Raw genomic sequence first — 144179 nt, forward strand, 5'->3', positions numbered from 1 at the left:
TGCTTGAAAAGGGGAGAAAATTTTTAAACTAAGGTAGACCCTGGGCCCCAGTCACCGAAATTACGGAAGTAATCTATAACATTGATACCGCCATTGTGTGAGAAGGTAACCGAATAATTTTTAGACAATTATCAAACATATTGAAAACCTCATTGGTTGCTACCCATACGTTGATAGCAGTTAAAATTTCAAGAGAAGTGTTTTTTGCACAGTGATTACTGTCGATACCGCTCATACCCAAAAGACCAAATGTTCACGTCTAGATCTGTTTGCCACTTAAGCTGATGTTACAGGTAGTTGAGGACTTTACTTCGAGAGCTATCTGTGAAAATCGAATTGGGCTAGACAATTTTGAAGCAGAGAGCAAATACAAAGCTTTATTTGGGAATATTCGGCAACATCAAAACCAAATTATGCTGAAAAGTTGGCTTCTGCTGAGAAAGTTGGAGCCACATCAGTTTTTGATTGCACGTCCGCATATTGTATAACTGAATATATCACATAAACTAATGTGAAGTGTGTTTCTCATCCTCCCTTCAGGTGAAATCTTAGCCGATGATACCTTTTGCTATTCCGCTGTCTGATGAACATTTTCGTGAAGTCATATCGACCTAAATTGTACCGGGTACATATTGTGCGTCAAGATAAAAAAATATAACATAGAAATAATTTTGTGAAAATTATATGAAATGATTTTTTTAAACATTAAATAAGTTGACCAAAAATTTAAGACTTCTCTGTTCTCTAAAAAACCATCTCATCAAAATATATTACGTTCTCACAGTCTAATTAACTGTTTAAGTTTCTTAAAACTGTAATTACACAAAAATTATGAAGCTGAATCACATTTAGATGAAGGTTTCAATCTCCGCTAATAAATTTTATTTTTTCAAAATTAGTCTAATCTTTCAATGGTGAAAACTTTAATAAAAAATAGAGTTTTATCTCAAATATGGATCAATCAATTCTGATCCCTTCTCCGCATTTTTAGCCTCCTGAACAGCTTATTTGGTTCTTCGAATGAATTAGAATTAGTTTACTTTTTAATTGGACAGAGAAAATTTTACAATACAACAACTACATGAACATAGTACGACAAAAGATTAGATAGTCCAACAATGACTAAAACCAAAAAGATATTAACCAAGCTATAAAGGAATTAGACTTCAGTGTAGCAAGTAATCTATTTACAGCTTTACGTAAAGTACTAGTTAAAGCCTAGGTAATCAAAGAATGTACCAGATTGCCAGTTGGATTTCAACATATTCGTTGGTGCTACAGTAATAACCGTTGATCGTAAATTTCTATCTGATAACTTTCAAAATAGGTTTAATAATTAAATTCATTTAGCTTAACTTGCAAAGTTTCTGCTTCCGCTGTCCTCAAAAAAGGGTACAATTCAGATGACAAAAAATTCCCTTCAATATTTTCGAGCAGCCGATCTGTACATGCTTTTAGAAATAATGTTAAGCTGCGCAGCGACTTATTTCGGTAATGAGAAAGTGGCTCGGTCCATTGCATGAATTTTCATAATGACTAAAAGGAGGATGAATTTGGAAGACTTTTTCATTCAAGGCAACTAAATAGTTGAAAATATGCTTAAGTTAAAATGGATAACAATTTTATACGATACTTCTTGGCTATATTTTCCATTTCGTAATTGTCTGGGAGTTTTATCATATCGTGATAGGGAAGGATAATAGATTTGATCCGATCCTATCAATTGTACTGTACAAATAGGCACCTTTAGTTTGCAAATTCGATAGGTCAAAATTGAAAATTTGTAATTAATTGCATAAATCATTCCAGGATGGGTATGTTTGTTTCCCTTCCCTTCCTGAAGGTAATAAAAATAATTATTCAAAGCGAGCAGCCGATTGACATGAAACGAATTTCAAAATTCTGCAATAGGTGTTCAGGAACACGTGAATACTAATTAAATATATTTGTTGAAAGCATTGCATCTAAATTTTGATTCTCGAGTAAATATTCTCAGGTGCTTTATTAATAGAATAATCGTCTATTTGTATGCCAAGAGCGTATTGCAAAAACTTCCTCTTGTTTGTCCAAAATTGTCTCAAAGGCCAGGTTTCTAATTCATAAAAGTATATGTTCCATGTCTTTACTAATCTTTTCCTCACATCTTTACTTGGCTTATGTTCCATCATTTTTTATCTTTCTTGCTCATTTTTTCAAGTTATTATTCTCCTAATTTGGCTACTTATGTGACTATTTTTCTCTAACATGCTTTTCATATACCTTAGCCTGGTCTCATTTATTCCCCATGCTATAATGTTTGTCTAAGCCCTCCCACATCCCGAAAAACTCATACTTCCGTGTTCTACTCGCTTATCTTTATTCCACACCTCTTGCGGATTTAAGAGGTGTGGAATACTCTTGCGCAGTACTAAAAATAACTTCAATCTCTTGACTGCCAAAATTTTCATCATCTATATACCTGAATTAATCACTTAATCACGTAAATACATCGTCGTTCGATTTCATTCACTACTCAAGCCTTTCCCAAACTACTGTTAACATTTCCTCAGATGATAAATTAAAAGGTACCGGCCAATCCTACCTCAATCCACTACCTCTCACTACAAATATAAATTCTTTATTTACTACTCCCACCTGCGACATTTGATTCATATATAGATTTCGAATAAATTAAAATAATACTTTAATTTACTCCTATATTTCTTAATGATTCCATCAACTTTGTCCACTCGATTTATCACCTCAAAATCCACAAAGATATTATGATTACATTACATGTGTTCCTAGTTGTTTTTTTATGGGAGGCGACCGACAGTTAAGGTAATTTGCAACATTAGGGATGGAGAGGAAAGGATGAAGGATGGAGAGAAATCCAGCGTCGGCATACTCTTACCGAAAGCGCCAAGGGGTCCGCAGCTTAACGTCTCATCCGTCGGACGGCGTATTCACTCAAAGTGCTCTCCACAAAGCACCTCGAATATTTATCAGGATACTACTGAACAATATCTGCCACCGCCGGGATTCAAACCTGAGCCTTCTGGGTGGGAAGACAGTACGTAGGTCACATCCCGATCCCTTACATGTTCCTTTCTACTATTGCTTGTATTCTCATGAATGCATTAGCGTCGTGTGTTCCGCATCCATTAATAAAAATAAACTGATATTCGACAAGGTAGTAGATTACACTTTAATATGACCCTCTGTTAATGGTTGTTCAAAACTTGTTTTGAAATATTTTTCAGGATCACAGCAACATATTATGCATTATGCATATTCCAAACTCTTTTCAGTATTGCAGTTTTAAAAGGTCGAGTAAGCCCAGAAAATGGAAAACGGAATAAGGAAACACGCTTTTCCCTCGTTGAGTCTTAATGACATAAAGACCAAATCCTTTCATGTATATGAAATATTTCTAATTTGAACTTCATGATTAATTCCTTCTTTCCTGACAAGAGTCGTTTAGCGGTCAAATGTCCCGCCGAATCGACGCCGACTCTCTCTGCCTCTATCTGGGCATTAAACCCACCGGTCATTCTCCCAACTACAAATAGTCTGCGTCCTCGATGTTATCTGAACCGAGTTTATGGATATCTCTCTTTCTTTCTCCTTTTAAACCCTTTTACATCCACGCTAATTATCTAAAATCCCGTTAAGATACTGGGAAAATGGAGATACGAGACTAGTAACTCTATCATAATGGGGTATCATGTTATTTCTGCTCAATACGGACTCTTGAGTGCGAGAAATGCAAACTTTGCTATTTGAAACATTTTAAAGGCACGAAATGGCCGTGTAATTTCCGGGATGAAACAAAAAGGAATCCTATGACAATACATGTGAACTCGCTTTTTTTTAAACTTTCCAAGTCGGTTCGGTAGCTATCTTATTGGCTTTCCAATCAAAGGATCAGAGTTTGAACACCAAAGTAGGCTTACTTTTCTTTAACTTTCAGCTATTAACATTCTTATATGTGGACATCAATATTGGATGCATATCAAATTGAACTTCAATCCTACGTTTTATTTGCCGTCTATATCAAGTATGAGATGAAAAATTGTCGTACAAGTGGCAGTCAATCATTAACTTAAAAATAACGTGTACCAGTTTCAGCCAGAGTCGAAAATATATATAAGTAGTGTTCAAATTACCCTTCATTCATAGTGAATGAATGAAAGGGCACAAATAGAGAAAGATGATGGGGGAGTTCCGAATAAGGAAGAGAAAGTGGATGGAGAAAATATAGAAACGTAATGGGATACTGAATGTCGTAATAGAGGAAGTAGGTTGGGTAGAGAAATAAGACAATACCTGTATGCTTTATAGACAGTATGAAGGCTGAAAAAAATTAGAAATAAATAAAGAAGAAAATAATTTTGGATAAGAAAGAAAAATTTTTCTCAATGTATAGAAAATTATAGATGCTAGGGGCATCAAAAAACTAACTTTTTAGGCAGAACATTTGGAGCACCTTGGTGTCTAAACCAAGTGTTGGAGATGACTTACCCCTGTCTCCTGCAAAACTCAATTGCTTTCTCCCCGCGGTCATTCCTCGTTCCTAAGCCATAGTCTCCCACCTCATCACCATCTCTTCCTTCGCCTACCGTCGCATTCCAATCCCCCATCACTATCAAATGTTTCCCTGCACGAAAACACGCGACTATGTCCTCTAATTGATCGTATATGCTCCTTATGGTTGCTCGGTGGCATGTAAAATTGAAAAATGACCAAGATCGTCAGTTCTGCTTTTATCTCTACTAGTAATGTTCTATCCGTTGCTTGTTATATGTTGCCTACGCTTCTTCCTACCTCTTTATCTAATATTATGGCTACCCCTCGTTGGCTCTCGTCCTCGCCGCTGTATTTTATTCTATAGTTATCTCGCCAGTAATCCCCGCTTTCCTTCCATATCGACTCGCATACACCTAAAATTTCTACATTTCCCCTTTCCATCTCTCGCAACAAATTCTCTTATTTTCCTGTCCTCGACATTGTCCTAACATTCCACGTTCCTATTTTAACCACTTTGGTCCTCTTCTTCTGCGTCTTCTGTCCTTCTGCTGCCGGTTTTCCCTTGCAAGGGTTTCGTGGGATGACGACCGCGGAAGCCTTGCCTCTCCCGCTGCCGGGTATGACACATGACCGATGGGGCCGAGCCCCGTAGTTGCCAGGACTCAAAATCTCTCAATTGTCCATCATTTTAATCTTGGGAATGATAATTGAGGTGGTTTCCCGTTGCCGTCCTCAATAGTGTTTTTAACAAGAAACCATCACTCAATGGCCGCCCCACTAGGGTCAGACGCATTTGACGCCGCCTCACTGAGGAACAGACGCTGCGTGGACTACTTTTCGTCTGGCTCCTAAGCTCGACCTATCTGGCATGGTTGACCCTACCAGGAGCAATTATTATTACTTCTGCCAGCACAGCACAGGTGTAGGGGTCATCGGAATGCACAAGACCATCCACCACGTCAAGGTTGTAGTCCACGGGAGGGAGTTCGGGATTTTTTTTAGTTCGGAAATATGAAAAACATTTAAATCTGTTTGGCAAACATGTATAAAAATAGAAACGATTTGTAGTGTTTTTAAGAAGATAATAAATTTTCTGTCCAATTCCAGGGTATTTTTTATAGCATAACGGGAGTTACTTTCAAACAGCCTCGTATATTATGGGCCCACTATCTACCGCATATGAAAATACCGCATACCTTGGTCCCAATAACACAACACTTAAGAAAGCAATCGAAAAACAACAAACCGTTCAAGTTCACGCACTTCATGCTTCCCTTCAATTATTCACATTCTTTCTAAATGCGACCTCATTTGGCCAACATACTTCCAATCGATCATCCACCCATATTTCCTTCCTCCATTGAATTTTCTCAGCAACCTTCTATCCTACCCCATCATACCTAGAATATCCCAGTTCGTTTTTATTAGTATCTATTTCAATTTCCCATGCTTATAAAACCACATTTCAAAGGCCTCAAATCTATGGCTATCCTTTGCTTTTGCCATTAGGTTTCCTAGCCGTTCAATATAACACTATAAAGTAAGACTTTCACCAATCTTTTCTTAACGTCTTTACATAAGGCGTCTGTCATCTACACCCTCTCTATAGAAGCTTCTTTACGTAACGCAAGTCTAAAGACCTTAAAGGTCTTTACTACTTTTCCAAGCTTCTTCTAAAGGGTAATCTCAACAGCTTATTGTATGCATTGATAGGGAACAATGCAGTCTTACTGTCATAGAAAAGGACAAAACAGCCCGAAAAGAAAATAATAAACATTATAGCGGTTTCCTATTACTTTTAGTAAAACATGCTGATAAAAATCCATTTCCCCATGAATAAAAGTCACTTAAACCGAATTGAAAGTTGAAGACAGTAGAATGTTTTCGCGAATAGTTTGTAAGATTTTTGAACTCAACTATTCACTTTACTTATGCTAACACGGAGTGGCGAAATCTTTATTACACCCGTATGGAACTTCGACTATGTCCTTCTTCCCCGGATAAAAATGGGAGGGACTGGCAGAACGGCCGCCGAGGAGAACCCTCCGCTCCTCGAATCCCTGGGGTGTCTTCCCGAGGGACTTGAGGTGACCTCATGGTGAAAGCGATCACTTTATACTCGGAGACACGCTCACACTACTGCAGGAAGGGAGGAGAGGAGGCGAAAAAATTTTACTTCGAAATGAAAAGAAATGAGTTTGCATAAAAATATATTACTCTCTCTAACACTCTAAGGAGTCTTTTATGGTTATATTGGGTCAAGTGATATACTATTCTTTCAGCCAATCATTTCAAGAGAGAGACACTTCTATAACGTTTGGTTTTACAAATTCGATCGGAGAAAAAATTCCACATAATTCACAAACGACTCTATTTCCTTAAAACTAATTATGTCTAACCTTAGTTCCGATGGATATGAGTCAAATATCAATTTACAGTCTACAGTTTTAGACTTAAATAAGTTTTTACTGCAATGCGCAATTGTAGAGTATTCTTGTCGTGTTATACCGTGCGTGTTATAGATGTAGCAATATTTATGCCAAAGGACCATGAACGAATTACCAGGAATAATGTGCTATTGCAAAATTGAATGATTCCACAAGTTAAATTCGGATGATATTATTCATTTTTTAAAATTATAATCTTATTTTGACTATTGATGTTTGTCACATTGATTAATGTGTAATAATATTTTTTAAATAATTCTCGTAATACATAAACAGGACGAAATAAACTCTCAGGAACAAAAATATAAATATATTCTCAAGTACTAGGCTTATATATATAAAATATATATATATAGGCTTATATATATATATAAGGCTTAATTGAACATTAAGTTTGAAGGGCTAAAATTATAGTACTTAAACGCTTATTTTTTAAACGAAGTGCAGAATTGTAAAGTGAAGAATATGGACAAAGTGAATGACTTAATTATGAATTAGAAAACATGCCATTTAAAATGCAGAGAGGAAGGGAGAGAGTTGATGAAAAGGATCTTAATTAAATACGCAAAGGAAAGAACGGTGAAAGATTTTATGTGGAAAGTAGATTCGCTTACTTCTAATGTCCGAAAGTTGAATGTTTAGGCAAGGGTTTAAGCATGGATTTAAGACTTTTGCAATTTAGATATGGGAAATAATGGAAAAATATATAAAACGAAAATGAAAATGGACGAATTATTGGACATAGAAAGATAGATAATTTTCAACATATATTAGAAGAAATTAGAAAAATTGGTCACAAGGTTCATTAAGGCGATAGAGGGAAGAATATGGGAGAAGCGAGTTAAGGCAAGGAGAGGATTAGGTTTTTTGATGGGAAAATAAGAAAGTTATAGATGAATTTGATGTGGGCTTTTGGGATAATTAGCATTAGGTTAGGAGGAGCTTAGAAACGTGGTTAGTGTCGATTGTGTCCATGGATCCATCAAAACCTAATTTAACCGCATATTATTCCTAAGGAAAATTAACAGTGGCAAAACCTCAAGGCTCACTATCATTGCAAAGAGAGTGATAAACTTGAAAATAGTCACCAATTTTCTACGAAAATAAAATGAACAAAATATTTTTTAAAGAAAAAGGGATTGAAGGATGTAAGATTCAAGATTTATCAGAACTTACCCGAGGAATGGCACCGGAAATATACACATGGCTAAAGAGCCGCAGTAAATTAATCTTCGGATTTAAAAGACTAAAAGATGAATAAATGACCTTTGGTTTGACAAATGTTTGGAGGTATTTTGATCTGCAATCAGCATGCTAAAACCGCGAATGGTATGTTGAATGTCTCGGTGAGACATACAGGCGCTGGGGAAATCGTCACCACGCCACATTGTTGTTTGGCTCTGGAATTTCTTCCAGTAAAGGAAATGAGGGTGGTTTTTACTTAGCTCTCTCCTATAAATAACCAAAGGAAGTTGGCATCAGACAAATTTACTATATTCTGGGAGTCTCAAATTTAACCCATTCGTGTTGAGAATACTTGAGGCCTTGATTACATCTTTGTACTGGACGAAAACCTTTTGATGTGGAAATGACGTTTCTTGAATTTATATATTCAGTTCTACATCAAAAGAACCATCCTTGAAAATCTGGTTCTTGTTGGTATTCTGGCAAAGAGTCATTTTATTTTCCATAAAGGAACGTTTTTAAGACTTAGTTTGAAAACTGAGGAATCATATATTGACGGTGGTAAACAGAAGCGATTTATTTAAGTCGTCAGCATTTGATTAAAAATGTATTCGAAAAAGTAATACTTGATTTTACGAGAGAGAAGAATACCCGATGAATTCATCGCGTCTCTAATATCGGGAGATGTGCAGCCTTTCGTGACTGCGGCGAAAACGAAAACAAATGACAACTCGGGCGCGCGAACATCAACAACAATTCAAAGAACGGCGTTCATCTTCAGGGTGGAGGGTCAGAGAAATAAACTCCGTAGGAATCGGCCTGGTTTCAGTATTTTATGGAGTGTGATAGGACCTAAAATCTCTATATAGGACGCCCACTAGCGTTTATCTCCTATCAAATGTATTTTCAAAATTCTGCTACTTTTGCTTATGGTGTATCTCAATTTTGCAGTGGAAACGATGACGAATCTCGCCTGAAATCTCGGGGAACGTGAGAAATTAAGAATGAAAACCGAGAGAATGGGTATCCTGTCCTGACTATGAAGTGATATTTACAAAATACAGCGTACATGAAGAAGGTGGGAACATTTCAAATTTTTGAAAATCGAAAAATAGTTTTATAGAAAATTTGCGTTCATTCTCACCAGGAAAAAACATCATTTAATCGGCGATCACATCTTCATTGATTGAAAAATACACATTGGTTAACCTAGCATAACTTGCAAATACCCTTAAGTTAATGCCTATGAAAAGACAGCATCTTCAATAATTAATGCATTCTGACAAACGTTTATTCTCTGAAGACTAGTTTAAAAATGATATTCTATCATTTTATTAAGCAGCATTTTATTGGCGATGGGTTGACGTAACCGAGACGTAGTTATAATTTCTAACAGAGCAAGAGATGAATATATGGCACCCAAGAAATAATTTACTAAATTGATTCAGCAGTAATTACTATATGTACACATGTTATGTACCGTACTAGTATGTTTCTTTTTTTAATAAATTTTAATTAATTTAATGATCCCATCAAAGAACTAATAAAATTTATATGAGGTATTATTTTCTTAATACAAATGAATTGACCTGGAAAAAATATTCTACTTGCCACAACGACGCTGGATATCAGGAAAATGAGGGCAAACAGTCTTGGAGAACGTTCTTGGGAAGGGAGGAAGAAACAATTGGGACCCGGCCCCAGGGCTCTTGGAAATAACACGACCCAATCTCCGTAATTCGAAGGAAGGCAACAACGGGTAAGGTTCAGTCAGGGCGTTGGCGATCCCACGTTTCTCCCCCCCTCCTCTCCAACCCCTTTTCTCTTTTACCCCTAACGCATCACTCTGAAGGGAGTACTGAGTACCCTCCCGACCCCTTCCCGAGCGTCTTGGTGCCCCCACCCCCGGACCCTAATTTCTTATCGCCCAGCTGAAGGAGGGCAGCGGTCGTTTGCACGCAATGAAGGAGGGAATGGAGGGGGGAGGTAAAAGAGGTCGTTGCTATGACCACCGACCACTCCTCTAGTTCAGACATTCAAAAGCAGAATGAAGAAAAACATTTCCAGTCTACTTTTTTGCGAAATAATTCAACTGAATTCTAAACTTTCACGAACAATATTTAGGGCTTTATTCCGAGTGAGCGTATCCATCAAATAAGCCACGAGCTCGCTTTATCTAAGATTGAGTCAAACGATTCTACAAACGCATATATCTGCCGTAAAAACCTTAAAAAACATTTAAATTTTATATTTTAAAACTAGTTTAACTTTAGCAAAAACCACCGTGAAACCTAATTTATTTTATGACACGTATTAGTGTTATTCCGATTTGTTAAAACTTGTTTTCGTTCTATGTAGACGAGTGCTTCAAGCTCCCGGAGAAGCTTTGGACAAGTACAGTAGATAGACTTAAATACATGATCGAAGAATTCAAGATATCCGCACATATCAATGAATGTTACTTGCAAATACTGGGCCGATGACATTCATGAAGATACGCAATGCTTTCCCTTTTAATGCACATTCCGCATTAAAATGAAATACTTCATTACGTTTTTTGCATTGAAGATCTTCAGTTCGAGCTCCACGAGGTCCTTAAATGAGTATGTAAATTCGTATCCAAACGCTCCAATCAAAAACTTTGAGCAGTTGATACGGTGATATAATTTGGCGTTTGTTTGTTTACCGTGGTTGTTCATATCCTCCAAGATGTTTAAGCCGGAAAATGTGAATTTCGATCATCATCGGTTTATTTGTTCTAAATATTAATACGTACTTATAGGAAGCAAAGGAAGAAATTGATCAAATACAAGGTAATTATGGATTATACGATGAGGTTTCAATATAATTTTAAAAAGTACCAAAACTTAAATAATGACTTGATCAATTTATAAACCATTATAAATAAAAAAATACATTTTTGAGTAAGAAATTTATGGAGCAGGTACATGGAGAATAATGTATTCAGTTTCATATTTTTTCATCAGGATATTTTTACTTGTCCTCTTTTACATGGGCTGGCTTCCAATAAATTTGGCATTAAAATGACTACCCATTTCTCATTTATTTAGTTAATGTAGCATTCATCAAGCGCACGTTCAGAGTCGTCAAGCATTCATTATGTTGGTCGTTTCAAATGATCAGGATATGGTAAGATGATAAATTAAAAATTTCTAAGCATTCAGCAAGTGACAGGGAATGCATGAAATAAACTTAATACCCATATAATGTTGCCACCAGGAAAATCCCTAATTGCAACGTAATTCTAAAATAATAATAATAATTACTTAAATGCTTAGAAGTAAGTGCTATTGGAACCGTTCAGAAATTAATGTTATTTTTATTTAATATTTCCGTTATTTTATTCAAACGTTTCTGTGTACTGTCAGTACTCCGTATCCTCATTGGTTTGAAGTGCTTTTTATATTCATATAATGCAGTAAATTACAACCTCCTGTTTCGTTTTTAGTCCCGTATCGTTAATTTTAAACCTGCTTAGTTTTTTTAAGAATATTTTATAGTTGTGACAGACCACATATTTCTTTAAGTAGTCGTACTATTCATATTTATATTCTGACCGGGAAACACACCATTCTTATCATACCTATTAATTTTCATATCAGAATCATAGATGACTTAGGAACCAAGTTCACAGCATTTATATACGTACGACAGATCTTTTCATTCAATTCGTCCATAAAATTCATATTAAATTGGAATCAATTAGCCTGGAATGATTCCATACAATTTTTTCTTTTGTCAAATATCCTAATGTAAATCCTGATATTATCTCGCTAATATTAGCCATATCTCTAATGTACTCGCATATAATTATGCCCCTAAAATTTAATTCACCGTACGGACGGCTCTTATAGTTCTACCACTTGAATATTTTCATGCAGAACTTTGTTTATAATCAAGTATAAAAATAGTGTTCAGAGCGAATGCTTAAGGCGATTCGTGATTCATACGCGTATAACTTAGATGACCATAGTAACCAATGATTTAAATACAATTGAGAGTGTGGTAATGCATCAAGTATCACTTATTATTTATATAATGAAAATATAATCAATTTTCCAAAATCTATCTCATTCGTTGATATGGACAGTTTCAAATACACATCAAGGTTACTCTCCAATTTTCCATCTCTTTCGAGAAATAAATACCGTTAAGAACTAGGTAAAAGTGTATCAGTATATTATAAATAGGCGCATATATATTTTTAAATGCTTCATCTGGCATCAATGACTCTTACACTACATAACATGAATTGCAATTATTGAAGACCATTTCCACGTTCTAGTAGGATAATTAAATACAAGTAGGAGAGGTTGTTTTCCGGCCTTTGTACATCTCAGAGGCTACGATTACGTTGGCATTAACTTTAAAATTTTGCGTTGGTATATTTTTTGTCAAAATCTATGGCAATCTTTTGCCACGCCATTGAACATTTGGATTTAGATTGAGAGTTATGAAAACACAGACCACTTGATAACTGAAAACGCCATCATCCTTTAGGAAAGGTTCCAGAGTGAAGAAGTTTCCACAAGCAGTTTTTGGTCTCTAGTAAAATGCTGATTGGCCATTGCTTTTCATTTCCTTTATCTTTGATATTATTTTAAACTTTATGAATACGAGAAATGGTAAAAATATTTATAAACTAGCTCAACTATGGTACCTCAGCCGGAAGTTGACGGCAGCATCAACTAAGAGTATCAAATTATCTCTGTTCGACCGGTTGGGGCGTGATATCGCTTAACTCAAGGAAATTGCTACATAATAAAAGAACGATTGTACCTGCACACAATGAATGCCAACGGGTAACATTGCGAGGATGTGATTTTGCGGATATATCTTAAAATTTTAGCTACTGCATAGGAACTCAATATGGCTAATTTGTTTACCATGAATATGATTGCGTTAAATCATTGCTTTGTTTGTTGCAGTTAAGTTGACAGAAATATATTAATTATGACAAATAAATATCCTTATTTCAATATAAATAATAATGAAATAATGGCTCAGTAAACAAATTCTTGACAACCTCTCTCAGAAATATTAATTTTCTGTCAACGGTGTCGAATAAGTCTATCTAAAATACTTATTATTTGCAAGTTCACCTTCCGTGCCTTTAAGTCTTCGATGTAATCGCACATTTACGATCTACTAAAAAATAATGCGGGAGATTAATTTTGCGAAATTGAATACGAAATCACAACGGGCAATAATCACTCTTTTCTTATACAAATGTATACATATTAAAAGGAAACAAGCCATTTATACCAAGTTAAGCTATCTACTTCTTCGAAAAAATGACACTTTTCCGTAAAACTGACGCGAAGTCATAGGAATGGGCTATTAGACGAGCCGAGATGGAACGCAATGGGGAATTCTTCTATTGCAAGGCAAATATCTAGTCTTGCTCTATTATTACCGGCCTTCGTAAAGAAAGAAGATTTGACAAATTCTTCTCACGTTTGTTGCTATAACCCCTTAACTGTTTACTTGTCAACGAAAGGCTTTTGATTTTTAACAAACCGTGGAACTAGAGTACAATCCACGATAACACGTGACTGGAGAATTTAGGAATACATTTTCGCCGTAATTTGGCAAGTAAAATGACTCTGAATTAAAATATGAGCATGGGTCTTGTTTTCCATGGCGTTGTATTCATCTTGCTATGTGAGTGGCTGCGTCCTCACATATTAGCCTAACTCCAAATTACGTTACGTTTTTAAGTTCTTACGTTACAGTCTCACGTTAACATGAACATACCTTTATTACATTTACAATTTAAATGACTTAAACGCATTAATTTACAAAATTATTGGAAAATAGCATCGCTATCTGGAAGAACAAAATTCACACGGCATATAATATGGGAAAAGGCAATAATCTCTGTGTAATGACAGCAGAGCTCGACACCTGAAGCAAGTTAACTTAATTAATTCATTTTTTGATAAGTGAGTCATTGGTGTCATATACAGGGGCAATGCTCTCCAGAATTTTTCTTACCAAAAGAGTAATTTTTGCATAATCTTACAAAAGATATATTCAAGCCTCCATATTTCCAGCTTCGGTGGGGAATATAAGAAATTCATCCCTGGGTTCGATGATTTTCAAAAACCTGAATTAAGTTATCTTTTCGAATCAAGCTTCATAAAAACGGAAACAATTTTATTAACAATGGGAGACGAAAATTGAAAGTGAAATGCCAGGAAAAAATATTCAGGCTCTCTGTGGTGTTATGTGTTGTTCTTTTATTTAACTACGTCGTTTCTCGGTAACCCCCGAGAGAGTTCTGCTCCCCTTTCGTCGGTTCATCGACCACCCGACACCATCTCCATGGTGACCCCCTTTCTTGGCGTTTCCTAAGCACGCATGTATAACAGGAGTCAGAGCTGACTGTTTCTCCCCCTCCTACTAGGAATTCTCGACCCCCTTCCCTTGTTTTAGCTCATCAGGTGGTTGATGTGGACGCTTTTGGACATAATCAAATCATTTGTTGCCCAAGGCTTGGTCACAGCTCGGTAGTTAGGGAGCTAAAAGCCATGACTTGCGGCCGGTCGCCATATTATCACAATTTTAGCTTGTTTTATTCCTTATACAGTGCGAAAAATCAAGTGCTTTCAAAGTGTATGCATTTACCATTGCTTTTCTCCTGGATTTGGCTAAATAACTGATAAAACAGCACTTCCCATGAATAAAATTTCATACCTAGCGTCAGCTTAAAACATTTAGCATTGATACCCGTGAACTGGTCATAACACGAGAACATCATCTCGAAACAGACAAACTTTTATAAATATTTAAAGATTAATTTCAAGCTCCATCTTGAGTATATGATATTTAAAACAAAATAATGATACTTTCACAATTTTGAAAATTATAAGTCTTGATCCTGGTAATTACACATACTTATTTCAATATCCTGATTTAAATTAACATCTCTATCCTTGAAAATGTATTTCAATATCTAATGTAAATGTAATTTTAAATATCATTACTCTGAAATCGGGAATTATTATTAAATGAGTCCAAAATTATCAACATGCTCATAATTTCGACCTGTAAATGCAGAAAAATCTTAATAGACGTTGCTTAATTAACTTAAATATTCATTCAATATTTAATGTTGAATTAGAGTGATAGATTTTTTTTGGGGAGCGCCGACTACTAGGGTGACTTAACACCGCTCACAAATCATTACGTTCATATGAAAGATATGAACCTAACCAAATAATGGTACATTAACATTAAAATCATATTAAAGTAAGAACTTGTTTATCCCTTGTATCTTTGTATTTAACGCACGTGGGCAAACTGTAAGTGAACCTAAATAAATAAATGAAATAAAGGGATCTCCTTGTGACATTTGAAGTGCAAGATATGGACGTGAGGGAAATGCAGCAAACTATTTTCTCGTAGCCTATATGCAGTAATAGGAAATGCAGTTGAATATTTTTAGCATCAACCTCTTAAGTTTTACATTCAGAGATTTCGATTTCATTTTCTAAATTTACATTTCTGTCATGTAATCCACCCAGTTTGCATAGCAGGAAAGTGATAATGTTAATGGAGGCTTACATAGGGAATGAGAAGGGACTTCATGGGATATGATTAAGAGCAAGTAAAATGCAATAGCAGCAACGGTAACCACTTAAATTGTTATGTGGTGAAACGCTTGCATAAAAAAACACAGTTATCAACGCGAAGGTTTGGTTGGCAGGTGAGTGTGGAGCGCATATCTTCGTGGTACTGAGACCAATAAGGTGTGCAATTCACTCATCAGAATAGGAGGGGCAATTCCTTTACCTGTTCAATCTGTAGTTTCTCAGGAATATAAAAAAATTACACTGCTTTTGTAAATCTGCATGTTCACGCATGTGTTACCTAGAATCAACCCCAGACCCTATGATCAATAGCCGATTGCTAAACCTACCAGAATACTATTTTTGACGACTACTGTGTCGCCGATTCCATAGTTCATTGAAAAGATATTTCCCTAGGTTATCCTCTATTGCGACTATGAGTTAAAATCCTCGTATTTCCTTACTCGTGATAAGCAGTGCCATGATCCAAAAAAATTGGTTCAAATAAAGTTTAATTTTTTTTTAATTTAACATGATCATTACCAATAAAAAAATACACCACATAGTATACAATCAGGACTATTTGACGGTTTCGTAGATTTGGAAAAGGCATTTGATAGAGTAAATTGGGAAAAACTTATGAATACTTGTATATTTCTCAAAATAGGAATACGAGTATATTGGAGGCATAGGAGGTTAATCCGCAACCTGTACATATCTCAGACTACTCAGGTTAGAGTGGGGGACGGAGAGTTGAAATGGGCAGTGTTAAGAAGAATAAATATGTTAAATAAAGTAGGTTTATCGATTATCACCTGTGCTGTTCAAAGTATATGAGAAGGGAATGGCTAAAGAGGCATAGGAAGAACTGGAGATACAGGTATGAAAGTGGCGGGGAATACATAGCATCAGTTAGGTATGCTAATTATCAAGCTCTAGTTTGTCAGTCAGCCAAGGGGTTGCAAGTACTGCTAGGTGAATTAAAAATTCACTACGATAGATATGGGATAAGGATCAATAGAAATAAAACAAAGGTAGTACAATTGTCCAGATAGAGAAAGGTCAAAGTCAACATTAAAATAGGTGGGCAAAACTAGAGCAGGTGAAAAATTTCACGTATCTCGAAAATGATTTGGATCAAAATGGTCAAGGTAGTAGGGACGTAATGAGGAAAATTGCACTAGGCAAAGAAGCTTTCACAAGGAGGACGAAGTTGATGACAGGGACGTTGAGTACATATACATCTATATAATACCCCGCAAGCCGCCGCAAGGGCGTGAGGTGGGGGGTGTTAGGTCACTACACGTAAAAGAGGACAAAACCACATGCATAATCAACACATTCATGCAAACCTGCACCCACAGTGGTGTATACATTCATGCAAAAAACCCTTTCAAATTACACACTGGCAAATACATATTCCAGCAACTGACAAACAATTGCACGTTACGATGTAGTAAAAATGTATCCAACAATGCGCAATCTAGAATTTGACAACTAAGAAGGCAACTACCACATTGAGATACAACATACAATGCCCTTCTCCCAAGGACACAGGCAGGGAATGTGACCCAACGCTGCAGGTAGCGGGAAGGTCCCCCATAGAGAGAGACGAGGGATGGAAGGGGAAACTTAAAAACAAACAAAGCAGAGCAAGCACTACTGTTAAGAGCTCTTCATTATTTAATGGCATTCTAATGCGGTCATGCGGGAAGGGTTTTGACAAAAGAACACACGAGGCTAGTGAAAGTAAATGTAATTGAGTTAAACTAATTATTCCCTAGACGCTAAGGGTGGCAAGTGGAATTTTTGCGGTGGCAAGTGGAATGTACTATATATCGATGTTGATAAGGAGAAGAATTACTTCAGGCAAATAAGTTTTCACAAGGAGGAGGGATTTGATGACATGGACGTTGAGTAAGGATGTTAAGAATAGGCTCGTCAACACTTTGATATGGAGCGTAGTTATGTGCAGCGCGGAAATATGGTCACTAAAGTAGGATGAAAAACTTAGATTGAAGGTTTTAAAATATGGCTGTGAAGGAGTATGGAGAAGGTGAAGAGGGGAGAAAGGAAAATAAATGAGTAAGTGCTACGTAGAGTGAGAGAAGAGGGTTGGGAGAAATCATTCGGAGACCGTAATAATATTGATTGGCAATAGAATGCTGAAGAATGAAATAAAGGGGAGAATATTTAGGAAACGAGGAAGGGGTAAAAAGGAAATACATGTATGCGGAGATGAATATGGGATTTTTGCAATTGCAAATAAAATGTGTACTCAAGTTCTAATATATCCTATTTTTTACTTCCAAGCAATTTACACCATAAAGATAATCTTTACACACCCTAAAATTTAATCTTCACGTAGATGTACACTTTTTTCATAACGTTGGCGTCATGAATCCATAGCCGCTGAGAACGTCTCTGTGTGAACTTAACCACACATTTATATCTAATCCCAGTCCCAAGAAAAAATTGGGAAATCTTAGAACTTTTACGCACTTCGTAGTAATGTAAATGAGATCAAAAGATATACGTTTCAATATTTTCAATTAAAAAGGGAGAAAGTGCTGATTTGATTCATCATTCAACTGCAGCTAATGTATATCAAAGTCAAAATTACGAGAAAATCAATATTCAACGCACGTTCCTCAATCACAGAGTATACTATCGCATTGGAATCATAGGTTCAAAAGTTTTGATATTCTCAAAACTTGGTCTACATATGCTTTTATTAAAAGCATTGCAAAAAAATTGAATTAATATGGTCAGAAAATACTTAAATAGTCTCAGTTTCAAAAATACGTATAGGAAGGAAGCAATAAAAAAGAAGTAAAGGATTTTCTCCTAAGCTATGAATTATTTATTTTGGATAATTATCGCTCTTATTGTGGGAATCCTACTCTTGCTTCAATTTTCAGTGCAATAAAGTAAAACCCTCAAGATGACTTCTTAGTTTACGACGTATTGTGTTTTACCTTGTAAAGTAATCACGCTACGCACGCTAATTTGGCGTCGCGAATTGAATTTTAATTTCCTTATGGTTCTACGAATAAAAAAAATTTTTTTCACTTATTTTTAAAATGTGCATATTAAAAAGATCTTACGCCATGGTGAAAAATATAAGTGTCTTGCAAGCCCATATTGATTTTCATGCAGTATGAAATATTCCTTGAACTTGGTCGCGCACGCTCATTCGTGACTCCACGACTTGCCTCGTTACTCTTGCCAGAGATTAGAATCTCAACTGTCTAAGAAATGCAAACAGTCTACTCTTCAACCCATTTCTTTCCAATTGACGATATTCTGAAAAGCTCATGATTGTTTACAATTTTATCCTAGCGGGGTTATAAGAATAAAAGATCTATGGTTCCCTCGCTGTTTATTTGCACTTTCAAACGTTAAAAATACTGACTCAAAGACTGATATTGGAATTGAAAGACTACGCTACCCATAGTAGGTTAAATAAACATCGTCCTATTGCGATGAAAAACTCTAAATATCTCAAAAAAGAATACTGAAGCTCTTCGGCCACTCACTATTCTTCTAAAATATGTCAATCATTTCCAATTTGAAGATATTTTAAGAATCATTTACTGAATTTAAATAATAGCGGTAAAGAATGAATGCATATGAATGCATACATGTATTTCTTGAAGTCGGGGATCTACTTCGTGTTTTCTAGCGTCCCCAATGGCTCTGGTCTCTTCGTAAAAATTGTTAATATATGCTAGAACTTTCAAGAAACTGCGGGAGATGTCGCAACAGTGACTTTTAACGGAGTCATCCGTTAATATGCATTTCAATGTAACAATTTCAGAGAGTAAAATCATTCGCCTTGACCGAATGATTTTATACTCTGAAATTGTTGAATTGAATATGCTAGAACTTGCAATTGCTAAATATATATATATATATATATATATATATATATAGATATAGCAATATAGCAATCCTCCGATAATATATACAAATATATATTTATATATTATATATATATATATATATATATATATATATATCGGAGGTTATGTTTCACAAAATATTCACAAAAATACCCCTACTAAGTTATTTGGAAGTTATAGGAAGTGGTTCTTTCGGGTTTTCTTCCGCGTGTATCCATTTTTCGGACGATTATTGAATAAAGAAGGCCGCTACTACCCAAGGATCATCAGAGAGGCAATTGAAATTGCAAAAACTCCCAGAAATTTCAACCGCGAGGACGGCTACCCCCTCGCCAGCGCGTGGAAACGTGTCCTCAAGGATTTCAACGAATCAGAGCACACCTCCTAAAAATAGGCGCCAAATGGAGGGTATATATATTGGACCAAAACCTGCATCGGCACTTCAGTGGACCTGAGGAAGCCAACTGGAACGTTGGCGAAATATCGTCCGAAAAATGGATACACGCGGAAGAAAACCCGAAACCCGACCCCACTTCCTACATCAATAATCTCCGCGGAAGCCTACATGGAAATATTTGGAAGTTAGTTGAATCGTCTTCATACACATTTCCTTTGAAGTGAATTGATGTGTATACTGTAAATATTGATGTATTAGGAAGGAATGCTGATAGTTGTTATAAATGGGATAATACTGGGAAAGCTGGGGAAAGAATTTACTTGCACAGCTAAAGATTTCTTTTTTCATTGTGTGTTTACGGAAAATTCGTGTCAAGTAAGTCGCAGCTAAAAGAGTACAGAAGTATTTTGTTTCAGGGTCCATCAAACACCTACCTTAAGCCGGTAGACTATTGCTAATAGCAATAATATATGTTCCAATAGATATTATATCAATTCCCTCATCGAAAGGAAGTTTCTGATCTTGCAGTACAGTATTTTATGAGCGAAGTCTAGAAACTCAGGACTCGCGACTTACTTAACATCAATTACGAATATTTGAAAAACTATTAAGTGTTCACTGTATTTATTTATTCTGAACTTCGTCAGCTCTAAAGTAAGAGAACTATACATAGCTATGTAATACTCTATATATACTCTAAGATTTCCGGATAGTATGTACTATACGCTATTCACAACGGAAGCAGCAAAGCATTCAATTGATTCAAAGGGGGTGGTTACTTTGACCTATCTCAAAGGGCATGACTTAATAAGCAAATGGAACTTGTTACAGTCATTAAAAGGGCTATCATTTAATTATCCCAGATCTGTTTTGACACTTCCATGTAAAAGCTCTTCTTACACCATGGTTCACAGTAGCATTTATCTCAACTCCACAGATATGCGTAAGATTTCAAAAGGAAATTCAGCATACATATTGCATAGAAAAACAGACTTCCTGCACATCCATGCAGTAAATAGAAAAATTAAATTTCTAATTAATGTATGCTAATTCTTATTTAACTTGCAAATACTGTTTCATTCTGAACTATTTATTTCGAATACATTTTTGCCAACCAGTAAATAATACTCTCTAGTAACGTAAATTTGTATTATTACAAACAAAGTATTCACAGGAGTTGTATCTCATAGTGAAGTAAAAAATGGCGGACATGTCTTTCATTCTACAGCCATGTTGAAGCAAATTGTTTAAAATATCATTATTGCATGAAACAATGAGATTCTTGTCATGTATACATCTTAATTTCTGACAACGGATTTAATTTCTTATCATGATTTTTCTTTTTCATATGTACATGTATGGCATTCATTTATGATGTTAAAATGACTCGATTATTAAGTCAGGCGTCAAAATGTAAACGACTGCAAAATAGCCATAAATTGAACACCATACTTCTTTTTACTCCATACAGTTATCACACGCTATGGCTTTCTGAGCTAATCCATTAGCCAATAGCGAAATGTAATTGCAGCATCAAATTAACATTTGATTGATTTGATGAAAATATCACCAATAAGAAGTTTGTTCATAAATGACAGCGTTGAAAATAATCTTCGCCATTATTTAAAGCTACAGTAGGAAATTTGCTAACATCGAGCGAACGTAATGCCAGCTTTCACTATATTTAGTAGTATTGAACGGAGAAATACTAAAATTACGTTAATACTACAGCCTTTTGTATCGTAGGTAGAATAGATATTAACTTTTAAGATTTGGCTGAGTAACAAATACATCATTTCCATACTTTTATTTAATCCATATTACTCCCTGTGGTAGGAAAATCGTTTTCATACGTAACGAAATGCTAGATTTTTTGGGATTTCCTTTCATATAATTCAGAAATCCTACGACAACGACCTTTTATCTTGAAGCTTTTAACTAACTTAAGAAAGCATTTTTACTCAAATCTTATAAAACATTTTTCACTGAATCTTTTAAGTTGTTTACTGAGTAATTATATGGAGAAAAATAATTCATGGAAGTTCAGATGCTGGTAAGATATAAGAGAAAGCTTATTTTTCCTAATTAAACTTACCAAGGCCTCCGAAATATCACAGATATTATCTTCTGGCGTTTATTCCTCAATATCCTTGCAATCTTCACATTAATGGCTACAGCTGCTCTCCCCAGGAGATGTGCCCATATATGTTACGATTCATCAGATAAAACTAGCAACAATATCGAATATCCACAATGTTAAATTGTCAGCAACCCTATACCCTATGGTATTATGTAGATGTATAGATGCGTCCATGTATTCATTGTCATCTTAAAATGGAGATTGGAAAGGTAATAAACAAAAAATAATAATGTACTACACTTTTCTCATTAATCATAACAACGAAATCAAACCAAGTCACGCCCAAGAAAGTGTAACTAAATAGTATAAAGACTTCAAATTTCAGAATTATTTATTTCTAACGCTCGTTTTTTTATGCTCTGGTGTTATAAAGGTGGGAAATAAAAACGTGAAATGGTTAAAGTGAGGTTAATCATAAAAGTGTGGGGACTTGAAAATAACGTAGAAACAATATATACGTCAGGGATCAAGATTCTCCCTCCTCGGCTCCATTTAAAGTTTTGTGTAGAAAATTGGTTTTTGAAAGAAGCAAATGTTTACGTATTCTTCTCTCTATCGCAAAGACTTTTAGGTAGCAAATTGGTGAACATTTCTGACCTCAATCTTTCCTAAATCTCCCACTTATCCTGCACTTTAACGTCCTGTGGATCGCTGCTAAATTTTATTTACTGGTTTCACCGTTTCCCTAACTTGAATCATTCATCGCTCTCACATATAGGTTCTCACGAAATACCTGACTTCGGCCCGAGTCATGGGACGGAGGCGGATTTCCGGTCGTAATCCGAGCCTTTTATGCCCATGAGCCAAGTCGCCGAAGCCTTTAACTCGCAATTTATGCTGCGGGTCCATAAAACCGCCCATAAAGGTAAATAGTTAGGAGACGAATCTTCTCCGATTACGCTACTTAACGGCTATAGCATTTTAATACTGCAACCACCGTCTACTTTAATGTCACCGAAACCTCCAGGTGGATCTGGAAAATAGCTGTTTTCCCTTATTCCTGTGGCCGCATATTCCCGAAATAGTTAATCACGAAATAGCCCTACACTGCCACAGGGAACTACAACCGAGTATTCCACATTTTCAGCGCCAAAAAAAATTACCATCTCTAGCTCATCGGTGATCGGACGCGATGATATTGAAAGATAATTCGGAATATTTGTTCCAAAAATGTAGTGATTATGAAATTCTTTTGTGCGCCATTCTGAAAACGCGAGTCATTTATTCCGTTATGGCTGTTATTGCACACGCACACATTCAAACAGGAAAATTCGCCAAAAGGCGAACAGATATTCATATAGATAGATATAAGGAAAAGGGTTAGAAACAAACATAAAAATAGGCACTAGGCTGGTGAGGAAGGCGGAAGGGTGAGGATCACAGGCCGGGAAAACTTTCATTGACCAGGACATGAAATACGGACCTTTACCTCCCGGGCTCTGCGAATTAGGACTTAATAATTAGGTCTTAATTGTAAACAAAAACAAATTAAGTATTTTATGTATTTCTATGATGCCAAATATTATCAAAAGGAAACATATAAAATCCCTACTACGAGTATTTTTAAAGACGCCAAACAGTAGCTGTCATCAACTGCGGATAATTCGATACAATGATACCAAGCGTCGGTTATTGATCGAACCGATACTCGAAGTACTTCACCATTTGAGAAAGGTGTTATCTTACTCAAATGGTGTATTGAGAAGTACACAAATGCTTTATTGTGTTCTGGCATCACTATGTACAAAAAAATTTCCTGAGGTATTGTCTAATGTATTTTGAAGACGGACACTAAAAGAGAACAAATTTCTTAAATTTCTAAGAATATGCATTGTAATCAGAGTATTTGAATGGAAAACTTACATGCTTTTGCCGCTTTCCTCGTTCCAAAGCGCCGTTCCTTTAGCGATTCATTCCTTTTAAGTGACCGGATATATTCGCGCCTCCATCTTCGATTACATTAGAGAATGATTTATACGTTCCGTGTCCCCAGCGATTTAAGGCAGCTAGCGTGGATACGAGTAATCGGTTTCCAATATCTGGATCCGTTAGGAAAGTGACGAAGCATTGAAAGAAAAAGATAAATATTATGTTTACCATTTAAGTTAATATTATTAAATCGTAAACTTTAAAAATATATTTTTTTTCGGAAAGGGTAAAGGAAATACTCAGGGAATACATATAGATGTTTATGCACGCACACACAAACGAATAAGTTATCTTTGGTTGTCATCAACTTGTGACACGGCTCAGAAGGATACGTATATTATGCAGTATTATAATGGAGAGATTTGTCTTTTATAGAGTGGTGGATTGAGTTCGCTCACTTTGCTGTTCGTGTTGGCGAATTTGGAAAGAGGATTGAAGCGATTCAGAATAGCGGTTGGGGTGCAGTGGAGAGGCCTGAATGGTTTTTGTCTTATCACGACCAACACGTGTTGCTGCCCTCTTGAACCCTTGAATGGAAGACAAATATAGACCAGTTCGACGACGTTGACATTCCCTATGATGACGTGCTTTACCAGCTTGTAGCAGCATCGTCGATACTATCGTATAATTGACACCAGTGTCGGGCCCATATTACTACAAGAAGATTGGATATATTCTACTGTCTCAGGCTTCACTTCGTGGAAGTATTTCATATCTACATTAGGACTTGGTACTTTCATGTATATTAGAACTTGTATAATATATACACACACACATATATAGATTATATATATATATATACATACACACACATATATAGATTATATATATATATATATATATATATATATATATATATATATTAGGACTTAGTACTTTTCCACAGATTTATCTGTGGGAAAGTATCAAGTCCTTTTAATATGGATAAGAAGAATGCAGTTCATTAGCGAGGAAAATGTACGATTCCTTTGAACTCTGATTTGTCATTTACCTAATGTCAATTTGCAACCACTATGATAGAATAAGAGGGCATTTTTTGCAACAGATGATGAAGGCGGTGTTTAGAGAAAAAGTATACAAAAAATTAAAAATTACACCTGGAATTGTTTTGATTATAAAAAAATTCTAAAGCAATTCTGCAAATTATTCCAAATTTGATATGACCCCGCAAAATATTCAATGATATTCCCGCAAATATTTATTGACTGTTAATGAGGTCTATTTTAATTTAAGTTAGCGCAGTTATCAGGCATATAAAATTTTAAAAACATGATTTAATAGAAACCAAATAATTGAAAGTTATTATTAATTCAAATTTTGTAAAAACACAATTTCATGTGTTTTCCTTTGTATTTTTATTGGCCATTTTATTTGTGAAACGGCACAATACAATTTTGCAAAATTGGTAAAATATCAGAATTTTAATCACATCCTAATAATGATAATGTAATAACGCAGGTTTCAGCCACTTCGTCGAATTTTTAACTTGTATTTCATGAAATGTTAACGCCATCCATGTGCATGCGTCACTCAAGCCAGTTCATCATATTCGTGAGTGAACTACCTGAAATATTCTGTTTAGGATGCTGCATGTATGCTTGACAGAGATTGATGGAATTGTTGGAGATGAACCAAGGAGCAATGATCATTTACATACGAGATCCTCGTAGTTCCTTTTATATTGACGCGCGTAAAGATTTTCTCGAACTTTGAAGGTTCTGTAAAACGTATTATATTTATTTTAAATAAGTTATTTTACCGAGATACACTCTTCACATCTAAAACTAACATTGTTTTTCCGTAGAAAATGACTTTTTAAAAAGTATTGTGTCCCTTGTTCGTTTTGGCAAGATCCCGTGCCCCTAGTGGATAAATAAACCCTTCGGACACTCTCTTTTTTTCAAAATTGGAATGACCCCAAATACCATGAGTCGCGATTTCATTTTATCGCAACCAGAGATTTTGCCCGATCATTATTTATATTATTCCATACTTACACTGTGTCATATATTTTGACTTATGGGAAAACTCAATAGCTTCCAATATCCTACATTGAGGAAACGCGTTAAATTTCTACCTTGATTCCTAAATTTTAAATGATGCTACCATTGCTTATTTTATAATAAAGTCTTCAATTGACATTTCACCATTTTTAAAACGTGTAAACTACTCGTAGACTCTGGTTTTGCTTAGGGTAGCTTACCCATAAGCAGTCTTCAGCATTACAATAGTTTCCGCGGCCGAGTTCCCCAACAGGAAACAAAATTTCACTGCAGCGCGTTGCTCTTGATAATCCGCCATCACGTTTTTCGCCGAAATGAAAAACGTTGTTTTACTGAAACAGCTTTCACGGACGGATCCAGTCACAGCGACGGCGCTGCGCATACTGACGCAGGTGGCTTGAGCCTGACTTACAATCGGCCGAACAAAGGCTTCCCCCACTCTCGCTCCCCACCGCGCAGCCCAATTCCCGTAACTTTTGGGTCCCCCCTCGTTTATGAACACATCGCTTTACGGATGGTTTGGTAGCTCGATCCAGTTCAGATGGTGAAACTAAACTGCAACAATATTAGTCTCCTGTTCTGGTAATATTCATCTACCGAGCCGGAATGTTTATAGTTACGAGGCAATATACGAGATAAGTCGTAGATACCAAGCTATGATCATCACCAAGATATATTATAACCAGCCAACAAAAAAACAGGAGTACCATTTTCCGCAAAGAGGTGTTAAGATATAAGAAACATAAAAAATGATACTGGATGGTTTTAGAATTATCAACTTTTTTATGTAAATAAAACTATCAACTATATATCTATCAAAACTATCAAACTATATATGAGTAAAAAAATAAATTCCACTTTCAAATCAACCGATTTATTTCACTTTTACATACATGGCTTCTAAAACTTGTGGACGTTCAAAGGAAGGCACAGAGCAACCTGTTGGTGAAAATCTTCGTTAAGTCTTAAGTCTTTTTAGGCGTTTAGTTCTACGTCAATGCCGCTTTGATTTTTGAAATCTAACAAACAGCTCCTGTTTTGCTATCGTATCCTTTATGGATTCTAAATCCCCGATCACGCGAGATATCTGGCGCTATTTACTTTAATACTTCGGCCACCAGCGTTTGTCACGTTCCGAAAATGGCTGGACGAAGAACCGATGGAATCGCTTAAAAAGGGTGAACTCATAACGTTCTCTCGAATGCGCACTTGATTATTCTTAAGAACTCAATCTTTATTTCGGAAGTGAAACTGTTGTTAGGAAAATATATTAGGAAATAAAAAGGTAAAAAAATCAAGCATAAGTGATGTTGATTTTCTCTGATAGGTAAAATAAAATCGAATATTATTTTATGATTTATATGAATCTATAACTGTTCAAGTATTTTCCTATGCTACCGAAACTTAAAAATAAGATGCATGTACAATTTTTCCTATGAAATCAAAAGATATGATTTTCATTACTAAAATAAAACTTTTCAACAACGTTTCAACAAATGGACACCTGGATACTATGACTAACCTTTATCTTTAACTTAAACGTATTTTAAGCTCTGTCAAAAACACAAAGGTGGAAAATAAGGCATTTAAAAGTGGAAATATAATTTATATTAAATTATCGATTTAGCATAGATCTATGGAACAAATTCTCGCTTGCTCTTAAGCCAGACATTAAGAATATTGATAGGTTTGTCTCAAGCTTCCCAGTAATATATATTTTGAAGTTTTATTGCGGGTATGTGTAAAATTTCAAACAGGAAGGTACTATAATTCCTTAGTCTATCATAATACTTACTACTCTGAAGATCATGTAAATACCTGGATTAACTGAACTGAAAGTAAAAGTAGTATATTTGAGTCCCGGTTGGGTTTATTAAAACCTGTCAAATTTAATTTTTCCTAGTAGTTTCAAAAATTCCTAAGAGAGAAACTACCGTAGTCACAACGTTAATTCTTACTTTCATTTCTCAATTTCGTTTCTCAAGTGACTCAGTGAAATACATACTCTCTCAAGTGTGTCTTACGGGGCAAGGGACCTTTGATTTAAGAAAATATTCAGGAATCTCTATCACTTAAACACATGATAAACAATGTTTTCTCTCGTCCATTTTGGAGTAGAATTACAGTGGATCAAGGAAAAGAATGAAATGTATATATTGTATCATTTTCTAGATTAATTGGATAAATTGAAACGTAAACAATGTGAAATCTTTCATTAATCCCCCAAATCAAGGTAAAGAAGTTAAAATCGTGGGAATCGTTAAAATCAAAGGGAAGAAGTTGAAATTGTGACTTCTACACAAAACGCATTAATTGGGAAACTGATTTTTTAATGATGCGTTGTTATAAAGAATACACGCAAATACCCTTCATGAATCATTAAATCTCTAAAATACACGCCGTAACAATTTCGTGGGTAAGAAATCGTGAGAAAATATGAAGTTTCCTCTTAAAAGTTGAATTAACTCGATACCAGAATGAGTAATTTGAGACAATCGGAGTAAAAATATGGAAATTATTTCACTAGGCGAGCGGCGTAATTCTCCCAGCACTCAAAAGCGTAGTTTTGGTCGTCTCACTCTAATGGAGGGATGTTAAACACGAAAATCGATTTGAGCGAGCGAATAGCACGCGTGACCCGCGCGATCGCGTTTCGCGATGACCTCAAGGTCGAATGCTCCCCACCAGACGGAGTGGACGACCCGAACGCACAAAAAACGAGCCAAATAGGACGAAGGGAACATTAATTTCTTCTGCCCTTACTCGCAGGGGTCAAAACGGCGCCGGCCGAAGACTATAAAGGGTTAACTCGGAAGGTGAAGAGGAGGAAGAGTGGGGAAAAAAAAGCCGCGCGATGCCGCGTTCACATGAACTAGAATGCTCCTTGTATTCGCCGCGGATAAAATGCGATGCGTATCTACCGCTACCACCCCCCCCCAACCACGCCTCCTTTCTCTCCCTTACCCCACAGGGGTCCCCCTCCTGCTTCCCAGGCCAATGGCCCCCCTCGACCTCCCCAGAAGGGCCGTCCGACGGTCGCCGTCTCATTTAATGTCCACCGCGCCGAGCAGTGCGAATTTACTGAGCGGCCCTGCGGGGATAATGACACGGGAAGGGCGAAGAGTTGGCTGGGGGAGGAAATAATTCTCTCAGTGGAGGAAAAATACAGTGTAAGTAGGAGGAGTAATATTAAAGGAGAAAGAAAGAGGAAAGAATTCCCCATTCCGACGGCATACACACCCCTTCCACCTCAGTCCATTATTTCCTCCGGAAGCGGGCCTGACGAGAGCCAATGAGAGATGTTCATTAAAGAGTGATCCTTTTTTTTTATTTACATGCTTTATTGAGCGAAATTTCCATTTTATAATATGTTTTGAGATCCTTAAGCAATGCATACTAGGTACAAGCGTCACTGATTTGATTTCAGTATTGAGTCAGCGGTAGCCGTTGCATTTTGAAGCATATTTTCAGTTTGCTACCGCCTTATGACGGAAAATGCTTCCGATGAAATTGTTTGTTCATATTGAAGAGCGGAAAAAATTCTCTTGAGATTTGATGTGAATGAGAAAGACATTTCACAATGGCTGTCGCAATATAATTGCGATTTTACGGTGGTTTTTGCGGAATATACGGCGCAAGAACATAGCTTATGTGCGACTCTCCTGTTCCCGACGTGCAGGAAGCATTAAATGAAATTTTAACCATTAATGATAGCACTCTTAACGGTATTTAATGCTCCCCTTTCACAATTGTGGCAATTGAGTCGGTGCTTACTTCCGTAAGACTGGCAGGATTTTAACTGGAGCTCCGGATCCATCTTCCTCTAAAATTATCTCCCCAGTTGACAACATTGAAGCCATCTTCTACTTATAGCTGTGCTATAGAAAAGAGCAGGCTCGGCATAAATCTCACTTGAAATTTATTCGGCATGGAAATTTGTACAAGCGAAAGCAAAGTTTCGACGCAGAGTTATCTTTAAATGTTTAAACTTCCTTTAGATTTGTTATGTCCTTGAATCCTATTAATCCAACACAGCGGAATTTTCTTTGAACATGGTCGATTTGGGGGATTCGTCTGCTGTCATAGACTCATTAACTTTCAACAGATGTACAAGGGTTTTCTGAAAAGTTTCCGGCCTAACAAAGAAAAAGGAAATTTTTTCTGAAATTTTCTGAAATTTCTGATGATTTCTGAGGTCAAAAACTTTTCAGACCACCCTCGTATCTTTGTACGGCCACTTAGGCAGGACGGTCTCTGTCCTAGGAACAATTGATCGATAATTGAGGGAACTTAAATAGCGTTCGTGAGGCTGAATATGTTAGGTAAGTTCCAACGTTTGAACATTCATCTCACGTTCTTCACATTGGCGGTCGGTTCCACGCGTTGGAGCAAATTTATATGCATATATATAAATATATATATATTTATATATATATATTTATATATATATATTTATATATATAAATATATATATATAAATATATATTTATATTTATATATTTATATATTTATATTTATATATATATATATATATATATATATATATATATATATATATATATATATTTATATATATATATATATATATATATATATATATTTATATATATATTTATATATATATATATTTATATATATATATTTATATATAGTATATATATATATATATTTATATATATATATTTATATATATATATATTTATATATAGTATATATATATATATATATATATATTTATATAAATTTTGGAAACAGCCATAGTTCACCACACTCGAATACTTGAACCAGTAAAGAAAGTATTGATCACTGTGTGGTTTTGTTGTTGCTAGTATCCGTGTCAAGATACTCATAAGTGTTCGATGGGTCAGAACAGAAGGGTCAGGATCCTTGAGGTAAAGGTAGAGGGTAGGGTGAAACTCGTTCTATGGCCTTATTTTCAAGCATTCCAAGTTCGGTAAAAGGAGAAAGTCCTTTTGAAAGAGCATCAAGTCAGTATTTATGCATATGTATATACGTATGTTTGTTACCGGTCAGAGTGCTGGATTGCCAAATACACATTACTTAAAAATATATTCACACAAATCAACTGATTGTTCATGTTTGGTTACTTCTAATGCAAATGTGTTAAATACTGATAAGCCTATTTAGAATTGTAGTATTTTTTATATTTATTATATAGAGTATTGATTTTTTGACTCATTGATTGTAAATAATTTCTAACTTTTTCAGTCTTTGCTGTTATGTGTCATTTCCTTGGGTTTCATTTCAATATTCCCAGCGGTATTTTTTATATAAAAACTTAATTTCTCAATATTCCATTTTGCATTATTTCCATAAAATGACAATTATTTTATAGGAACGTGATCCTTTCGAAAATGTAATACCCCCATCATACGCTTAACTTTAAAAATTTGAAATCATTTATTACCTTTTAAAAGTTTGACCCTTTTTGAGAATACAAAAATAAAATATTTATGGTGCGACAACGCAACAAATGTATATCATAACCAGCATTAATTCTCGCACAAGGTCAACATACAGGTCAACATAAATTTCATGCAGACTTGCAAAATACTTTCCCTTGTAAAACAACCATATCATACCTTACTCTAACTTCAAAAAGCTCACACTAAATTTTGCGAGCCGGTATAAATTCCTCCTGCGAAAGCCTAAGGTGACAGACTCGCACGAAGGGAAAGAAATATCTGCAGGGCGCACAATTCTTCTGAGAATACCGACCATAAGATGCATTATGGTCGAGTCATGGTCGTCACGTAAGGCATGCGAATGATAAGGTCTTTGCAGGAATGTACGAGAAGAATGTGTGTAAAAGAGAAGGAATCCGTTAGAAGGCGTTTAATTCGCCAATTAATATTACCGCTATTAGGTAAAAAATATTAGAATACATGCCAATGAATGGATGAAGTAGTGGGAAAAATGTTTCTAGTTAATTTTAACAATAGCAAAACACTTTCACATCTACAAGATACTGTTTATTTTGATAATTTGTACGGAATAATAAACAAACGGCGATAAAAAATCCGATTAGAAAACAAATATTTTAATAGAACAACTAAAGTATTTTTAAAAAGATAAATATCTTAAAATTGATGCGCATTAAATTCTCTAAATTAAAGTTGAAAATACTACCACCAAGGACTACGCACCGCAACTACGCGTACATTAGATTTGCCATAAAATCATCTGATATATTTAATGCGCAAGCATTGAACATTTTTTCAAAAACAAAATTTAAATTGCGTAGAACGGTACGCAAATCCTACATTATAAGAATCTTACCACGCTACTGAAGTAGCCACAGTTTTTTTGGTGGCTATAAAGCGTCACGTAATTAAATTTTTGCTTAACAGCTACAAAATATTCTGTAACTTCTATCTATTTTCAGAGAATGTTTTCCACAATTTTTGCCAATTTTCCACATATCACTAAACTCATAGCTTTTTGTTTTAAGTATCGCTATTTAAAAGAGCAAAATCGTATTAAAGCACAGGCTTGCATTTACTTTTAGTATTATGTACCAAATATTTCTCTTCCTGATTTCCCCTGGAAACTCTTATCACTTTAAGAATTACGTAAACCCTCAAAATGGTTATGGGAACTTCGAAAAAACCAATCTTTAAATCTCTCCACCTTCCTAAATTATCTAGTTTTTCCCATGGGGACGGGGTGGGTGATGAACCTGTCAATGCAAGAAAATTGCGTGAATTAGAATGATGAAACATATGTGTCGGTCTTTCGAGAAGTAGGACATTTTGAGGCTCCTCCATGGAATTAATATCAACAGTGAATGAACGTGATCGACCAGCTTCTTGTTTACCAAGGTAAAGCTAAAAATGGAGATGAAATAGGCCACTGACTATCTCATCCACCCTCTCACTGAGAGGTTTTGACTAACCAACGGGCAATTTTCAAGCTTTTAATTACAGACGCAGAATAATTCCATATATTTCACTGAATTATTGAACTTCATAGCTTTTGGTAATATGTAGCAGTAATAATTATTAGGAGAGGCGACCGACAGCCGAGGTCATCTGCACTATTAAAGACAGGTGGGTATATCGGCAGAGGTAGGATATCAGAAATGAAGATAAATTGAAGTGGAAACCTGGCGTTCTCACTTTCCTAATCTTAGTGAAAGGTATTAAAGGGTTTAAAGTTTAACGTACCACCATACGGACGGTGTACTCCACCTGAAGTGCTCTCCACGTTGCCACCCAAGTAGGGATCGGGATACCATTGAAGAATTCTGCTACCTCCGGGATTCCAACCCGTAGTGGTAATAAGAGCATGGAATTGGTCTGGTATTAATTATTTGGTAATGGCATTAAGAACTTGTCGTTAAGTAACAGGGAAAATGCTGCTTTCAATGGACATGTATAACCTTAAATCATTGGCTTAAAAAATTTTGATAGTTCAAAATACACTAATACAGTTGAACCCAATATAAATATTGATAGTGCTATACGTTTTGTGAAGGCTATTTTACAAAATCTGAAGTATCTCAAACGCAGAATATATCAATTCAGTTCTAAAGGCACCATTTCTATGGCATTCACATAAAGTGGTAGAAAACAACAAAGAGCTCCTCCACCCAAATTTGGCGACTAAAACTTTGAAATCAAGTATTTTATAAATCTTTGGTACAATTACTTAGATTTAATTTTCGTAGCTTGCCCAGTTAAAAGATATCATTAACTCTGAACCTTGAATGTGATTTTGTTTGAGTAATTAAGAGATTGTATGGAATATTTGCCAGTAAAATTAAAAACAGAAAATTTCATGAAAAATACGAATAGATTATTCACGCTCGTTTTGAATATCACAGACAATTTTTACCCCTAGTCTTTTTGAAACATTAGTCTCTCCCAGGAGTCACCTTTTTCACGAATTTATGTAGACCGTTGTAATAAATTTTTCTGCAAAGAGGAATTCTTCTCATTCCTAAAATATTCAGAATATAAAATGTAAGCATGCCAGTAAAGTGGAAGTGGATTTTTTAGCTGAATTATCTAAATTTAGCTTAATTTTTATTTAGCATAATTAGCTGAATTAATAAAAAAGAATTATCATGCGTTTGACTCAATATTCACGCTCTAATATGTCCAAAAGTTAATGGCAAGGCTACTGCGCTCTCATTTTGACAATAGACAATATTAAATACTCTGAGATGTGGCATAAAAATTGCACAGTCACCACAAAGCCAAGGCTAAGCAATATATGTGATTGAAACCTTAATCGCCAAATTTTATTAATATTTTAAGTATTTAAATGCACGATTGTGCATGTAAACACTCATAAATTAAAAATCAATTGTGCAACTACTAGAAATATAGCGAGGAGACCGTAAGGTGGTAACGTCATTTCTTGTAGTTCTAATCCACATCAAATGCGCTTCAAACATTTGGGCATAATACAAAAAAATGTACCTATGATTTAAATTGTAGCAGAGAATCAATCTCCCTCATCCTGCTTATGAAAAGACTACTGAGGTAAAAATAAAAAATTCACTCAATTTCTGTTTTATTTGGGATGAAGACATAACATCCTAGGTCCAAACACCATATTTTTTGTCATTAGCGCCCTGTGACATGGTAACATTATATAAAGATGATAACAGTGCCACCAGAGAGATTTTCGATTAGATAATTCTAAAAAATTGTTGTTCTAAGCACAATTCCTTTCAACAGCATCAGACAGAGATGCCAAGACTTATAAGCAAATATTTCCTCCGCGCAAAATTGGATTCAAATTATGAATGGTGCAATTGGAAAGTCCCATCTTAAATTCAGACTGGGTAACATGCACATGTATGCTAGAATTTTGTGGGATACTGGAGGTGTCAAAAAGAAAGAATTTGATTTCCCTAGAGTGGGACGCTGGTTTGGTCAGCCTAATATAATGAGTAAGAGTCGAATCTCCAAACAGATATATGAAAGATCAGTGAATACATTGAGATGTGGTAGGTCGAGAAAGTCAACCGTGAATGCGATCACAGTTATTATAGGTGACCTACAGGTCAAGGTAACTGTAAGTATGGAGTATGAGGATTCTCAGCTACCGAAGGAAATATATTAAATAAAGGTATGAATGTGATCATCACCATCATCAAATTTTAACTTTAACCACAAAGCTAAGGCTAGGCAAAACGTTTAAATTGAATACTCAGCGCCAAACTTGATGAATATCTAATTTTTATATTCACGAATGTAAATGTATTACCATTTATGAAACTATTGTTATATATCACCTAGACTGTAATATGGCAACGCCAGTCCTTACTAGCCACCATATTAATTTATTTCAGTCCTAAGAAAGGTTTCCTGCAGCCCTACAAATCTTCTTTTTCCAGTTTTATTTTTAAAAAATGTTCTCTATTCACAAAACTTAGTGATCAACATTTTTCCAGCGTAAATATGTCCACTGACTCCAAATTTTACTCTTATATTTCAATTTTTTGCACAGAAATACGACAAAATGGAATTTTTTTCATCCTTACGCCATCGGTCAAAAGAAATGGATCACAAAGACTCTCGAGATATATTTCGAACGAAAAGGCATCCAAAGTAGTCAAATGTAGCCAATGACGCTCTTAGGCTTGTCTATTGTGGGTTTTTACGTTGCAAACGTGGCAACAATGCACGTTATTCGCTCTTCAAACATCGATTAAAAAGATCCCTTTTAGACGCCCGCCATCATCAGCATTACGATCCTGCGAGATTGGTTTACTGCGGCCCGCCATTCTTTCTATTCAGTGTTAATTTCCTCACCTCCTGATATACAGTGTATTACCTGCTTTACTTCCTTCTTAATTTTCCCTGGGGACATGCCTCTTCGTCTTCCTTTTGGGATCTTCCCTTCACTTTTCCCGTCTAATATGTTTCTAACAAATCAATTGTGCCTCAAGACGTGTCCAATCCATCTAGTTGTTTTCCAAGGTCCTTCAATCCATTTGGTCCATCCCTTTTTTTCTCTTTTATATACTTCCTCCGTTAATTCGTCTGTCAATGTAATCTTCAGCATTCTCCTCCAGCGCCATGTTTCAAAGGCAGAATAACCTTGTTTAAAACTTCAGATTCTTCAAACATAGTAGTCATCATTTTTTCTGAGTGCCTGCTTAGCTTAGGCAATATGATAGATGAGCAATAAGGTTGTAAGGATTTAATGCAGCACGAAAAAAATTAGCGACATGAAGTAAGTCCTTAAAAGAACTAACGAAAGATAAAGTACATTTTAGGGTGAGATGAGTTCCACCGTCACCCATCGAAGCCAACTTTCAATCTTACCACCGCTGTTGTTTGTTAGTTAGTTAGTTGGCTAGTTGTTAGTCACCCTTTAGTGACTCTCCCAACGTTATTTTTATTGCGGTTATCTTAAAACCTCATTCCTCACACCCTTGTGAAGACGTGATTTATTTAACAGGCTAGTAGAACCAATTCTAAGAGCTCTATGTACGAAACAATGTGTTCCATTGTGATCAATCGCAATAACGTTCATTTTGTCACGTTTTTACCTTTATATTCTCTTCGAGTTTAAGGTTTCAATAGTAATAAATTTCCCGTTGTGCCGGACGCAATTTTATTATGAGCATGGAGATCACAGAGTTCCAAGGACTTGCACGCCTACGCGGTGCAAGACATTAATTAAATTATGTCACCGGCAGGGGTAGACAAAATTATCTGTCAGTTAAAGTCGGCCCACTTCCCTCCATTCATTTTCTTTCTCTATTTTCGTTTCTCCCAGGCTTCAAACCATAATACGTGATGATTGAAGTTTCAAAGTGGAAAGCGGAGAGTGGAACGGTCAAGAATTTGCGCCCATAAAAGTTTAAGGACGTCGGGACCACGCGAAATGGCGATGGCGTGCCCGTGAATTTGGGGAGGGGGAGAGTGTAAAGGAAGACGAACTACGCGTGTTACACGAGAGGGAGAAATCGTTTCACCGAACGAGTGGAAATCATCATCCTCAGTAAAAAATAAGTATGAGCCCATTTGAAATACGAAAAGAAAAAGGGAGAAGGCCTTTGGCACTCAAACAATCCTTCGGAAACGCGAAGTGGCATTCTAAAAAAAAATAATCAGAGAGGGTGTACTAAACTAGTTCCCTGTCCTCGGTACGGATCAATCTTTTTCGGAACCCCTTTAGAGCAACAGACGCTTTGGAAAAACAAATTGAACCGAAGTAGAAGGTCTTCCTCTCCCACCATCAACTATCTAGTGGTGGCCTGAGAAACAGTGACGTGGTGGTTTTTTAACGACCGCGGATTTGGAAAAAAAATATTAGGGTAATTTTTCGACCTAAATATAGACGAGATCAAATTTAGACTCAAACGTTAAAAACCATTACCACGGCTCTCCAATTCCTTAGAGTTGTGGAGCGGGAAAGATGATAATCTCCATCTTCTCGAAGCAAATCACTCAAAATCAGGGCGTGAGCATCTGTTATTACGGGGGAATCGATTAAGTTAGGCGGTCGGTTAAAAATATACCGCGCACGTCCCCCTACCGCTTGGATTTTATTTAATTTTACGTCCGTTTCCAGCACTACGTCCTTTGTCCCAACCAACACAACATCAGCATATCTATATCTGCTTCTATCCTTTTTATTTCCTAAAGCACTTATTTTGTTTTGTCCGCCCAGATCTGTCTTGCTACTCAAACGGACGGTCCTCCGACTGCCCTCCAACATGCAGGTATTCTCAAGTTCGCATTGGTGCTTATTTGACTTTGGTCTTTCAAAACATTCCTTTGAATCTTCAATAGAATGTAATGCTTTGGTGGAAAAGGTCTCATCACGTGGAAGATGCAACAATACCTATATGATTTCATCGAAAGTAATGTCATTCACGATTTTATTCTCTGTACCTAAGGTGCATATTCATATTCCCGGAAGGATAATAGACGACGTACGATTTTTTTTTTATTTTTGGAGAAAAAATCGGATATCCCAAATACGCTTGCATAATTTCATCTGAATAACTTATCTGTCTAGCTATTTAAATTAATATTAAATAAACAACTCGACGGATGACACACAGACTACGCAAAACTCACTCTTTTAAGATAAACACAATAATGAACAGATGCATGATTTTACTGTAAATGTAGGATGTGTCGTATTGTCGTGATAGGTGAGGTTTAGAAGTGTAGTGGTCATCATCTCCTTTGTCCATCTAAACTCTACGCAACAGACTATTATTATTAATTAAGAAATCATAAAATTGGGGAAAATATGATTCTAGGAAATGCATAGAATTTATGAAAAAATATATCGCTTCCTCTTTGTCCCCTCGTAAATTGGTTCTACGTTTCTGCATACACCATTATATAATCCACAGTTAAATGGAGTATGAATCATTTTTTTCCCTTTATTTAAGCTCATAATAAGCTCTTCTGCTGATGATAATCATGATTTCGACGCGCGCCAAGGTTGAGCTTCAACTATTCATTTGTCATCATGGCACAACACGCAGCAGTGGGAAAAAGATCTTATCACCCACTACCTTATTACCTGGTAGCTGAGAAAAAGAAAAGATTATATGACTGATTATGGTAGCGATTTAGAATTTGGTCATTTTGCGCTGAAAATTATTCACACAGAAAATACGCATGGCCATTGGGAAGGGTAAAATCAAATTTATCACACTTGCTGAAATTAACCCTGCCGTCCGCTAGTTTTAAAAACTGAAAATCAGCTTTATAAGCTGAACATAGAATTTACCTTTATCTTTAAATTACTTATAATAATATTTGATTGATTTATTACTTCTGATTGATTGAAATTTTGAGTACAGCCACGCAAAATAAGAAAAAACTAATCTTCGAATAAAATTAATCTAATAACAATTTCCTCAAAAAGGCTGAACCTCAAAAAACAAAATGAGCTTTTATGGTTATTCGGTTATTTAAAATTATTGATCTAAAATAAGCATTTTCTCAACATCGGTAACAGCATGCAGAGAGCTTTGAGTTCATGTATGACTTGCACGCTTCGGAAATAGAATATCTTTTACGATTGGTTTTGACATTTTCATTCATAAGAAATACTCGTATCTTTATATTCCGTGTCATGCAAGCTTAAAAAACTGAACTTGTTTTTCAACCGTCATTATACGTTCTTGAGTTGAAGCAAATTTAATAAATAATATAATATTCAAGTCCCACTGATGATCGTAGCTAAGTCAGATATGAAATATGTGTGCAGAATAAATCAATATGTGGTTGAACAATTTATGACCAATATATAGTCCGTTTATTAGGTGTATCTCTAGGCGATCAAATACAACACCGCCAAGGGTGCAGAGAATTAATTTACAGTCAAATTAAATAGAAGACAAATTTACAAACCTATTGTATTTATTCTCTTGCTCAACGTGATGCTTTGGGTGATTTTTGAGGCCATAGAGGAAGGTACTAATCGTATAGCTGATTATACAAATTTACTGAGTTTAAAAAAACAAACTGAAAATATAAGGTCATATTAAAATTTCTTCCGTATGATAAATACAGCAATCATCATTTACAAAAAAACTCAATTTTATTCTAGAAAAATGTGCATGTCCTTGTTCTGAGGGCCTTTCGATCCCCCCTTTCAATAAGGCTATGTATGCTTACCATTTTTATAAGTTGTAATGAAATAAAAATTAAAACAGGTTATAAAAGCACATTTGTTTCTTTTGGAAGGAAGTGAACCGAAAATGTAACCTAAATTTAAAATTTTGAAATGATAGGCATGTTATATGTGATACTTTTGAGATTACTCTAATCTTCTGCCATAAATGCATAAATTAAACTATTTTTAAAGATAATAATTAGAGATAACTCAGGTTAACGCCCGTCAGTGTGATATGAGTTTAACAAAATATCACGTGTAAACGAAATGAGTTAGTTAAATGTTTCTATTGGTTCAATAATTTTTACATGAATTATATTTGGATATGTATTTGATATTATCAGTTGCTTGCATTCAGTATTCAATTATAATTTTGCTCTTGGGCAAAATTCTACCCCATGTTTGTCATAAATAGCTTACATTTAAACACGCGAACGATTTGAAATAGTGAAAACCGAAATTCAAATTAAAATGAGATAATCGCATTATTTTACAGGACAAAAGTTAAATATGGAAATGCAAACTGAATGACTGCTTATGACATTCGAATTGTATATAAAAATTCCTTTTCGACTTTCATATAAAAAATCGACTTGTATGTAAATATACTGTCCGGAGAACAAGCATTGAATTAACTTTGTTACAAATACGATGAATTAATTAGTTATAAGAGCTGGGCGAAAAATTGTACTCCAGCTTATATCTCAACTATATTCTTTTATAATACGAGGGCGATTCGAAAAGTAAGGTCTTCAATTTTTTTCATGAAAATCAAATTTATTCTCAATTTTGTGTACATCGTAGGAAAGGCTGAACATTTAGCTATTTTTCTACATAGTTGCGGGAGAAAGGTACGACGCCGGTTTTAAAAAGCTGCATACAAGGATGAAAGTGATTGATCGTCAAGGCGACTATGTAGAAAAATAGCTAAATGCTTAACCTTTCCAACGATGTACGCAAAGTGGAGAATAAATTCGATTTTTCATGGAAAAAAAGTAATTTCTCACAATCCTCTACGGTGTGTATTTTAACGTAGCATTAGGGATTCAAATGCGAATATGAAGCTTGGAATCGCGTGGATATATTTTCATAAATTCAATAAAATGAGCTATTTCCTTCAACTTTTTTGCAGCAGCCGTGAATTATGAGAGAGGAAAAAGGATGTTTGAATTGATTCAATAGTCGATCTCATGAATCTGCGCATAAATATTTCCTCACTTGCCGATACTAGGAGGATCATAAAGTCTTTCCTCAATATCCTTCGTAAAATCGTATGATTAGTGACTTAGCCATTAGTTTAATCTACCGTCTAGTATAGAGGCCCGATAAACAGCAATCCCAAACTATAAAATAACGGCGAAGCACATTTATGGTCTTCGGTATTTTTCCACAAAACATTTCAGAGAACATTCACGCAATATTCTCAGTATTTTTTTAGCCTGAAAAAAAATTTTACTGTGATTCTTCGAGAATGCTTGCATTATATTTGATTTTAGGACTAACTTAAAGCAAAAAGCCAATTTCCTTCAGTTTTATACGAATTCATTTTTCATTATAAATGAAAAATTCACAACCTTCCGAATTTGTTCAGAAAAAGCTCTCCATATGTAAAAAAAAGATATATTTTCCCATTATTGGCCCAATTCGGTGGCAGCAAAACTTAACAAGTTCATTTGGTCTGGATTAAGGTCCCATCCATTCCCAAAACTCTAGCCTCAGTCTAACCCAAGTGAAAAGTACCATTTTTCTTTTAAATTTTTAACCATTATGCATTTAAAAAATCGTCAAAGCCTAATTATGCTGCTCTAAGGTATACCAGAGTTTGCTTGCACTAAATTTTAACAAAAACCATTAATTATTGCTTTCAATTTACATTTGGAGAGAAAGTTGTGTAGCAGCTTTTCGTTTTGTTTTCCCATTTGTTCAACATCTTTTCAACCAACGCGTATCAATTTGAAAACTAGAAATTCATGGAGTGCTTTCTTAAAATTCAAAAAGATTATATCCACCTCTTTTATCTTTCCTCTGAATTTAAACGATCAGTTATAAAAATGGCTGACTTGGCTCTTGTTGAAAAAGGGTATATGTCAAAGCAGGTTTATTTTTGGATACCCAAACTGCTCGTAAGTTGCTGACTGACACCACATTAAAAAAACAGCCCTCACTCCTTTACATTACCAACAACGGTCGTATGAGTTAAGGAGGGGACGAACTCCTCGTATTCGTATTCCTCGTACCAATGGGAATGAAAGTTGTAAGAAGTTTTACTAACACATAGTTACAAGAGGTGATCAATATAATTATTAAACTTATCAACTAATACTAATCTAATCTCCGTTTTAAATTCTTGAGACTGCCAATGTAAGTCGAAAAATAAATAAAACCATATTCCTTGAATACTTAACACACTGTAAAACTCACTTTCGATGTCAAGTCAGGTAAGTATACTGTGACTACTTAACGGGCCACAAAGAAAGTCCGATCAAAAGTTTTCGTGGGCAAATTAAATAAGCAAAACTGCTCTCATTTTAAAATTAATTTTGTATTAACTGATGGTATTTTATAATTTTAATAATGAATGAGTACGATAAAAAAATAAAAAGGTAAAAAAATACTATTGAATGTCGAATTTTACACCAACAACTGTTGATTAGACTGCACAGTTGATACTAAAATCAAATGTTGTCACGAATTGTTAGTTGCCAATTTTGCTATTGGAAGATTTTATGAATTTAGTTGCTCTCCTTTAACTGTTAAATGCAAAATTGAAAGTTACCTTTTTTGTTCACTGTTTTCCTGGAAGTAGCCCACTTTGCATCTCATGGACTGAATGATAAATATAATTATATTCAAATAAAAAATGTATAATTTTACATGATTTCAAGAAGTAATTCCAAAAACATTTCCAGGTTCCCTACAAACTAATATTATGTAGAGTCTTTCGTAACAAAGGATGTCATTATTATTACGCTTTAAGGGATAGTTGAATAATTCTTCGGAATTTAAGCGAAAAAATAACTTAATCGTTCCAGGCGTAATTTTGTTGAACTGTTCCATGATGAATAAATTCAAAATAAAACTTTGCAAATCCACATGAAAAATAAACTGCGGTGTAGCATCATTAGTCCTGATGATACGATACCGCAGTGAAACCCGGGTCGCATGAAAGGTTATTTTTCATGTGGATTGGCAAATTTTATATTATAAGTCAAAAAAATAAAATTTGAATGGTGGAGATTCTAGCAAAAGTTCTCAATCGACTCGCTCGATTTTTAATGCAATACTTACTTACCAAGTCAACTTAATTAGGCCGAGCTAACGCTACCTCTATTTCAACGTTGGAAATGAAAAGATCCTGACAATTTCCGACCATTTCTACTGGTTTCTCTTCACTGAACGATACTTAATTCTTCGCCGTCAAAAACTTCATAAAATTACTTGACAGTCAGAGCATCATATCTGGCAAACAACATGAATTGGGTGATCACGAGAGGGACAGTCGGGCCTTAAGACAATTCTTTGGAGAGGAAGTTTGTGCGATGCTCCTGAAAAGACAGGACGCTTTCGATAATATCTCCCAATAATTGCCGAATGTTCAGAGTGTAAAAATCATTCGTTCTGACTAGCATCTTGGATTGAATCCCAGTCAAGGTGAATTATTTTTACACTTTGAAAATTCTACATGTTAATGCATATTAGCGGATAATTCCGTTTAAAGTTACTGTCGTGACATCTCCCGCAGTTCTTTCAATCTCTCAAGAAATAATAAAACATAATTTCGAATGCGATTGAATGAATAATTAAATAAATTGGATCAAAAATTTTCACTTTGTTAAAAATTATTGAATTACTAGTATACGGGTCGAGTTTTGTTAATACGAACTTTTCGGTTTTCCTACAGCAAGGGAAATTGTCACTTCACTTTCCCTTTAAAGTAAACGAGATATAAGTAGAAAAAGCAAAATAAGTCTATTATGATGATGATACTGTATGGAATATGGTACGCTACGAATGACGCAATGCATGGAGTCAAGAAAAATACTCAGAAATGTACGACAACAGGCTTTGAAACTAGTATACAAGAACGCGTCCTTATCTACAACTTCTGGGATGGTAAAATGAGCTTTTGTGGGCACGAAAAACGATTAGCATCGTCTCACACTTGAATGGGAAAACACATACGCAGTGTAACATTTGCTGCTTTAAAGTTGCTAGTTTAAAGTCGCGGGCTTCGTGCGCCACAATGCACTGCACTCTCTGAAAATTAAGCATAATAAGCGTAAAATAATGGGAAATTGTCATTTCGCACATGATATCTGGCGAACATTTGGGATATAAATACTATAAGTACTCATCGAGAATTGAATTAAAACCAAATTCCGTATGGTTTATGAAAAATGTAATGGCTGAACAAAAAGAGCCACAAAATTATTAATATCCTGGGAAGGAAGCTTTTGTTGACTCAAAGATAATACGTAAAAATTGATATTATTACAAATGTATCAATAAGTTATCGGCTTTTTAAATTCAGTAAATATTGTTGATATTTTTAAACATTATATAGATTTCATTTTAACTAGGTAATTTTGATAAATCCATTAAAAGTAATCATTCTTCATTATACCTTGGGTACATGCGGCTTTTGAGTGGGGAGGATCAGTATCCCGGAATTTGATTTTGGGATGAACGTAAGTAACGAATTTATTGATAGATTTGGAGCTTTAAAGTAGAATAGCATGAGTATACTTCTGTTCAAAAGCAAATCATTCTCTCCGGCGCAATCACAATAGCAGAGACGAATCTATTAACCTTAGGTATTATATTACTGAGCTTATGAGGATAGACGTAACTAAATATTTTTCTACGTAAAGTATATGTTGGCAATTCATAAAACATTGCGGGAGGGCACAAGAACGAATAGAGAATAATAATTGACCAAAGATAGAACCCTGAGGAAAACCACAAAAAAGAGAGCCCCACCCGGAAAGGTTTCCGTCCAAGTCCTTCACTGCTTGAAATATATAATTCAAAAGGAGTGGAACCAATTCAATACGGAGCAATTTGAAAATTATGCTGAAGTGGCTGAATCGATCGAAAGTTTTAGTGAAATCCAGTAATACAAGAACCACAACCATTCTTCCATCAATTGTAGTGCGGATATCATCGGTTAATTAGAGAAGCAATTACTGAGCACCAATACCTTTCAGAAACCTGACTAAAAACAATGAATAATAACGACCCGGTCACGGTCATGTGAAAAACTACATGCATGAAATTTTCATTTGTCTATAATCAAAAAGAGAAGATAGATTTTCTAATCATTTTAATGGGCTTTTTTAGCACTGACTTCCAGTCTGAGAGATATTTAGCGTGAAGCTTTAAATGATAAATACTATTAAAAATTACTAGCGGGTGAAGATTCATTTAAGTATTCAATGGAAACTCCATAAATTACCATTTAATTCTTTTTTGACAGCTTAAGGAATTTATTCAGGTCTTTAGGAGGCAAGCAATGGAAATAGAAACTGCTCGCGTCAAATGGAATCAAGAGATCTGAGGAAGCAAGAGAAGAGACTGCATTATTAATATTTTAAGAAGGGTTGAAAGACGAAAGAAAATAATTATTTAACAGATCAATCGTCAATTTAGAGAGGCTGTAGCATTATTACGTAGACGAATAAGTATCAGTTCTTTAAGCTTGCGCCAAATTGCATTAGTTTCCTTCACTCTAGAAAAAGTTGTGGAGTAGTGATAACACTTAGACTAAATAATTAAGGATAATTGGACCAAACTCCGACCATAGTTCGTAGACCTTTGGATTTATCGAATGGTAGAAGGACCACCGAATACTATCCCTATTTTTATTACATTCTAAGTATTTTTTCTGTCAACCACGGAGCGAATGGACGTTTAGAAGAAAAATATGTGCTTATTTGTCAAGGTTATTTATCAAATGAAGAGCAAAAAGTCGTAGTTAAGAAATAATCAACGTTGAAATAACTGGCTGTTCCAGGCATACGAGGAAAGTACCTCTTGGGACGACTCTGATTTATAGTTTTATAGTTACGATAGGTAAATAGAGCTGAGGAGGCTCGGAAATATTGGATATATTCAACATGTCATTGGCGGAGAGAAAGGGAATTTGGCTATTGAGAATACGACTGAACTGTATCCTGATCGTCAAATAGACAAATATCAAGATATATTTCATGTTTATGCTCCCTACTCATCCTGTGATTGATTGTCTTTTGATGAGGGCTTTTGAATGACACAAAATGCAAGTAATTGGAATGAATAAAATCCATTATATAAGAGCTATCATGGCTATTTCTAAACCTATCCGTATTAAAATCACCTAAAATACCAATGTTTTTATAAGTCGGAATTAATTTATAGAAGATATTTTCTAAATAATCCCTGAGACCAACTTTTGGTGGGCGATATATATACTATGGATAATAATAGCTTACACATTGACCCCTTTCCCAGAGACTCCCAAGATCACAAATTCCGGCCAGTAGACAGAGGCTTACGTAGTTAGCGCAGATAAATTGAGGTGAGCTCTATCCTGTCGTATCAAGTTAAACCCAAACAGGCGCACCATTTCCTAAAAAAAATTAGGTTTAAGCCCAGTCTCTGTCGTGCAGATAATATCACAAGAACCAAAGTAGTAAACAAATTTATCAATATAACATATTAAAGATTTGGTATATACAAGAAAAATACGTGTTATATCCCTTGAAAAAAACTTAAACTTATGTGAACTTGATAACACTTTTCTATTTCACCTTGTGGAGATCCTCTTCGGAGTTGATAAGTAAGCCCTCAGGAGCCTTAACTTTTTTTATGTTTACTCGATCATTTTAAATCCTGAGGAACTGGAAATGACATTCCTTTTCCATTGTTCTGGCGATTTCTTGAAGTTTCCTATTGCTTTGTAAAAGTGACTATATTGTTTTAGAGAAATAGTTATTGTTTTGAAATTGTACATTTTAATAGAAATCTAAAAAATTGGAAGTACAAAATTGCATCAGATGTAAGCACACACGCCTTAATTGATATAAAACAGCGAATAATAAAACGGTAGGTTAATGAGAATTTCAATACTAGAAAGTAATCTTTATGATGAAGTAAAGACAAACAACGTAACTTCATTTTCTCATAAAATTTCCACTTTTATAAATTTTTCAACGACGAGTAGGTTTCATTTCTCCATCAATGTTCACATTTTTTTGATTAGCAAGATTACAATGACATGCTTATCTATTACGTAAAAACATTTGGCTACGCAATAATTTCAATGGTCCAAGCAAAGGAAATTCATGAACAATCAAAGGTAAATTTTCGGTAAAAATGTCCAAACAACCGAAATTATTTTAGCTGGTCAAAATGATCACGAAGAGGTTGCACTCGAACAAACGGGTTTGACTTTTTCCGCGTCCCAAGTTCGCACTTGACCTCTTCGGAGGGCAACATTTCTGACGCCCGTCAGTCACCTTTGACCCTTACTCTTCTCTTAAAACTCATATTTACGCTTCGCGGATCACGGATTTGAAAATGTTTGACTCCGTGTTAACGGCGCAGTTTAATTCCGATTTAGCCCTCTTGGGCGTTTGTTTGAAACCCTCCGACCCAATTAAATGATTGACATTAGTCATGAAGAAAAAACGGGGTTTATAGACTTGCAGAGTTGTCCGTTTCTCGAAGTATTCAATTATTTTTATAAACCCTCTAAATTCGTCAGTACGTAGTCTGTTGATGACAACAATAAGTGCAGCACCGAGAAAAAGTAAAAAGTTGGATTCCACTACACGTATGAGATTCACATGCCTAAAATTTACGATTCCCTTGATTTATCTCACCTCTAACACACAAAAACCACCCTCGGGGTTGATACCCGAGTTACAACGTCATCAAAAATTCCTTCCAAATATATTCATACCATCGTGCAACCGTTTGGTATTGTGGTATTTCTACGGGGCCGTTTTCGTCCGTAAGGCGATCTCGGAGTGAAATAAGAGTCTCTTTCTCACGGAACGAACGGAGAAATAACGAAAATAAACGTTTGAAATAACCCTCTCTCCCACTCCACACCCATTTTGCCCACAAAAACGAGCTAAAATAGAGAATCAGAAGATAAGACATCAGGCGAGGCTCTCAGAGAGTCCCATTTGCATTTGCGTTTGGAGAAATCACAGACGAAAGGCAACCGTAAAGGAGAGGAAGGAATATGCATACCTTCACCCACGCTTTGCATCCGATGACGTCAAGTCCGACGGCCTCTTAGAAGGAAGGTGAGTATTCAAGGGAAGGGATAGGATGGGGCGTTATTTGCTTAGTTATTTAAATAATCTTAGAGTTAGAGAAATGTTTAAAATATATCCGTCTAATGAAAGACATGATAATAACTTGTAGTATGAAAAAAGCTATTTAAATTGATTTTAAGGTTCATTCAAGCAACCTAAACAGTATTTTTACTTGGTGTGTCAGTTAGGACTCTGGTTAGTCCGTAATTAACCTGTAGTCAACTGTTTACTGTAATATACATATATGTACGAATAATATGTAATATAAAAGGTATATATATACATGTGTATGTAATTATATACACACATTAGGTACAGAATATTATAAAAAATATATCCGTAAAAGTGCATCAAACATAGAAAAGTACAGGGTCCGTACAATAAGTAACGTGATGGGTTCCAAAAATCAAAATTTATTACAGCTATTATTACTTAATAATCTTCAAAATGCATTCCTCCTGCATCGATACACTTAGTTTGTCGCGTCTGCCACTCGTCAAAGCCCGCTGGAAGTCCGTTTGCGGAATACTGTTGAGAGCCTTTGTCGTCGCTGCTTGAACCTCCTCGATGGAATCGAACCGATATCTTTTGAGCTCCTTTTGAGCTTTCCTTTGAGGTAATAACGTTATCGAGAAAATTTTCATCTTCCTGGACGCAGTCCAAAATTTCTTGCGAAATTTCCACCCGCGACAGTTTTTGTTCCTCGCTCAAGACTTTCGGCACCAGCTTCGCGCAGATTTTCCTAATCGCAAGATCCTCTGTTAAAATGGTGTGGACGGTTCCGACTGAAAGGTCGGTCTCCTCACTGATAAAGGTGATGGTTAAACGCCTGTCAGAGTCCAAAACATTTTTCACTTTGGTCAACTGAGCATCGGTTCAAGCGGTCGTTGAGTGTCCGACGCGGTGCTCGTCTTCGACAAGCTCCCGGCCTTGCTTAAACATTTTGTGCCTCTCAAACACTCTTATGCGGCTTAATACATCATCCTTATAAGCCTATTTAATGAGTTCAAGAGACTCCGACGTGGATTTTCCAAGTTTAACGCAAAACTTCACAGCGCAGCGTTGCTCGGCGGTGCGCTCCATGCTGGCGCGACGACACCGCAAACAATCACACGTCATATGTATCCACCTTCTGTCTCAACGCATACCCGCAGGCGACTGAACTGCGGTACGCCTGAGTGGCTGGGGACGCCTCTACCAAGCCGACCGGTTGGACCCCTATCCACCGCTCCGTTGAAGCTACAGCGATCCAGTCACGATACTTATTGTACGGACCCTGTATACTTGTGAAAAAGAGACTGGCAAACTTTAAAGAAGTATATTCGCTAGTTGGGTATCAGGTTGTTATTTTAGGAGATGATTAGAAATGTAACGGTGTTTTGTCAAAGATTATCCATAACCTACCTTAAGCGGTAGACAAAAAAATAATAAAAGCAATGTATGCAAGGAGGAGATATGTATATATATATATATATATATATATATATATATATATATATATATATATATATATATATATATATATATATTCATATTGAATACAGTAACACTTACGTTCTTTTGTAAACAACTGTAAACTAATCTAACGATGTTCTTAGTGCTTTATCTGATTCATCGATTAATGCCATGGATCCAAAAAGGCTAGCAGCATATTACAATCATGCCTCTTCTGATTCTTAAGACGATATCTCCTTGACTATTTTTTTTCATTTTTCTGGCATCCGTATACTAAAAAATGTCTATAGAGATCACCCGCATAGCCATCCAAAGTTTGCGTTCCATTATGAGAACACTGCGAATGAATAAAAAACTTGAAAGGATTTAATATAAGAACACCTAAAAACTGTGTTTCAACGGCAGAGAGAGAGAGAGAAAGAGAGCAAAATGCATCACTTAACCTACTGAAAAAATTCCTATATTATATCAGCAATGTACTGCCTCCGAGGGGATAAATGTTTGTGGTTAACATCACAATTTTACTTTGGAACGCAAACCACAAGACCTGCGGAACGATCGATACAAAGAGCTCTATTTTGAAAAATTTTGCAATAGCCAGATGGGAAAACATTTGGAACAAATAATTAAACTGACAGAAACAAAAACGCAATTATACTCGAAAATTTATGATTAAAAGGAAATATCCATTTGCACCTGGTATTCTAAAATGCAAAGCCATAATCTTCCCCCGGTAATTTGCAATGCAATATGTGTGTAAGTCTGTGTGGGAAAAGGTGTAGTTTTCATAATTTTGGATGTATTTTCGGGACACACACGTCATGCTGACTCCACTTGAAAAGGCATTCAACCCGCGAACACAAACCCTCCGTTGACCAATCCAAGGCCACGCCCACGCATGAAGGATCCCTTTCATTAAAGGTTCTCTCCTCTCACGCTAAGGGCGTCCTTCGAACACCGCTCGCGAGCATACCCTGTCAAGGTATGCTCATTTGGTTTTCCAAACTTTCAGTGAAATGAAGAAGGCAAATGTTAGAAACATAAGCAAGTACGGCGTAATGGTGAGGCTCCCGAATGGTGTTAGAAAAGGAAAGGGTGAATGTTTTACCAATAAACATCTTTATATTCTTCCGATTTGAACAAAGAGTTCTTCTGGGTAGTCACAAAGAGGATACCCATTATTGAAATTGGTCTAAAATTCATCTATTCTTTGGAGAACCACTTTTTTTCTCTCTTCAGGCCAATACTGTATGGCAATAATGCTTTTATTGCATATCGTTTGGGGCGTTTAACCTTGATTATCTTCTGTGTTCTCGTTTTCTGTGAAATATAAAGGTAATTATAAAGTAATTAGTCCCGAAGTCAACCTAACTTATTTTTATTCATGTAGTCTAATCTGTCAGTAAGATTATTTGAAAATGAATAATTAGCCTACGTATTTGGTGAAAGACAAACTCAAGCGACTGAAGAGTGTCTGTATTTCGAAAATCGAAGATAACCCTTTCCATCTTCCAGTTTCATCAGAAATATTTCCTTATTGGTCATGAGTTAGGTAGAACTCAACTGTAGCTTATTTATCTTGCTAAAGAATCATAATTGCTGTTATAACTACGACGAATCAACCTTGGCAATTGAGAAGGCAATTAAAGATTCTAAACATTGGCAATTCGTCCAAACCAAAAATGGAATCAAGGGTCAAAGTTCCCCTCTTTAAAACTGCGCTTCCCTATCAATCTATCTCGATCTTTTCACGAATTTCGACCTATCAATTGAAGGCAATTCTTGTAAATTGGATCGAGAAAAATGTAACAATCCAAGACGGAAGGTAACTCGGGAGAAGATTTCCCGAGGCTTCGAGTACGACGTTTTCACCTTTTAACCCGAGAAGTCTCCCGAAAATATTTAGCGATGAGGATTATTTCATTGCTAGAGTTTGTGACAAGTGTCCCATGGCATTTATCATGATCAGCCAAAGTAACTTTGGGATCCATACAGTAATTGCAGAAATCTTAGACCAAGAGAGGAGAATTTTAAATCTCAAAGATCAAGAGAAAAATTTGATGGATTGAATATAAATGTACGTCTCCATCTGTGTCAATAACGATAGTGGCCCCAATAAAGTAAAATTCACTAAATGGTGACCAAGAGCGAAAAAAAAACTGATCGAATGTCCTCAAGTTGGAGACGTCAGGAGGACCTTTAGTGGGAATGGACCTCACCACCCTGATATTTCTCATTCCTCTCCTATAAATGACAACTGGGGTATTTCACAACGAGCGACACCGTTAGCACTGATTTCATTTTAGGCATTTTAAAAAAAAGGGGCCCCGTGACCACAAATATAGGAGTAAATGGTTTATTAATTGAAGAGTAAAATAGCAGAGCGTTTCTTGCATCAGGTTTAGCGCAAAGTGGGCCAAAGTACAGCGAAAAGTTCAGTGATGTGTTTAAAGCTATGATTTCCAAAACGGTATCACAAAGTGGTGAAATATTAACATCTGAAGATTACATTTTGATGTATCTAACGTACTACGACTAAATTAATCCATATTGATAAATTACGAACTCTACAGATGATTATGCAATACGAGTACTGATGGAATCAGAAGAGGAGCTACAGTATTTGATGTAGAGCATTGTGAGAGTTGGGAAAGAATTTGGAATGGATATAACTGTAGAGTAGATAGTGTGTTCCTATCCCTTTTCCTTATCTATAATATTCATTAAAATATATCTATCTATCTATATCCATCATATATATGTGTGTGTGTGTGTGTGTATGTGTATATATATATATATATATATATATATATATATATATATATATATATATATATATATATATATGCACGCACACACATATGGGCCAAAAATATTTTGAAAAGGTAAAAGGACTTTAAAAACCAACTAAAATTCCAATAGAGCTGGGAAAGGGATATGCCTAACGCTTTATTTGGAAAGTGGTATCTCACAATATCGAAGCATGGACGATTAAAAAAAAAGATGTAAAGTAATTGAATAGTTCTGACATGCGGTTGTGAATAAGAATAATTTTGATAAAGTGAACTGATGGACTGAGAATGTTGATGAGAATAGGAGGGGAAAGGAAACACTTGAAAGAAATCAATACCTCTCTGTTTGAGTATTTGTTACGTTAAAATTGCTTTCTGGGGAGGGTCATAGAGAGGAAAAATTGTAGGGAAGAGCAATTGAAAGAAGGATTGAAATGCTTGTTAAGGAAATATATGGGAGACGTTACCGGTAAGTGAAAGAAGTTACTCAAGAACGACTTCAATGGAGGAAGAAAATCCAGTTCAAACCTACCATAAGGCACGTCCACCTTAGAGAGAATGAGCTCTTTAATACTTAGGCATGCTCCCCTAGGAAAGAAATAAGTATTCTTCCAATATTATTATTATTATTTATTATTAAAAGTCACATGTGCTGATAGACAGTGTCATGTGGCACACAAGTCCCAAGTAATCACAAAAGATAACACGTAAAATCAGTCATTAAACAAGAGTACACTTAAAAGGAACTTCAAAACACAAATCTCTTTCACAAAGCAATTTAAAGCAATATGTGAGCAGCAAGTAGCTATAATTCCAATCAACATAATAGATAAAATGTTTTAAACGTAGAATGGTAGCTCGTAAAATTATATTCAAATTTTATAATCAAACCTTATTTAAGAGAAGGCAGACTCATTATCGGACAAATTTGAGCCCTAGTGATTTACCGTTACCACGAGTATCTCATAATTTCCACAAAGAAATATGGTAATGGGCTTCACCGAAGTGTAATGATTTACTTAGATGAAGAGTAATTTAATTTAAATGCTAATTTAATCGCAGACTCCTTTAATTAAATCAAGACTCAACATTGAATAATGAAGAATAAAGTATGGAGAAAGAAAAGAATTCTTACTTTCACCTGTCATTTTTACGTTCACTTCGAGAAGACAATAAATGGAATTAATGGTAACGCTGCGGGACTTCATGTCCACGGACAAAAAAAAGCATATATTATTTTGCAGACAATATTAAATAATGGCCAACAAAAAATGGGATATTAATAGCTTTCAAGTGTCTGCAGAAGGTAATTAAATATTAAAACCCAAAGATAAAAACGAAATTCAAATATTAATAAAGTGACTTCATCCGGTAAAGAAAAAAATTAAATATAAATAAAAACTTTTGCTAGATAGGAGAAGGAAGTTCATGAAGATTTGTTTTCGAAGAACCGGATAACCATCCATGGAAAAGTTACGGGCTCAGTCAACAGATATCACGAGCCAAGAGATCTTTTTATGTGGATAAATATCTAATGGCAACCGAAAGCATAATCCTTGAAATAGTAAAACACTTAATCAAGATACTGTGTACTCTTCCTTACGGTTATGAGATACTAACTGTGGCAGCATAAGAGAAAAGAAGGATGGGAGGAAAATGTGACGGTATTGAGAAATGATGAAGGTTGAATGAAATGGTCAAAAAAGTGAAAAGTGTTGCGAAGAGTAGAAAAATTATACGACTACGATAAACACTGAAGAAAAGAGAGGACTGGTACATCATTAACACTAAATGTACCATCAACACCCGATGTATGCCAACCGCAGCTGAAGACAGCTACGAGTTGCAAGGTAAGAACGTGAAATATAAAAAAAATCAAGTAATTAGCTGATGGGATATGGAATTGGAAAGCAAAGTCGCCATATCTAACAAATGATGGTCACGTGATAATGAATAATTTTACTATTAACCATAAACACAGTAATCAACCCGAAGGTCAGTTGGGTAGGTGATGGTTGAGTTCGCCCAGTACTAAGCCTGACGGCGTGTAAAATTCAGGCATCAGAGTTGGGGAACCAGAACCTTTCCCAATGCCGTTTACAGTTTCCCAGGAAGACCTGTCAATACCTGGTACCTGGCATACCTGGTACGTACCCGAAAAATAACATGGCTTGGGTTGGGTTGCAGGTGCCCAAAGGCTTGTCCGGGAATCAAACCCGAGCCCTCTGGTCCCGCGGTAGTCCAACGCTCTACCCTGGGACTACCGCGACCCAGAATTTTACCATACAAAACTAGTATTGTAAATTACAAAATGTATTCAATGTTCACTTAATTTTAATAATTGTGGATAATTCGGGTGTCACGCGCACAGTGAGAGCGGAAATCGACGTTCGACTAAGTCTTCAATGCATATTAATAAATGCTAACCAATAAGTTCAGACATCTTGAATTCAAATGCAGGCCGTATTTGAATGATTTAGTATTCACTTAGTCGTAAAACCGGGACTCCCATTCTTGGGTCATTGTTGTTTCGAACGAAAGCCCAGGAAGCAAACCTACCATGAGCGTGAATATTCCCGTTGCCGCAATGGGATTTCAAATAAAACGGATGCCTTCATTGGAACTAGGTTGGAATCATTTAATAATGTGAAAACACGTCATGTGACTTTTGATGCCATACTAAATTATCTACCCTGAAATTGAAAAAAAATGGGAAAAAGGTAAATCATATATGGAATTTTAGGAGTAAAATAACTGTGCAGCACATTCCCAACAAATGATTGCACCCTAAGCGCATTCAAGGAAAGGCATGAGACACAAGGAGCCAACTATTTCAGGAAAAAGGAAGTAATTCTGGATAAATAATTCCCATTCCGAACTTTATGTCCCAATACTTGGTCGGGCCCGTCTGATTCCAGGATGGCCAGACCAACGTTTCAATGCAAAAGTGATCTCGCGTTTGAGATTCTTTTCCAGGTAAAATAATTCAACAAGGTAGAAAAAACAAGGGTAGGAACATGGGATTGACCTTCGTCGTAACTCAAGCGTTACGCACTGTGTCTTCGTAATCCTGCTCGCTACCTGCCATCTCCAGGAATTCCTAAACAGCCAGGCAACTTGTTTCCTATCAGTATGTAATCTGAAGTATGAACATTGCCGCAAGGGTACACTAAGGATTCCTCGAACAACTTCAAGATCATCGTACCCAATGTAAAAGAAAGCTCAAATTACCTCAATAGTCAAAAATTGAGGTAAATGAATACTTGACGAGTTTTATATAATAGGGAAAGGGAAGCATCCCAGTGGCATGAAGAGTTACACAGTTTTAATGAAGTAGCTCAAGCTATTTTATGTCTACATTTTTATTTCTCGAAGTTGTACTCATGAAAGTATGTTTTAAATTTCTGTGTAGTAAATGTAAAACGTAAATATATATTCTTTTAAATTCATTTTATTGCGTGACATATTTTTAATGGGTCACCAATTGAAATATTGGCCTGAGATATGATAACCCAGCGAGTGTTTATTTCAGTCTAAATCTTTATGTGCTTTTCATCAATATAAAGATCATTATCCACTGGTGTGGTGGCCTATGGTGGGGATATTGTCTCGATTTTAAACCATTTAATATCCGAATGGCATACTGTACAACCTATGGCTGGCGATCAATGCAAAGTAATCCCTACTATTGTCTATTTATACGACGTTTCCTCGGATAATTAGGTTTGCACTGTTTCTCTTTCTCTCTAAAGATGTTACAGAATAAAGTTTTGTGTTCACGAGAAAAATAGCATCTGGGTATAAACTGAAATTTAAATGCCATGTCACCTTGATCACGATTTTATAATTTCCTACATCATGGAATCATGAATATCCATATTTCAGTAAGTGAATCGGATTTTATCGGCACGATTGCCCAGAAGTTATTATCCTCAATGAAAAGACATTTGATCGGCATATGTCTATAATTTTCATGATTTTCGATGAATTTATTGGCTAAAAATGTGTTACTCCTCACTTTTACGTATGTATTGTTCCTTTAATTCATTGTAAACAGATTACAACTTATCAAACATTCATTGATTTTCATTAATGCTAACATTTTTTATGAACCCAAATCATTTTAGAAATATTAGATATAAAGTTTCCATGTCAATTCTATAATTTCAGTATTTTACGTTAAATTTAGTGACGACGTTTGACATTTTTTTTCATTCCAATTTTTACCCAGAAACTACTCAGTAATGACTGCGGATGAGAGCTTTATAGAAATTTAACTTTCTAAGGCTTTATTTCAAAGCAGGAAAATCACTAATTTCAAATGTGTATCAATTTTGACTGATCAACTTTACAAAAAAGATTACTTTCCCAATGAATTTTAAATAATATTATTAATAATTCTTCCAACAGTATTTTTCAGCAGATATTCCTTGCCTAAGGTTTGCTTGAATACCAACACATCTTTTACACGACGACTTTTATCTGTGTGACCAGTAACTACATGGTTTTGGATTTCAGGTTTTTTCTGGATACACACTTTTTCCAATGTTTTTTTCACCATTTTTTCCGATTATATTACTGATATAATCTATATAACAGTGTTTAATTACCATATGGAACTATTTCAGATTTTTTTGTATTGTTATTCATCAATGGATAATAAATAAATAAAAATAGCATGAAGAAACTTGGATGGCTCAAGTAAATAAATCGTAAGTATGGTAACCAGATTACCTCATTTCTAGCTCTGGAGTTCTACATTGGATTTTTCGTTTTTTTTTGGAAAATGGTTGAATTTGAATGATTCAATAAAACTTTTTGCTCTAACAATTCCTAGAACTTGGAAAATGCAAATAGTTGAACATACATTCATATCTATATGTATATATATATAATTATATATAATGGGCTGACACAATATTACACAAATAGAAAAGAATAGACACATTTAAAAAACACTCACACGGTAAATTGTTCGAGCTTTCGGCCCTCTCAGAGGCCTTCTTCAAGAGAGACTGAAAATATGGGGGATCGAGATGGTGCGGGGGCTAACGTACTGGCTTCCCACCCTGAGGGCGCGGGTTCAAATCCCGGCGGTGTTGAATATTTTTCAGAGGTATCTCGATTCCTACTTGAGGTGCTTTGTGGAGGGCACTTTGAGTGAGTACGCCGTCCGTCGGATGGGACGTTAAACTGCGGACCCCTTGGCGCCTGTCGTAAAGAGCAGGCTAATGCCGACGCCGGGTTTCTCTCCACCCTTCATCCTTTCCTGTCCATCCCCTATGGCGCAAATGACCTTAGCTGTCGGTCGCCTCCCCTTAAAACTACTACTACTGAAAATATGATGTTGCTGAGGAGAGGGGAAAGAGCTATGGGCGGGGAGGGGAGGTGTGGAGGGAATGCTGGGAGGGAAATTAAATATGGCGGTTAAGGGTGGGAATTTTAAAGGAACGGAAGGAAGGAAGGAAAAGGCGGATTCACGAGTTCTCACCTCTATGTTGGTGGCTGAATCAGGTAGGGATTCCAGGATGCTTAGAGCAAAACACTGGTCGAATGAAAGGTTGTGGGAATTGGCGTGTGAAGGGATAGGAAGAGAAGAGAGTGAGGCAGAATTACAGGAGTACCGGTGATTATTCATTCGGATGGATAAGGGGGTAATGCATTCACCTATGTAAAAGGAAGTGCAATGTTTGCATGATAAAAGATAAATAATATTTTTTGAGAGGCAATTAGCGTGGGAACGAGGTGAGGGGGCAATGAGGGGATGTAGAGAAAGGGGATTAGGCATAATAAGAGGACAGGTTTTACATCGGGGGCGGTTGCAATTTGGGGAAATATTGGGAAATTTGTCACGGGGGGGCGCCAAAGGGTTGGTGGATCTCAGAAGGTTTTTGAGATTGGCGGGTCGTCTGTATGCGATAGATGGGCATTGGGGTAGTAAAGATGAGGTCGCGTCATTGTCATGTAAAATTGGAAACAGTTCTTTAAGGAGGGTTTTCAGTCTGTGTGATCCGGGGTAATAGGTGGTGCAAAGGTTGAGTCCTGCGTCAGTTGTGGGCTTGTTATTGTGTGGTGTGTGTGGTCGGGTGGAACGGTGGATTTTATTTCGTAGTAACTTTTCTGGGTAACCGCGTTTGAGGAGTGCAAGGTGTAGATTGGCAAGGTATTTGTTGAGAGTGGCTGTGGTGTTGCAAATTCGGTGTCCGCGGATAGAGAGAGAGTTAGGAATCGAGCGTTTCGTGTGTTGAGGATGACAGCTTGTGTGGTGTAGGTATTGCTGATGGTTAGTGGCTTTGATGTGTACTGAAGTAGTGAATTTGTTGTTTTGAAGTGAGATGTCTGTGTCAAGAAAGGTGATGGTGGAGTCTGAAATGGAAGAGGTGAATTTAACAGTGAAAGATGAATTTAAGGCGGATAAGAAATTGTTGAGAGAATCAGAGCCATTTGTCCAGAGAATAAAAATATCGTCTATGTAGCGGACCCAGAAAAGAGGTTGAAGGGGTTGCTGTGACAGGAAAGTCTCTTCGAGATGGTCCATGAAGAGATTGGCGTATGATGGTGCCATCCTCGTTCCCATCGCTGTGCCTTTTGTCTGTAGGTAAAAACAATTTTGGAAAGTGAATGCATTTTTAGTTAGGACGAAAGTGGCAAGATTGAGGAGAAATTCCGTTGAGGGGCGCTGGGGTAGGGGGCGTAGAGAAAGATAATGCCGGAGGGAGGATAAACCTTCTGCATGGAGAATAGAAGTGTAAAGTGTTATCTCCTCCCAAAAATACACAAACCCAACATCCCCTGTCGTCCTATAGTTTCCAGTTACAATTCTCCCACCGAAAGAATCTCCGCATTCCTTGACCACCACCTACAACCACTTGTACTCTCCTTGCCCTCCTTCACGTTACCTCACTTTACAGTGAGGTAACGTCGATGTTTAAAAGTGCTTTAAAGTGAGTGTTCTTTTAAATGTGTCTATTCTTTTCTATTTGTGTAATATTGTGTCAGCCCATTATTGTGCCGCTCGTGTGAGTTTTCCGTACAATCGTGGTATAATTATATATATATATATATATATATATATATATATATATATATATATATATATATATATACACGAGGGTCATCCGGAAAGTAGTACCCGTTCGTGCCGCATGAAGTGCTGACGACGCGAGTAGCCGCTGGACGAGGTCAGATAGCTTCAGTGGCTTGTCTGCCTTCTCTGAGCCAAGTTGCGTGACGCTAGCATTGCCTGTGTTGTTTCTGTGATTGTTTACAATGTTTAAAAAAATTGAGAACGCCGCCAGTTGTGAAGTGAGGGCAGTGATTAAATTCCTCAATGCAAGAAACGTTCGCCCATGTGATATTCATCGCCAATTAAAGGAGGTGTATGGAGACAATGTAATGGACGAGTCGTCTGTTCGGCGGTGGTGTCGCAACTTCAACATGGGGAGGGGGAACACACACGACGATGAGCGTTCGGAGAGACCGTCTGTCATTACAGACCAACTGGTGAGCTCAGTTGACGAATTCGTGAGGAACGATCGGCGCGTCACAATTGATGACATCTGTGAGCATTTTCCCAATGTTTCTCGAACAATTGTTCATGAAATTGTTAAACACCATCTGCATTATGCAAAAATTTGTGCAAGATGGGTCCCTCGCGTATCTCAATGAGCTGGCGGCGAAGGACTATGCAGCAGGAATACAGAAACTTGTCACACGTTATGACAAATGCCTTAATTTGCTTGGAGATTATGTTGAGAAGTAGTTTAAAGTATCCTCTTTCAAATAAAATTTTTTATGTTTGTTAATATTTACTTTTGTGTCTTTATTTCACGAACGGGTACTACTTTCCGGATGACCCTCGTGTGTATATATATATATATATATATATATATATATACACACATATAATTATATACATATAATTATATATATAATTATATATATAATTATATAAATAAATATATATAATTATACATTGTATGTGTATATACATGTATGCAAACATTGATTAAGATATTTTAACACAGAAACACAAAGGAAGGACACTCACATATGTAGTTTCGACGGCCCAGCCATCACTATTATTTATATATCTGTGATGTCGCCGAAGATCGTTCTATTTCAAAGATATATTTATAAATATATATATATATATACACATAAATATATATGTATACAGATATGTATAATATATGTATAAATATTTTTTTTTCTCGTAGTCATTTTATATTTATTTTTTAATGCTAGTCTATTTGTGCTGCATTCATTTAAATATCAGCGCTAGAGCCATAAATAACAGAATAATGCATGCTAGTGAGCACATGTATAAGCAGTTAACACCTGAATATTCTCACAATGGACTAAAAGTTATTAATTTGACATAACTCGTGCGTTTATATGACATAAATCTGACGAGGCAAGCAATAAAATTCTGTTTTAATTCAAACATGGCAATTTCTAGATAGAGTGTATCAAATTCTATTAGTTTCAAATATCTTCGATTTACTTAAGACGAAGATGGTTGATGTAGTGAGAACATTAAACGAAGTATTTCCTAAGTTTAAGAAACTTATGAAAGAAGAAAGAAAGCTGAGGGAGTTCATGGCAAGGACCACAATTAAAGATACACAGAAAAATTGGTGAAAATTTCGATACTGTCCTTGTCCGTTCCTTCCATTATCTCTATTATAACTGGATGTCAAACCTAATTTTCGATATGTGTACCTCATGCATTTGGAACAATACGATAAAGAGTTAAATTTTTAGATTGTATAAAGACAATTGGGTCGATAACCACAATAGAAAAAGTACGAATTCAAGTTCCAGCCATATCAAATGGGTTTTTCTATTTATTTGAAAATTTATCTTCAATCATTTATAGTTTCCCGTTTTTGTGGGATTCATAATGAATGGATAAATAATGTACTCCGGGAAGTTAATGTAACAGATGGACAGGAGTGCGGAAATCCAATGATCAGAAGAGAATCGTAGCTGTTGAGATTGGGAATTATTGTTCAGGAGACGAGTGACACTGACGATCATTATTCCGATGGACTATTCGAGAGGTGATCCTAGCCAACAGTAAGATACTTGACTCGTAGAATTCTTCATTAGAGAGTGCTTGAGGGAAGAAAAAGAACAGCGATACTTTCTCAACCTGAGGTTTCCAAGAAACGTATGTTGCCCAGAAAAATATAACAGTTGGAGGAATGAAATTTTCAGTGCACAACAGTCCCACCCGTCTTTGATTTACATGCGAGAGCGACAGGAGGTTAAGCCGAACTGAGAAATCTAACGAGATAGACCTTGATAAAAACAAGGAGTCTGAGTGGATAAGAATTTAAAAAGAACACCCGTAAAATTGTAATGCAATTAGCATTTGAAGATGGGAGAGCGGAGGTCTGTAGTTAACAATGCTTGGAAATTAAAGCCTAAAGAACGCACTTTTGATGCAGGGTGTAATGTAAGTAGGGACCGCGAAGGTTTGAATTTCGCCAGGCGAAGGTCAAATTCCTTGCCCGTTCCTTCCATTCATCCCGCTAATAATGGAATGTAAAATATGCATAGGCAAAGGAAGCGGCGCCCTCTTGTCTCGCCTCGCCCGGCCACTCCGAAGAGAAGGGCACGGGTGAGTGACAGCCAGGAGTCATTTTTCTCGTAAATGGGGAGGGACGGAACGGGGGGGAGAAGACCGCTATTCAGGGTGCTTGGCCCTTTCTCCCAAGGTGTCTTGCCAAGGTGACCTTCAGGGAAAGGAGGGATTGGAGGAGGTAGAGGTCAGGTTAACGGCTGAAAACCCGCTTTTATTTCCTCCCCATCATCTTTTTTTTATCCCTCCACCTCCAAGGGTTATCCACCCTCAACTCTCGCAAATGCCGCGTCCACCCCTAAGAGTTCCACTCTTGAGGTTGATAATATCTATGCCTACGTGCAAACCACAAGCGGTCATTTGTCATTCCCATGACCTCCGTCTTTCTTCGTTTTCTTTGCTTCCGTTCACACACATTCTCTATTCCAGTAACTTCACGGAGGCAAGGTAAGAACTTGAGTGCGAGCAGATGGACCGATAATGGAAGACACAGAATGATGGAGGAGGAATAAAAAGAGATGCGTGGGCAGGACGGAATACAAAGCGTAATATTTTTTGCCCTACGATAAAGAACACTGTTTGACACGAAAATAGCCATAGTATGGCACAATTTTTAAAATCATATAACATTAAGTAATTTTAATGTATTAGACTAATCTCTCCCTGTATTTCACCACAATGACATTTACAATCGCGTCAGTAAATTATATTAAGTCATATATACCCTCTTATAGTCTCTTAAGGTTATGTGGACAGTCCCATCAAGGTTATCATGAGTTTCCCTACAATGAGCAACCTTTGGTTATCCACTGATGATTCAGCCATTTACAGAGGCATGGGAAATATACTGGATACGGAGGTTTTTGCAAGTAGACAGCAATGCTAGCTGCCACGAATGTAATCGGAGGGGGGAAAATGCGTAGAAATGAATTTCTTAGGATTCCATAGACCAAACATCTTACATGAAGACTTTCCATCAAAAAGAGTTCGTCATCAACATAAAATCGCAATGTATAACTGAGAAGTCAAATGGCCAGAAAATCATTATTTTCCCAGTGAAATGCTTTGATAAAACACCAGAATATGATCCACGGGGATACATGCATTCAAAACAACGGAGGAATTGCATTATAGGCACGTAGTTACTTCACACAAATTGGGGAGGAATACCTGAACCAGTAAGGATACAAATGCTGCTCTTTAGTAATTGTTAGACATCTTGAATGCGCGTTGAGCAGGTTAGACTAAAATCCCTATGAACGAGCAAATTTTGTCCCCGTAAAAGGTTCTTGGTTGGAATTCGCAGAAATCACGAATACTAAATGTAATGGCTTAAACTGCAGTAGTATAATTTGACTTTGAATATATACGTCAAGCATTTGGAGCTATAAAAAATATGATTTAATTTGAAAATTACCCAGAAAAATGAGGAAAGTCACCCGATCCATTCAAAATTTTAGAAGAAAAAATGTCAAAGGCTGTCCAAAAACATTTAATTGGAGTCTTCATAGCAAAATTTCGAGTCTAACAGAAAAATATAAATGTCACCACATTAATTTTACCTCCGACTGAATAATATTAAGTTTGATAGAGTAGGATGATGAGAAGTGAAAGGGAAAAGATGTTTTCACAAACCAATGCACAAAGAACCCTTTTTCACGGTCATAGTTTAGAATAATAACAGAACCAAATATTATGCTTACGCAGCACAGCCAGTGACTATCTCTCCCCTTTGACAGACTCAGAGAAAAAAGACTGCAGCTTTAAAACAAGTTAGTTGGTCTCTAAGGCCACTATAACAATTGCAAAGATGTCTCTGCTAATTGTGAGGGATTTATAGTAAAAAAATTCCAATGTATTGGAGGCCTTTAATAAACAACATTTTAGTGATGGATAACCTTCGTAACTAAAGTATTAAAGTATTATAGTTTATTTAAATCACCTGACGAAATGCAAATCCCAGTAGTCTGCTGTTGACACCAAGAAAATATTCTGGCTATACTATAAATCCAAAATTCAAATTCTCCATTCGTATATTACGAATGGAGAATTTGAATGCGCAGTTTAGGCATCGAGTAATCATCCTACTTGGCCGGCTTATCCGGCTTGGCCATAATCTATCTTACTTTCTAACTCATTCTCGGACAAATGGATAAGATAGTTTGATGGTAGAATTGGAAATAGGTGCAGTGAAGGCTAAGACAAACATAAAAACAGGGGTGGGTCCAAGAGACTATGGCCATAGAGGACTATCGCCACGACTTGGAGAATATTTTTAGCTTTTATAAACTTAAAAATAATTATAACTTATTTGCCAAAATCAAATTTTGAATTCCTGCTATATCCAGAAGATAAAATTAGCCAATGCAGACCGGGTTCCGGTCTCTAAATTAGTGCGATGAATAACAAATATTACGTGATTTCCAAATCCGTTTTGAAAAAGAAAAGTTTTTAAAACTATTTTTGTTCATTTATTAAAATGGTCTGGTGTGTTTTCTAAATCCATTACAGTATCAAAGTACATACGAGGTCCTTGATTAGATCAGGTGGAACAGCTGTATAATTTGAATATTAACCATTAATCAAACAAAATGGGTGGGGACACCATGATAATTGTGATTCCGCAAGCGGAAGTGGTTATAAAGTAGGGAAAATTGATGACTGCAACTCTAAGTAAAGACAAAAAGTTAAATTTCGCGCAGATGAGTGTTTTATGATGAGGTCCCATAATCTGGTCTTTTGAAAAATTGAATGGGCAATTACCTTGGTGGTTTTTGTTTGTATTAAAAAAACAATAAGATATTTCGAAATAAGCTCAAATAAAAAAGTTACTGGCAACGAAAAAAGAGATGAGTGGGTTGAGAGAAATTTAAAAAAAAGCGCAACAAATGAATGGTGAAATTGAGAGGTATTTGGATATTGGAGTATCTGATGAAAGGGAGAATTTTGAGAATGGAAGAAGGAAGAAGAGAAGGCACTGGAATTAGAATGTTGGGTCAACCAAAATACAAAGAGTATTTTTCCCCCAATCTCAACTTTCGGACAATACAAGAAAATTTAGAAAACTGCAAAATGAAAAAATAATTAATTTATGGCTGAATTTTAATACTTGATATTTTTCTGAAAACATCAAGAGCTGTAATTTTATTTCGATTGAACACGTAATCAAGAGCCCAGCATACAAGCGTAATTTAAAAACCAACAATGACTACTGCTAATAATCGGATTTCCAAACATGGATATTATGATTTGAGAAGTTGGGACATATTTTATGCTTTATACTTTGAATATTTGATTAAATTTTACTAATAAATCATTATTTTTTTCTAAATTTCATACGCTAATTGACAATTTTCTAAATTAACAGTTATCTAATTCCTGGGAATCCGAGAAAAGACAGAAAAATTTGGATGAGGAAATATTAAAAGGTAGTGGGACGTTAAAATCAGTAGTGTCAGGGAGATTTTGGGGCAGAGGAAGAAAGAGGCTTTTTAGACAGTAACAAGGCAGGTAGAAGTTACGAAGAAAGAAACAATGTAGGGCTAACAAAGAGGAAGTTCTCGCGTAACTTAGTAAATAAGGGGTAAAAAGTTGTTGAAAATACGAAGTAAATAGTCGCTATATTTGTCCGAAACGTACCTTGAAATAAGTGAAATGCCTTGAATAATATGAATAACTATACATCTTACTTACCAATACAATGACATTGACAAGAAAAATTCTGGGCACTTCATGATAGATCTCAAGTAAATATTATGCTTACTCTCAAAATGACAGGCTCAGGCAGCGAGGTAACACTAGCCTCGAACTTTCAAAATTTCATCTTTGCCGACCGTTTTCTATTTCAGATCCACATACGGCCTTTTGCAGCGTGTGTTGTTCCCTTCGACTACCTTAATTTTCCCCTGATCAAAATAACAATATGAAAATGAAATCATACGTATGTAACATGAACACGTATCGTTACAAGATTGTAATAATTCAAAATTGAAATGTTTATGCTTCTTTTATTTTCGCTGAAAAATGATTGTTGTGTCCAATATATTTCCAATTGGCTATCAAATCGCATTACCATGAATTCCTCCCAAAATCTCACTTCCTTTTCCCCATTTCGGAGCCTTATAGTGTTGTCGTAAAAAGGAGGAAACCGTAAAATATAGGCCGGCAAGCGGGGGGACCGAGCACATCAACATATGAAACACTGTAAAAATGGAACAAATTAGAATAGGTAGAAGAGTAAATGAATGGAATAAATAAAGAGAGAATAATACATAAAGAATGGAGGATAATAGAAAAATAGAGGCATCGTCCATCTACCCACCCATCAGTGATAAAGAAGTAGGAATCAGTCAAAACGTGGATTTCGTAAAAATGTAAGAGAGACAAACGCCGAGGTTTTTAATTTTGAAGACATTAAGCCACAGGGGCAAAACTGACAAAGACGCACGAGATGGCTGGAGGAGGTATTTAAAGTACTAGGGGCAGTCAAATGAAAACTGAACACCCGCCATAGCTCAGTCCGCGCGAAAGGTGGCAACACTGTTCTTAAGTATCGATACTGCCATCGCTGTAGTAGGAGAACTGCCCCTTGACAACTCAGACGCACGCATTCGTTAGGTTATTTTCTTGTTGGTGCACGGACTGGTTGTTGAAGCAGGTTTTCAGTTTTTATTTGATGCCCCTCATAGTTGGATTTTGAAGGCAATTTTGAATCGATGAACGTTAGGAAACTGGAGCGGAGGAAGGAAAAGAGTAAGGTATGAAGGCAGAGAGTAATAACGAAGAAATGAAGAATTATATGAAGAAAGAAATGATGGTGCGAAGGGGAGGGGACGGTCCCGGAATATTTAGGAATACTAAGTTGTTAAGGTCTGCCTGAAATCTATCTTTAAAAAAGGTAGAATACGTTATTAATGATTACTTGCTACGTCAACCACAACCACACATAAGACCACTGATGTACTACTCAAACTCAAATCATAAATAAGTTTGTAAAAATATTCGTTGAAAGTGAAAATAATTATGAAAATTACTTTATATTGACCTCAATAACGTCAACATTTAAACTTTTATTTGGTTGAAAATTTGGTACAGTGTTCTCCGCGCTTTTTTCCTCTCCATAACATACGATTCTCATTACTATCAGGCAGGATCCTGAAATCACGAAGAGCTGTACGAAAGAACTTCCAGAAAGTCGGCCCAGAGGCGGTCGCAGAAACTGGCCCGTGAGTCGCTCGGCATAGAGTAATCAACTTTAACACGAACCGAGGCGCTCTTGACGACCATTCGTTCTCTCTATTGCCGATCTACAAAGCGTAGAGCGGATGATGGAAACATTGAATCTGAATTTCGGGTGACGTTTTCATATGATTAACCCACCTCTATGGATAGGTGACGATGAACGACTTCTATTGGAGTATGACATAATGTATAGGATCATCGAGAAATCGTATTTTACCAAATTATATCGCGTATAGGGTAGAGGAGCTAAATTTGTAAAACGTCGTTATGATGAAATTGGTAACGAATTCAGATATTTAGAGTAACTAAGTAGGAAGCGAAGGTTAAAGTACCGATTAAATCTCTGTCATAAATTGGAAGCAGGTCTCTTAAGCGATGATGCTGAAAATGCATTGTTATCCTCATTGTACTAGTTAGAGGAAATCATGACGGTCAGGTTAGAGATTAAGAGCCAATAGATTTAAAATATCATTTTTTCACGAACGAGAGGGATTCAATAACCACGTGTGACCGTGCTAAGGAAAAAATTTTTCTCTCTTAACCATCTGTCCATTTGTATTTATTTATTAAGTAGTATCATTTATTTCATAAGTAGCCTAGTGTATTATCATTATTTCATCCAACCTATGTATATATTACCCTACTTGTTACTTGCAATTCGTATCCAATGCGTAGAGAAATATTGCACGCTGATAGACCGCAGCGTATGTAAATACCTGTTGTTATCAATATCTTGATTATTTGAATTATTATTTCAACTAAAAATTGAGAAAATCTAATATTTTGATGCTTCGTGTCTAATTTTGAATGACGCCTTGTTTACTTTCATGTAGACGTATATTTGAGCATTTTCAAGTTTAAGTTGAAGTTTCTCTATTTTTGAGGGCATAAATGCAGTGCCCTGACAAAATATAATACTATATCCCTGAAGGAGCTCTATTCTATTAACTTCTAATTAACTTAATTAGTTTTCAAATAAAGTCCGCTGTGTTCACGCACGCTTGCAGATGCATTGCCTTTGAAGTTTGACAACGACGAATATGAGATAAACAAGTAACCCATATCACAATATTACACGAAAAGAGAAATTTCCACGAAAAAAGGAGTTTCTTAGCAGAAGTAATTTGAAGTTTAGAAAAAATTATTGAAAACCTATGTCCGGGGTATAACACTTTATGGGTGTAATACAATTTCGGTAAAAGACAAAAGAAGCTGAAAGCTTTTGAAATATGGTATTATAAGAGAATGAATAATATGACCTCGGTAGATAAGGTCTCAAAAGAACATTCTTCTCAATGTATTTAAGAAAGACGAAGTGCGTGGAATGCAGTGGGTAGGAGGGAAACTGCAGCGATATGTCCTAATGACACAGCAAGGTCTTCGAGCAATAATTGAGGGAATAGTTAGTGGAGACAGCAGTAAATGAAATTAATAAATAATTACTGATATCGATGGTAGATCTTACCAGAAGCTGAAGAGAGTGCTTCGGGACAGAGAATATTGTACGGCTGCATTCAGCCTACCACAAGGTTGAAGGCAAAACAGAGAGAGAGCAGGGTTAACGGGATGGTAGATTCTCCGTTGTAGACTTGGAGACGGAAGTATTAGCATTGGAAAAGGATTATCATACTTACGCGAGTGTCAATTCCATTTTTTAATGTTAAGGAATAGGGGTGGTGTGGCAGACGGCAGGGTTAGAAGGCAGTGGGGTGGGAATTGACGATGGTGTGTGGAAGGAGAGAGTCAGCGAATTTCTAGCGAAATATTTAAGTTCGTCGGGACATGAAGGTTACTGAAGTGCATTAACTTAATAGGTCGGAAATGGATCCATGATTGACAATAATTTGATATGAAATGGAGTAGACTTTTCTCCGACAGATATTTACGTGAAACATGGGCGTGTAACATATTTATTGATTGGGTCGTTTTTAAATGGGGAGCGAAACGTAGGGAGGCTCGAGGGATGAGCACTCCCATGAGCTGTTTTCGAAATCCACGTTTTGACTGATCCCATCCTTTTAACACTGATGACGGGTGACAAAGATGCCCGTCCCATCTGCTGACATGAAAAAAGGCTTCCACTCTTCTCTATGACGATGCCTCTCTTTTTCTATTACTCAACATTCTTCATGTATTTTTCCCTCTTTATTTACTACTCTCTCTACAGATTTACATTGGTTCCATTTTGCCATTTTTCGTGTTTTGATGTGCTCGAGCCCCTGCTTGCCGGTCCATATTTTACGAGTTCCTACTTTTTCACAACAACGTAACACCTAATTCCCAGAAATTGGGAAGATGAAGTGAGATATTCGAAGATATTCGTGGAAGTACGCTATAAATCGACTATATTCGTCAGTAAAAATTTACACCTTATATTAAATAAAACTTATATTTTTCAACGGATTTAAAAAGTACCAATAGTAAATATGTTGAAAAATACCAGTTATGTAACCTTATGTGTTCATGTTATGTACTTGAGCTTTCATTTTTATTTCAAGTAGTTCTTTTGAGTAGGGGAAAATTAAAGGTAAATGAAGGGAACAAAATCTGCCGTAAAATGCCAGCTGTGGGTCCAAAATAGCCATTTGACGGAGAAGATAACACCTCGAAAGTTTTAGACGCGTATCACCTCGCTGCCTTGAGCTGCCATTCCATGTGTAAGAATAAAATTTACCCTACATCGGCCATTTGGCCCCAAGAATTTTTCTTGCCATTGTCAGTAAGTTATTAAGCCTTCAATATATTCATTCACATTATTCAAGGCACCATACCTACTTTAAGGTAGGATTCGGACAGTCCCGAACGACTATTCATTTCCTCATAGGGAGAACTTCTTTCTTTGCCCTACATTATTTCTTTCTTCTTTTCTTCTTAACTTCCCACCTTCAAGCTGTCTAAAAATTCTGCTCTTTTACTTCCTCAACCTCTCGCTTGTCCAATACATTTTCCCTTCTGCCTTCAACATTTTTATATTTCCTCCATTAACTTTCTTTACCTTATTCAGTCTACCTCGAGTAATTTCCTCTCTTCGTCCGTCCTATCTAGATCTCCCATGTTTGTCTCTCTCTGTCCAACTTATTTTTCCATTCTTCGCCACACTCACATTGCAGAAGCCCCAAATCTTTTGCTATCCTCTTGCCTCAAACACCAACTTTCACATGTATTATTCACTACACTCCACTTATTCCTATCTAATCTTTCTTCACATCTTTACTCAGTGCACCCGTCATCAATTCTCCTCTTCCTGCAAATGCTGAAGCTTTGCTGACGCAATTTCTCTGCCACTGTCCCCAATACTATGTCCTTTTTCCTCGAAAATACTTCCCAAATACCTGAAATGCTCCACATGTTTATTCTCTCCTAATTTATGTTTAACTTAGTTAACCAACCTCTTTAGAGTCTCATTACTTTTGTTTTCTCGTGATTAATCTCAATATCAAATCTCTCGTATTTTGTCAATTAAGTTCTCACAAATAACTGCAATCCTGTCTGAAAGCTTATGCGACTTAGTCACATTGCCGTCCATTTTTTATTCCCAATGCAATATAATAGGCATAGAATTAATAGAGGTAGAAAGCATGCAGAGCTGAGGATTGAGTTGTAATGTGCAATAGAGGGTCTAAGGATATTTTTTGTCATATTAATCTGAGCTTAATAGTCATAATTGAGTCATGTTAGTTAGAAGTACAGTATTGGGTAGTTCCAAGGTCTATAATAAACCTACCAGTACACAATTGCTAGTTACAAAAAATGTAAGTATTCTACGATACAGGTTCCAAGGCATGAGGGTAAAATTTAGCATACGTCTTTAGAACTCCATTTAAGCTAGGGGGAGAAGAAATAGTTTAATTCAGGATTTAACCAAAATGCAAACGTGACCTTCGTGATAGATCGTCAGTTGCTTTCGTTGAAATGAGTTCCAATTGTAAGCAGAAAGTACCTTAAAAAGTCGTTGTTCGTGTCCCCGCGTGTCGCTGCATATGGATGAGATAATGACTGCGCTATGGTCCCGTGAAGCAAGGGTAAAATAGGAATTAAGGAAACTAGGATGTGTCAAGGCAGGAAGAGTTATATTCAAAGGATGGAAAAAGGAATGGAGAGCTATTTATAGAGAAATAGAAACGTTTCGATGTCACGGTACTGGAGAAATAAGAAATGAGTACAGCATTCAGTGGGACCTTTACGAACGAATTGGGCTAATATTGTTGATATTGCTATTAAGAAGGAATCCAACAAAAAATTATTCTAACACCCAACCTATTATAAGGAATAATATAAAGGAATTAATATATTAAATATCACATTGTACATATATGCCATTTAGTTCGGAGAAAAATGTTTCCGCGTCTAGCATGGGTGGTGCGAATTTTAAAAAAATATTCAAGAGCTACAAAAGTATCGATCTTATGATTCACTTCGAATGATCTAACCTTAACTTTGCTCGAGTTAGGCAGATCTAGCACCAGAAAACTAAATGAACTTGTGAATGCGAATAATCAGTGTTTTATAAGAACTTAATTGATGGCGAAGGCCACCTAACAAAATAGTAAGAATATACAAAGGATTGAAAACGTCAAGATATTATAAACCGGGAACATGATGGAAAAATATTTGGTAAATTTAGCCAGTATTCACAAGGCCCCGCCATTTTTCCCGAGCTTTCAAATGTCATTTGGATGATAGGAGAAAAATTACTAACAGGTTTTATCCTCTCGGCAATTTCAGTGGACTGAGGAAAGCAATCTTTAGTTCAGTCACAAATGCTTAGACGACTGATGTTATAAATAAACCCAGGTAAATTTTCCTTTACAGTAAATATCAGACGATTTATTGCAGATCACCAATCTCAACATCTTCTTGTCCAGTTAGGTGTTTAATAAATGTTAAGAATTTTACGGTCAAAAAAGCCTTTGTTCCCAAATGGAGATGAATTTGCAACGACTGAGTTGAGGATGGTTTGGGTTATATATGATTATGCTATCGATCTCTTCTACAAATATAGGCATCTCGTTAACGTTAATTCAGCAGCATATTTTACAGGATGATTAAAGGCTGCAATATAGGTCCTATATAATTTTGCACTATTCTTCACTAAGTCACTGAAGAGGGCGGACGTAATTCCCTGATTAGTTAAGGTTGCCAACAGAATCACTTTGACTTCCAACAGTATTAACTGCATCACCTGGGAAAAAATTCCTCTAACGCCGGAATAATTAGCCACAGTGATTTCCTCGGTCCCTCTCAGATATGACATTTCTTTGAAAAATTGGAAGATTAAGTGGATGGAGTACAAGGTAAATGAGTTTGTTTTGAGGTTCCATTTGTCAATTAAAAAGAAAGTGTCTTCAACTTTATCCGGAAATTTTGTTTCAGCGAAAAACATTTCTGGTTGAAATTCACAATGCAAATATTTTTTTACATTAATTTTCATTACAACTCCATTTTTTTGTAATTTTCAAGAATTTGAGAAAGATTCAAACAATGACTGAAAAAAGGGCAATGAATAGAGCCCAAGATGTGAAGAACCAAGAAATAAACCACATTCATTAGTAAATTTTGTGTTAGTATAAGCAAAACTTGTGTATGATGAAATTTTGTCAGTATAAATGGCAAATTACATAATAACTGAATATAATTTTATGAAATATAAATAAAATTACTATAAAAATGTACTCAAGCATGTCTCTTTTCTTTCCAGGTAAATTTCTATCTTTTCGGTTACTCGACCATTAAACGATGTGATACTCCTTAGAGAGGTAATGTACACGCTCCATATTATATAATAGCTTTTAAATATTTCTTTCAAACTGATTGTTTGGCCTTGGGTAGTTGAACAAGGAAACACTTGAATTATTTAAGAAAGTTATTGTCATAAGCGACATTTTTTTATGAAATGTAGCTATGCAAATATTAATATCATCGAAATACCTCAACTCCAGGGACTCCCGTAAAGTATGAATATCCTTAAAAAATATTATTTATTCCAGTGTTCAAATTACTTCCCGATTTATCGGAAATTTCCTTTCCAACGCATAGGAAAAATATATCTAAATCACAATTATGATTTTTTCAAGCCAACATGAAAATTGCACGCATGTAGAAACGCTAATGAGCTCCAAAGCGATTGGTATCTGACTTTTGACTCTTTGGTATTTGACTCATTGGTATCACTGTCTTTTTCATTTAAAAATCAAAATTAAAAAATTGTTTCCCCAACGAACCCTTCAGTAAATTAAATAATGTGTTACAAGTATTGTAACGATATGTTAACCCTGTGGAAAAAAATCTGATACCATTGATAAAATTTATTTACTGCGTAGCCGTATTACCAGATTCACCTTACATTGTGTATTAATCGGAAATTAAAATATTGTACGTTTCTAGCAATATATGTTTCTTGAATTATTTTATTTGTGTAAATTAGTGAAAGATATACATTCAATTATAAGTGACTACGTAGGTAATTGTCGTTAAACCATTCCATTTCCTTACCTTTCCTCTTGCCATTTAACTTTTTGTTAAGGGGGCTTGTCTCCAACTAGGTTAAGTCCAGCTCAAATTCCATCCTTGTAAATTATATTTCAAAAATGTTTGCTAAAATCTCATTTTTGGAGCCTTTGAATTTACTTAAATATGCAATTATACATTACGGCAATGAATTGGAGGAACAATTTATTATCAGTGGAATGAAATAATGCCAAAACTTCCTTTAAACAATTTTAAAACTAATTTAAAAACTCATGACAAGAATTAATTAAATAATAAGTTAAATCAAATGAAATGCCTAGCAATAATTTTTCCATAAATATTGATACATTTTAGATATTTCACTTCTTTAGTAATATATGCTGTAGGATAATATATTCAATCAACTTATATTGCCACGTTTTTTGCATGATATTTTAATTTTCCTCCTATTTAGCACGTAATGCCTTTGCAAAATAACAAGAAATCCTATTGTTTTGCTAAATACAAAAATAATAGGATTTCATATGATTTTCATGCTGATAATTTTAATTAAAATTGAAATAAGGACGCATTTATTTCTATATGAATGTTGTTGATAGGTCTCCAGCGGAATATTAGGTTTGGTAGATACGTATTACACGGAATATTGGTTTGTTAAGTACGGACGTTTAGCTATAGCTTTGGCAGTGTCACATTCTTTACAGCTTCTTTAGTTACTCTGTTATATTGATTGATCATAATTATAATTTCTTATGGCATTGATTTAATGGTATATCAGAATTGGGGGTGTAATTAATGTATCACAATGTTTACCGTGATATTAGTAGATAAATGATTACACTCGGCTCTAAATAATCTATCGCGACCATGGTTCCTGCGCTATTTCATCTTCTCCTTACACAGCAACACGCCTGAATATTTGCGTATCCCAAATGTTGGAAAATAGTGTTTACAGACAGTTTCTAACATAGAGCCTCTTAAGCAAACAAATAATCGTAAACTCGAGGAAAAGTAGAGCGCTCTATGAAGCCATTACCATCTCGTTATTCTTCCATATGGAGAGGTTTCATAAAGTAAAGCCTGACATTAATTGTTCCGTTTACAACAGACGGAAAAATCACCTCGTTAGCGTATTTTCATAGTGCCCAATTTCTTACTTTCCACAAGACAGAGGAAGGTTAAGTACATATTTATGCCATTTCCTAGTTCACAAAGCATTTTACTGATTAATTACCAAGGAGTTTCCAAAGAAACTGCGGAAGATGCCGCAACAGTGACTTTTAGTGGAGTCATCCGCTACTATTCATTTCAATATAACAATTTCAGAGTGTAAAAACCATTCGCCTTGACCGGGTTTCGTCCCCGGAACCCTAAATGTCCGGTCGAGTGCTTTAGCCAGTTAATCTATCGAGGCGTGTTTAACTGAAAGGTGGTAAGTATATCCAGGCTCATTTCTCTAGCCAGTATCCTTGAACTTCACATTTCTTACAATCAACAGTTCACAAAGCGACTTAAAATGATTTTATCAGCTCTTTATTAGCATTATTTTTGATTTACCTGGTTTAAGGTCTAGAAAATATGATACTGAATTAGAAAACATACTCAAATATAGGAACACATTCAAATGGCCGCAATAAATCATTACGGTAATTAGAATATATTTCCCATTTCATTTTCGTATAGCATGGAAATAGCAAATAGTCCACTAATATTTTTTGCCACAAACATTGCAATGGTTTCTAGTCAGGCTTACATCTAATGTTAACTTAAGCAATAAAGGCGAATTGCTTCTCGAAATTTAGTCGATTCATTGATGGGAAATTTCTGAATCAGTTACGTCCTTTCATCCGACCAGGAAGTTGAGGAACCTTCTTTTTGTGTTACCAAGGGTAAACAACTGTTCTTCGAAGTCGAAAAGGGCAGAGCGATAGAAATACCGTTCCCATCAAAACGATCGACCTGTAACAGCGTTCTAGCCCATCGGGAATTCAAAAGTTTAGTGTCAAGGTTGCTACGTTCAATTCTTCCCAACTGCTTTCGTAAACAATCGCACAAGTGCTTCAATGATATCGCGTGACTAGGAACATGGAGAACTACAAAATCAATCGCGTGAGGCGTTAGGAGCGATTTAGAAGCGCTCAATTCCAATCCTCAAGGGAAACGCCCAAATATTGATTGGGCTAAGCGAACGTTTTATTTTTGTTTGGATCGGAAGAATCTCACGGAGCGGCACAAGTATTATTTCTGAGCATCGCAGGAAATGATAATGCTGACGTGGAGGTAATTTTCACAAAACACCTGTCACGCGCCTTAAGTTAATGGCTACACTTAAAACGGCCACTGGGAAGGTAGGTACAACTCCAACGGCCGGTGGAACAGATTTATTTTAAATACCAATCACTAATCATACTTTGGTTTTTAACCACCGTGGAGTTATGAAATTTTCATCGGTAAAGTACATTATGTTCGATCAATCACTATGTTCTGATGGTATAAATACATTTAAAAATGATACCACCCTCAAAGCCTCGCGTATTCTCAAATTGAATCATATCGCTCGAAGTAATGTGACCTTATGTGCATCGTTTATTTCGTGTATTTTTGATTTCATTCAAATTCATTTAAATATGTGTCTTCCATCGCTTACAATAATTGTTTTTCATATGAGTGAACATCAGGTGCCTAACTTTGTCCTTCCGAGTAAAGATTTTAAAAACTTCGCAACATTTTCCAATGCTCATGAGTCATAACTATATACCCAAAGTATAGATAGACTTAGGCTAGATAAACCCAGGCATACAAATTCAATCACGTATTATGAACCAATTGCAAAGAATCAGGCGTGATAACGTGGGGGATAGACGTAGTGGTCTAAAATAATTTCAATTTTCTTCTACAAAATTTTGCATTGCGTGCTATCAGTATTTCTCTGGCCTAATGTTTAGCTTAACCTCAGCATAAAATTTCATTTACTTTTTAATTTTTAAATTATGAGTTACTCTTGGATAATCTGACTAAAATTGAAAGAATTTTAGCGTTATATGAAAAATATTTACAGAGCACAGCAGTACTTCTAAAATTATTTTTTTACAAATGAAAAGTCATAGACACAAAAGAACGCGGGGGTAAAACTGGTTTGGATACATTAATATTGGATAAAAAATTATGAAGACGAGATATTAGAGTAACAAGCCTCCCGATTGCAATGCAGAAAAAAATTGGGTAAATTATTGGTTTATTCATAATCATTTCCCAGGAAATGCTCATTGAGCAGCCTTATCGATTTTTAAATACAGGAAAGGCAATATGAATTTAGTCATGATATTTCTGCTAGCTCTCTCTAATTGGGAAATGAAAATTAATCCCAACCGCTAGCTTAAATATGCCATTTTAAATTTCCTTCCATGAAATGAACGGTGGATTTTCACCTAAGTTTACGGCACGGAAGATTACAAGCAACATGGTTTAGTTTTTCCAAAACTGCAGTCATGCAATTCGAAATTTGAGCGTCTCTGAGCTCACTAATTTCCTGTATATACACCGGACGTTCTCTGACGTACCATAAAACGCCTGTCTCGAAATCCATAACAGACTCCCTATCCATATCAATAAACAAGAGTTTACTGGTCAAGATAGGTTTTCGATGAACTTAGAGACTAAGCGCTTATTTACTTCAAGCTCCACCAAATACGATACTAAATCCCGTAATTGCTTACATTGCAACGAAACATTTTTTTTAAACTTAACATAATTTCTTCTTCTTACTTCCGTCCAATTATCCTAATAAAATCTCCCTCTTCTTTGCACACCCAATACCCTCCCTTCTGTAACACGATCTTCAAAATTCACTGCATTCAGTTTCTCTTGCGTCGACCTTTCCAACCTTTTCGAAATAATCTCAAGAGATTTCTCTTGGTCCAAAATCTCTACCACTTCCTTGCTTCATTTTATTTCAGGTTATTATATTTATACTTTTATTTCCCATAGCCATAACTTTTAAGGTCAAAAAACTATGATCATAATCTTTCCACAAAGACTACGTTTTGGACATACCCTCCATACCAGTGTTTCCACAAATATTCTCTTTAGATTTTCACCAGCCTAGCCAATCCTTATAATCCCTATTAGACTTGGAACTCAGTAATACCCTATTTAAAAAATCTAAAATTTGCATTCAATCATGGCGATGTTTCACATGTCGGTGCAAACATACAAGGGATTATCTTCCTCTTAATATATCGGCGGGCGACCTCGGTCGCCATCGGCAATAGACAATGGGGTGAGTGAAAGGCAGGAAAGTCCCAAAACATCTCGCTTGCCAGTGCGCCTTCACATCGATCGATCAAGACCTTCTTGCGTCCAAGCTTTTTCGTTTTATCCCCTAGTAAACAGTAGTCTCATGCGTGATGCGGCAGTTTGCAACCGATCGCCTCTTTGCTTTTCACTCTCTCACTACTCTCTTCCGGCTTCTTTTACCACCACTCACGAGAAGGTCGGCCCCCCTTTCTTTGTGCAGCGTCCTTCTCTATCGATTGCTTACTTCCCACAACGCTTCCCCCGTAAATTCTTCCCAAATCTCTTTCTAAGCTTTTATTCATGAAATTAATACGAATTGCCAAATTTCCTTCTTGGTTTCTGTTTCTCATAATTTTCATCCTGTGTTTCTTAGTATTCCTGACGAACCCTGAAGGGATACATCTATTGTTATGCGTTCAAAGGATATTTAAAAAAATAGGAGGCTTCGCCTTTACATAAATTTCCCTTCACAAGACGGCTTTTAGAAAAATATTAATTTAAAAATAAAGGATAGCCCTAGTAGAACCAGCTACTAAAAGAAGAAAATAGGGGGTAGAACGTTTTTTGTTGCATGTTCATGTGGTGGTGGAGTTTCGCATTCTTGTTTGTTGTATCCTGGCTTGCATGTTGTTGGATGGCTTTCGTGCTGCATCCAGAGGTGCAGTTGTTTGTTGGTTTATGGTATATGTGTTTGTATGAGTGTTAGATGAAGGGATTTTTGCATGAGTGTGTGCACTGCTGTGGGGGTAATTTTCCATGTTATTGTTTTGCATGTGGTATTGTTCCTTTTTACTGTTGGTGACCTAACAACCCCCGCCCCCCCCCCTCTACGGCGGCTTGCGGGGTATTATGTAGGTGTAGATAAGAAAATATTACGGAAATGTTGGAGAAAATACTAATTTAAATACACGTTCTGTGAATAGAGCGACAGAGACTTTAATAAATATATGTGATAGTCAAATGTACTTCTGATTGGCATTGAACTGGAGAAAAATACATTTCTTGTTATAACGCTACATAATTGCAGATTACTCAAGGAAATCCTGAGGTGCCCAAAAATATGTTAGACGATAAACAATTGAGTAGAAATACAAGATGAAAAATATTTCTTTTTACGGGGATTCAAACTCAGTTCTCCCTATACCAGTCTTTTTGTGGTAGGCTGATAACTGGCCGGAAATTGGGATATATGGGATTTGATACCGGTAATGTCCCGAGATATGTCAATCGAGAATGCTCACTCCGTAATGTATGGAGCCGTTGTCGTTCGCGCAATGGGTTTTGAAGAATTTTCGTATTCTTTTTCTAAGAATTGTAATCATAAAATCTTATTTGTTATCTGTCATCTCTTTTGCGAAAACTCTTTCCCACAGTTATAACCACTTGGACTCTAACAACCCCTGACACAAACCCTCGTGTGGCTCACGTAGACTTATGGTTGGAAATATGATATGGGATTTTACCAACGTTAGTATGTTTAGTTGATATCTTCCAAAAAAAATTATTATGCATTTTTATGATACTCTAAGTTTCTTATCTGTTACTATGTAGCTCTGGTAACTTGTAATGAAGAAACGGCAGGATTAAGGGAATACCTATCTTCAACTGATGTTCGTGGCAACCACCCATGGGTGGATGAAAACCCTATCATTGATGAAAATCCATAACGTTGAAGTGAAACGTGAGAACGTAAAGTTAACAAATTCTTGACATTTATTTATATTAGGTCTCCCAAACTAAGAAGGTATCTTGACATTTTTAACTTTGTCAGGCATCTGCCGAAAAAGTCACTCAACATTGTTGAGGCCCTGAAAAATTCCCCTCCGCCTATATAAAAATGTCAGCCGCCATTATCCCTGCAAAATTTCACTTTAAATAAATAATGTAAAATAGTTCTCTCAAGCCGGTCATTAAAGTAAATAGCTATAAACATGTTTTCAAAAACAATTGCACTAATTAACAAGGACGTGTAAGGAGCATGAAGCTATTACGAAAATTGTGGCGAATATAGCGTTCAAAATACCTCTCATGAAAAATTATGTAATTAGCACAAGTCGATTTGAATAGATATATATATGATTAGGAACACTAATGATACAACCTTTTTACCATTTCACCATTCTTCTTTTTCATATTTTCTTCTGAAATTCAACACATTCACGTTAAAGAACTAAAAATAAAGCCGTAGACAGCGCTACCACTGAAAAACCCTGGAAAAGTATTAATCACGAAATTGTTTTACGATGTGTTTTAAATATCCTCTTAAAAATTTATTGATGAAAAATCATACTGTGCTTCGGCACAGATGTATTACGATATTTCAAGTGCCAAGAAGCACTCTACACCTTCTCCCCGCTGATGATACTTCAGGAAAACTACCTGAAGAACTATTCTCCATAGAATAGACATCATTCCCTGCCGTCTATTTTTGCCAATAAATATTAAGAACTAGCAATTGTGATTCCATCATTTCCTCCAACTGTCACCTGTAAATAGAGTAAAAGAATAAAGATCGGGACATAAATATTAATGGAAGAGACGATTATTGATTTACAAATTGTTTCAACACCTAATAGCTTAATGAAATTAAAAATTTAATACGTAAATTCCGATTAATTCTTCGAAAGTTCGATTTATTTTATCTTAACAGCGGTGGATACGAGCTAATTAGCCATTAATTAGGAACACCCAGAGACCGACGGCTGAGGAAACGATAGCAGCTTCTCCCTAGCAAAACAGAAAATATCGGAATATATAATAATTACAGGATACCAATATCCTAACTCAGGGTTTCTATTAAGGTAAAACTTTTTCTCTTCCGGATTTTACGCTAATATAGGAGGTGAAGGGCAATATATAAAGTAAATACACCACGATATTTCAAAAATAAGAGTCATAATAGCTACTCACAAACCGTTTGTGAAACTCGAATACACGGAGTGCAGCTATCGCAAAATCTCGCGGCACTGCGCAGTAAAAGATTTTGAGACTCGTATTCAGAACTTGAGAAAAGTCTCTGGAAAAGGGAAAGAAGGTTGTAAAGCATATGGCGGTTAGTTTAAGAATCCTGTTTAACCACTGTACACTCAAGTACATTGGGAAGTTCTGCCGTTATCTTTATTACCTGAACTCCGGTTGTTGATTGCAATTGAAAGGGAAAAAATACATAAGTAATCGTAGCAGAGAATATGTTCGAGAAAATTTTGGTTCCCACGTGCAAAATATATTTCTGAGTCCCTCTATTCGCCTTTGTCCCTTCATTTCACTCACTACCCTTCTCCTTATCTTTATTGTCACAAAGTTCGGCGGCACGGACTTCTGTGACGAATATAGCAGCGCCTCACTCTTTCCTCAAGTAATTTATTCATTTTTTTCCCACTCTGCGGATTCAGAAATATTTTTCAAACACGAGATTGGTAATCGTGATTACCCAATGATACATGCGCCAACGTAAATTGAAAGCAAATACATCTCTTTCCCTATAACCTGTGAAATGAATTGAAATACTTCATTTGCAATTTGAGTTCCATATCTTGGTAGAAAATTCCATGGTTAACATGAATCACCCTGTTGATTTATACAATTCCTCGTTATTTTTAAGGATCTCCCTCTACTTTCGCCATCTGATCTGTGCAAGGGTTAATTATTGAGTTTTTAAAAGATATCAACAGCCCCATTTGTGAGTTATAAAATATGTTGATCAATATCAAATTGTTACTATTGTTCATATGGCCGTGCTTTGGTTAAATAAGTTTGCATAAACGAGGGAAAAATAAACGCACCGTTATTATGACTGTGCAAATACATATTTATATTCATGCATGGTAAATAATCATGCATAAAAAGTTGATGATCTAACACTAGTCACTCGCACGGTAAATGTAGATTTTTTTGGCACCAAAAATAGTGGCGTTAAAAAGTATACTCATCCTCACATTACCGTATATCAGCAAAATTTGGGTTTACCAGAATAAGCGCACTTTTCGACTAAATACGGTGGGCATAAGGCAATAATTGGAAATTTGTAATAAAAACAGAGGAAACTGGGGGATAAATAAGTGGGTCTACACTTCTCTATCAAATTTACACCGGGTTGATTTCTGTAAATTTCATCCAGAAAATAAATACGTAAAGTGTGTGTATATGTTATGGGATGATTTGGAAAATCCAAGTTGGCTTCACGTTTTTCCTGCCAAATATATTCACGCGGATCTGATAATACTGCATAACAGTGTCAGGAAAATGTTTTAAAGTTTCATGAAAGAACAAATTAATGTATAATCTACTGCTTAAGAACTGTACAGCATATAGGAAATGAAATTGTATTTCAGTGAAAAAACTGTCAAAACTAGAGTTTCATATAATCTCTCGTTCACATAAATAACGTAGAATATCAATGATAAATTTAACATTTATTGTAAGAAAAACAACAAGGTTCGTGACGGAGGATAAGTTAACATCGCGAAATTTTCCTCGGAATCGTGCGACGATTTCTTCTGAAGTGCGTGAGACCTGACTATTTTGCCACGGTTCTCCTAATACACAGACGTCACTTGGGAAGTCGATAATTGCGTGCCGTTTGGGGCGAAAACGATGGCCGTCGGAAAACATCGGCTAGGAAAATTGCTCCGACTGAAAGGAAGGATGCCATGAACGGATGAAAAAAAGCCGTTAAATAAAACCGACGCGCTAGGGGAAAAAGGCAATTTAATGACCAACCGGTGTGCCTACCGCTTTATTGAGTAATTGCGTCTTTAAAAATATTGGCGCTCATTCAAAATTTACAAATATCAATTTCCGTTCCCCATTGATTTCCATATTTGAAATATGGGGGATATTTTTCGGAAACATAATTTTGAAATTACTGCAAGCAAAGATAAAAGAAGCCCAAAATTTCCTTCCATTTTACTCTAGATCTAATGCAGCACTCAATTACTCAATCTCGTATTACTAACGGATGAGTGAATTTCAATTATTTACATAATTTTTCAGCCTCTTAATATGCGTAAAATTGGATATAGTGGAAAACGAGGCCCACGTAGTGCAAAAAATGTTGATTTTTCACTTCATAAAATATTAATTCTTGTATACTTCGCTGGTAACGAATGAAAAATTGTAAACAGCAGTTCTGTTCGTTGAAAATACGCAAGTATACGCATCCGCATATTTTATGAACCCTCGAAAGCGAGCCTTAATGGGGCAAGATCGACGCTAGAGTTCACTTATTTCTAATTTTAAATGTGGTTTTACTTGTAATGGAATCGAGAAAATCTAATTCCGATGAAATATATAGACAAAAAGACAACAAAGTACACAAGGTGTAAGGATTTGGTGTTTTGTGACAAAACTCACGGCCGAATGACAATAAAGAGGAATAAAATAAATGATATATCCTTCACGTAACCTTTATGAAATTACCTAAATGTTATTTTATTCATGTATGTAGCTCCTTAATGGCCATCATACGGAAACGCAGGTGAAGAAGAGGTGAACTAACCTTGAAACTGTGAACATTTAATTAATTAATTTCCCATTGAAATTAGTTGGCATGAGTTAACTTGTGACTGGTCCTTAGCTGAAAGGTTAAAAAAACATATTAAATAGGTCAAAGTTAATTAATTTTAATTCATTGCTACATAATTCCGAAACTCATTTCTCACAGCAGTGCATTATTTTACCCAATTATGTGTAAAACTACTTTTTTGGTGTTTCTTTCTGTCCATTTTATCTTTTAGATATTTCTCTTATGGGTTAAGTGGAAGAAGGGATCATTTTATCTCAATTTCGTCCAAATAAAGACTTCTTTCTATCTACTTAGCTATTTCTCCATACCCAGATGTCGAAATCCTCCAATCTACATCTATCGTCTTCTTTCAACGACTATGTTTCCGAGCCGTAAAAAACCACGCTCTACATAAAATGTTTCATGAGTTGATTCTTAACATTCTTAATCAACGTACCAGTCATCCATTTCTTCCGTATTAACTCTTCTTTTCCTAATAAAATTCGTCTCCCTATAAAACCACTTCTTGGACCGCTTTGGCCCAAAACACATTGAATATAGGTAAACTGTTCCATCTGCTCTAGTTAATAACCTGTAATTTTAGCGTTGAAATTACCAATCCGATTCCTCGAAAATGTAATTATATTCCAAAGAAACTGCGGGAGATGACGCAACAGTAAATGTCAACGCAGTCATCCGCTAATGTGCATTTCAATGAAACAATTTCAGAGAGTAAAAATGATTCGCCTTGATCGCGGTCAAGGCGAATGATTTTTACGCTCTGAAATTGTTGCAGTGTCATTAATTTTGTTTCTTAACTTGAGTTTCACCGCCTATCACTATATACTATCATCAATACGGGTAACCACTTCGCTATCTGGCTAACTAAAACTTGATTATATACATATATAACTGATATCATGAATTCCCCACCAACTCTTGTTCTTATTACCAGCTCAATCCATGCTTCTTTTACTATTAACCCCTCGTATACGTTAAATGCACGAGTAAGAATAGACAGTTCTCCATTACCCCCTGTCTAAAACTACACATTTTGATAGTTTATTTGAAAGAAGGCAAGACTAATAGACGTAGAATATTTTGACTGGTAATGGAATTATGAATATTGTAATGTACATAGATAATTCTCTTTACTTTAGGGTGATAATGAGACTAAGGAGCCTCTTCTACCACCTAAAATAATATTCTGCCGCAGGAGAAAATTTTGAGTTTTTTTATGGTTTCTCATATCGTTGCTCGATAAATAGTCCCCTCACTCGGCTGAAATGAAATTTTGGACCTCGTAAGTAAATATTTTCTATTTCACACGTGGTAATTTTAGTGATAAAATCGATTAAAATTCATTTATCAGTTTATAACGACAGGTATGTATCAAAATTCTGCATTAAAAACAAATACTTTAACGTTTATATTTTTCATTAGTTCCATCCGTACGATTTCTCCCGGCTAACATTTATGAAATTCGACCTTATTATAAAATTATCCGCTGAAATTATTGATCCGAATCATGCCTGATGAAAAAAAAAAAAAACTTCACGTCGACCATGTATCCAACATTTCCCTTCGATTTAAAATGGAAATGAAAGTACGCTTGAAACTATGGTCGCATTTAAGGTCAGGTGTGGTTTATTAAAGGTTATGGAACGTTTCCGATCAGAGGAACCTGATCATTTTATTACACTCCAAGTAACATGCTGTTAATTTCAACAATTAATCAAATTAAATCCCTGCAATTAAATTGTATTCATCTTTTTATTTAAAATTAAATAATTTTAATTTATATTGCCATTCTAATAGCTGGCCATCTACCAATTGAAGATATGATTTGGACAGTTCATACAAACTACTTAGTAATGCATGTATCATGAAAATTCCCTCGTTCGATTTAGATTATTTCCTTTTTTAGTTCTGCATCCGATCTAAATTCTTATTGGTATACGATTTTTTCATCGCCTGGTTCATTATTTTACCAAAGTATTATACGTTACGTAATGATTACTGATGAATTAAATCCACCGTGTTATTTGAAAAAAATAAAATTTGCAATTTATGAATATGGTATCCTTTCTCCCTGGGTCACCATAAAAACTATAAACACAGTAATCAAACCGAGAGTCGGTTTGGTAGGTGATTGTAGAGTTCACCCAGTACTATGGCCTGTGTAATTCACACATCAAGGCAGGGAACATGCTCCTTTCCCTGTGCCAATTACGCGAAAAGTCACATAGTTTGGGTGGAGCTGCAGGTAGCCAGCGAGGCTTGCCCGGGAATCGAACACGGGGCCTCAGCGTTCAGCGGTACAATGCTCTTCCCCTGGACTACCGCGACCCACTTTGCCTGGGAATTATGAAATACTTACATTTCGTTCTGGGATATACTCTTGTGACCGTAATCCGATCGAAATTAACAAGAGGTCATTCTTATTTTAACAATTTTTTGATTTTGCAATTATTTTAAGGCGTTTACTCCAATTTTCATTTTTTGTGATTCCATAATTTTCTTCTTCCTTTCTCGAATTTTCTATTGGCAATTTAATTCACATTAAGAGAAAATAAATTTTAAAATAGTTCGAGCCTGCCTTTCAAAACTTTGCAGATTAAAATATGATCAGTAATTCTGGCGGTCTTGCGTGGTAATTTAATGTGGAATGGTATCATACAGGAGAACCTCTCTACGGAGGTCACATCTTAAGGCCTTTTTCGTTGGAATAAGCGCTACCATGAGGAATAAGTCTGAGAAATTCAGCTATGTCATTTATCTTAGTTATTTTTGACTAAAAGTGCAATAGTTCGAATTTAATAATGCATGCCATTCCTGGTGAAATTTAACGGAAGCATGTAATCTAATACGAAGATACCTATAAAATAAAAATATAAAATTTTAGATATTTAGCTATCTTAGCTATTTTGGCTTTAGCTGAGCGCAAAAATATGTGGAATTCTACGGTCTTCATAGAAGAGGAATTTCAAAATGAAGACTGATTTAAATTCCGGGGGAGCTGGGAAACAAGGGCAGCTAATTAGCATTGTTTTATTTCAAGAGAAGAGAGTAAAAAAAATCTCCTGAAAGTTACCATATTCGAGTAGTTGTATCAATAGAATTATCTTTAGCATGGCTGAGATGTGGTAAAGGTACAATCGTAAGGAAAAGAAAATGTATTCAAGATATTGCTCCACTTCTAAGGAAAACAAGTCAATTCAATTAAACACTAACTGAGCAATCCAAAGCTAGATGAAATGAAATGAATGTTATTATTTGAAAACGGGATTACATGCTGATAAAAAATGAACAAAGGGAAAATTTAATACAAACCAAAAAACAAATAAAAATAGAAAAAAGCCAAAAAAATTATTTAAAGATGTATAACTACTTAATCAAGACAGACGTATATAGTCTAATTCCGTAAAAGGCGTGGAATAGGTGACAATGGGCATAAACAATATGGTTGAAATCATTAGAGGTCACTGTGAAGAAGAATAAACTATTCGAAAATATTTATAAACATCAAATTTCGCTTAGATTGGCTACTTTTCGTGATGTAACCGAGTAAAACTAATTTTTTGGAGTTTTTAAAGAGTTGCAGGAGATTCCACAACATTCACCTTGACGGAGTTATGCACTGATGTGAGTGGAAAAAGTAGGAATTTCATAGTATATAAATAATTTACCTTAGCTAGCATTTGAATCCAGATCCCCCGATTTCTGATCGAGTAGTTTTAAACCAATTAAGCTACCCTTACGCTGTAAATTTCTAAGGGAGTTCAAGAAAATAGATACCGCGGCGAAAAACCGTTGTCACAAGTAATCGTAGTCAAGTACACAGCGCCACTGTTCAAGCCAACGTTCGCATTAGATGTTTTTCTTTTGATAAATTCAAAGAAGCTGAGTAATTTTATATGGTGCTGATTACCTGGATGTGATAAGAACCAATTCAGTTCAAGCATAAGGAAAATAAATATATTAAAAATGCTAAATTATCCATAATTGAGCAGGGTTTCACACTGAATTACTCCCAGGGTGGCAAACATACATCACGGGCATATTGTGTCGATGGCAATGACATATGTAGCAATCACGTTTAATTAGCAAGTCTGGCATAAAGTTTGGATGAATTCAGAGACGAAACTCTAGATATTGAGAAAAAAAGCCCGTTATATGCAGCACAAGACCTTTCAGGGGTCACGACTGCCATCCTTTTCCAGCGCACGCAAGGCGTGCCACGCGTAATTGCTTCCCATTTCGGGAGAGAGGAGTTCAACTTCGAAATAAGAAGGGCTGCCTCTTTGTTACCGGTCTTATCGCTACGCTTTCATGACAAGTGGACATGAGAATAATGTGTCGAGTACCCTTGAAGAAACCTTTTAGGTGACCAAAGGGGAAATGCGGAGAAAAATTTAAAAGGAACTTTGTATTTTCCTTCATTTTTCCTCGAAAGAGTAACCTGCAACTATTACGAGAACAGCGTTAAGAGGGGAAATAATTAGCCAATCAATGAATCAGTCTTACTCTAGGGATATACGTCATTTTTATTAAAGGAATCTTCAACTTGTAAAAAGTATACACTAAGTTCGAGTTTCGTTCCACTAATCTTAAGAAGATTTTCAAACTACGAATTCAACGTTATAACAACGATTTTTAAAAAATTGCGGAATCCCGAATTGAAAAGCCAACATTATCAATCAATAATTAATCAATTTATATGAATTTATCATAATACCTTAACTAGGGCGAGGGCAACAATGACATTCTCTTTTTTCGAAGCATGTACCCAAATACCAATATAATATAGGAAGATGATGCCATTATCTTTGATTAACAATGCGATTACGTACAATCCACAAACCAAGAAACGTGATTTGGTGTTACTAATAAAAAATAAACCGTAAGTGAGCACAATTTATTTTCAGTTTACCTATAAGTTAATCAAGCAAAGGTTTAATTTTTCAAACTCGTGAAACGACGACGTATCGTATGGTTTTTCTATTTTGTTCTAGAAATTCACCCAAATGCCCTTCTTTCATACATACGTGTAGTATTATCAGCTTAGATTCGATTATTTATAAGGACGTGTTTTCGATGGCTCTGTTAGTCTCACTATAATATTCTCACTCACTATAATCTCTTTGATTTCTGTAAAAATGAAATGTAATATTTCAATAGCAACTAACTGGAAATTTTCATGATGTGAATAACATTTTCATGGTTAAAGGGAGAGATTTACTCATTGGAGTTGCTTTTTATTCCTAAAAAATATACTAGATACAAGTTAAATCAACTAGTATCCAGGATATTATTCCAATCTAAGAAAAAATGCATGTTTCAAGCTCTTCTTGCCTTACCATTTTTTCTCTCCACTTCACCTTTCCTTCCCTGCCGTCCTTCTAGAAATATCGTTATCTACTCCAGGTATATGTTATAGATTGACCAAATCATATGAAATCATTCGAGGTTTTAAAATGAAAGTCTAGGTAAATTTTTCACAGTAGATTTTATAAATCTAATCACGTAAAAATATTTATATTAAGACGGTGTATTAAAGGGAAAACATTTTTTTGCGCCAGTAACTCTAAGGGGAATTTGATGAACAACGATATTTCCTAAAAGGCGTATGCGGGCTTCGTGTTAAAATTAGCATGGGACTATTACCTCAATATGTCATCTGCAACGGAGAGCGAATAAGTAATTGCCGATATCTCAGCGACGAGGGCTGGAGGTTAAATTCGGGGCTCTAGTTTGAATTTTACTGCCATTGGCCGTAAATAGCAACCCCAGACTCTCTGGCAAAATTAACATTTTCTAAAAAAAATTGGCTAAAAAATCGGTCTTAATTTAAGATATTCATTCTTTTAATAATTCAGATAACCTTGACATACCCGATTTATTTTTTACCAGAGCATACTTCTTCCTCTGGTGAATAATTAATACTATTTTCACTTATATACAAATGGTGTCTTGAGAATTCTTCGTGAATATTATCCTTTGGGATACAAATCTAATGAAAAAACAAAGGTCCAAAAATTTATTGGAATTCATAGTGGCACCAACGTTCTCTAGGTTAAATAAACATGCATATAAAATCTCTCAGGGGACGTGGAAGTCCAGTGGGTAGAGCACTAGGATTCTGACTGGGGGGCCCGGATTCGATTTCTGAGGACGTCTCCGGGCAACTTCCGCTTCACTGAAGCGGTTTGATTTTTCGGATGCCAGATTTTTCTAGGAAACCATAAGCGGCGCAGAGAAAGTATATTGTCCCCTACCCTAATGTGTGAATTAACACACCGTTGGACTTCCGGTATTTGGACTAAATTCTAAGCAACTTCGGGAGTTGCTGTGAACGTAACTTTTAGCATAGTCATGTGTTAAATGTGCACTATGATGCGATAACTTCATAATATTAAAATCATTCACCTTGACCAATCAAATTCTGCAGATATATCCGGTGCATTCGTAGCCCCATGTACTTGCGTGAATGTATGCATGTTTCTAGCATATGTCATATACCTAGCATGAGTGTACGTTAAAATGATTTTTTTATCAATATAGTCTTATTGGTTGTACATTGGCAAGATTTCGTTTTGTATGTAGTTGCATTTGGTTTTACTGGTGGAGTCCTAACACTCCCTACCACATGCTCTTGAGGGTGGCTTACAGTGTATTACATATGCATTAATTGAAATACGGGAAGGATTACATTTTTATAAGCTGTCATTTTTTCTTCCTTAGAAAAACATTTATTTTTAAACACTCCAGATACTACCAAATTTTATATAATCCTCATGCTTTCGAAATATTTTGCAATATATGAACACTTTTCATATTCCTTGAAACTTTCATATCGACTTTTGCAAACACTCTGTCAGTATATACAAAGACATCTTCTCTTTCAATTCATTTTAAACCACGTTTTAGTCGAATTTATCTCAATTTTGTTCTCTTCCTTGTCTCACTATAAATACTGAGGCTCCTTGCATATTTTTTTGGGTTTCCAACCACCAATACTCGTTGGGCATTATGAAGGGCGTTTTCATTTACATCTGCAGACATTTTACCCCCTTTACGCAAGCAACTTTTTCTCATACACTCTGCACAAACTCATCAAAAACAAATATTGTCACAATAGGCACCCACGAATTTACACCCAGGTTCATACTAAACAATTTTTCATTCAAGGTTCCATTCGCTCTGACACTTGCCGTACTATTTTCATAGTATATAGCTTTTATGCTATTTAATAAATTTGTATTAATTCCACACATTTCAAAACTTTCTTTTGGTTATTTTTCATGTGACTTCTCCATATGAACAAATGTAAGCAAAACTTTTTCACGCATGCATTCATTTGATCTGTGCATTTCTCAAATACTTTCTAAAGTGCTAACTTGATTAAAGCAATAAAGTTGGCGATGAATATATATATGAACGGCGCAATGCGAATAAAATAAAACGCATATAAATACGTAAAAATTCATCTCGTCGTTAATTTGGTTGTACATTCTATCGACGCACCCCATATGGTCGAGGGCAGTCAGAAAGGGGTGGCGTGCAGTGGCGGGGAGAGGGAATGTTTATCGATTGCTATTGCCATGCCAACGAGTTTCTCTCCGTGCGTGGGGGTTGAAGGGGTGTTGAGTCAGTGACCCACCCGCGTGTACATTTATAACACGTGCTAAGGAAGGGAAGGGGAGCGCGTCGAAGGCTGTATGAAGGGACTTCAAGCCACTAGAAATTAAGAGGCCCACTCTCCTTATCTTCTCCCTCGCCGAGGTCCTGTTCGGCAAGGTAAATTTGAGCATAAGAACAATAATAAGGCATAAATTACGTCAACTCCTAAAAACCGAGAAGACTTGGCATAGAAGTTGAATAAAATAGTGAACATTTTTACTAAATAGAAGACTAAGATATATGTGTTGATGACAAAATATCAAGTCATTTTTTGAGCAAGAAACATTTTCTTTCTATTGTATAAATTGTTTTAATATAGAATTGTAATTTTCTGTTAATTTATTTCTCAAACTCATTTCTTTATTATTTCATGAACTAATTGGTGTATCACATTAGATGAAGTACGTTTAGTTAAAAAGAAGCTTAGGGAGATATCTTAGAAAATTATCGCAATGAGGATTTTAAAAAGTGCCTAAAAAATAATCACGGTGTAGCCCAACTTGATGTTAAAAAATCAATGTCGAAGTAGAGAAAAAGAAAAATTATTTTATGGAACGAAAGAAAACGTTTTCTGACTTTATACGAGATATTTGTCAAGTTAAAGATCAAGTCAATGGAAAACTCAAAATTTATAGAAAATAGTAGATTCGCTACTATGATAATGAACCCCAAATACATTGTATGAGCTCATGACCAGCTACCGCAAGATTACAATTTATTGCGACTAAGAAACTATACAGCGGTACCTTTCTCTATTGACCGATAAGACACAATCGTAACTCATACTTATCGTGTGTGCAGGGGGCTTAAATTCTACAGAGATAAAGTCGACGAATTTTTTCAGATAAATTCCCTTTCTAAAATTAGTCAAAGCTAATGACCCAGGATCCTGATTGTAAAGTATACTAAATAAAGGGTCAGTTTCAGAGGTTGGAGCGACTGTTGGAGGCGTAGAATATTTTTACGGTAAATATTTCGAACTTTCCGTCTATGTCCTTAAAGTTACTCGCAGAATGAACTATTTCTCGTCCTGATAAAATAGTCTGTCAATTAAACCATAGAATAACGAAAACTGAATGTACTCTAGGAATGATGAATTAAAACCTGCTAAGCCATTTAGGAAAAAATGCGAAAAACAAGTCTAGCGGGATGGAATGCACGATTTACATTAAAACCATCAAATCCTTTTAGACATTGGAAAAAGTAGAATAATATTATGTGAATAAAATAGTATATTTCAATGGAATATGTAGTCATACGAAATCTGAAATAGAAAACATATGTTCGCAGTAACAAAAAGAGAGAAATCTTTGCAAAAGAATCATTAAGTTATCATATCGTAGAGTGGAATAAGGAAACACTTGAAAATATAAAAAAGCCATTACCACTCTTCTGAGTTTGTCAGTTTATTGATACACAGCCTTGCTTTGCCCAAAAAATACTATAACCTTACAACACTCTCTCAAATTTATAAAAAAGGAGGAATGAGTCAAAGAAATTATCAATAGAAGGCCAAGAATAAACTTACTTTAAGCAGTAAATGAGAAATGATAGAAATAATAAAGACAATAATAATGGAGGTGGGAAGAGAAAAGAATGTAAAAATCAAGGAAACAAGCATACGGATACTTTAAATCAATATCTTAAAGTTGGTTTATTCTTCAGTTCAATTTTGTTCGATCCCTGGTGATTCACAAAGGAATTCGGGCACAAATGAGAAGGGTTGCCTTAAAAAGTTAACCAATTTCATACCTGGCCTTATTGGCGATAACTTTAAGTTGACTTCACTTATTCTCTACTTAAAATTTGTATGCTCATTTGATTTTTTCATACGGCTATGTTTAGGTCACATGGAACACACTCTGCCAGAAAAATATTTATTTCGATACTAATGAGCTTTATTGCCAGTTTGGTACATGTTCTGCACTGGACTGGTAAAAGAAGTCTTTTCACTACTTTGGAACTTCTTTTTCCATGATCTTAGCTTTAGCAATATTTATTTCATTTCTTCAAAGATAGTTTTTCCCCATTTGTAACTTATCTTTTTCACTCATGGTTGAAAAGAGTCAGTTTTGCATGTTTATTGTTTATAATTTAGTCATTTCGACAAGGAGAACGTTTGCATTCCCATATTTTCAATTTGATAGGCACTCAATTTTATTTTGTTTTAAGACAGAGGTTAAATAACAAACGTGCGAAAGAAATAAATTAAATTAATAAATAAATAAAGATTTTATTATACTTTTGAAACATATTTTATAGCAGCATTTACGTATTTCCTGGTGAGCGACGAATCGTTACCAACACAAAAGATATGAATCTGCTTACGGTTACCTTATATTCTCATGATGTTGCAGCATTTCGTAAAATATATATATTTGGTTTCTTATGGCTCATTCTCGTTGGTCATCTGCAACGTAAGTGTAATTCTGTGACTAAATGAATGGCCTAAATGATCGATCACGTGGTGACTCAGTAAAGGAAAATGTAACCAAATATATGCTAATTGTACGATAAAATTCTGGAGCCTCTTAATATGATGCCTAAGTTGTCTGCGCAGAAATACGAAAGAAGCTAAGAATTGATTAAAATTTTATTGCAAAATTTCCAAGTTTAGACTCTTCGACTATATTTATCTTCTTCCTACTTTTCACAAAAATTTTAGCTTATGGGGTTATTACTGCAACACAGATTAAGGTTCTGATCGAAAATATGGACGACAGCGTTTCACACTATATAAACAAAAATATTCTGAATTTTGGATGAAAAGCCGCAGTTCTATCCTAAAGCTTTGTTAAACAGTACAGATACTGTAATGAAGTTTTATTTCCAGATCATTCTAATAAAATTAACTAATAAATGTAACTGGTATGAATTGTGAGAGTATAAATACGACCGGCAGTATAAATATAACTAGGGTGCGATACCCTTTCCTCATCTGAGTGGTTTGGATGAACATAGGAGGTATTCATTAAATAGTATCATATATTAACGGGTTTCCCAAAACAATTATAATGTATGGCGTATCAAGTGGCTTGAAATGGCTTTACGTGATCACTGGCCCTTTTGTTTTAATTGCGTCACCGATGTGGAACATAAATAACGCCTGTTTTGTGTTGTGACCCATACTAATTTGTTGTATTAATTCATACTTGTCTGGCAACTCATATTCTTCATGAGTATATAGCCTTTCAAAAACGAGAGGAAAATAGAAAATCATATAGAATAACGTATTAAATTGATAAACTACATGTCTTTGCCTTGTGTTTCTACATACTTATTGCTACTTCAATGCAGTGACTTTTTTTGGATGTTCTCCTAAGTGTACTAACCAGAGGAAGGCAAGATCCATCTCAATTTTTGCTCGGTCTGCTCCATTCATTTACATAAAAATTGTGTACTAATTTCCTTGTCTCTTTAAAAGTTAGTGCGCTGCTGACTATTAATCACCATGTTCTTAAGAATTGATTTCGTCGCGAAGTCACGATTTGCTCCTCGAAAAATGTTTAATTTGCACAGTTGTTCTATGCGAGGTCTCGGTTCTTTTTTCCGTCAATTTAATTTGCGTATGTGCATGATTCAGTATATTTCTTATAGCGGTGTCATTGTGGATAGAAAAGTACCGCACATGCACGTTGTAATTCAATTTAGTACGAATAAGAATATACGGCTACTCCACGGCCCGTAATTGTAATTGCATATTATTTTACGTAAATTCTAATCAGATTATTTTTGAATTTGTATTCGTGAAGGAAGAAAAATAATTTAATTAAATTATTTCACCCCAAATATATGAATTATAATGTGCCTAAGCGCTCATTTTTTAAATAAATATCACTTCAATAATCGTTATCAATAAAAAACCCGGGATATAGTCATGAATAATTATGCTGTTCATGCGTTTTCAGAATATTTTCAAAAAAATCCCTATTATCATCACAAATACAAAACTTCATTGATGTTCTACAACCCAGGGTGCCTATCATTGATTAAAATATAATTCCGGTTTGTAGGCAAAGGAAATAGGGTTTCCTGCAAGTTTGCGGTTGACACTTCTGAAGGATAAAGTACATGATGAATTATTAGTAAAATGGTAATGCTAAAAGAGTCTCATATAAATTGAGGTGATGATTTTACGCCGAGAGTATTCGTTATTTCTGTTCCAAAGAACAATTCATCTGCTTTTAAACGCTTTGTAACACTGTAACAAGAATAATGTCTAACTTAAAATTTATTTCGTCCATATTCATAATATTTTTGCTCATGGTACTTCCCATTCAGGTAAAAATGTTCTACTACTTACGATTTCTGCATTAAACACCTGCAGTGGACCCGTATATAACTGCAGTGGTGTGAAAAGCGACGTACGATAAAATATTTGCTCTCGGTGCAATAAATCTCAAATCACTTCACAGGTGAATGCGCGAGCTATTCTCCTTACACCCTAGATTTTAATTACAGAATAAATTTGGAATTCTGGATTGTAAGTTTCCTTTTTGATTGATAAATTTAACTTCATCATAGAAAGGAGCATATTTAAAGTGCCTCGGAAGAGTACCAAATTTATTTGAACTGCCAAGGATTTCATTAAATGGTTTCATTTCCCGTGGTAGCGGCTATTCAGATGTTTCTTTAGTATTTTCATCCTGTTAGATTCGATACTTGAGTGCCTTTCTAGCATTTCCCGCTCTCAATAATCCTATCTTGTAGGCTATTGTAGGCTCCGCCCAGTATGTAGGAGTGAAAATATTTCTAATCCCAAAAATTTAGTATTCTCTGTTTTCCATATTTCATTGAAGAACCCGCTCTTGGCATCGACACTAAGGTCAAGGTTTATAATTTCTCCATAAATAAGATCGTGTTTACTGAGTATCTTAACTACATGGAGACATTAGCTACATGCTGAACATGTGGATTACCAAAAAATCCAATTTAATGAACATTAAGATTACTTAATATTGAATTTGCACATTGAAACCACTGTAATAACGCCTATTAGTAATTATGCATTTAACCGGTCAGTTTTGAATTTATCGATTGGTCATAAAACTGGGTGTTAACCTTAATTGGAGGTTAAAGTCAAATATTTTCCTAACCTCCAGCTCAACAAGATATATCATGATAAACCTGGGGCTAATACTAATTATATAACTAGGCTTATTGTCCAGTTTATACTGTTTCCGGTCTTTATGCTCTTTTAGACAAATCTGCGAACCATTTAACCCTAACTTGATAGAGTAATAAGCTTAGTTCCCGTAGCTCGATGTCATTTTACGGAATACTCCGGTACTGCACAGAAAATAACAAATATACTTGTTTACTAGACAGGGGTTTGAAATAAACAATCCGGGATCAGATAATCTAAATGGCTTCTCACGCGCGTTCTAGTTATTAACGGCGTCCTTGACCGTAGACCCAAGCGAAAATAATGAAGGAGCGTAATGGTGAAGATCGGTAAACAATTCAAACGTTGAAGGTGACCGTGGAAATCGAAATTTATCATTTCATCTTGAGTTTCTGATTAAAAAATATTTACAGAATTATCGCGCCTGGAAAGTAAGCCTATGATATTATTAATAAGGACGAGACCAACTGTTTCCCTATAGCGTGAGTCGGGAAAAATTTATCGAGGCGTAAAAAGAATTCCTAGAATTAGGGACTCATCGCTTGCTCCGGGAAAGCTTCGTCCAGAAAATTCCCAGCATTTCTGGAGGGAGAGCTAATTTATGGTCCGTCATCCAGTTTACGTTCCATAAAGTACCTGTCAGTAGTAGACTGAAGACGTAGAGAGCCAATTTTCAACTCTTCAACACAAAATATACTGCACATCAAACGCAATAAGTAATTGTTAGGCTATGCGAGCAAAATTTATTTTCCAGTACAGTCCAATTTTGGTATAGTTCATCTTATCATCCTCATGGATCACATCTAGAGCTAACGAAAAATATTTGGTCATATTTTTAAAAACGGTTTAACGCAGTTAAATGTGGTCATTGACACATGTAAAGTTTGGGGATAACTTCAATTGGATAATATTCAAAGTTCCATTGGTGACAACCATCAATTTACCAGACGAATGACACAACCTGGCATTAATATTTGCTCTATATGTTGAGAATACTATAGCGGTTCCAAAACAACATCACTAAAAATTTCTTTAACATTTATTTTTGTAAACTTACTGCCAGTGGTCATGGAAGAATCAATGTCAGGATTTCAATGAAATTTTTAAAAGATAAACATGGTTTGAATAGTATTTTACAGTAATCCTTGACTCAAATTGAGTTCCAGTGTGATTTTAATATCTGCGCAGGAAACAAAAACAAATGTTAGAGCTCAGAAATTTTTAATTAAAATTATATTGAATACTGTTTAAAAAACAGTGTGGAACGATTTCGATTTTGACGATAACCCCTAGGAAGTAGTATTTCATCGAGATGCATTATACACTTTTTCACTGCTCAACTGAAGTTCCAAAGTATTTATTAAGATTAAATAAGGTAAATAAGATGAAATTGTTGCCTGTGATATTAATATGACACGTTTCCAACAAAGTATTCCTTTTGATGCGTTCAAATTTTCAACAAATCATATGTGCTCTCATACCGAGATGCTTTTTTGAATGAAAATAAGATTTTAACGCCTCCTACTAGAATGTACCCTTCTGTCTTTCTAGGTAATAAGTATAAGGCATTTCATTAAATATGGCGAACAATTACATTATAAATTCCAACAGTTCGGCGTTGAAACTATGATTTTTATTGGCTCTTAATGGCTCTCTCGGGTGAATATTCATACTCGAATTACATTTTAATTCTACGTATGATAAGGGTCAATAGTTGAAGTAAATGGAATACACCCATTAGAAGTGTCTTGAAGGATTAATGATGTGCGAAAAGTTTCGCTCAATGTCAGCGACTGGCACCGATCCAGCCTCATGTGACCGAATGTCAAAACCAGTGTGTGCATTGAAGTTAAGAAAATAGAAGAGAAATTTAATTAAATTCACGGTCTTAAGTTTTAAATTAAATTTTTTGGATACTTGGAAAATGCAAAATAGAACTGGAGCTCAATCTCACGATAAGATATAAGTCTGGTGGGCCTGCGACTGTATGCTATTTACCGATATAAGAAATTTGTTTCAATGATAGGATAATAGAAAATTATTTTGCAGTGAGTAAAATTAATGCAATTATAATATTATTACACAGTAAAAACAGCTTTTATTAGGGAATCGTTTTTCTTCACAACCATCATAATCTTGACCAATAGGGCCAAAAGACTAAAAATCAAAGGTAAATAATTTTAAAATGCATGGTAATCGCTATGACTGAATTTAAATGACCAAAGTCAGGCATCTGAATTTTTTAGGAAATTAAAAAAACATGAAATTTTAAGTTCATTTATTTTAGCAATTTCAAGTTTTTTAAAATATTTTCAGGCATTGGTGAAATTGATTCTCGATGAATATTGGTTAAAAGGATGATGAGTGCGAGAAAAAAATAGTGAACAACTTTAAATGAAAATATAATCAAACATAGATTGCAGAAACAAGCACGTGGATCAAAATTAATAATAAAATATAGCAAATACAAACGTGAATTAAACGATAAATTTTCCTGGTTGGCTTGTGAACCCTATCACTATATACATATATTGAGTAGTTTAACATCAACACAGGAGTGAATATCTGTAGCAAAGCCTGCAAAGCTCAGGAACGGATATTGTTAATCAATATTTAGCAATAATGTGATATCGCAGTATCATATTTTTATGATTTGCACATGGAGATAGTTGCAACTCGTTTAATGTGCATTATTAAGGCAAATTTAAGCAGAATCTTGAGACTAAGAAATGTTTTCACTTCTCAATTGTTTACAATTACGTATTGGAAGTAACTTCAGAACGCCCAAAAATAAAGTAGGAGACTTGGCGAGTATATATATGAGACTCTTCTTGGTCTCGGTTTTTAAGGAAATGAATGCAGCAAGAAAAAAAAATGGAAGCAATGCAGGGGCGTATAACCAAACCATAAACCAAAGCATTATAAGAATGCATTAAGAGCAGCTGCATATGACAAATTTACCTATCCAAAATAATAAAAAAATCTTAGAAGAAATATAGTCTTAAAGAGCTCTCTTGAGAAACGCATGTCGTGTCAATAAAATCTTTGCACATGAATTCCGAGTTTTAATATTTCATTGGCAATTTTCTCCACTGAATATCTTGCAGGTGGAAGTAGGGTGATTCAAAAAGTAACCATTCTTTCAACGAGTGTTCCTTGTACCTGAATTGAAGTGATTTTTATTACTCCTGCTCAAGGCAATTGCTAAAAATATATATATGGACAAGTACTTGAAGTTTCATGCAGGTTCAGAAGACGGAATGGTATCATTACCGATCCCTGCGGAAACTAGCCAATCGCCTTCCTTTTTGCCGCATCACTTTACGTAATAACTTTTAAGGCCTTCAGTTCTCTACATGCTACGTTAGGTTTTTGATTAATGCACAATGCACAGCTGTACTTCTAAGTCATACCTAAAACAACACTAAACACATTTCAAACGTTTATTAAAAGTACCATTTTTACTTCTCAACACATTCTACTAACCTTTTTTCCATTCAAAACTAACATTCTTTCCTCCCTCTAATACTTTTACCAAACATTTTCTCCTCCCACAGAGTCTTGTGAAGAAAAGTGAACTCGAAGTATTGGTAATGAGAAAAACATTATGCATGTAAAGCTGTCATGTGAACATGCGAATAATAATTTAAGTTGCGTGAAACCCACAATTAACAGTATCTGGTAAGGTCTTGGAATTTCAAAAGCACCGTGTGCATTGGGAATATGGGCTAGTCTGCATTTAAAACCATTATTCATGAGTGGTGAAAATGATTATATTAGTGAGAATGATTGCAGCAGCTAACGTGGAACTATAAGTTCAAAGAATTTTTGTCATACTTCTCAAAGACTTTTTCTCCTATTATTTTGGCTGCTTAGTAACTACCAATTCTGTACAGGTTTCAATACGTTTCCTGGTCCTGTAAATTATCTTTATCTTCACGTCAAGAGCCGAGACTAATTCTATACCACCAAAACTTAAGGAATCCATATTATTACAGTCATTTATACAGAAGCACGAAAACAAATTCTAGGTTCGGAAACCTTTCATGTGTTTCACCCTCCGCACACGAAATTATTCACATATTGAGTACGCAAGCCAACAGGTTTCGGTCGAAAACCTGAGTGGTCAATAAGCAGGCATAATTTATGACCGAGCCGAAATCCTCCTGTTGTTCGACCGACTGCAGGGCGAACAGTCGCTTTGAGAGCCGAGTGAGAGTCACGACGTTCTAGTGTTGCATTAATCACGTGATAAATTGAAAGGTTACCATGAATTGTTTCACAACTCGGAAGAGAAAAAAAATTCTATATCATAGTAATTTATCTGCACTCTCGTTTACTGCTAGAATTTATGAAAATATACCAAACAAATTACACATTCCAAAGCGTGCGTACCTTCCGCAATATAGTTTCATCGCCATGGCGCCTGATACGTCGGTCATACACAATACAATACTGTATGTAGTGTAACATAAAGTGCAGGATGTGGAAATACGAGTGAACATCGATTACCATCTTGTCAAGTCCTGCGACTGCAACCGAAAAGGCAGACAGCAGTAAATGAATTGTATTTTTAGTGCGAATAGCTATTAAATTATTGTACTGCATCTAAATTATGAAAATCTAGAATATTTTTAACTTTCCCCGCGTCATTAGGGCAAACTTTTCGTTGAATTTACAAGAAAGAGCATTTTAACGATTGGGGATTTTTGGATAACTTCCTGTGATATAATATTGCTCCATGATACTTTTGTAAACATTATAATATTTTAATCCATAACGTATTGCATATTAAATAATTTTAAAAGGTTATCTTATACTGATTTTATTTATGAAAGCCGCCTATTTATATTTATTTGGATTAAATTTGCCTGTACGCATGTTCATGATCTGCATGTAGTTCCACACCAAAACCCATATAAACGTTACCATTGTCACATAAAATTATGATTACAGTAATTCCTGCATCGTGATTTAATTTTTTTTCAAATTGTTTTACTTGACTACATGCTCCATTCACTCTTTTTCCATTAGAATATTGTGAGTATTAACGTTTAATCCTTAAAACACGTAAAAGAACACAGCTCCGACAGTAGTTAGTTGGATGAAAAAAGTAACGGATTGTAAAGTAAAATCCCGTAAATACGCAAAAGGTTTGTATTGCTGGGAAGTCAAGAAGATAAAACAAAGTAGTTTAAATTAATACTGAGCTAGACTATGAAGTCTGCACATGAGAAAGAAAGAGAAAAAACCTACCGGCATTTTCTCTGCGAGTCCATGATGAGCAGCTTTTGTTCGCTCGATATATTTCTCCTATTATTTTTTCTTTAATTTTAATTACCTCAAAAATTTTATCTACTTCTAACACGAGGAGTAATTAACTCTTATTTTCTCGATCTATTCCATATATTTGGGAGAAATCATAGTTTTTCTTGCTGCTCACGAACCAAAATATACCTGTGCATAAAAACTCCTGAAAAACACGTTTGTGTGAAGATAATAAACGTTTATTCTCTTTTAAATATTTAAGAACTTATCAATGTACATATTATATTTATCTCTTATATACTATGAATACATATATATTATACTATGAATGAACTTTGAGTGTGGAGACAATCCCTGAGTCTTAAAATGCAAATTCATGTTCGTTGTTCTCATCTTACACTATGATTAAGGTATGATAGATAAGAAGTAGCATTAGGTTTCTGATTTGAGATCTTACTGCCCTTAGCCTTCGAATTTGCATCGGGCAAAAGGAACAATAGTACTACATTGGCAATAATTTAACTTAGTTTTCACATCTCATAATATCAATTATAGAAGAAATTATAAATTAGTCGTGAGAAAGGCTAGAGAAAGAAATGAAAGTGACTGGAATTGGACCGGATTCATTTAAATCATAATCTAATTAAGCTTCAGTTATCAATTCAACCAAGGAACTGTAGTATTTACTGAGTTAATAAGGGGAAAAGTGAGCTGCATACCGAATGAGTCAGTCATACAAGGACGAAGGTTAACGGAGGTTCTCCAGAAATGGGAAAGCTGTACTAAAACTGTAAGCGTAAACCAAAAGACGCAGATAAACTATTTAACGTGTTATTTAAAAAATAGCTGACAATATAATAAGAACATCGCGTTAAGTAAAATTTTAGATAAGAAAAACTGCGTGAGGCAAAGAAACTTTTACGAAGACAGGGATTTGACGAAGAGGGAGATTTACAAGTAGAGATGTAAATAAAATTTTACTGAACACTTTTACATAGAGTGGAGTAGGGTAAAGCTTTAAAACTTGGTATTTAAAGCAAGCGTAGAAGAGTATATTTGAGGTTTCAACTATGTTCATGCGGAAATGAACGAAAAAATAAATTACGAGAAAAAGCAAAAAAAATGTAAAAAAATAAAATCATACTAGGGAAGTTAGTTGCTGGGATGAATTCAAAGAAGGCTAATTTAGTAGATGCACGGTATAATGAGTGGCAATGGAATGTTGATGTGATAGAGAGGGAAGAAAGTTTGGTGAGCTAAGCCGAAGGAGGGAATCATTAGGAATATTGAAAAGATAAAAGAGAGCAGAAAATTATATTATCATTCATAAATAGTTTATCATGATTCGCTTTCTTGGAATATTTAGTGCTGTGTTTGATTGGAGATTGAGGTTTAGCTGTGCTCATTCCTTGGTACCAACATTTGCCGATCTGTAGACTCTTGTTAATAATGATTTCCCGTAATATGTTAAATAAACTTTTTTGATAATTTTAACGTCACTTATACATTTATGCTTGCAGCTAAGTTGAAATAGAACGATTAAGGAGTCGTTCCTTGGCCATATTTCAATCTTCCCATACCGATATATCTCCATAAGAAACACCTCAGATTTTGGACGGTGTTTCCCCCCAGATAGGCGTTTCCGTCTAAATTTTGGAACAGCTTCCGTTCCTCTATCGATTTACCTAAATTTTCAGTTGATTCCCCTTTTGAATATGAGTTTGCGTCCCCTTTCTTGTATTTATTTATTTTCTTGTCTTTAGGGAATCAAGGAAATGCTTTAAAAGTACAAAATGGAACCTCGTGTCACCCCGATGAACACAAGATGCCTTGTTTCCCGCAAGCCTTGCGTGTGAATAAGATCATTCTCCTTCAATCCCTTTTACAGTTTGTGAAAAAAAATGGGAAAGATTTTCAATGATACCATTGATTTTCTTCATCTGATGCCGTTACTATGAAAAGGCTCGGAGATAGGAGAGAAATTCATTGGACAAATAACAAAATCATTTAGATTTTGGGCTGATTTAATAATTCATTCCGTACAATTGCAGTTATTGCTGAAATCGCAGAAATTGCAGTCGTTTCTGAGTGCAATACAGAACCTGTGAGGAACTCGGATAAATAATGAATTCTCTGACACATTTTAAATTGTAACAATGAATTCTCTGGAGCATTTTAATTTCGTCATATTAGTATTTTTGTTCATATGTCATAAGTCTTCTTAAATCATCACTCAGGCAGAAACTTTATCAATTTGTAAGTCCCCAGCACGGATATCAAACAATCACTGTTCTTTTATTCCCCTTAGTTTAACTTCAATATTTGTCTGCATTATAAGGCTTAAGAACCACTTTGCAAAATGTTATGAATGTAAATTACCTTATTAAACATGCTGCATATTTCATGCCTGATATAAGTCAACGTGTTACAATAGAATTACGGCTTGAGTTGTTTTATCTACATGAATCTAAGTTTCGGGAATGATACCAAATATCAACAGAATTTCATAGTTTAGCATAAGCTTTGACTTCAGTTGTGGACAAGGTTTTCCTTAAATTTATCAATAAATTTCTAAGATTAAAAATAATATTTGAAGTAAATTTATCTTTCAACTTGGATAAAACTGGTTCTTATTATATTGGTTATATTCAACTTTCGCCGGCCGAATGAGTCCTTCTTTTGCAAAAAGATAGTTTATCAACAAAAAACAAAAGTTTTCAATCTTAACATTAATTTGATGATAAATTTTGCGCTATTTCATAAGCATTAATTTCAGCTTAATTTATAGGTACCAAAACCATGTTCATAAAGAAAGGGTTAGTATGAAAAATCCTGTATACGATGAACGCACTCAAAATTTCAATCTGTCATACAGGCTAAGTGAAAATGGTGGAAATATAAATCCCTTATAATTATGAATGTCGACAAAAAGAACCAATAAAAATAATACTTTGCGGCATACATAAATCTTTAATGTTCATATTTTCAAAACTTAGGGTGAACTTCAAAAATCGCCTAAGTATCAAAAGATATGAAAATAATATGTTTCCTCGAAAAATTTTGTGATATTTTCTAAGTAAATACACAACATTCTTTGAAGCAGCCTAATTCAAAAAAGCATGACCTTTAAAATTGAATCTAGCTTCTCTGAATATTTTGTCTTAGTGGATACAAGGTATTGAAGGCATTCCTAATAGACCCTATACGTCGCCTACAGTACTTGATGCCTCCCTCACGATTTCCCAATGAGATGTTTCCATTGATATACGTGGTCGATTCCCAAATGCTTTGGAGATGAATTCAACCTCACCAATCCTTCACGTTCATCTGGCATTAAGTTTCTCTGCAGGTGGATTCGACATTTATTCTTGAAGAATTAAAGGAGCCTTATATACCATAAAAATCATTCGCTACTTCAAATACTCCCTACCATCTTCATATTCCTATTTTTACGTTTTACGTCAAATAATGGATTAGTACTAAAACAATTAATAATTCATTTCAACATGATACTTTGGTATCTAGAGAACATTTAGTAGAATCTAAATACTTGTTTTTAAAATATCTTTGCTCGTGGAATGAGCTAAATAATTGCGAAAAAAATGATTTTTCTACTGAATGATTGCATAAAAACTTCTATTCACAAAGTCTTATCCCGTCTTGTCTTGTTATAACATAACGTTGAACGCTAAAAATTGGCCACTACGGAACTTTTTATTCGACGTTTCGTACGTGCAATTTTATTGTCCATAAAATAACAAAGATATTACAAATAACATGCTCATGTTTTTCAAAACCAGTACTTTCATTTGGATTCCTAAATAGATATTTCTTCAAGTATTCTATTTTACACTACTTTTGAAAACGTAAACAAGAAAACACTTGACCTAATGGTTGTTATTTTTCAGATTTCTATAATTTGTAATGAAGACGGGTGTATGCTATTCCATATGCGCGTGGTGTTTTTCCGCCAAATTCCTTCAATTTTAGTGCAATATTATTGTTCCAGTCGCGGAAAGTTTTATTCCCTATAAAAACGAAGGCTTTTCATAAACTTTCATGAGCTCTTCAAGAACGACAGACGTGAAAAATGTAGCCCCAAGAGAGAGAAAAATCCTTCTTTCAAGTAAGACTTGGCACAGATATGTTATTTCCAGAGAAAAGTCTATTAGCGTCCCAAAAAAGATACGGGGTACAAAAATAGTCGAATACAAAAATCTCGTTAAAAATTATAATAACAGAAATTATGACATAATTATTTTTTTATTTCAAGGGTTAGCTGCAAAATGCACGAGAATGAAAGCCTATACTTATATTTGGACAATAACATCAGCTATAGTTGTACTTTTGGCAAACCACAACAGAGATTAGTCATTTTTCTAGCAAATTAAACCATTCAATGATATCAACAAATCCAAAGACACAAGTTTGGATGCTTACTATGCTGGCTTTGATTGATTAAATCTGTTGGTTTTATTCCTCACTGCCGTGGCGTATAGTGATAATTTAAATAAAGCAAGTGCTTAATTGATTCAATGATAAATAGAATTTTCACATATGATATTTTAATATTTTTATGGCAATATATTTTATTTTAGTCAATGCAAAAATATGGTCAAAATGAGAACCAATATTAGCAACATGAGTACCATTATTTCACCAACCAAGGGTCATGTGGTTAGGGTAACTCGCTCAGATAGACGGCATTATGCTTATAATAGAAATACCTACATTAAAAGCTTAAAAGTCTTCTCAGATAATGCATTTGGTAATCACTGAATTACCTCTGGACATCACTGTATTATCTTTAGCTTGTCTTCATAATGTTGCGAAAATTCTATAATGACAGCCATTATCAAAACAGCAAAAGTTATAGGGGGACTCTAATTATATCAACCTCCCTAGGCATTGTTTGCAAATTTTAAAATGCCACATGATGAGATATTATTCTTCATAGCCTATTTTACCCCTAAAAATGTTGACACTTCAATAATTAACCAACTATTCATAAATATTACGTCCAATGATATCCGCAATGGCTTTGCTGTGTTTGATGTAACATTTTAAAGCAAATCAACATCAGCATATGGTCGGATCCATATTTACAAATTCGGTATTGGACCACTTCTGCATTCGTAAATTGATGAACAGGTTTACGAGGCATTCAATCATAAAAATTGACTGACGAATCAGTAATTGCATTCGCGATTGCTTCCATTAAAATCCACTGCTGACTCTTTGATGATAAATTTAACGGGGCGATATTTTAGTCCTTTCGTGTTTTCCTCCTGTCCCTACGGTATGATCGTTCATGTCTATGCCTTATTCAAATACACGCATGGGATTGTAAGTGAAAAAAATGAACGTTGGTGCGCCCAAGGGTATAGACAATATTTTGAGATGCGTCTCTTTTGCAAAAATCATAAAGGACAAATGGAAAACTTTCTGGCATAGAAACTGTTTGAACCTCAACAAAAGAAAATCAGTCCAATTAAATATTTGATTTAGAATGAAAATTTATAACTAGTATTATTTTAGTAAATATCGTTGATACTTGATTCGTACATAGTAATACTTAAGTATTTGATTAATTTTACGATTTAAATATATAGTTACATATTTACCGAATTTAACCTTCTAGTAATTGCATTAAGCCAACTTAATATTGCCCTTAAATCCAATGAACGGAAAATGTAAAAGGAGCGGCCTACATTATTCGATATTTAACTTTGACTGTTCCGGAAAGGTTTGATAATGGAGTCAATATTTAAAGGTGAAGCCAAGGGTATTCAAATGATCTCTAATAAAAATCCACCCCCTCCCCCGTTTGGATATCACGTGACTGATCGTGTGATGACATTCGTGCTAGGAATTTTTGCGTTGTACCAAATTCCATTATAAATATTTTCCATGGCACACTGGTTTCACAGAGAAAGACATTACAATAGATATCAAGATTTTCGGCTAAACTGTATATTCTTTGTCAATTAGGCACAATTTTCTTTATCATTTAGAATTTTAATGTGTTACAGAAGTTAAAAACTTCAAAATAACTACTAAAATTTTTATATTCAAAATATAATGCTTTCCTTTTAATCAAAACCCATGCATAATAATTTCAAGAGACGTTCAATGACTAAAATTCAGAACACAGCTATGTCATTGGACAATTTCGGAATCCAATCCAAATACCATTACTTTCCTCGTTCATAATTGCTCATAAAGCAAGCCTTTACATTCCGCTATGGCACCCAAAAGTGTAAACACGCAGTCTCAGACAAATAAGCACAAATTTAAATTTATTAACTTTATTAAATCAATTGAACCAATAGCTCTTTCAGATATCCATATCACCCTGATTTTCCATCAATTTCCTGCCTAAAATGTTTCTCGACCTTGGGGTGACTGGTACATATAAATTCACGGTTCCATTCACGTTTCCTTCCATTCATTCCAACCTTGCCGCTACCCTCGCCAGGTAATTTAATGTGGAGGGCATCGCCATCTGTGAAGTTCTCTTATGAACTATGCCGAACGCAGCGCTACCTCCGCCGAGTTTGGAAAACGTCAATAGGTTTTAGTTCCCTGCAACGACCACGAGGGGCGCCACCTCTCTTTGAGGTGCGTCAAATTAATGGCGGGGAGCGAATATTGCCATAAGCAGATATGCGAGGGAGAGTTGGAGTAAAGTTTAGCTAGGCTGGATCCAATATTTTCCATTCTTTGAGTACAGTGGCGTATGCTGAAAAGGTCTTTCATCAACTATGCCTTTGAAGACGTTTTTGATTTAATTTTCAGGGTACAGAAAATAATATCTGAAATTGCATTCTAGGCTAATGCGGATCGATATTTGCAAGATGATTACAAACAAAAACTATGGTAGGGACCCCTAAGGAAATACCGTCAAATGTATATACACTTGGATTGTGGTCATCTGCAGAACATATAATCACTCCTAAAATACATCACTGTTCTCTATTTACGTTTTATCTTACGTTTCACAAAGGCAAATTCACCTATTAAAATCAAAAGTACTAATATTTTACCAAATTTTTCAACCCAATTTTCAAGTTGTACGATTTTTGACCCCTGACCAGTATTTCTTAAGCCCAAAAGCTTGAAAAAATTGTTCTTGTGGGTCCATTAAGGAAGTCAATTTATAAAATATTCAATAGCGTAATTTTCCACTGCCATGTTACTCATCTAAAAATAATCGCTAATGCTCATGTTCTATAAATACGCGGTTAATTTGGGGTTAAATTTTAATAAATTTTTCCTTATATGGCTACTAATTTTCAAATTATCAAAAAGGCAATTTATAAAACAGTTTTTTCAGAATATTTGCCTCTAAAAGAATTGGAATTTTAGCATTATTCAAATCAGTTTTCGCATGATTAGATTGTGTTAGCAATACATTTAAAACGTAATCAAGCCATTGCCTAATTCATTGAAAGCAATGTTTCCTTAGTGATGGCTTTTCGGCAGAGTAAAAACACTCAACAACTTTTTTTTCAAAGTGCGCGGTAGGTTAATTGAAATAAAACCGTTCGTTTCTCACGTCTCATAAAGAATCAACCTGGATTCATTTACGTGATAAGAGTGAATTATCAAGCGGAGAGTATTACAAAAGGTTAGATTTAACCTTCCTTTCTTCAGACTGAATTGACATCAACGCGATCACTCAGATTCATCATTGAAAGCCTTTGATTTTGGCATGAAAGTTTAAAATTTGTAAGTAATACTTCACAATTTTTTATTTTATTGCATCCAATAAATGATAAACCATATTTGGTTTCCGATTCAAATACATTTCGAGGTCAAAGCAAAAAATTGGTTATTGCTTCAAAAAATGTAGTCAAGAGTGGAAATGGAGCATTAAATCGAACAAAACAGCATGTTGATAAATGGGATTAGTTAGAAAAGGACGAATGTTCCCGAACAGTATTCCTGATCTCAAGGGTTATAAAAACACCATTATTGTGCACTTATATTTTAAATAATATCATCGATGCTAAAATTGACAAGATATTAAGTCTGCGTTCATCCAAAAACGACCATGAATGATAGATTACCAATTTTTGTAATTGCAGGGGACATGGTAGCCCTGGGTAAGTGCGGTACTTCTGACTGGAGGGCCGGATTTCGATTCCCTGGCGTGATTCTGGAATCCTCAACTTCAATAAAGCCACGTGAATTTTCGCGTATCAGAACTCCTAAGAAACAATAAGTGGCACAGAGAAAGGATCTAGCAATCCTGCCCTGATGTGTAAATTTTACACGCCGTTGGGCTAATGTGAGCCCCCCTTCATCCATCCAACCGGCAAAATGTAAAAATAACGATTTCAAAAAATTGTACAATAAAACCTAATAATATCATTAAAACAAAAATATAATGTAAATTTGAAAAGAGTGAAGATTTGTATCGGAAAACATAGAGCAAAAGGAAATAGAATACTCCAATCAACCGATGCATAATGAAGACTGAGTGAATAATGAGGAATACGACTAAAGCGATTAAAATTTCCTAGTCTTGAGAATGCCCGATTTGACATTACTAACATCAGAGCGAACTTTTGAAGAGAGCGAAGGTCATCAAAGAACAATCTGAGTCTTGAATGGATAAAAAATGGCTAAATTACTACCTGTTTATCATCTTGGCTCAAGAACTAATTATCAACGAAATCTGTACAGAGAGTAGCTTACGTTTTGGAATAAAATATAAACCTAGTGATAAGATGAAGTTTGATTATTTACATTTGGAAGCCACATTTTTCCACTATTTTTTTATATAGCTGCAATTCAAATTCAGATATTTATCATAGTGATACGTAAGCTTTTCAATTCCGTCTATGAAGCAATTTGTCACAATAATAGTCCGACCACTGCGGTGCTCATCGTGAACATTGTTGCGTCCATTTTTAAATTGAATCCACAAATTTCTCACTCCACCTCCACTAATTATTTCGTCTTCGTACTCGTCACCAATGAATTTCAATTAGCTTGTGGTTTTTTGCCTGTTTAAACCGAATGACAGATCTCACTTCATGACTCGCGGGATTTTCAATTGCAGAGCACATTTAAACAGTTCGCAGTTAGCAAAGTAGAAGAACCACATTATGACTACGTCTGCACAATACCACAGTAGGATGCGCACTGAGTGTAGGGATGCTAAGATCCAAGATGGTTGCTCTAGCCCTACGCTAGGCCGAATCGTAATGCTGAGCAGTCTACGGCCGAGATGGATTTGCTCCTAAGACATCAGATATATGCATAACATAAATCAGATTGAACCAATTTAAGAAAATTATGCAATTCGGTATCATTGACGATCGTCCCCTTGGAAATACGAAATACGTGTACATAAAAATGTGGGAGTTATAGGAACAGAACGATAGATAGATGAAATACGAAGCGCATTATCGATGAACACGTTCTATACACATCATATACCGCCATTTATTATGTGCTACCTTGCAATATGCTCGAAAAGGGAAATAGTAATCATAAGTATACATTTTTTAAAGCATGTCCACTCTTGTTGGGACTATTAAACCATTATTTTACCCTAGGTAATTAAGGTTAAACGGAGTTAAAATGGTTATTTTTGGTCTGAAAATTGAAGAGAAAATAATTTGAGCCAAAAATAAAAATTTATGTTTCTATTAAATTTTGCGATATGGAGGAATATATCACCAGAGCACTACATTTTCTAACTATAATTTGCAGTAAACAACTTGAAGAGATATTGTCACTTTCAATTTCAAAAATATGTTCAACAACATTCACAGAAATGGAAACGGGTTTTTGCTATATTTTTAATATTTACCTAACACATATTTTATAAGTTTTGGTATCTTTAATATCTATTTTAAGCTCAAAAATCTGAGTAATTTCGATGAAAAAATTTTGAAGCTTCAATTTTAAAATGTACTTCAAAAAGACATTTTTAACATATGTCATACGCCTTCAATTAAATTGAAAACCCCTTTCCAAGTGTGGTCTTTGATCTATGTCTCTTGACTTAATTTTGTTATGAGCGTAATAATCCCACTGATTATTAGATGACTACATCGATGTCGGCACAAACTGTTCCCAGTATTATAAACAAATATATATATTGGAAAAACTTGCATCACGGTGAGCGGAAAATAATTGTATGGTTGATTGAACCCTGTTATTCCATGTAATGTTTATGTTTGATTTGATTGGAAGAAAAAACTTGCAACATGCAATATAAAAAATATATAATCAAGGGACTCAAATAACAGCCGAATATAAACAGGGAGCATGACTATTTTGAATGCTTTCGCTGCAAAATAGCTGTTTTACGAAACACGACGAGATTCCATTAGTAACCGCGGTTAAGAGATCGTTGAGCTCCTAACAATGCCGGGGGTATATAAAGTTCCTGAATTCGCAAGAATCGAGCTTGTTTACATTCGGATTTTTTAATATATCATAGGTTTCACTAGAGCCGTTAGACAAAATAGTATACTTATAATCGTAACACTAAAATAATTTTGCGGTGTGCATGGTTGTAAAATATTAATAGGTTAATCAAAAATCAAAATGACCATTGGAGATTATAAGGTACCAGAGGCATAGTAAACGCATAAGACTGACCAAAGATCACTGCCCACGAAATAACTTTCCGTAAACTAAGTGCGTGTGTGTATGTCGGTGAAATTTGGACCTTGATTGCGCAGTGGGCTTTGTAGAAAAAAACAGGACGGTAGCATTTGTGTATTTATTATATGTTTTATTTTTCAATTTAGGCAGTATAATTTTACGATGAAAAGGAACGATGTTGGTGAGACCGGGACCAAGAATAAAGACGCAAAGAAAATATTCGTATAAAATGCAGGGCATTATTGTGCGTTACGGAAATGTGGTCGCTGAGGCCAGAGGGTTTTGAGATGTGGGTGAAAAGGAGCAGGTTGGAAAAAGTTAAATAGAAAGAAAAATTGATGCATATTTAGTGGCAATGGAATGTTGAGGACGTTGATCGGTGGTAGGATTTTGGGTAAACATGGTACAGGTAGAAAAAAATTCAGTACTTTTTATGGAATGAAGAGAAGGGAAATAAATTTAAAATTGAATAATGGCTTATTTTAATGAATTTTTATAGTTTTTACACGCATTTAGTGTTGCGTGAGGCGGGACGTAGAAATTAAGCAGAGCTTATTTATTGGATAAAAAAACTAACTGGTGGATTACCCATCATGAAAAATATTTTGTAAACTTTGTGGATCACTGATATGTAAAATATGCCCTATTCACTCAGAGTGGGCATCTAATACTCCATGCTAACACTGTATACCAAAACTCTAATTGCTAGATAAATTGCGCTTTACTTTTTCCCATGTGTTAACTGATAGCTGGTAAACTCTGACTATCTTTCGTACCTCAAAAGAGAATATTGATATTGAAAGTTATGATGAAATACAACTTATTTCCATTATTTTAAGCGCTCCACCGTTAGATAACCATTTTAGTGTGCATGTATAAAAATATTCTGCCAAAAATTAGATATAATCCACAAATTACTGGGATCCAATAGCTCCAATCAGCAAGCTATCTTTAATCATTGGTATTTAGTGTAAGCCGAGGTCCAAGGTAATTCCGATTTAACTAAGACCTAGTAGAGTTAAAGAATCCTCCTAAGTCTGGCAACTAACACTCCGAGGCCAAAATTGAAACAGAACATAGGGATGGTCGGAAAAATCGTATCCAAGAAATTGTTATGGGTCCAAAATCTCTCGCGATTCCTGACGCTCGTATTTTCTGAATTATGTAGTGACTTTCTGATAGCTTAAGCTACTGACATCACCTTGTCACGTGATTGTTAGTAAAAAATCAATATTTTATTGCCGCATCTACCAGGCAAATAATGCTCGAACATGAATAGGAAATTTACTGTAGGGATCTGTCATCTCAATACATGTCACTCATAAAAGAAAGAGCTTAAATGGTATTTCTGCGTGGTTGTGACACTTGGAAATAACCTATTTTGAATATTCTTGGACTAAAAATAAAAGAGGTAAACGAACGTGACGTCATTTTCCTCGTTGATATTTTTGTTGGCTCTTTGCCATATATTCTGGGAAATTTCCTTTGCTAATGGCGGTTGAACATAACACATTATAAGATAAAAGTAAGTTTCAATATTTTAAAATTTCATGTACACCGAGTATTTTTCTTGGAATATTTTGTGGTATTCCTCTTTTAAAAAGTCAATGTTTTTTTTAATTTCTGTTCACCCAATTAATTGCATTTAATAGCGATTCTAAAACAGAGCTGATTAATAAATATTTATTTAGCTACTTTATTGGCGGATTATGGAAAATTTTACAACTCCGGGAGCTAATAGATATTTTAAGAAATGGAGCTTTTATGATTTTACCGGGAGTCGTAGTCTCAAATTTATTCATCCCCCACGGTATAAGAATTTAGTTTGACTTATTCTTTTCTTAAAATTAACTCGAAAAATAAACAGGAAATGAATAGTATTTTTTTAATTCATATTAATAGTATTCATTAATATGACCTATGTTTTGAAACATTACCAGATACACACTTCGAGTCATCTTCAAATTATGACAGTTTGTCATTTTCGGGACATAACGTGTCGAAGTCTTGGTTACATCAATAAAAACAATTAATTTACATACAAAAAGTACTTCCTATTTCATCCATGATGACTAGCGTCCGAAATATAAAGCCTAAAACTATTACCTCCGACGCAAATTAATTTTTTCAAGCCTAAAAACGCTCATTTTGACGTAAATCGATATTTTTTTAGTATTTCATACAAAACATAAACAAAAATATAATAAGTTTTGGTAGAAAAAAATTTTTATTCAAAGCAAATTTTGATACGTGCTACTTCATTTTTAGCCAGGTGTGCATTTTGCAGTCAACTGTTCATGCGAGTATGCAAACAAACAAATACAGTTTAAGTTGGCAATATTAAGTCAGCATTGACACGAGGCCTGGGAAAGGTAATTATTTCAATATACCCCACGCCATTGAAATTGAGCCAAATGTAGGCTATTTAATGTTTTAAGTAACTTGTATTAAATAAATTCTTAAAACAAAACTAAGAAATATTGCCGATTTCCTTAGGCCCAGATTGATTTTTGTATTACATTATTCTACGCGAATTAAAAGTGTTGCTGTGGGTAAACTCGTTCATCTTTCTTGTTGTTTCCAATAAATAGTTACTCAATACATTCCGAAACTTGCTTGCGAACTTAATATTTTATCCATGGAATAAGCCGAGTGACAGAACGAAACATTCAGGAATTCCCCAGGTTGCCGCTGAATTATGTTGCATATCTTATTATGTATTACAATAGCTGCTGTATATCAACAGTAAATCCTATGCTTTGGGTAAAAAATTAACCTTAAGGGGAAATCACACCGCATTGCAGAACTTTTTAAAAATATATTCCAAAAAAATAAATGGCTTCGTCGACAGATCTTTTATTTGTGCAGTCAGAAATCAGTTTTAATAATTCTCAGAGAATCTATTGAAGATCAGAATAGTTACAAAGCTGAATCGTAGTTATCCAAGTACCTTTTTAAACGTCCAGGAAACAAAATTGTGAAGACAATAATTCATCGTATAATATTCATAAAAATGTAATTGTCAGCGACAATAAGAAAAAAGCACTGAGTTACAAAGTAATCCGTGATATTTGAACCTAATATTATGACTGCTGTGAAAAGTCCATTTTATATTCATTATACGCCAGTTATGTATCATAGTTGGAGTAATACGCCGTATATTTACACTAAATAATAAGCAAAAGGTAAAGTGATCAGAAAAGTAATTTATATTTGGGATCTGGAATAAAATATTTCATTCGTAGTGGGGCAGTAGGTGGAGCTTGAAGCTGATAGGGCATTCCTGGCTATATCATACCACACTCTCAGCATGGTGCAAACTAATTCATTTTCTCGGAAAAGGAATTAAATTTCTAGGCACAGGAATGGGTCCAGTTCCCACACATTGCTCACTCCGAAGTGTCAGTACTTGGTGAGTTCTACCCTCCCTTATGAAAGCGATATCTTTTATTATTCAAATACGAATTAATGGCCACTAGATGCATTAGATAAAATTTGTATTTTTGCTCACTTTTTGCATATTTTCCATCACTCAATTACGCGATGCCATACTATACCTGCGAAAATTGAAATTAATGACTGAAAATCTAGAACTTTACACACCATCTTTTCCTTTATAGTAGGGTGATATGATCAATCTTCCAATTATAAAGGAATAATATCTTTTCAAAACAGAATAAAACATTAATTCAATAATTTTAAAGTAAATTAGATAATTTTTTGGTTGTTTAAGCGAAGAAATGAGATATAACGACTCAAATTATTTACACGATAGATACTCATTAAGACCTATACTAACGTAAATTCTATCACACGTACTTGGTTTGGAGTCGATTTTTAACCTTTAATGTCAATTTCTAAAACGAAATACTTGCTAATACTTTCAAACTCGTATCTTTAATGTAGTATCTATGGCCAAATAAAGAAAGAACGTTCCCTAGGGTCGTTTAAATACTAGACGAACTTTTCTAGGACCTTATAATTTGCGTAATGATTATACAATAAGGTATTCCTTTTTGTAGAACTCATTTCGAGCAATAAAGATGTGTTCATAAGTTTTTCGGAACGCAAAGAGATTGGTCTGTTTTAAGGTGAAGAAAATTGCCAAAGAAGAAATTAATATGATATTGACAAACCCCTAAATATTTCGCAACTGCTTCATTTTGGGGTAATACACGTGTTCTCTACTACATCTGCGTTGGTCGTTATAAATATTTTTTTTTGATACGACGGACCTCAAAACACTTATGCATCGGGAAGGTGGGTGGGAAGGATTGATGAGATGAGATTACCTAGATGGCGTGGAAAGAGGTGTGGACGGATACATAGTGCGATTATTATTATACGCAAAATTCTATGTTTTATTTATTTTTACCCGTGATACAGCGATTGCATATGTAAAAGTTGGTTCCCATTGAATTAAGAGCTCAACGTAAGAACTCAATCTATGTGTCGTTCCAACCGCCGCAAACATAAGAGCTTGAGGACTTCAGAGCATAGTTTTCTATTTTCCAATTTCACCTATGGAAACAACCTGTCTATACTGGCCCAGGGAGGTCAGCTGTAGAAAAAAACTCGTGTCGGAATAGCAATCAAGAATTTAATAGCATTTTGCTTCTACATTGAATAATTCCTGTGTTTACATGTACATTAGTATTTCTCAGTCACCGTGGCGCTGAAGTGTCAGTCTATTGCTACAAATTATACGCGATTGGAGAACTTAAGAACTCATACTTGCCCGTATTTGGGTAACTTAGCGATCTAGACTAAAAAGATGGATATGGGTCATCTTTCTCATTACGTTTAGTTCTTAATGCGTTAAACCTGTATAAAGGGTTCGGTTCTCACCCATATTCTTAACTTCAAATTTCTTAAATTCTTACGTTAAGTTTTCACACCTAAATGAGCAGGCCTTAACGCAAGTGAACGTCAAATACAAGAGAATATAAGTAGTGGTAAATACGCATCCGCGTTCGTTGACCTTTGAAAAAGAAAATAAACAAATGGCTATTTCTTCCATAAAGTTAAGCAAGTGGAGAATTTGCGGGGAATATTCGAGAGAAGATCTTCCTCTCCAGCGTATATACACCTAGATGACTCAGCAACAGCTCATGGAAAGAGCATATTATGAGAATAATGATTATCGCTATTAATATTTTCGAAGAGATGGTCTACATACACCCTCGAACCCACACAATCTTGAATCTTGTAATTTGTCTTTGATGCTTAAAATATAGTGGAATCTTGATTTACAAATCACTTAACATACAAACTTCATCAACGTTTTATTATGATCTTTAGATACAAACTTATTCCAAGATACACACTGTAATGATTTTTTTATCGTCATTCTAACTTATTGTAGTAAATCACAGACTACGTAATAAGAGTAGCTATGTAGTAAAATTTGTTCAAACGCGCCCACTTCCAACACTGCTGTTTCCTCATACATTCCCCACTGCAAGTGGGAAATGTCAGATGTCGCTGCTCAACCAATGCAAAGTGGCATATGATAGTTGGCACTTTGTAACGTATCTAACGTGCGGCTAACGCGCTTTAGATACGTTTCATCGTTTTTTTTTGGGTTAAAACTTCAATTTTGAAGATTCTTTTTAGATTTGAAGAAATATTTACCTTATGATCTTTCTAGAAACCTCAATTGTATAATTTTTTAAAAGTTAATTTGCTGCTTAGGAAGATGTATCTCACGATATGTTCTATATTTGGCGAATATTTCACTTCAAGTTAAATATAGGGTTACAGTCTCAATTTTTTTAAATCTATGAACGGATTCGTTGATATCCCATGAGTCAAATTGGATTTCGATAAAAGAACTTATAAAACACGATCATATTGAAACACAAACCGCTGACCAGAACGACTTAGTTTCTCGGGGTAACAACGAACTAATATCATTACACGTGGATACAATCTATTTCGTACGAAACACTTACTTAATTCGGGACCAGAACTTCCTCTGCAAACGCAGGCGAAAGAGCTTCAGGAAATGTTCCCTTCTAAATACCATGTTAAGGCTTGATTTTCACACCCTTTGGGCTCAGTCCCAAGTTAGCTTAGTATCCTCATTAACCAATCCGACCTCCCAGTTGAAGGCAATGGTTTGGATCGTTTGGTAAGTGATTTAAGTGTTTAGACCTTCCTCTTAAACTTTAAATACCATAAAATGGTTATTTTGACAAAAAACAGGAGTTGGATAATGAATTCAATTCCTTTCAATGTGATCTAATTCTTTTCCCACCTACTTTGCGTGTTCTTTCCTGTTGAAAAAAATGAGCCTCATACTGGAGGTCCTTATTGTGTTCCATTTCTATATTTTTTCCTTTTTGAAATGAAAATTATTGCTCGGCACATCCAGTTTCCTCGATTAATCTACAAATAAATAAATTCCTTTTTCAAATTCTACTACAGTTAATTATTGCATGAGAAGAGAGAAGGAGATAACTCTCCCAATGTGAGCTCATGAAAATTTGGCGCAAGTCATCAATTTCATAAGTTTCATATTTCATGTCACTCATATAAGCATGGAAAAGAAAAATTTAACTATCATACATGAGGTCATCGCTGAAAACAATTCATGACATATTTTCATTATAAAGAGAAATTAACATACCATAGCCAGTACGCAAGTCATATTGGTATTGTGTTATATATATTTTTGCCTTTGTATAATTGTCTCAAAGTTAGTATTTCCACATTTTATTTGAATTACTACACTCAATTTTTTAATTAATACCAGTATTCATTTTTCATTTTCCAAGTCAAAAGTAAACTCAGGAAACGCTGTATCGATAATTAGGGGAAATATATTTTGTGCAGTCTCATGGAACGTTCATATTCAAATTATAGTCCATATAAATGTCTATGTTGCCATTCCCTTCCTTATATCAACTTTGCTATAAATGTTAACCCAAGATGGTGCCAAGTTTAGCTCGCTATACACCTGAGCGGACTGATGCTACATCACGTGCGGCATGTTATCTCAGGAAAAATTCCTATAATTCCACAACCAATCGAAATGTGTGAAGGCAAAATACTTTTCATCCTACTCCGATTTCTTCCAACAATATGTTTTCTTCGTGTCCGTTATAGTGATTGGAAAAGAACCGTTTCTCCATTAACAAAACCTTTATTTATTTTGCTATCATTTCTCCCAATTGTATTCGCGGCAACAGTAGCAAGGTATATAGCATTCCGTAGTAAACACAAACTCCAAGATGGCGTGTTTCCGGAAAATGGCATTTTCCAAGTTGAGACAGGTGTCAGGTTCACATTAACTATGCTTCAGCAAAGCATGTATGAGAACAATCAAGCCAAGCTTAAAGTAGGCTACAGCTATGTAGATTTACGTAAGTGCATGGAATGATCTAGAAGGAGAAACTTCCAAGATCTTCAATTTTATTTTATTTTTTTCAAAAAATAATTTGAAACTCATTCTTGCGTATTTCCCTCCGCTACAGTTTCAACTCTTTTGTTTTAATTAATTTCCATTTCCAACTAATGCAGTTTTATACGCAGTCAGCGAGTTAACTTCAGCCCCATCATCTGTAGCCTTAAGCTCTTTTCCGAGCACGTCCAAATTTTCGGCGAAAAGCTAAACTATTATTACTGAAACAACTTTTCACTACGCTTAAAGTATTTTTTCATTTAAATGTATGTCTACTGCTCGATGTAAGCATGAAAAAATAGAGAAATGGGACAAAGCTACCCCAATCTAAATGAAGTTGTTCAATTAAGATGATTCCATCAAAGTATGTCTTTTGCAGTATAGTTAAAGGTGAATTCTGCAGAACAAATGCTTAAGGAATGATGAAAATTTACTAGCACATTCTGGAAAGCAACAAACTCGATCTATATTTTAAAGTGATAAGAACTACAAAAATGGACTAGACATTGGGGTACATAAACATTTTACGCTCAATTTAGCTATTCCATGCCAACCTCGTACTTCTGATGATTCCACTAGGGTATTAAATTAGTGTCCGCCTTTCTACTTCCAAAATAATTCTGACCAAGTTTTTATAAATCAACTAGACCTGATAGTTTTTGTTACCCAACAAAGTCATTGTTTGCGGCATATGTGTATCATTCCGAAAAAAAGATAAATGCGTTGACTATCAGGGATAGAAATAGTACCAAGACTTTTTTCTGCTGCGTTTTTTCACTGATAAAAGTTCAGTAAGATATCTATATTTACGACTTTTCGATATTTTAACAAAAATGTGTATTAGGACATTGTAAAAACTGGAAGCCAAAGGCTTGAGCGAAGTTTATTTCCTGGAATTCTATACAATTTGTATAAGAATTTAAACTGAAAATATTTGATTGAATGTTTACTAAAAACGTTTGATTTGAATTTTTCCTTCAAATCATAATATCACTCTCGCAAAACAATCATGGAAAAATAAGGTAATTTATTATATATTTTGACTGAAATTTGTTAACTCCGACTCTAGCATCCGTATTAAAAGTAGACTTTAAATAACTCAAATCTTAAACGATTCATAATAACTTAAACATTTTTTATTTAACTTTAGTTGAAATATAACAAAATCTAAACATGAAACATTTATTCTTTAATTGACAAGAATATTACACGCATGCCGGTTGTTATCAAAATAATTTGCCCAAATCTGGCGATGGATTATTTTGTGGGCGTAAATGGATACACTTCCATTAATGGCCAATAAATATATCTTTCTTCCATCAGTATAGATGACATTTTGTTCCACCCAATATTACCAAATGCTTTCTCAATATCGATTATAAACATTCAGTAAAAAATGTCAATTCCTTTCCTAGGATTCTAGATAAGATGGCCCATAAGGGCATATCCCAATTCCCATAATCGAAATTGGTCTTTTCCCGGGCATTCTTTTGATTTCCTTCCCATTTCTTTCAAAGATTACTCTCAAAACCTTCAGTGCGTGTCCCATAAATTCTCCGAGTGCTTTCATAATAACATCTCTCCCATCCTATCGAATGGGGACCTTTGGGTTCATCCGGAATTCCATGGTTATATTCCCCGCTGCTAATGTCTACCTATTAAATTTGTCATTTATCTCCGATGCATTTCCATAAAAGATAAAGAATAATGAAAGAAAATTAAATAATAATCACTCGACGAAGAATTAGGTGCACGGAGACACGGAGGCACCAAATACCTTCAACAGGGAATTGGTATTCTGCAGCGGCTTTAACGATTAATATGTAAAGGAGACCTTAAATATATGCACAAATAAAATAAGAATTGGAATTAAATTTCGGAATAACTCCGATTAATACCCAAATGCAGTTTTCCAGATAAAGAAAGCCTTTAAAATTAAATACACTTCAACTTGCTTGATTTGAGCCCATTTCTAGAAAGTAGGTCAAATCACAATTCCTCACAATCGGACAAATATGAACAGAACAAGCATTGGAAATGTTGATCACTCTGACTCCTCATGCTGTGAATTATTGACATTATTTCAGGTAAATATTTTCATCATCAAACACGTTCGTGTGCGCCAACTGTTAGGTCCTGTAACTTGATTTGTAACTCCCGGAATCGAGGTCCTAGCCGGTCGATGAGCTAGCCCCATAATCACGTTGCTGGGCTGCACGTGTCACTGGTGACCTCTTCTTTCGGGTAGAGGTCAAGAAGCCTCATAACAGGTGTAACTACATTGATAAAATACACTGGTACCCCAGCTTCTTCCATTTCTTTAGGCAATACTTGTTACGAAAGCCAAAACTTGTTCTCCAAGCAAAAGATTATCCGACGTTTAAGAAATTCGCGTATTCAATATCAAAGACAATAAACTAATTCCCCTATAATTTTTGCATCTATATCTCATCTTCTATTTAAATATAAATAATACTGAGATCGTATTCCGTCATTTTGGTGTTATGCAAAATGTCTGGCTTGCTTAAATAGCATTCAGAAGTATTAACTTAAATATGGTATCGCTATATTGAATCAAATCTGACTTGATTCCATGGTAATCGAGGGTAACCCTACCCATCCGCATTCCCATTCAATTCCCTTGTGTTTGTTTGGTTATGAATGCTTTTACTACTCATTTAGTTTTACTCAGAATTTCTTTTATGCATGTATACTTTGGTATTCTTTCTCAAATACTTCTCCTGCGTCACACGGGCGTTTTTTGCAATTATGTATCCATTCCTTTCCTGAATCAGTAATAATTTGCGTGGTATCTTTATATACTCTTTTTAAGTATTTATATAATTAGTAAACTATATTTTTCGGTCGGTGATAATCGCTTTCGATGTTGTTAATAGATATGACCCACGAGTCTTTGTTAGCAAGGATTTTTTGTCTCTTTCTTTCTATTAAATCTCTTTAAAAAATATGCTTCAGAAATGTTGGCGAGTGGAAGGATAAGAAACGTAAAACTGACAGAGTAGAAAACAAACGAAGTACTAGACATGGTGAGATGGAAGGAGAGAAGGGATTGTTAGGAGAAATACAAACCAGCAGGAAAAGTGAATGTACAGAATTTTAAATTGAAATGGGGAGTTGAAGATTTTGTTAGAGGAGTGAACGGTAGACAAACGAGGAAAGAGTTGAAATGAGATATATATGTTGGATGGAATGAAGGACGGAGGAGATATGCGGAGTTCATAAACGTTTAATTGCAGTGTGAGGTCATGTTGTGACTTTTGCAAGTCTAAGAAATGAGGGAATTTGAGTTTGTATCCATCCAAAACATATCTTTAAGACAAACTACTCAATAATACCAAAATTGTCAATTTTTTAGTTTGTTTTTGCAGATGTTCTTTATATCCATTTTTTCTTCTACAATTTTCTCTTCTCATCGTTACCTATTTTTATTAATTCTTCTCCCTCTAATTATTTTACTTTCGATTGCCTCGTTTGCCGCTTTGTAAAGAATAGTTCAATGTTTATCTGTTCTTCCTTTCCTTCTCTAATCGTAGAAAATTTTATTGATATAAAGCCTGAGACTGTTTTGGGTGCAGGCTTTGTATGTTATCATCTTGCAGGAGGTAAATCTTATAAATCGTTTCTTTCCCTTTTGTGTGTTTCAGCTTAGTTGTAAATCATATGGTTATAGTACGAGCTTCTCATGAATTTTAAACATACAAATATCATATCATTTATCAAACTTCGAGGAGCATAGAAAATAATTTAAAATTACATAAATTATTTGATCATAGTAAAAATGTTATTTTTTGGCAACGAGTCTGGGATACTTGAAAAGAACGAGTGTCACACATTCATATCATTTAGTTACTTCTACATCGCAGATTTAAAAAAAACTCTGTCGTGCATATTTTTACGTTTTATTGCATTAGAATAATTTTCAATACAAAATTGCTTTAATTACTTTAACTCTCGATAAAATTTCCTGTGGAAGAAAATTCGTTTTCCTAAAACTTGAAAGGCAATGACTTCTGTAAATCATCGGCATTTAATGGAATGTTCAGGTCTTTAAACCTAGATTTATTTTTTTTATTTACATCATTTATCTACACAAATATAATACTACTACATAATAATATGTAATTAAATAGCCGACATTAATAAATATAATTTAACACTAGGCAAATGATATTAAACCTAAATATGGGTACTTATTAGATCTTTGAGAGAACTATATTGATTCTTTAGGGAGAATATGCATGATAATGACTCTCCCTTTATTTTCGCTTCACAATTAATACGATCTGCCACCCTATATTTCTCTTTAATTGAGCGATAGTGAATTATATCCATTATTAAATGGCAGATAGATGTAGAATTGTGACTATGTTACCATGACTCCGTTTAAAGTTATGTCACCGCATCTCCCAGAGTTCTTTGAATTTGCTGAGTTGTGTTTTTACAGCTGTCGCATACTTTATTATTCAAGACGCATATCCTAAAAAGTGACTATCCAAAAAATCTTACCATATAAATACTCCCATTCTATTTTTCTTCAATTTTTTTCATTTGCTAAAGTTTCCCCCAACAGATTTCGAAGGAGAATATACAATCATGAAAGAGAACATTTTCTCCGCATAAACGACTGTTCGGCTAATTCCATGCAAACACATTCCAGGCCCAGAATTCTTCTGAAACTTCCTCTCCCTCCAATATCACTAACTTCTCTCAGGTTTCTACATTTGAAATTTGGTGCTACGACTCGTGGCTTAGTGGAATGCATTCATTACCGACTATAAAAGCGTAGTTGGTAATATTCAACACTTTTATTTAACATCAAAAACCTTTTAATTATTTCAAGTTCTACCTCGTTTCCGAATCCCTTCGCCTCGCGCTCCTCAACACCCTTCCTACTCTTTATAAATTAACTGTTCTCCCCATGCAAACAGGATCAGCTTTGACCTTCTCCTCGAGCGAGGGAGGTTGAGACCAGGAAGGGATACCGCATGTGGCGGTGGTCTTACATCCATCCTCCTTGGAAAATTAACCTCGTGGGATCCCACCGTGCAGAGGACATGAGTGAAATGAATGGCCGGCTTTTTGTTTGCGTACGAATTAGGTAGTAGGTTCTAGAGAGAGTAGTTCTAGAGCCTCCTTTCCCACTTTCAAATCCACTCCTTTTTCAGTCGCTGCATTCCCACAGCCAAGGGTAGTTTTCCACAAGTTATTCTTAAAAAAAATAATCTTTGAAATGGTAAATGCTACTGCGACTGGATGAAAATGATAAAAATACTATCTTAATGATAGTTGGATTTTTGTAAAAGGTGGCTTGAAATATTCCGATGTGGACATATCTTCCATTTCGTTAATAATCTCCTAATTACAACAACTCGTATTATCTAAACAATGTAAACATAAATGTATCTTTTACATGAAAAACAATTGACTGCCAGCTAATACCACTGTGGAAACGATTTCCAACATAATATGGTTTTTAAACGCAATCACATGTCTGGAAATCTAAACATATTACGCTAGTTGGATGCACCTCTAAGTACCAAAAACATAATTACTCATTTAAACATGTTATTACAATTATCTTTTTTTACTAATGATACACAATTCTTCCTAATACTATATTAATACTTCAATCGAATATACATACCAAAGAGAACTTTAAATAGCCTCTTGGCAGAGAAACTGAAATACATTTTGCTTTTTAAATTGCAACGTAATGACTTTTTTCTTACATTCGTGGGAAAGGTCTGATCCTAGTAATATATTTATGCCAATGTTGATTTCTCCAAATATTGTAGGCAAAAGGTTTTGCAGGATGAAGTCACACACACGGTAACAATTCAGAGTTTAATAAAACATCACGGCAATTTTTAAAAGGAGCTTCTAATTGAATTTCTCCCACATAATTCACCTTAAAAATTTTTTTTCGAAATTAGAAATCAAGAAAACTTTTGTGTATGTTATAGTCATGATATCCGTATTGTATTATAAGTTTATCTTCCTCAGAGTATTTAAAATCGATACCAACTCGCATAAATCTTGGGTTTCGATTCACCGATCTGTTTCAGTTTTAGCTATACAACATTAAAAAATGAATTCATTCTACAGTTACAAAACATATTCTACATCCCTTTCACTTAATTTAACCTGGATATGTTATCCAGAAAATTAATAATATGCAGATGAATTAATTAATGTAAATAAATAATATAATTTATCTCGTTATTTCTTTCACTTTAAGTTTATATTCCTCTTCATCAACGATTTAAATAGAATTTTGCCAAAAATATTAATATTCATTTAATTCTATAGACTCTTTATTCAGATTTAAGTGATTAATAAAGATCATTCAATTTGAAATATAATTATAATGGTAATAAAAAATGATTATTTTTTTCGAAAAATTCCGCAATTTTCAATATTTATTACGTTTTTCACACAGAAATGTAAAATCTGACGAAAACATTTATTTATTACCATATGTTCTTTTTAAAAAATAATCCTTTCATACGATTACATGCAATTAAATTTCAGCATTTCTTGGTACTGTGCACGGATAAAAAATATTTTTTTTGGGACTGAGATCGTCAACGCTGTTCCCTGGAATGAAGCACCAGGAGGTAACAACGGTCACCATGGTAACCTCTCGTTCTCGGCCGTGACGTCATTTGACCAGTCCAAACACGAGCGCCGGAGGGCGGATTCCAGAAGAAAAATGGACGGCGGAAGCGAGCGGGCGAATTTATGTACATTTTACACCCCTGTCAGGGGTTCGCGCAAAAACGCACGTCACTTGAAAGCCTCATCATTCCATTCCTGTCGCCATTCAATCTTTCTCTCTCCAGCACACGTCACATTCCTCCACTTTCGCATGCGACCCCAAAACCGCTTCCATTATGTCCCCCCCTCCCCCTCCTTCGATTTATTTCGACGCTGGATTAAACCCAATGCGAGGGTATCAATATTGCGATGTTACGTGCGCAATGAAGAGAAAATAATCCAAGCCTCACAATACCCTTACAGGTGAGGCAACAGAGGCAAAATCAGAGGGATATTTGACTAAAGCGATATATTCAAGGCCTAGCTTCAACATCACATAATTTACGACTATATTATAAAGACGAGAAAAAGCAATAAAAACACATTCCCATTCACAAACATTTTCTGTATGCCTGTAAAGCGTGTGGAGTTTGAGTATGATAGAAGTATTCATATATTTTATGTGTTTTCTTGGCGAATGATTTCTAAACAACTAGATAGTATATATTTTACAAGTAGACAGGTCAGGTTAAGATAGAGGAGGCAATGAAAATATTGAAGAAGAAAGAGTTATATAGAGGAATATCAGGGGAAGGTAGACGAACTGGAAATTTTATACCATAAGGAGAAGATGACTGCAGAAGAGATCTGCGGAAGAGATCAAACGAAATGAGAGGGATTGAAAAAATAAAATTACGTATGCTGACAGATATTCAGGGAGAAAGCTCCCAACGTGAAAAAGGAGGCAAAGAGATTTGGCGACAGGGTCCATTGAGAACTGTCTCAAGACTAAATGACGATGATACCCACTGCTATTAGGTAGCGCTCATGGACTTTTTCACGGCTGGTACCCGAGAGACTCACCTGCAAGTAAAGGCGACGACCCTCGGGGTAAACGTCGCAGATAGAGTCATATACTATTACTATAGCCCTATTCAGACGTTTTAAAAGGCTAAAACTCTCACGGATTGTTCATACTATGCTAAAACCTGCCTGGAAATTCGAATTACCACAGTGAAGTGGTCTGAGTTCGAGGTCAAAAACGGTTATATTCCCCTAAAAAATTAAAATGAAAAAATCCACTGCATGCCACCTTTCCAATAAACTTAAAATTACTGAATAATTAAGCTACAGATGTGAAACTTAAATGATACCAAAATGAACTTAACGGATTGAAGTGTTTAGTTACAATAATCTGTTTTCTTAAAATGTATGAAAATATTTTCGAATGCGATTTATTCAGCATTCTCTTCGTCCTTTCAAGCGGGGTAGCCAGGAGCGATTTTTTGTCCTGCTTATTCCCCATTGGCCCTAACAGCTTACGGAATGCTCCAACTAGTTTAATATAAGACCTGATCTTCATTGATTCCTTCCATTTCCCAATGGCTGCCTTCTGCCCGGCATAACGCTTCCACTCTCAGCTATAAAATTGTTTCGTAAAAACTGAGTGATGACCTTTTACCCTTTCGAGTGTCCCTGGCGATGCGGCGCCTGAGTAAGCCACTATTTTGACTTCCACGAATACTTAATGCAAAAAGAAAGGAAGAGCAGGGGCGCATTTCGTTTAGATTTGATTGAAGGTGGAGAATGGGATAGCGGGCGAGAAGTTTCCCACCTCCTCAGGGTGGATCATAATTGGATGGCGCGTTTCCAGAGTCGACGGAGCCGCTGCTGCTATAGATAAGTTCTCGTAAATAAGTTTCCCGACGCCTCTTTGTTTGGCCTGATGAGTGTTGACTCGACCTCTTGCCTCCCTTAACCCCCCCTTCCCCCACCGAGGTAGGAATAATAAGGGGGAGGGGAAGATGAGCAGATTACTCCCACTGCAACTGGCAAATAGGCTATAATATCGCTCGTGTTCATGTGAGACCCATATATCAAGCATGTTCGATAAAGTGATTACTGAAGCATACTTGCAAAGCTTGATTTTGCGTAACAAATAATACTTTCCAATTTTTCAGGCTGTTGATGATAAAACTTCTACATATCTTCTAAAAGTATTTTCATAAGATTTCGGTCATTATGGAAAATAAACTTCACCCTGGTTCAAATAACCATATCACCATTTTTTGCAAGAATTTATATGTTATTATTTATACCCAATATTCAAGGTTGCCATCTCCGGTATCAACTATTCATCAGGTTAGCCATAATAAATAAATCTTCAAAATTATCCTAAACACAGAAACCCTAAAGGATATATGCAAAGCTAGTTTTCCGTAATAAATTTCAAATTTCCCGAGTTCGTTTTCTTAGTGTGGATTATTGAGAAATTTCTCATTTCACTCAACAACATTTTTTCAGTGAAGTCTTCGATTATTATGGATAATGCCATCTTGTTTCAATAGTAACTTAAGCACCACTTTTCACATGAAAAATTTACAATAACAAATTAAGTACGCGTTATTTTAAGTTCCGACAATTTTGTGAGTCATATTGACATGAACTAAGGAATCCGATATATGTACGGATTTCCTTTGAATGTTATTGATTTTCATGTAAGATGTATGGAATTCCATAAATAGGTCACGAAATAAAATTAACGCCACAGGCGTCCCTTAATCTTGCGGAGATCCTTAGGATTACGGACTTCCATAACCGAATTCAAGGGGTATTGTAGTATCTCATATAAGTACCGAATCCTACAGTAAAACATAGGATTCCTATCGTTCGTCTCTTAAATACCGCAAAAAATCTATACATTTTTACAATCATTCCATTGATTTTCATTAATATCAACGGAATTACTTGGTTTTCCTATTGATTGCCATTAATAAAGTCTATGTCTGTACGGACTTGAACGGGTCTTCTGATTAGTGGCAGTCATTAGGGGACGTAACCGGTTGCTGGGGGGACTCCTATAAAAAATCCTCCTATCTACAGAATTCGACCCCTGGCCCTCGAACTGGGAAGCCAATGCAATAGCCTCTGTGTCAATTTGATCCCTCATGGGTGTTTTACAGTGAAGCTAACGAAGTGACGTAAGATGCGTGATACAACAGAGAGATAAGAGAGAAGGGAAATGGATGGGATAAGAAAATAAGGCGGTATGTCATTTGGGGAAAAGAGAATGTATTAAACTTGTTCCAAAATAGAGTGCGCTATTAATGGACTCTCCCCAAGGCCTATTGTAAACTACGCAGTTCCATTCACATAAACGACTCTCATATTAATTTGCATCTTCCGCACGACCCGGGAGGTGGACGTTGGCCCTCGGCGGACAAATTGCTGCTCGACTCCCCTACGCATCTTCTGGGTAACATTATTTCCTTCCCCATCTCCTTCTGCCATTACTAGGTCGCACGGGCTAAAAGTGGTCACATCCTCATTACCCACCCATCTGCTCCCTTGGGCCACAAATACGGAAAACAATACACCAATTGAAGGGTGTTGATAGGACCTTAGAAATATTCATGCATGCATGATATACTTATTGCCTAAGAAATGGTTAGTGAGGTAAGTACAGTTTTTTTGCAGCGTCATGATGTTATCGCATTTTGCTAAAAACTTGCGTACATTAAAATTGAATTATGACCTGAGTGCAAAATTAAAAAAATCAGTTTTTTTCATCACAGCCCGTTCTTCCAACTATTCCACCGATGTTCACACGTCCATCTTTATCTTAACTATCTATCCTATCACCTTCCGAAAGCTTTCCGCCATGATAAAATCAGCTCACTTGGTAGTGAAATGGCCGAAGGCGATGAATTTGAAGATGATAATTGAGGGATGATGATGCGTAAATATCGGTTATAATTAAAGAAGAAGTGCCAGTGGAACCATTGGTGATTCGGGGAGAGATGCCGGTGCTGAATTATAAATATTAGACATCTTGTATCTTCGCAATAGATGTAAGTACATTTGCGTTTCTTTGAGTAGCTCGGTATCGGTTTTCTTTTAATTAAAGAGTAATAAACTCTTCATTATAGGCCTAACATTAACTGGACCTTACCCTAACTAAACGGCGTCTTTCTCATGAAGATTCGGACTCTCTCGTAATTCCCTCGGGAGATATGAACAAAGCAGATGTCTCATGGGCTCAGTTTTTTATAAACAGGAAGAAAATGTCAGTGAACATTTTGCTCATCTGAAAAAATTTTCAGTAAAAAAATCAGGCGTACTTTTAACAAGTTAGTGACTTTGTTTGAAGGGTAAACTCAATTTTATCGAAGTCCTCGGAAAATCTCGCGAACATAGCCTAGATAACGAGTTGAGGCGCCATTGACGGGAAGAGTGACGAATAAATGGCGACTCACGGAAAACAAGGAGTAAAATTATCGCATGCATCAAACTGTTCCCCTCTACGTCCCATTCAATTTCCACGGGGGAAGCATTAAAAGCAGTAAATTCTTTCCGACGCTATTAAGCGATGATGACAAATGACATATTTTTATAACGCGGACACTTTAATATATAATTCAGCATATATGTGACAAATATTTACATTCCGTACAAATAGTGTCCTTAAATAGATAGATATACACCCAAAATATAAAGATTTCACATACATTTGACGCGTTTCGAGATTATATATCGCGAAGTTCAGCTCCTCTGGTACTATAAACGTTTCCCTAAAGAAAGTTATTTCATTTCATTCGGACCATGGGAAATCCTTAATTTTTCTGCAATATTTGACTTGTTTTGCATGTCATACCAGCGAGAATTGATGCATTGCATTAAGTGATTTTGAAATTATGTCACGTCAACAAATGCACGTGCTATTTTTTATCATTTTATTGTTAGGCAAAGAATATTGACACGTTATCCGTAAAATCCGTCTATGAAACCAGCCAAAGGTCGACAAGTTCCTCATCAAATAGGCTAGAATCGCAGTATTTTGAAGTATATCAATAGCAATAATGAAAAAATACATATAAAAATATTAATATAGGTTCCAAACTTAATATTTTTTGCAAAGAAAACTAAATTCTTCAAAATTTCGTCCTCGCCTAGGTAATTTATCTCCCTGGAAACAAATGGTGACATCATAGCTTTGACTATAATCGCAGCAATCAATTAAGGTACCCATATTTATTCCAGTTTGTTATCATTGCATTTTAATGAACGCTGAAAAATATTAGGCTTCATTTTTTTGAGGTGGAATAAAATTTGAACCTTCAAACCAGCTTTCGGTCACATAAGGTTGATTTTTTTCTGCGAATAAAATACTCGCCATAGCGCGTTTTAAATGCAATGTGTGGCACAGCTGATACCGGCAATAAAAACTTTCTGCATATTTCTGGATACAAATTATGGTCGTCAGTTAAAAAAATCACCTTCGTTATAGTCTTCAGTTCTCTCCTCAGGTAACTTTGGGCGGAAGGCTCAAAGAATATTTTATTGCCTTCGCTTCGTCATAAAACTGGGGAACCGCTGCGCCTTTGCAAATTGAAATAAATTTCTATCTACTATAAACATGATACATAATACCCCATAACACGAATGAGGTATTAATGATGCTCATAGTAGGTAAGGTAAACACTAAACGCATAATTACCTTTCGCCGGGGAATTCCTTTATGAGGCTCATTGTAATTTAATCGTGTAGAGGCAAAATGAGATCTAATTTACAAAGAAAGGTAAACTGCCTTTATTGTGCTGTAGTCGCCTTTTGTGTAAATTGCTTTCCTTTGTGTTTTAATTTTTTCAGCATAAAATTATTAGCCCGTCACATTAAAAAGTGATTGATTACCAATCCTCCTTCCAGGTTCAGGATGTAGTCCCCTTACAATTCAGGTTCAGGATATTCCACCCCTAATCGTTAATGAACTTCTATGTTGCGTCGGTCGAACTATAATATGGTACCAAATGAATTCATAGATACTATGTTGTTATGAATACAATTATGATTAAAATAACGCTAGTGCAATCATTAAATTATGTGCTATGTTTACGTAATTCATAATAAGTTGCACATTGTTTCACTTGTAACAAATATTATATACGTAGACAAGAAGTTCTCTCTGGTTTCCCACCGGGTCAGGTTGCAGTGCACCGACGTTTCGATGGCAGAGTCAGCCATCGAAACGTCGTTGCAACCTGACCCGGTGGGAAACCCGAGAGAACTTCTTGAATACCATACGCCGGGAAAACCTGAGATCCTTCATATATACGTAGAGTTTTATAGTAAGAAAAAAGGTCACGTCACTTTGCGGCTAACTGTTAACTTCATAACGTAAGGGAAGGAGAAGGAAGTACGCTCGGTCCTGTAAGGGAACGAGATTTGAAAGTCTTCATTACTATACCGAGGCAAATGAATTGGAAATAATAGAATAGGGTGATTTATATTTCTATAGCTCTGAGCGTCATATGTATCGTGTACCTCCCTACAGCGACTCCTATCCGGGGTGAGTGGAAAAGAAGCTTGACGCGCAGAAAACGATGCCAAACAGAGGAATTTTTCACAGAGTCTCCCTGAGTCAATTTTCACAGGTAAACCCCAGTGAAACAAAATAAAACAGATTTCCCTCACAGAGGTAACTGGAAAGCACACAGTGAGCATCCAGAGTCAAATAAAGACATCCAGTGGAGATTTAGGCCATTTTTTTCAAAAATATTCGGAGTTCATTGCTGCTATGAACTGAAAGCTTTACTTGGGAATATATAAACGTTAGTTGTCTGGGCTTCGGTGTTTCTGGTAGATGCAATTCGATCTAAACTTACTTTTATATGTTGCTGAAACATTTTATTGACAGTAATGATCTACTAAGGGTTTCGTATAAAAAGGTAACAATATTGTTTTTCTCTTTGTTTTCAACTATATTATATATTTCATTCTTGTATTGCATTATATGAAATAATATTATTCTGCAAAATTACGGCACTTAAAAATCTGTTCCTACAACGCGGTAGTCTCAATCAGTATTTCAGCCCAAAAATGTGGGTAGGCTGTTATAAAATACAATTTTATCGGTTAAATTCTTCCCGAAGGCTCAAGAAAAAACCCTGAAACCGTCACATTCAATTATATTTCAAATACATACGTATTCGAGTTGTGAGGAACTGAAATTTTATACCCACTGAAAATAATCTAGCGATAACTGTGATCAAATGGAGACTAAAAAGACAGCAAAAATACTAACCTAGCTAAAGATAGAACTAAATTTAAAGGAAAAACCGCGAGTTATTATAATTAAAATATCAGGAAACTCAATTACTATACAGGTTCTACAAAATAGGGCCATTGAAATAAATCTGTTTGATAACAATAGTTAATCACTTAAACTCAAAAAATTATAGGTACTACCCACAATGGTGAAGTGTTATTTGAAACTTTCGGAAAGGCAATATTCAAAATTACTAACCGATCATTTTAATAAACCTGTTAATAATACCAAGCATGACCGCTTTCAATGAGGTCAACTTTTGTTTGAAAATATTTATAAAACTCAAGGCTGAAATAGTTCAATAACAATTAATTCAGGGCACGTCAAAGGAGCCATTAGCAGAGAATGAATAAGTATATGAACACCAGAAATAAAGTTTAAAGATACTCAAAAATAATATAGATGAACTAGAATTAATTGAAAACTCTCCAAGCAACACGCTACTGCAAACTTCGATCGCCGAATTATATAATTTACTAAAAGATATTAATAATTGTCTTTCTAATGCTCTTTGTACAGAATGTTGCCAAAACTGCATCCTGTGTAGATTTCACGGGCCCTAGGAAGGACACTAGGGCCTTTGGAATGGCATATATGATCATCAGCAATCCTATCGTTCGTTTGGGAACACGGGTTGAGACTCGGCCAACGAGTTCATTAACCTAACTGTCAGAAGGGGCACAAGTGGGCAAACACAGAGTGTGTCGTACAAGGAGCTACTGTAAATAGAAAATAAAAAAAAGGAGAAGCAAAAAACAGAACACCAACAAGCGAGGTATGCTTGCATTTACTGGATATTTTCCAGGGGCACTCTGCTTATGAATACGCTTGATGTGATTCCAAAGTTAGCTTCCATGCAGGTTTTTTATCATGAAAAAAAGTCATGCCTTATCGAGAGAGTAATGATCTCCAAACTTTGGGAGACACGCCAGATGATCTCAAACGGAAAATTTTCAGTCGAACAACTTTAATTCAATTCCAATGCACTGAAACAGATTGAAGAAAACAAGTGAACTCGATGTTGTGCCAACCTTGTGGAGAATTTGATTTAAAATGAGAAATAGTAGAAAAAATTCATTTGAATAACCATATACTCATTCATAACGAACAAACCGAGTAAAAAGCTGAACAAGACGCACACATTAACACACCATGTGGTTAAGTATGATTTAAGCCTTATTAGTTTGAAAACCTGAACAGTATGCAATAAATTCTAATATTAGTTGAAGATATATTGTGGAAAAGAAACTGTCGGCATTTTGCCCCAATCCTATTCTTGCAAACAAGAGCGTTTTCCTTGCTTTCCAAATTAACAGGTATTATTAATTAACAAACGGCATTAATAAAAGCATATCTTTAGGAATGTGAAATTCATCATATTTTATTCGGTATCACAATTTTTTTCAGAATTAAGACATCCATAATTTTCTGGCAACATGATTAGCATTTAAATTGATTAGAGTAAGTTTATTCTCCACAGATTACGTACTCTAATTAAAATTGTGCCAATAATGAAAAATCTGAAATAATATTCTTTCGTGATTAAATAAAATTTCTGAAGCAGTCACTCATCACTGTTTCAATTGTTATAAGCACGGTTATTTAGTTACAATCAAATATCAACATATCGGAAGAATTAGGAGAATAATTTAGTCATTTCATTAAATATATTTCAAAATGTCACGAACTATGGAGCAGATAGACCTGCCAATTTCTTGCTTGGCACCTCCAGATTGTGGCATTTGCCATGACCATGAACTTCTAAAACTAAACCTCAGCATTTGAGCCAGTAACTGGCTGAAAAGAACACCTGCACGTCTATACTCTCCCACGAGAGCTCAGAGATGATTTCCCGAAGGTATCCAAACAATGTCGCTCGAATTAAAGAGTAAATCTCAGGAGTATCGAGTCTCTTACCGACGGCTGAAAACTTTCACCGATCCTCAGCGTTAAAAAAATGAAGTAACGAGTTCTGGAAATTGTAAAGTCTGCGAAGGAAAATTCTTTGTGTCATTAATAATGGCTTAGCAGTCAATTGGTTAGATTGTTTAGAAAATGGCCGGAGGAAACTGGGTTCAAATCCGGGTGGTGCCGATGGACAGCATAAAATCCAAGTCGGTCGATACATTTACTGAGCTTTCAGGGATTCCTAAAATTCTTCGGAAAATCAACTAGATTCTCTTACATCCAATTCTGGATTATATTAGTTAAAATTCTACCCATTTCCATTATATAATTTTCACAACGTAAATTTTCAAACAAGGGTTTTTAAGTAAATATGGATACATTTTAATTTAGTTTTAACCAATTTCCGTACATTTCTACTACAGGCATAAACATGAGGTCAATTCTGTAGGCCTTACCCCTGTCATTCATCCGTAAATTTTACGATAGGTAAGAATACCATTTGAGCTGCTACTTGTTTAAATCCTTAAAATATACGTTGAGAACCAAAGAGAAATCTCACCCTCTAACCGATAATAGGAAACGCTTTATAAAATAACATCTTTTAAAAGTTATATTAATATAACCATGAAATAGTAGCTCGTACTTAAAATAAAATGACTTCAGCATCTATTAACCCCGTTGTTGGATCCCTCTTCAGGTATCAATTAGCATCGGGGAATGCCTTGTTTATTAGCTATATATTATTAAATAGACATAAAAAACTAGTTAGTCAGCTGGATAACTAATTATCTTCCAGTATTGAACAAATCTAACAAAGAGATTCCGTTTTTCGAATCCCATACATTAAATCCACATGCATCTGCGCCCAGCTTCGGCTTTCATTTTAATGGATGCATAACATCAAATCATAACGCGTAATGTTAGTATCGTTTTATTTGAAAATACAGAAATCACTTTAGCTTATTTTTCACATGGCAGCACTGATGAAAGAGAAACATGTAATGCGTTGCCGTACATTAGCGCCCAAGTAATTATGCTGAAACCTATTCTATTGCTGGGAATGCAGCAACGTTTGCTAATGAATGTTATTTAATGCTCGAGGCTAGCAATAAATGATAATTGAATCCCCATGTACATACCGTATTATTACTGCGCAAAAATAGTGAGTGGGGCCTGCAAGTGAGTCGAAGGAAAGGTCACAAAAATGTCTCCCCATTTCTCTATGTTGTTTTAAGCAATTATAAAACAAGAACATTGCATAGTTAAACTTTTGGGACAATTATTGGAGAGAGAGAGACAAAATTGATTTAGTTCGTTCTCCAGTGCTCTAACGTCGGGTACAGACGGTGACGTTTTAAAGTACATTCTAGATGCATGATTGCATTCTTTATTTCTGTATGAACAGAGAAGAAACATACTAACTTTTTCACCCACTATCTATTCAAACTTGGGGAAAATATAAAAAAAATTACAAATTTATAATAATAAATTTGATGGTGGGATGTTGAAACTGTGATGGAGGGGAGACCGTTAAGCAAACGAGGAAGGGGTGGAAATAGGATGGATGTGTTGGACAGAATGAAGGGAAGGAGGAAGTATCACGCCATATTGAAGAAGGGACCATTCTAGGGTCGGATGTCAGACTGTGTTTTGCTATGAGAGGCAAGGGAACTATAGTTTTACCACCATATAGATTGTATTCTTATAAAATCTACCTAAACCGGTATATTACCAATAATAATAATAGTAATTTGGCTAACATACGCTCGTATTCCTCATCAGTATTTCGATTCTAATAATGGTTTGCTGCAGCCCTCCATTAATTCGCAAATGGAACAGCTTTCCGAAAGGTTTCAACTGGATGTACTCCATCGCTTTCGGTCCTGAGCATCTTCTTTCATTCATGTGTAACTTCTACCATTTCTCATCCTATCAAGAATACCGATCCACCTCCTCCCTCTTCCTCTTTTTCTTCAATTTCTCACTCTATTGTATTTTCTCAGTAAGCAAAGTCGACGAGATATATTCACCGACCAATATATAATTCTTTTTGATTCCCTTCAATAGTTTTTTCCCTCTCCTTTTCCCTCCCTCTTATTCTCATCAGCACTTCCTCATTCCTCAGTCTATCATTTTCTTTACCAAAAGCTTTCTTCAGTGTTTCTCACATCTCTTTTTGTCCGTCAATGTTTTACTACTGTAAAACACCACATTCCAAAAAAAATATTTAGCAAAACTATTTCTCCGTTTTATTGGAACTCTACTTGCTGTTAAAAGTCTCCAATTCTTTTCTATTTATTGCAAATTCCCTCAGTGCCTGATACCGTCCCTGCTTTACGTCCATCATCAATAACTCAGCGAGAGTATTAAGTTATATATTTTTCGTTTTTCTCAAGCTCAAATCTCCAAGCACTTTCCAAATGATTCTTTGGAATTAGTGAATAGGCTGAGGTCGCAAAAATGATAAAAAGAGATCTAGTTCCTTGTCCTCGTTTTCTGCTCTTGATTGCCAACATACTCTGAGATTTCAGCTGGAGTTCCAATGGTACAACTGCCATGAGACATCGGAATACATGGTTTAAAACTTTGAGGTATTGCTTAATTCGAAGTATCATCTTTTTGCGTGCTTTCACTTTGAAAGATATTTACGAATGATAGCTTCACTGAACTGAGAAAATTGGAAACCTATGTTTAACTCGGAAATACCTTGGTATTAATGCATATAATTTATTTAGCTTGGCTTGCAAGTCTTTCGCCTCCAAACATCTACAAACCATAGGTTGAGTGAAATATTGAGTCAAATAGTGATCACAGTAAAGGAAGCAGTAGTCAATTGATGAGATAATCGTTAAGATATCGATGCGTATTGAAAGCTATCCCAAAATGTCTTCGCTGTCTTCATACATTAGTTTCACTGAACTATCGGATATCATTGGTCTTGCATTATGTCGTTTCCAGTTCCACGTACTTTCTGTCCCCTTTAATACGATCTAAAATGCTTAATCTTCGCCTTCATCCTCCACGCTCGCATGACAGCTCAAACTTCTATCACTTTCTTCGATATCCAATTCCCGCTCAAAGTCCTTTCTATCAACTTCTTTTGACTTTTCCCTCCAGTTTCCTTTAGCAACTTCTCTTACGTAACATAAGAAGCTCATTCCTCCCCAGCACCTTATTTTCTTCATGCTTCTTAGGAGATACTTCTACCAAGTTTCAAACGTGGTCACGTAATTTTAACAAAGATCATGCATCAAAATGGTACCACAATAAAATACATATCAAACTTTTTGTTGACTTTTTATGTATGTATCTACATAACATCTCAGTAGTTTTTCCTGCTGATTTTACTATCGCAATCTACTATGGTTTAACACACCGCTCGAAACGTGGAATGACTAACTCTAATTTATGCCATCATACATTATTTTTAAGTTGATATTTTCGAGAAATCTCATTGCTTTTGTTTTCTCGTTATTTGACTTAACGCCACACTTACATATTGATCCGCTATTTGCGCTCATTAATAACTAAATAACCAAGGCATATACAACAATTATTTGAACATTACTTTAAGACAGACGTGAGAGGAATAATCCAAGACAGCACCAACAAATGCAGTTATAAATGACAAAATTTTAAGTCCTCTTTAAACCCATAGATGATAGTGATTTACATATACTCAAAATTTTAGCGCTCAATAGATTTCCAGAGGTTTTTATCTCGGATTTCAGGAACTTACATCGTATCTAGAATGAGAGTCGACGTCGAATGGCTTTCTTTGCACGTTCAAGCGGTGGTCGTGTCTGCGGAGGTCACCGACGCGAGGCGGTCGCCCTTTGTTTCCCTACCTGCCCTCGTCCCCATCCACTCACGTGCCGTTTCCAGCGCGAAGTAAAGAGCGCGAAGGTGATGGCAGACGTGATACATGGATCGATCATTCGATCGATCAATCGATCCCCTTTCCCATTCTCCCTCCACGAAGTAGGGCCAAAAAGTTTTCTGCACATCCAGATTCCCATCGCAGCGGCGGCGAGGTGCCGTGATTGCCTGGCAACTCTCTAGTTCCCTTAGTAGGGGTTTCGGCTAAAGTTGCAATTTTCAGTCTAGGTCATGTAAGAGTTCCATCTACAGTTAGTAAAAAAATTTGGAAAAATAAAAAGGTAAGAAGTGTTTTCTTGTCAAGTGACTTGTTTGCTCAACCAATCTACAGTCACTTTGAAAAGGGAAGAAAAAATAGCAGTTTCCTAGGGTACCATTTCTCTTTTAAAGTGTTAATTTTTGTTAATTAGCTTGTTCGTCTACTCAATTATAAAAATCAATATCAGCATTACATTTTTATTATTTTATTGCTATATTTAATATCAAATATGTATTTTTGTTAGTGTAGATAATTTATTAAGTTGGTTTTTATGGTTATCGTTAACAATTAAAATAAAAGTCTAGAAATTTTTAATTTGTTAAGGAGTTATTCTAAAATGCATTAAACTTCCGTTTCGCTGCGATTGATAGAGTCAAAGCCTGATGAAAAATGTAACAACCGATTGAACCTATTCCACGCCCTCCTTATTCCCCCAATCTTGCTCCTTGCGATTTTTATTTTTTTCCTAAACTCAAGAGACACCTTAAGGGTAATCATTACGCCTCGGACGATGAGGTGAAGGCAGCTGTCAAGCCCTGGATCGGTCGGAGTAAAGTCGGAAGAGTTTTTCAGAGATTAAATGAAAAAACTTACTACACGTTAGGATGAATGTGTTAGCCTTAACGGTGATTATGTTGAAAAATAAAGGTATGATTTTGAAACTGAAGAGTTGTACTTAAATGTACTTTTTGCCCAATCTTGCCATTTGTTTTTGCTCGCGCTCAACAAGCATGTGTGCATTACTTTTCAGCCCATCCCCGTACTTCCCATTTGTATCACTGCTGCCTTCATTATTTGTATCGATCAGATACTGTGGATGTGCATTTTCTTGCGAAATCAGAACTTGACTTTTGATTGAGCCACTCCGATCGGTTTTTATTTATTGTTCTTCGTGATTTCTGCATAAAGCCGCAATAATACACTCCTTTAAAACCTGTTCACCTTAAATTCTATCGGAAATTATTATTTACTGATCATAAGCAAATAAAATCATCTCTATGAACTTCGTTTATTTTATTTATTTAAGAATTACGTTGCAATTAAGCGATTTTCCTGGTGGCAACGGTCAAGTTTGGTCAAAGATCACTCTTACAACGAAAAATACATACATACAGGTACACGCACTATAAAAACAGATAAGAGACAAAATATTCGTACATAAAATGACACTTCCACATCACATACAAACAAACTTCCACATCACATACAAAATGCCGTCCACATCACATGCAAACAATATTTTAATAACCACAATGAAGTTTATTACCCAGTGGCTGCTTTACATTTTTACCTAAAACTTCTAGAATTGGATGGAAAGGGCTCAAACAAACCTCCAGGCAGTTGGTTCCAATCACTAATAGTTCTGTTTAAAAAAGAGTATATTGAATATATGTACTTTGCGGTCGTAGAAATATTTTGGGCCGCTACAGGATTATAATTTTGGTTTAAAGTCTCCGATTCACGTTTCGTTATTAGGGACAATTCAAGGCAACAATATTTGCCCTTCAACCAGAAACCTTTATGTTTCAATAGTTTTGTATAGACTAGGTATTCCTTTTTTGGCTCAGTTGTTTAGTAATTTGGGAGCTATGCTGCTGCATTTTTTTCATATTTCGAAAATCTTCCTTTCAAATGCGGAATACCGAGGAAATTTAAATTCTGTTTGCTATCTATTTTATCACGCGTTGATTGACGATCTTTGTCCGTTAGGTCCGGCATATTCTTTGCTTATCAGTAAATGTACAAGGCCTTCCCGGCTTTGGTATAACGTATGCTTTCATGAACTTACGAAAACGAAAAGCTCAATAAGAAACTTAATTGCGGTCTAATGTCTCCTCCTCCCGCTAACTTCACTCAAACTGTTATGAATCTATGTCGGATTTTTTCTTTAAAAAATGTCTTTATACACGTCAGATCTTTGATCTTCAACAATCACCGTGGCCGAGGTGCCTGCAGACTCCGTCTTTCACACTTATTCGTTTGATTTGGCGTGCACTATGGCAGAAACTGAAACACTTAAGTATTGAATTACGAGTAACGCCACAAATACTTTAATTTCATCCATTCGCTCTGCAGTACTGTCATTCTGTGCATTAATAATTAAATCTCCTTCCTATTTTAAAAGCGACCAGTGATCTTGGAATCATCCATTGACATAATAAACAATAAAGGAAATTCATTAGGCGTTGAATTACTTCGACAATACTACAATAGAGAATGCCTATTCCTTCCCATGTTCATATGTTCTATTCCATGTCATCTTTCTTAAACAACTTCAATATCTCAACCGACGTCAACAATGGCGAATTTTCTCAATCATTTAAACTTTTATAACTATCTCATGCTTTATGTCGTGCCTCCAACTGTTTACTATGAATTCACCAGTTTAATTTTCTATACTATTCTTATTTCGAGTCTTTACGAAGTTTTTTAATTAGTTACTCGATTTATCTCGTTAATTGGAATTATCTTCCAGGATTACACTTCAAGGAAGTTCGATATTTTTTTCTTTACTATTGCCACCATCATCCCAACGCAATTATGCGGTAATATAGTATACCAGCTTCATGCGTAAGCTAATACAATTCTCTATATTCGAGAGCTATTGGCAATCTTTTCGCATTCCCCATCGCTGGTAGTCTTCCTCTTCTATTGATCTCTTATTCAATATCCCAATTTAATATTTTTGTTCCCTTTTGCCGTAGAAAATTGTGTTAGCTTTCATTTGTCATGCTTAAATATTACATGATCATCAATATCTTGAAATAAATAAACATCTCATCAATTCTTTTGACTATTCTTATATCGTCTGCAAAACCCTACTTTTAGATTGTTTTTACGTGGGTACCAATCAATTTATCGCTTAATTTCATTGCCTTTATTGCATTCCCTAATAAAAACAACTGAAAATTATTATAAATCCAGCTTTTTTACTGCTGAGTCAGGCTTTTTTTTAACGGAGCCTTCCGTAACCGGATGTCCTTCTATAACCATTGTATGACAACTCTGCTATAAAAACACACTGATAAGCTCAAGAATAAAATTCCATTAATTCTGTTAGAGTCGACATTACCGGAATCATTCTTTATATACTAGAAAACAATGCAAGTTTGCTGGTCTTTTGCCAGACTTTTTTCCTGCAAGTAACGGCTGATATAGTTTCTCCAGCATCCATACATTTTTTAATACAAATTGGTCTTTAAGTAGAAATTTATTTTTTATACCTACCGTTCTACGTAAACGGTTTTAGTCACTATCTTCGACGCAAGATCGTAAGAGTGATAGTCTGAACACTTTCACTTTTATCTGCTTACTTACTAATCGGAGCAGACACTACCAATACTATGTTCTTCCGAAAGCTCGCCGGGTTTTTATCTGCTCCACTGATGTCGCAGATTAGTGGGTACAGCTTTGATAATGTCTTCCCGCCCATATCTTCAATTAACTCCGAAATGATAATATTGATTCTATGGGTTTTGTTTACCCGCTTAATGGAACCCCTTCAAAAAGCGATCCCCAGTTTAATTCCATTTGATTTATATCTGCACTTTCCGTCTTTCGTTTATTATTTCCAGTAGATCCTTAAATATCAGTTTTATTGCAGCTTTAAGCTAGGATCACTATCGATTTTTGCGTCTGGTAGTTTATGAAGGCTATAAATTCCTATTAATATGCCTCAAAATAATGTCAGAATTTGGTATCATCCTCTCTCTCCACATATGTCTCACTTATGACTTTTTCAATAGTGGTCTAAAGCTGGACATATCCTAGTACCAATTTATACAATACGAACAGGATTACCTAAGTTTTACTCATCTTTTATCCATTTCGCAATTCACATTTTCATTGTCTTTTACCTTTTGTACATTATACCACTCAATCAAACAAAATCACCTATTTAACGCCTGGGTTGTTAAATTAATAATATCAACCCTTCCATTGTAGCGGTAACAATTCGCTACAATTTCAGAACCCGTTCCTTCACAACACTGTCCCAATCCATCACTTCCATTCGAGTATTCCGACTAAATAAAAACTTCCCTTTTTGAGCCATTTTATTTCGCTTATTCCCAAAATGTCTAGATGGGATATTCAAGTTTCCACCGTCAGAACTATAATTCTTACAAAATGCCTTGATAATATTACGTTCCAATAGATAATCTTAATTTGACCGCACGAATGTCTCTCCCAGACCCAAATGAGAGCTTACTAGATTCTTCTAGCCTGAATACTTCATGCAAGGGGCTTTCATTTCGCTATTATAGTCATCCATCAGCATTACGGGGAATTTATTATTATTTTATTTTTACTATCATTACACAGTACCCTAGAAGCCACCGCTAGGGTGTATGGCAGGACATGTATTATAGCATATATCCAATATTTTATCTAACCTGTCATTCTTCATTATTACTTTATTCCCTCAAAACTCGTCGCTTCTACGTCTTCAAATAATTTCAATGTACTGCATTTCTATCGATTTTAGTCGTGAGTAAACTAACATTCCCCAGCATGAGTCGAATTAGATCCCCTTTCCTCCTCATAAGTGTCCTTCGAAGGTTTTCCTCTTCCCATTCCCTTTGAAATACTTCATTTATCATTGCGCGTATCAACTGAATACAGAGAGAGAATGTGGTGATCTCTCTTGTGGATAGAAATGTGATGGTTTCCATGTCAAAACTACAGGAGCTAAGGTAAACCAGTCCTGAAGTGAAATTCATAGTATTACTGTATCAAGTTCCTAAGATATCT

This window comes from Hetaerina americana, unplaced genomic scaffold, assembly GCF_022747635.1.
Source record: "Hetaerina americana unplaced genomic scaffold, ioHetAmer1.1.p SCAF_6, whole genome shotgun sequence".
In the NCBI taxonomy this organism is placed as follows: Eukaryota; Metazoa; Arthropoda; class Insecta; order Odonata; family Calopterygidae; genus Hetaerina; species Hetaerina americana.